This window comes from Vipera ursinii, assembly GCF_947247035.1.
Source record: "Vipera ursinii genome assembly, chromosome: 1".
Classification (NCBI taxonomy): Eukaryota; Metazoa; Chordata; class Lepidosauria; order Squamata; family Viperidae; genus Vipera; species Vipera ursinii.
This window is the reverse complement of record NC_139512.1, coordinates 355,337,281-355,468,229: the sequence shown is the minus strand read 5'-3', so window position 1 is coordinate 355,468,229 and position 130,949 is coordinate 355,337,281. Positions and strand designations below refer to the sequence as shown.

The window sequence follows — 130,949 nt, the reverse complement described above, 5'->3', positions numbered from 1 at the left end:
CGAGTTGTGATGGGAGTTTCCCGATACTCCCACGTAACACCTCTACTCCGCTAGCTGCATTGGCTTCCGGTTGCCTTCCGGGTGAGATTCAAGGTGCTGGTGATGACCTATAAAGCCCTAAATGGCTTGGGTTATCTGAGGGAACACCTGCTGCCGACATCAAGTTCCCTTCATCCTGTGCGCTCCCACATGGAGGGCCTTCTCAGGGTGCCGCCGGTTAAAGATTGCCGGCGGACGACACCCAGGGACAGGGCCTTCTCAGTGGGTGCGCCTGCCCTCTGGAACCAGCTGCCCGCGGAGCTTAGGACTGCCCCCGACCTCCGTTCATTCCGCCAGGACCTGAAGACCTGGCTCTTCGAGCTCTCCGGCCCAGGCTGAGAGTTTTTAATTGGGGTTTTTTATATTTTTTCCAGAGATCAAATTTAATTGTTTTTAACTGTTTTTAACTTTTGTATTGTATTGACGTTTTTAAATACTTTGTAAACCACCCTGAGTCCTACGGAAAGAGGGCGGTATATAAATTCAATAAACTTAAACTTACTCTTTGATGGTTTGCCTGAGTTGGTGGTACCTTAATGAGGGTATTGTTCAGCGCGCCATTGTTGGTCTGGTACTAAAAAATAAAATCTACGCCTTTTTTCTTCCCTGTTTCAGAGTGATTTCCAGCAGCATCCAGCTTCTGGTGCAGGATTTGGACGGAGCTTGCGATCCAGCCCTCACTGCCATGAGCAAAGTAAAAACTTTTAAGGAATTTCAGAAGGATTTGGGGGGGGGGTGTCTTTAGCCAACCCCTCCCTGCTCCGCCCAGAAAGTTAACCCATTCTGCTTTTAGAACATATTTATTATTTTCGAAATAATTCCCCCACCCCACCCCCTGCTTATCTTTTAAGGACTATTTTTATCTAGAAAAAGGGCCAAGTCTTATTTAGGGGCGGGGGAGAAATGCTTAGTTCCTTTCTTGTTTCAAACCCCTCCCTTTTGTGGTCCTGAGAGGCTGTCACAGTTGCTAAAAAAAGTGAGAATTGGGATTTTGAGCTGCAGGGCGGCTTAAAAAAAAAGATGGTTGTCATGTTCAAACCGGCAAAAGGCAATTTGAAAAGGGCGTAACGTTTGCTTGATGGAGGCTCATCCCCAAGGGAATTGTCACCGTGCCTGAAAGTTTTAAAACTTTTGCGTCTGTGCGCGCACGTGGGTGTGGGGTTGTCTGCAAAAAAGGAAGGGAGAGAAAGAGAGAGTGAATTTAGCCTGGGTTTATAAAGTTTAATTACGTAGTTCAGCTCATTTTTCTTTTTTTAAGGTACTTTATTCAAGTTGATTGTAGGATAAGGCACAAATAGAAGCAAAAACGGAGAAAGTTAAAGAAGAAATTTTAAAAACAAAAGAGTGCGGAAAAAGGAAAAATCTCTAGATGAAAAAGACAGCACATGAATCTAATAAATACAAATACAATACAAATACTTCCAGCTTTTTTCTGGGCAACAGAATGCAAACATACGTTATAATCTCAATCTTTAGCTTTGCATTTCTAAAGGCTACAGGCCATTTCTATAACAACAAAAATTCTGGCCCTGAAAGCCTAAAATCAAAGTTTCACTTTTTTCCAAGTTGGAATACAAAATTAAGAAGTGGTTTCCAAATGGAAAAACCAGTATTCTCTTTAATTAGAGCAGCTGATTTTGCCACCTGAACCAGCTCCACCATCAAAATATTTATAAATTAGATTATTTACAAAATATGCCCCATATTAGTTTAGTTTAGTTTAGTTTTATTAAATTTTTATACCGCCCTTCTCCCAGGGGACTCAGGGCGGTGAACAGGGCATACAATAAAAATACAAAACTACAAGTTAAAAAGTTAAAATAGAATTAAATTAATGCCCACGATAAAACAGTAAAATATAGCAATATTTAAAACCCAAATTAACTCCCCATCAGGCCAGGCCAGCTTGTTCAAATAGGTGGGTCTTTAACCCGCGCCGGAAGGAGCGGAGATCCGGTGCCATCCGGAGCTCCACCGGCAGCTGATTCCACAAAGCCGGGGCGCCCACAGAGAAGGCCCTCCCCCTGGGGGCCACCAGCCGGCATTCTCTGACCGGAGGCACCCTGAGGAGGCCCTCTCTGTGGGAACGCACTGGGCGGAGGGGAGTTGACGCCGGCAGCAGGTGATCCCCGAGGTATTCCGGACCCATGCCATGTAAGGACTTAAAGACCATCACTAAGACCTTGAACCTCACCCGGAAGACAACTGGTAACCAATGCAGCTCACGGAGCAAAGGTGTAACATGGGAGTACCGGGAAACTCCCAAGACAACTCTCGCGGCCGCATTCTGTACCAGTTGGAGCCTCCGAGTGGTCTTCAAGGGAAGCCCCATGTAGAGAGCATTACAGTAGTCTAGGCGAGAGGTCACGAGCGCATGAGTGACCGTACACAGGGCATCCCGGTCCAGATAGGGCCGCAACTGGCGCACCAGGCGAACCTGGGCGAAAGCCCCCCTAGTCACAGCTGCTACATGTTCTTCCAAGGTAAGTCGTGAATCTAGGAGGACTCCCAAGTTGCGAGCCCTATCCACGGGGGGTAACAGCTCACCCCCCATAGAAAGAGATGGAACATTTTGAATGTCCCGGGATGCCGGAATGCACAGCCACTCAGTCTTGTCAGGGTTGAGTTGAAGTCTGTTCCTCCCCATCCAGACCCGAACTGCCTCCAGGCAACGGGACATCACAGCGAGGGCATCACTGGGGTGGTTTGGGGTAGAAATAAAAAGTTGGGTATCATCAGCATATTGATGATACCCAACTCCAAAACCACGAATGATCTCACCCAGCGGTTTCATGTAGATGTTGAACAGGAGAGGCGAGAGAACCGACCCCTGAGGAACTCCACAAACGAGAGACCTAGGGGCCGATCTCTGCCCCCCTGCCAACACCGACTGCGAACGTCCCAGGAGATAGGAGGAGAACCACCGAAGAACTGTGCCTCCCACTCCCAATCCCCTGAGACGCCGCAGCAGGATACCATGGTCGATGGTATCGAAAGCCGCTGAGAGGTCTAATAGGACTAGGACAGAGGAACATCCCCTATCCCGAGCCCTCCAGAGATCATTCACCAGAGCGACCAATGCCGTCTCCGTGCTGTACCCGGGCCTGAAACACGATTGGTACGGGTCCAGATAATCCGCTTCATCCAGGACCAGAGGGAGCTGGTGCGCCACCACACTCTCAACAACCTTCGCAAGAAAGCGAAGGTTGGAGACTGGGCGAAAGTTGTTCAACACAGCTGGGTCCAAGGCAGGCTTCTTGAGGAGGGGTCTCACCACCGCCTCCTTCAAGACGGTGGGGAAATTACCCTCACTCAAAGAAGCAGATATCACCGCCTGGAACCAGCCTCGTGTCCTCTCCCTAGCTGCATAAACCAGCCAGGAAGGGCACGGGTCCAATAAACATGTGGTGGAGCTCAGCCTCCCCATAATCCTGTCCACTTCATCAGGGGTCACAGAATCAAACTCCTCCCAGATAACATTGACAAGACCGCCCGTGTCCTGATCGTCAGACTCTGCCCAGCTGGAGTCCAAACCGGTCCGAATCCGAGCGATTTTGTCCGACAGATGCTGACCAAACTCCTCGGCACGACCCTGTAAGGGATCCCCCCTCACCTCCTGATTAAGAAGTGAGCGAGTCACCCTAAACAGGGCGGCCGGGCGATTATCTGCGGACGCGATGAGGGTGGAGAAGTAATTACACCTCGCCACCCTCATCGCAGCGAGATAAGACCTAATATAGGTTCTTAACCGCAATCGGTCGGATTCAGATCGGCTGGACCTCCAGCAGCTCTCTAGGCCCCGTTTCCGACGCTTCATCTCCCGGAGCTCCGCGGAGAACCATGGAGCTCGTTGGGATCTGCGCCGGGTCAGGGGCCGCAAGGGTACAACTCGGTCCAGTGCCTCAGTGGCTGCCCTTTCCCAGGCTTCCACTAAGGCATCCGCCGAGTTGTGAGCGACGGAAGCAGGTGGGGATCCCAGCACTGCCTGGAACCCATCAGGGTCCATTAAGCGCCTGGGGCGGTACCATCTAATTGGTTCCGTATCCCCACGGCGGGGGGTGGTAAAACGGAAGACCAGCCGCAGGAGGTGATGATCCGTCCATGACAGGGGCATGATAAATGGAGAGCCCCCACCAAGATCATCCAACCAACGTCCAGATAAAAAAACTAGGTCCAGGGTGTGGCCTCCCTCATGAGTTGGTTCAGAAATTACCTGCGTCAGGTCCATGGCCGTCATGGAAGCCATGAACTCCCGAGCCAACTCAGATGACCCTCCCAGGGATGGTAGATTGAAGTCACCCAAAACTAAAAGTTTGGGGAACTCAATCACCAAACCGGAGAGGACATCGAGTAGCTCAGGCAGGGCTGCCGCTGTGTGACTAGGCGAAACGTACACCAGCAGCAAGCCCAACTGCGCCCCCGAACCAAACCTCAAAAAGAGAGACTCACACCCGACTATCTGAGGGACGGTGGTCTCCCGCGGGCATAAGGTCTCCCTAATAACTACCGCCACTCCCCCGCCCCTACCATGAGCCCGGGGCCGGTGTAACGCTCGGAAACCTGGTGGGCAAAGATCAACCAAAGGGACCCCACCCTCTGGGCCCAACCAGGTTTCGGTAATACAAGCCAGGTCCGCATGCTCACCCTCCACCAAATCCCGCACAAGGGGAGCCTTATTAACCACGGACCTGGCATTCAGGTACACCAGCCGGAGCTCAGGAGGCTGCGCATCCTCGCTCCCGGCACCTCGGGGAAGAAACAGAGGGTCGGAGCGCCTCACCGCTTGTAAACAGCGGGGACGGCCCTCCCGGTAACGATACGGCCCTCTGTCCATACGCCTGCTGCCATACCCCAGTGTCGTGGGAATCGGCAATCCCACGACCCGCTCCTGAGCCCCAAATGTAACCACACCCCGCTCCCCCCGAACGCAGTCAGACCCAGGCCTGGCCTGCACCGTGGTTGTATGGCCACCCCCCATAGTCAAACAACCATTACCCCCCGCCCCCCTCCCTAACCCCCTAAAAAATTTAACTAAAAAAGTAACCAGGGGCCTCCTATTAAATTTGGATCGAGAGCCCCTGACCTTACCCGGCCATCTCTCAGGGTCCCAATAATTGGGCCCCTCATCGAGACTGGGAATGGCGAAAAAGGCGGGACGCACCCAGGAGAGGGGGGCACCCCTGAGGGCGAGCAAGTCCGTGCTGGAGTATCTATACATAAGTCCAACAAGTCCAGATAAGGCAGTCCCATAATGGAAAAGTCCAGTAGGAGGTTCTAAAGGAAGGGAGTAAAACATTCAGGCCATCAACCAACCTACTGCCACCAGGTTGGATGCTCCCGGGGGCAGACCCCAACCCGTCCTCCCACGACCGGTCGAGAGTCTGAACCAGGGGGATGGTCAAGAATGTATACCCTGGGTGGGGCATAACCCATAGAGCTCCCACCTCTATGGGAGTGCCGATGTGAAAACAGGCCGCTCTCCCACTGCGGCCTGCACCCAGGTCCGTCCCAGTCCAAAGGGGAATAGAGAGGCAGATGGAGAGTTAGTAATTGGCAGTCCACCGGAGCTGCTACGGCCCTCGCAGACCAGATGGAAAAGCACCGACCACCGCCATATCACTGCCGATGGAACGGGCCAGCAAGCCCCGAAAACGCCGTCGTCGCCATCACCGTCGAAGGCCGGAACAAGGCAAACGAAGCAGCAACACCACCGTCGTCGCCGCAGTCGTCCTCTCCACTGCCAAAGGCAGCCCGAGGACGCCGTCACCGTCGCCACCTCCGCCGCCGGCAACGGCTCGAAAAACAATACCAGGGACATCTCTGCCACCAAGCTGACCAGCGGTCGTCCCCTCCACCGTCGAAACGGCCCGAAGACGCCGCAGCCGCCGAAAGCGGCCCGAGGCAGGTCCAACAGAGAGCTCCCCGCCGCCGCCGCCGCTAACATCGCCGCCAACACAGAAGGGCCAAAATAGAGGCGCCGATCAGCTGGAGCTCCGAGGCCACCGCCGACCAGCTGGAACTCCGAGGCCGCCGCCGACATCGCCGCCAACACGGAAGCGCCAAAATGGAGGCGCCAATCAGCTGGAAGTCCGAGGCCGCCGCCGATCAGCTGGAACCTCAGAGACGCCGAAAACCGCCGAGAGCCGGCCAGAAGCAACAGCGCTACTGCCCGAAGCAGCAGAGAACGCCGTCACCACCAGCCACAACCCGACAAGAGCAGCCCAAGGCAGTCCGGAGACATCGAGGCGAAGCAGCCCGGAGACGCCGAGGCTGTAGAAACCGGCAGGCCGAAACCAAACACAGCGAACACAGCGGCAGCACAAACGAAGCAGATGGAAACAGCGGGCGAAGCAGCAGACGGAGCAGATGGAAGCAGCCACTCACAGACGGGAGAAAACGAACAGCAAGCTACCTCATTCTTTGCCTCTAAAATTAATAGTCTAAATCCCCTACCCAGGGGCTCAAAATGACCCCTGGGGGGCTCCCAAGGGACGCCCAGCAACCGGAGCTCGCGGAGCTCAGCCCAACACGTCCGCCATCTTAGAATAAAATAAAATAGTAACAACAACTTGCACCTAAACATCAGCAAGACGAAAGAGATGGTGTTAGACTTCCAGAGAAAAAAGGAGGAACCTGCCCCACTTTACATCGGGGAGGACTGTGTGGAGAGAGTTGCCTCCTTTAAATTCCTGGGAGTCTACCTCTGTGAGGATCTGACCTGGAAAGTTAACACAACCCAGGTGGCCAGAAAGGCCCAACAGAGGCTTCACTTTCTTAGGGTCTTGCGGAAGAACAGGGTAGAACAACAGCTAATGACCCTCTTTTACCGGTCTACTATAGAGAGCGTCCACTTGTATGGTATTGTGGTTTGGTATGCGGGTCTGACAGCCGCGGATAGGAAAGCATTACAGAGGGTGGTGAGCACAGCACAAGACATTGTGGGCTGTCCCCTGACACCACTGGATGACCTCGCCAGGGCCCGCTGCCTTGAAAGAGTGAGGAAAATTCTCAGGGACGACTCACACCCTGGACGGTATCTCTTCACTCTCCTACCATCGGGTAGGAGATACAGGAACATAGCCAGCCATACCAACAGGCTGAAAAATAGCTTTTATCCGTGGGCTGTTAGGCTTTTAAATGGGACATAATCTTATGCAGAATTGACTTGGGAGGCCGGTGTGTGGTGTTGTTGGTTCACATGGTGTGGTAGGATGGAGGGTTTGTTGTCACTGTGTGTTGGGGGGAGAGAGCACGGGGGGGGGGGGAGGCTCAGTTAATCTCAATGTACACATGTTGTACTTTGACAATAAAGGTTTATTATTATTATTATTATTATTATTATTATTATTATTATTATTATTATTATTATTATTATTATTATTATTATTATTTATATACAAGCCAGGATTGTATTATCTTTTTTTGGCTGCTGCTGCACACGGCTGGCTCATGGCCAAGTGATCATCCCGTAGTGATCAGTTTGCACTAGTTGTTTGTGGTTACCGGTGCAAATCATCAGTCTGAGAAGATTCCTGTGTTTAGGCTTGAGCAATAAACATTGAATTAACTGACGGCCGGTGGACCAAGGTGGTCGTAGAATGGATCCTGCTTGACCAAAAGTGTCCAGGAAAGAGACCTAAAACAAGATGGAGTGACGAGATCAGCCAGTATGGCCTGTCCAGTTGGCAAAAGGAAGCTCTGGACCACGTGGGTTGGAGACATGCGGAAGAGGCCTTCATCCTGCAGTGGATGGACCCTGGCTACAATGATGGTGGCGATGAGGACTTAACATTGGGCGAAAAGGAGTTTCTGATTGGCAATTTTGGAAAGGAAGGAGAAAGTTGGGGAAGCACTGCCCTAGCTAATATCCTATGCTGACTTTTCCATTCACTTTGGGCTTTCGATTTATTTTTTATTAAATATTTATTAATTAAATGTATATGCTAATTGTCAATAGATAGATAGATAGATGATAGATAGGAAATGGATTGATAGGAGAAAGAGATAGATAGATAGATAGATAGATAGATAGATAGATAGATAGATAGATAGATAGATAGATAGATAGATAGGAAATGGATTGATAGGAGAGAGTAGTAGTAGTAGTAGTAGTAGTAGTAGTAGTAGTAGTAGAATTTATTGTCATTTCAACAATATACCGTACAGTACACAGTGAAATGAAACGACGTTTCCCCAGGACTAAGGTGCTACATCAGACAACACGAATCAAAAGAAGAACAGAACACAAACTACACATAACTCTAAACTAAAAACTTAAAAAACTACAAATGCAAGTATTTATAGTTCCAGTTTGTTCGTGTTGAGAATTCTAATGGCTTGTAGGAAGATAGATAGATAGATAGATAGATAGATAGATAGATAGATAGATAGATAGATAGATAGACACAGATAAGTAGATAAATTAGATGATAGATAGATAGATAGATGATAGATAGATAGATGATAGATAGATGATAGATAGATAGATAGATGATAGATAGATAGATAGATAGATGATAGATAGATAGATAGATAGATAGATAGATAGACAGATGAGAGATGATACAGTAGAGATAAGGATGGAGAGAGATATGATAAGAGAATAGACAGAGATAGAGATAGACAGACAGACAGATAGATAGATAGATAGATGGATGGATGGATGGATGGTTGGATGGATGGTTGGATGGATAGATAGATAGATGATCATGGATGGATAGACAGATGGACAGACAGACAGACAGACAGACAGACAGACAGACAGATAGATAGATAGATAGATAGATAGATAAACCTTTAATGTCATTTTTTTACTGTGGGCACATTGGCACACATTAAAAATGAAATTTATTTTGCTTGCTCTCAAAAGTGTACATATACAAGGCATAGCACACATTTAAACATGCTATATACAACATATATACAAACTTTCACCCTTACATAGAAATAGACATATAAATATTAATCAATGTCCATCTTGAATACTACCCAAAGGGACTCTGGTCGCCTTACAATACAGTACTTTGGCCTTTCCCCCCCAAGCACTCCTGGAGCAGAAGGCCCTCTGTACTTGCTCAGAGGCACGGGAGTCAGAAGACTTTAATTTTTTATATATATTTTTTAACTTCACTAACAAAACCCGAACGCGGCGCCAGCGCCACCTAGCGGCTTCCCTTCCCCAGAATAGGACCCTTGAGGGGGCGTGGCCTCCGCTGCTCGCCGCGCCTCCCGCGACGCTCATCGTCCGAACCGTGCGCGTGCGCAGCTCGCGCTCCTCCAGCATCCCAGAATGCCGCTGTACCCGGAAGTCGCGCCTCCTCCTCCGCCGCCGCCGCCGCCGCTGTGCGGGGAAGAGAAGCCGGGATGGAGGACGAAGAGCTCGACTTGGCCGAGGAGCTGGAGGCCGCCTTGCAGCTGGCGCCGGAGGTGCAGCTGGCCATTGAGCAGGTGAATGGGGCGAGGGGCGTGGTTGGAAGGGCGGGGGGGCGTGGCTTGGGGGGGGACAGGGCGGAGCCTTAGTATGCTAATTAAGGGGGTGGGAGGGGGGGCAGGGGGCTGCTTAGAGAGGGTCCATATTTAAGGGGGGGGCTTATTGGGGGCAGCTCCCCTCTAGGGAAGGGTCCCTGGAGGTGACCTTAATGGGGGCAGAAAAGACCCCCATTTGGATTTGGGGGCTGCTCAGGAGCTTTGGACTCCAGTTCCCATCAGCCTCAGCCAGATGGAGTTGGGGGTCCCTTTGGAGATGGGATTGTAGGGGTCCAGGGGAAGGCTGGGGTATCCACAGGGGTCCTCCAGAAGGGATAAAATGGGTGGGTGGGCTGGATGCCTTTAGGATGCCTTTAGGATACCTTTAGGATGACAAAGTGTTTGGGGGGGGCAGCACCCCCCCCAAAAACTCGTCATTTTCCACCCATAGTGAAGAAAATAAATGCCCAAATGTCATCCATGAAGTCATCAATCCTTTTCTATCTGCACTCTCAAAGCTTCCTCACTGCATTTCAAGATGGACACTGATTCACACTGATATGTGTATTTATATGTAAGGGTGTAAGTATAGACCAGGGGTAGGCAACCTCGGCTCTTTTATGACGCGTGGACTTCAACTCCCAGAATTCCTGAGCCAGCCATGCTGAGGGGAGAGGGAGGGGTTTCCAAGCTGAGCCCTGCTGGCTTAGGAATTCTGGGAGTTGAAGTCCACGCATCATAAAAGAGCCGAGGTTGCCTAGCCCTGGTATAGACGTATGTATGTCTGTAGCATGTTTCTAGGCGTGTGATGTACGGGTAGGCTTTTTTGGAGAGCAGGTGACAGAATTTCATTTTTAACGTGGGCCCGTCTGCCCGCTGCAAAAATGACAATAAGAGTTATGAGATCTATATATTCATTTTAATTTTAATCCTTTTCAAATCATAGTCTAATCGGCCTTTTATATTTTCGGTCACTTCTGGTTCTTCTCGAGAGAAATGCAGGGAAGCCTTCTTCCTCCACAGTATACAGGCTGTCCTTGACTTACGACAGTTCATTTCATCACCGTTCAAAGTTACAACGGCGTTGAAAAAAATGTGACTTAGAACTGTTTTTCACGTGACCATTGCAGCATCCCCCCATGGTATGGTCACATGATCAAAATTCAGACGCTTGGCAACTGGCTCATGTTTATGACGGTTGCAGCGTCCCGGGGTCACGTGATCCCCTTTTGCGACCTTCTGACAAGCAAAGTCAATGAGGGAGCCGGATTCACTTAAGGACCGTGTGACTCACTTAACAACTGCAGCGATTCGCCTAACAACTGGACTAAGAAAAGTCGTAAAATGAGGCAAAACTCACTCAACAAATGTCTCAGTTAGCAACCAGAAGTTCAATTGTGGTTGTATGTAGAGGACTACCTGTACAAAGTGGCTCTGGATTACTGGGCTTTATGAATCCATAAAAAGCTCAATTATTTGAATTCACGCCATTCCAAGGGATCTTCCCATTGAAAATAGTGGTTTGAGACTTGAGGGAAGTAGGCAAGGTAAAGTTTGAAAGGTAAATCTTACATTTATGTTTATCAGTGAAATATGAGGGTGAACAGTTTTTAAAAATATAGTGACGAGTTTACATTTAACTAAGTCACAGACGAGTTTTATGAAGCAAAACAAATATATCTTCTCTGTCAGTCTTGTTTGATTGGTCAGTCCTGACCATTTGCAGCTGTGTGGACTACAACTCCCAGAATTCCCCAGCCAGCCATGCTCTCCCTAGTAGCTTGCCTTGTCCTGCCAGTCCCTTGGACTGCCAGGCGATCAAACCGGTCGGTCCTAGAGGAGATCAACCCTGGCTGCTCTTTAGAAGGCCAGATCCTGAAGCTGAAACTCAAATCCTTTGGCCACCTAATGAGAAGGAAGGACTCACTGGAGAAGAGCCTAATGCCGGGAATGGTTGAGGGCAAGAGAAGAAGGGGACGACGGAGAACGAGGTGGGTGGATGGAGTCACTGAAGCAGGAGGCGTGAGCTTAAATGGACTCCAGATGATGGTAGAGGACAGGAAGGCCTGGAGGAACGTTGTCCATGGGGTCGTGATGGGTCGGACACGACTTCGCAGCTAACAACAACAGCTTGCCTTGTCAGTATTGGTGGGAGTGCAAGCAAACTTCCTTTCTTCCCAGCATTGAAGATGCTACCTGGTTGGGTCATGAAACGTCTGCAAGTTCTGAGAACACCAAGGGTCCCATATTTATTCAGTTTTAACAAGCAAGATCAGTTAACTACATTAACATAAATCCAATATACATATAGAGGAAAAAATATAGAAGACATAATGCTGCTAAAAATCTTAGATTGTAGAATCACTGTAAAATTTAATGTTGTTTGCAATTGCAGTCCCTGCCCTTCATTTGTAATTTTTCTTTCTTCTTTGATTGCTATTCTATTCCATTCCATTCCATATTTTCTATTCTATTCTATTCTATTCTATTCTATTCTATTCTATTCTATTCTATTCTATTCTATTCTATTCTATTCTATTCTATTCTATTCTATTCTATTCTATTTTTTCTATTCCTATTCCTGTTCCTTGTTCTCTATTTTCTATTCCATTCCTATCCTGTCCTGTCCCTATCCTATTATCCTATCCTATCCTATCCTATTTTAGGGATGCGGTGGCTCAGTGGGTTAGGACACTGAGTCTGTCGATCAGAAGGTCGGAAGTTTGGCAGGTCAAATCCCGAGTGCCGCGTAACAGAGTGAGCGCCTGTTACCGTCCCAGCTTCTGCCAACCTAGCAGTTCGAAAGCACGTAAAAATGCAAGTAGAAAAATAGGGAGCACTCCGGTGGGAAGGTAACAGCGTTCCGTGCGCCTTTGGCGTCTAGTCATGCTGGCCACATGACCACGGAGACGTCCTCGGACAAGCGCTGGCTCTTCGGCTTTGAAACGGAGATGAGCACCCGCCCCTAGAGTTGGAAACAACTAGCACGCTTGTGCGGGGGAAGCTTTACCTTTACCTTTTTATCCTATTTTATTCTCTATTCCCTATTCTATTCTATTCCATGCTATCGTAGGTTGTAGAATCAGTGTACAATTTAATGTTGTTTGCAGTTGCAACCCCAGCCATTCATTTGTAATTTTTCTGTCTTCCTTGATTGGTAGGTATTTCCCAGCCAAGATCCGCTGGACAGGGCTGATTTCAACGCAGTGGAATACATCAATACTCTTTTCCCAACCGAGCAAGTGAGTTGAATCCGCACCACTGTATGATACCGTGTGGTTTTGATTTATTTTCATATTCTTTATTACTACAATTCCAAGGCCACAAATAAGGCTCATCAGAAAGTGCAAGCAGTCCTTGAGTTATGACCTCTCATTTGATGGCAATGGCAATAGCACGTACATACCACCCCATAGTGCTTTACAACACACTCTGAGCAGTTTACCGAGTCGAAATATTGCCCCAACAATTTGGGTTCTCATTTTGCCGACCTCGGAAGGATGGAGTCAACCTTGAGCTAGTCAAGATTGAACTCCTGGCTGTGGGCAGAGTTAGCCTGCAATGGTGCATTCTAACCACCAGGGCTCCCAAACGCACAATATTGGAACTATCACTTCATGTAGAAGGCCAGACAGAGGCTGGGGGCGGCATCAAGAGAGGAATCAGCCTGGAATCGTTACGTTCCCACAAATGGTTTAAATTCAACCCCTCTTCAATTCCTTTGACTCTGATGTAGCGCCAAGTTTGTGCTGACTGTTAGCTGACCTGATTCTTGCCTGTAAACAGTCCTTGACCTACAACCATTGATGTATTGACCATTCAAACCGTACGAGCAATAACCCTTAGCCTTACGTACCGCTTCACAGTGCTTTACAGCCCTCTCTAAGCAGTTGACAGAGTCAACATTTTGTCCCCAACAATCTGGGCCCTCATTTTACTGACTTCGGAAGGAGGGAAGGCTGAGTCCACCTTCGAGCCCCATCAGGATCGAACTCCTGGCTGTAGGCAGAGTTAGCCTGCAATGTTACATTCTAACCAGCAGGGCTCCCAAAGGCACAATATTGGAACCATCACTTCATGTAGAAGGCCAGGCCGAGGCCGGGGGCGGCGTCAAGAGAGGAATCAGCCTGGAATCGTTACGTTCCCACAAGTGGTTTAAATTCAACCCCTCTTCAATTCCTTTGACTCAGATGTAGCACCAAGTTTGTGCTGACTGTTAGCTGACTTGATTCTTGCCTATAAGCAGTCCCTGACCTATAACACGGGTCGGCAACCCGCAGCTCTGGAGCCCCATGCGGCTCTTTCAGCCTTCTGTGGCTCCCAGTCATCCTCCGCCATTTGCAGAGACAGAGATAGAGAGAGGCACTTGTGCTTCTCTCTCTCCCTCCCTCCCTCGCAACTTCCTTGGAAGATCAACTAAGATGATTAAAGGCCTGGAGACTCAAACATATGAAGAACAGTTGCAGGATTTGGGTTTGGCTACTCTAGAGAGGAGAAGTACGGGGGAGGATATGATAGCAGTATTCCAGTATTTGAGGGGCTGCCACAAAGACCCTCTGGGTCAATTTATTTTCCAAAGCACCGGAAGCCAAGACAAGAAACAACGGACGGAAACTGATCAAGGAGAGAAGCAACCTGGAATTAAGGAGACGCTTCCGAACAGTGAGGACAATTTCCCAGTGGAACAGCTTGCCTCCAGAAATCGTGGGCGTTCCATCACTGGAGGTTTTTTTTTTAAGAAAAGACTGGACAGTCAGTTGTCTAAAATGGTATAGGATCGCCTGCTTGAGCAGGGGGCTGGATTAGAAGACCTCCAAGGTCCCTTCCAGTTCTATTCTGATTCTGATGAACAAGTAAATTAAATGCATTTTGCTAGCCTAGGGCAGGGGTAGGCAACCTTGGCTCTTTTATGACTCGTGGACTTCAATTCCCAGAATTCCTGAGCCAGCATGGCTCAGCTTGGAAACCTCTCCCTTTCCCCTCAGCGTGGCTGGCTCAGGAATTCTGGGAGTTGAAGTCCACAAGTCATGAAAGGGCTATAACTCCCCCATGCTGGCTCAGGAATTCTGGGAGTTGAAGTCTATTGCCCTAATTCAGGGGTAGGCAACCTTGGCTCTTTTATGACTCGTGGATTTCAATTCCCAGAATTCCTCAGCCAGCATGGCTCAGCTTGGAAACTTCTCCCTTTCCCCTCAGCGTGGCTGGCTCAGGAATTCTGGGAGTTGAAGTCCACAAGTCATAAAAGAGCCAAGGTTGCCTACCCCTTGGCCTAGGGTGTCGGAGATCACGCACTGGGCAAAAATTCTGCAGTGCTTTTAGAGCAGAGGTCCCCCAACCTTTTGGACCCCAGGAACCGGTTCTGTGGAGAAAAGTTTTTCCGCGGACCGGAGAGTGTGTGGTTTTGTGTGCTGCCTACATCCCGCGGAAGGGGCTTTGCTTCTTTGTGCGGACCGATTGCTGGCATGCCGCGGTCCAGTTAGTGGACCAGGCGGTTGGAGACCCCTGTTTTAGAGGGTTTACTTTGTGTTTGAGGGGCCCAGTAGCTCAGCAGTTAAAGATGCTGAGCTTCTCAGCTGGAAAGCTGATAGCCTGTGTTCGAGAGCCAAGTGCCACGTGATGGGGTGAGGTCCTGTTCCTTGCTCCAGCTTCTGTCCACCTAGCACAGGGGTAGGCAATTTGGCTCTTTTATGACTCATGGACTTCTACTCCCAGAATCCCTGAGCCAGCATGGGGGAACTATGGTCCCCCCGTGACTTGTGGACTTCAACTCCCAGAATCCATGAGCCAGCATGGGGGAACTATGGCCCCTCCATGACTTGTGGACTTCAAGTCCCAGAATCCCTGAGCCAGCATGGGGGAACTATGGCCCCTCCATGACTTGTGGACTTCAACTCCCAGAATTCCTCAGCCAGCATGGGGGAGCTATGGCCCCTTCATGACTTGTGGACTTCAACTCCCAGAATTCCTCAGCCAGCATGGCTCACCTTGGAAACCTCTCCCTTTTTCCTCAGCGTGGCTGGCTCAGGAATTCTGGGAGCATTGGTTGCCGGTTGCCCTCCGGGTGAGATTCAAGGTGCTGGTCCTTACCTATAAAGCCCTACATGGCTTAGGCCCGGGATACTTACAGGACCGTCTGCTGCCAGGAACGACTTCCCTCCGCCCGGTGCGCTCACACAGAGAGGGTTTCCTCAGGGTGCCGTCGGCCGCTAGACAGTGTCGGCTGGCGACCCCCAGGGGGAGGGTCTTCTCTGTTGGGGCGCCGGCCCTTTGGAATCAGCTCCCCCGAGAACTTCGGATGTCCCCAGATCTCCGGTCCTTTCGTCACGACCTAAAGACGTATCTTTTTCAACTGGCCAACCTAGACTGAGGATGGGGTTTTTTAATATTGTTTTAATTTTATTGTTTTTAGTAATTATGGGGCTTTGTAATTTAATTCTTTTTTAATATTTGTATTACTGTTTTTTATAGCTTTTTTATTGTTGTGAGCCACCCTGAGTCCTTCGTGAGATAGGGCGGCATATAAGTCCAATAAATTAATAAATTAATAAATTAATAAATTAATAAATTAATAAATTATAAATAAAAATATATATTTTGGGGGAAAGTGTTTGATGAATGCAGATTGGGGATCTGATTCCCTTGATGGTGCATAATGAAAAGATTAAGCCCTGCTCCTCCCCTCCTATTTTTCTCTTGCAGTCTTTGGCCAATATCGATGACGTAGTGAACAAAATCAGGTTGAAAATAAGGTAAGTGAGGATGGGTGTTATTAACCTGTGAATGCTCCAACACTGGAAGTTTTTAAGAAGAGACTGGACAGCCATTTGTCCGAAATGGTATAGGGTTTCCTGCCTGAGCAGGGGGTTGGACTACATAACCTCCAAGGTCCCTCCCAACTTTATATTATTATTATTATTATTATTATTATTATTATTATTATTATTATTATTATTATTATTATTATTATTATTATTCCCCCTCCATTTCTTGGCAGGGGTGGCATCTGCATCAAATTTCCTTAAAGTGAAACATCTGTGTACCAGGGTTTCTCAACCTTGGCAACGTGCAGGTGTGTGGACTTCAATTCCTAGCATTCCTTAGCCAGCCGTTTGCTTGGACAATTCTGGGACCTGAATTTCAGTCACCCTAAAGCAGGGGTAGGCAACCTTGGCCTCTTTTATGACTCGTGGACTTCAACTCCCAGAATTCCTGAGCCAGCCATGCTGAGGAGAAAGAGAGAGGTTTCCATACTGAGCCATGCTGGCTCAGGAATTCTGGGTGTTGAAGTCCACGAGTCATAAAAGAGCCAAGGTTGCCTACCCCTGGTCTAGGCCTAGGCCACTTTATGACTCGTGGACTTCAACTCCCAGAATTCCTGAGCCAGCCATGCTGAGGGGAATGGGAGAGGTTTCCATGCTGACCTGTGCTGGCTCAGGAATTCTGGGAGTTCAAGTCCACGAGTCATAAAAGAGCCAAGGTTGCCTCCCCCTGCCCTAAAGTATGTTAGCTGGATAATTCTGGGTGTTGAAGTCCAGCCATCTTTAGGCAGGCTGACTAAGGAATTCTGGGAGTTGGAGTTCACCTAACTTAACATGTTGGCTGGGGAATTCTGGGCGTTGAAGTTCACCCATCTTAAAGCGTGATGGCTGGGGAATTCTGGGAGCAGAAGTCCACCTATTTTAAAGCATGCTGGCTGGGGAGCTCTGGGAGTGGAAGTCCACTCATATTGAAGGATATTGGCTGGGGGATTCTGGGAGTTGAAGTCCACCCATCTTCAGGAATGCTGGCTGGGGAATTATGGGTGCTGGTCCGCGCACTTTAAAGTTGCCACGGTTGACAAAAACTGGTTTATTGCGTATTAATTTCAGCACCATGGCGCGATTAATGACATCCATCAAGAGATTACTGATAGTCTTCAACGTACGGCCACAATTATGCTCAAAATTCATGTGGCTGACTGAGAAATTAGTTAAACGAGTTTTACCCCATTTCACAACTTTTCTTGCCACATTCATTAAGTGAATCACTGCAGTTGTTAAATTAGTAAACTGGTTGTTAAGTGAGTGGCTTCCCCCTTGACTTTGCCTGTCAGAAGGTCATAAATCGGGATCATGTGACACACACACACACACACACACACCCCGAGACACTTGCAACCGTCATAAATGTGAGTCAGTTGCCAAGCTTTTGAGTTTTGATCAAGTGACCCTGGGGAGGCTGCAACGGTCATAAAAGTGTGAAAAGCAGTCATAAGTCACTTTTTCCAGTGCCGTTGTAACTTTGAACAGTCAGTTGGAACTGTTGTAAGTGGAGGACTGCCTGTGTTTCAGTTTTTCCTTTCCTGATTGCCTGAGGCTTGTGGAGGCAAACTTCCAGCCTTAAAAAATGGTTTGCAAAGGAACAGCATTTATTTTAAAGCTTGAAACGTCTCCGTTTCTTGGTCCGTCGGATTTAAGAATATCTCGGCAACCTTTTTCTCCAGAAAAGTTGACGCGGAGAATTACTTTCAGACTTCTTATCTTTTTTTTTTAATCTTTGCAGACGATTGGACGATAATATTCGGACGGTGGTGAGGGCCCAGACCAACGTGGGGCAAGATGGCCGTGAGGTACGTTCTTTAATAATAATAATGGTGATGGTGATGGTGATGGTGATGACAAAAAAAGTCTGGAGAGTGGACGTGGCAGTGCCTGGAGACAGCAGAACAGACGAGGAAGAACTGGAGAAGATCACAAAATACAAAGACCCACAAATAGAAATAAAAAGACTGTGGCAAAGGCAAGCAAGGGTGGCACCAATAGTCATAGGCGCCTTGGGTGCAACCCCAAAACAACTGGAGCACCACTTGGACACCGTCATCGGCATTGACAAATTCGTCATGAGTCAATTGCAAAAGGCCGCCTTACTAGGAACTGCTTCCCTCCTGTGACGAGATCTGTAATACCATCAAACATCCACACCTGCCTATCCCAGGTCCTTGGGAAGGACTCGATAGGTAGACAAAAAGGCCAAATCCAGTCTGAACATCTGGCTGGCTGTGCGATGATCAATAATTTATTTATTTATTTATTTATTTATTTATTTATTTATTTATTTATTTATTTATTTATTTATTTTATTACATTTATATACCACCCTTTCCCTGAGGACTCAGGGCGGTTTACAGGGAGTTAAAAAACCAGCAATACAAAAGTTAAAACCAATTTAAAAACGATTAAACTAACCCTGTGCAATTAAAACCCCGATTTAAAATAAATTACTCCTCAGCCTGGGCCCGAGAGCTCGAAGAGCCAGGTCTTCAGGCCCCGGCGGAATGACCGGAGGTCGGGGGCAGTCCTCAGCTCTACTGGCAGCTGGTTCCAAAGGGCAGGCGCCCCCACTGAGAAGGCCCTGTCCCTGGGTGTCACCCGCCGGCAATCTCTTACCGGTGGGACCCTGAGCAGACCCTCCCTGTGGGAGCGCACTGGGCGAAGGGCGTTTGATGCCGGCAGCAGGTGTTCCCTCAAATACCCCGGACCCAGGCCATGTAGGGCTTTATAGGTAATAACCAGCACCTTGAATTTCACCCGGAGGGCAACCGGAAGCCAATGCAGCTCGCGGAGTAGAGGTGTTACATGGGAGTATCGGGAGACCCCCCATTACAACTCGCGCGGCCGCATTGAAGCCTCCGAGTGGTCTTGATGATGATGATGATGATGGAAGGGACCTTGGAGGTCATCATTTTTTTTTTGCACATGGCAGCGGAGACCTAAAGGAAAAGATTTTTAAAAACCCAGCTGAAGGCCCAGGACTGGGGCGACGGCCCTATACCATTCCAGACAGGTGGTTATCCAATCTCTTCTTAAAAACTTTCAGTTATGGAGCACCCACAACTTCTGGAGGCAGGTTGTTCCTCTGATTAACTGTTCTCACTGTCAGGAAATTCCTCCATAGTTCCAGGTTGCTTCTCTCCTTGACGAGTTTCCATCCGTTGCTTCTCGTCCTGCCTTCAGGCGCTTTGGGGAATAGCTTGACTCCCTCTTCTTTGGGGCAGCCCCTGAGATACTGGAAGGCTGCTATCATGTCCCCCCTCGTCCTTCTCTTCATTGGCTGCATTAACAGAGAATCAAGATCGCGTGAAGTACTAATACCACTTTACAGTGCCTTGGTAAGGCCACACCTGGAATACTGCATCCAGTTTTGGTCACCACGATGTAAAAAAAGATGTCAAGACTCTGGAAAGAGTGCAGAGAAGAGCAACAAAGATGATTGGAGGACTGGAGGCTAAAATATATAAGGAACGGTTGCTGGAATTGGGTCTGTCTAGTCAAATGAAGAGAAGGACGAGGGGTGACATGATAGCAGCCTTCCAGTATCTCAGGGGCTGCCCCAAAGAAGAGGGAGTCAAGCTCTTCTCCAAAGTGCCTGAAGGCAGGAGAAGAAGCAACGGATGGAGACTAGTCAAGGAGAGAAGCAACCTAGAACTAAGCAGAAATTTCCTGACAGTGAGAACAACTAACCAGTGGAGCAACCTGCCTCCAGAAGTGGTGAATGCTCCAACATTGGAGGTTTTTAAGAAGAGACTGGAAAGCCATTTGTCTGAAATGGGATAGGGTTTCCTGCCTGTGCAGGGGGTTGGACTAGATGACCTCCAAGGTCCCTTCCAACTTATTATTATTAAACTAGACATATCCAATTCCAGCAACCGTTCCCGAGTTAAATAAAAGATATAAAGATGACTTTGTTTCTTTTGACCTACTCTGTCCACAGTCCTTAACTCACGACAAGGACTCTAAATATCTTCCCTGTGTAATTCATCCTCGATTTACAACAGTTCATTTAGTGACCGCTCAAAAACGGCATTGAAAAAAATGTGACTTGGGACAGTTTTTCACAGTTACGACCAATGCAGCATCCCCGTGTTCATGCGATCAAAATTCAGATGCTTGGCGACTGATTCATATTTATGACGGTCACGGTGTCCCAGGGTCATGTGATCCCCTTTTGAGACCTTCTGGCAAACAAAGCTAATGGGGAAGCCAGCTTCACTTAACAACCATATTGCTATCTTAACAACTGAAGAGATTCACTTAACAACCGTGGCGAGAAAGGCTGTAAAATGGGGACAAAACTCATTTAACGACTGTCTGACTTATTAACAAGAAATTTGGGGTGCAGTTGTGGTTGTACGTTGAAAATTAGCTTGCAGCTCCTGTGTCATTTTTCTACTTGAACTATTGCAGTCCTTGTTTAGCAATCTCTCGCAGTTACAACAGCGATTAAAAAAAAGTTTAAAAAAAGTAACCTTGCAACCAATCCTCGCATTTACAAACCTTTGCAGGTCCGTAGAGGGACGCGGTGGCTCAGTGGGTTAGAACGCTGAGCTTGTCGATCAGAAGGTCGGCAGTTTGGCGGGTCGAATCCCGAGTGTCGCGTAGCAGAGTGAGCGCCCGTTACTCGTCCCAGCTTCTGCCAACCTAGCAGTTCGAAAGCACGTAAAAATGCAAGTAGAAAAATAGGGACCACTACAGTGGGAAGGTAACAGCGTTCCGTGCGCCTTTGGCATCCAGCCACGCCGGCCACATGACCACGGAGACGTCCTCGGACAAGCGCTGGCTCTTCGGCTTTGAAACGGAGATGAGCACCGGCCCCTAGAGTCGGAAACGACTAGCACACGTGTGCGGGGGAACCTTTACCTTTACCTTAGAGCTGAAGTACTGCCAGTCCTTGTTTAATAACGGTCATCGGGAGCGGAATATCTGTCACTAAGGGATGCGGCCCTACATTGCAACAGCCATTCCGGCAGTCCTGATTACTCCTATTAAGCAAGGAGGTCACACGGTCACCCCTTTCGACTTCCCGCCGGCTTCCCCATTGACTTATCCACTGCGGCGATTCACTTAACAGCCGTGGCAAGGAAGGTCATAAAGTGGGTCAAATCTCACTCCACAAGTGTCTCGCTTAACAACCGAAATGTTGGGCTCCGTTGTGGTTGTAAGTCGAGGACTGCCTCTACATCACCTCCGCATGCTCGAATTGTAATTGAACCGGACAAAAATATTACTGAATAAGAAAAAAATTGACAGCGTGTTTCAGACTTCCAGCCGTGGACAGGCAGTCCTCAACTTAACGACCGCCCCTGAGCCCAAAAAGCTTTGTGGCCAATCGGGAAAGTTGTTAAATGAATCTTGCCCTATTTTACGACCTTTCTTGCCGCTGTTGTTAAGCAAATCACGGCCGTCGTTAAATTAGTAAAACGGTGGTTAAGTCAATCCGGCTTCCTCGTCTGAAGGTCGCAAAAGGAGATCACATGACACACACACACCCCGGGACACCGCGACCGTCATAAATGCAAGCCATTTGCCAAGCGTTCCCAATTCTGATCGCCTGACCCTGGGGACGCCGCAACGGTCGCAAAGGTGAAAAACGGGTCATCAGCCCCTTTTTTCCACGGCCGTTGAAACTTCAAATTCACTCTTTTTTTTCTCCCCCAATCCTGTCGTAACTTCGGTCGCGAAACGAATGGTTGCAAATGGAGAACCGTCTCTTAATTCCAAATAGTTTCTCCTCCTCGCTCCTTTCAATGGTTTTTTTTTTCTTTCTCCCCCTCCCTCCCTCATTTTTCCATTCTCTTATTTTATTCTCTCTTTTTTTTGGAGGCAGGGGGCAGACCCTGTTTTCAGCTTGCACAAAATTTGCAGACAATTACAGCAGTGGGGGGGGAGAAGGAGAATTTCCCCCAACCTCCAGTGTCTGATGGCCCCTTCGGAGGCAGGAAAATTTAGCGGAACGGCATTCCAGAACGGGGCGATTTTTTCCTCCGCCCCGTTCCAGACGGCGGCTGGGCTGGGAAACAGATCCCCCTTTGGCTGTGGTTGGCTGGGCCAGCTGATGGTGTCCCCCCCTCCCCAAACACACACACAGACACAGACACAAACACACATATTAGTATTTCGCTTCCATTCAAATGGAACATTATCCAGAGGGCTGTAGCTGACTGGCAGCTGGTTCAAAGCCCTGGGCTCTTTTGTCTCCCACGATGCCCTGCAGCTGGGATGGAGCGGAGGAATTCTGGGAAATGGATCCGGGGGTGGGGGCAGGGGGGGGAGGACCTGGATTTGTTTTGACGGAGCCTTGGGGAAATTGGGCAAGGAAGAACAAGCCACGGCTTGAAACATGTTGGCTCTTGGTTTCTCAGTGGGTTGTTTGAATACCGCAATCCAGTGTTTGTCAGCCTGGGATGTTTTAAGAAGGGTGGGCTTCCACTCCCAGAACAATCCTGTTTTAAGCTGTGTGGACTTCCACATTCTTTAAAGCAGGCTGGCTGGGGGATTCTGGGAGTGGAAGTCCACCCCTCTTAAAACCTGCTGGCTGGGGGATTCTGGGAGTGGAAGTCTGCCCCTCTTAAAGCAGGCTGGCTGGGGAATTCTGGGAGTGGAAGCCCACCCCTCTTAAAGCAGGCTGGCTGGACAATTCTGGGAGTGGAAGTCTGCCCCTCTTAAAGCAGGCTGGCTGGGGGATTCTGGAAGTCCGCCCATCTTAAAGCAGGCTGGCTGGGGGATTCTGGGAGTTGAACTCCACCCGTCCTAAAATGTCCTGGCTGGGGAATTCTGGGAGTTGAACTCCACCCCGCCCCCACCCCCCTTAAAGCATGCTGGCTGGGGAATTCTGGGAGTGAAAGTCCACCCAAAGCATGCTGGCTGTCTTTTATGACTTGGGGACTTCCACTCCCAAAATTCCAGGGCAGGCTCCGGAATTCTGGGAGTTGACATCCACAAGTCATAAAAGGGCCCACGTTCCCCACCCTTGTGATGAAGGAAGGATGCAGAGATGCAAACCCCCCTTCCCTTCCCCGACTCTGCGAAATTCCTTGCATGGCCCATCCTGGCCATCTTGAATTCTAGGCACCCATCAAGAGGATAAAATGGTCGTGTGGATTCAGTTAATGGGGTTCTCACTGTTCAATATGTTTCTTCTCCCCCTCACCCCTCACACGTCGTTTCTCCAGGCTCTTGAAGAGGCCCAAAAGGCCATCCAACAACTCTTTGGTAAGATTAAAGACATTAAGGATAAAGCAGAAAAATCGGAGCAGATGGTGAGTGCCGAGTGCCTTATTGTTTATCTTTACTACTTACAGGGTGGGATTGATAACTCTTGGCTGCTGTATGAATGTTGCTTGTTGCTTAGGAATCTGAGGAAGGAAGGAAGGAAGGAAGGGAGGGAGGAAGGAAGGAAGGAAAGAAGGAAGGAAGGGAAGGAAGGAAGGAAGGAAGGAAGGAGGGAAGGAAGGAAAGAAAGGAAGGAAGGAGGGAGGGAGCGAAGGAAGGGTAGGAGAGAGGAAGGAAGGAAGGAAGGGAAAGGAAAAAGGGAGGAATGGAGGAAGGAGGGAGAGAGGAAGGAAGGAAGGGAAAGGAAAGAGGGAGGAAGGAAGGAGGGAGGGAAGGAAGGAAGGAAGGAAGGAAAGAGGAAGGAGGGAGGGGGGGAGCGAAGGAAGGGTAGGAGAGAGGAAGGAAGGAAGGAAGGAAGGAAGGAAGGAAGGAAGGAAGGAAAAGGAAGGAAGGAAGGGAGGGAGGAAGGAGGGAGAGAGGAAGGAAGGAAGGAAAAGGAAAGAGGGAGGAAGGAAGGAAAGGGTGGAAGGAAGGAGGGAGGGAGGGAAGGAAGGAAGGGAGGAAGAAAAGAGAGGGAGGAAGGAGGGAGGGAGCGAAGGAAGGGTAGGAGAGAGGAAGGAAGGAAGGAAGGAAGGAAGGAAGGAAGGAAGGAAGGGAAAGGAAAAAGGGAGGAAGGAAGGGAGGAAGGAGGGAGAGAGGAAGGAAGGAAGGGAAAGGAAAGAGGAAGGAAGGAGGGAGGGAAGGAAGTAAGTAAGATATTTGATGGGGAAGGAAGGAAGGACAGAAGAAGGAAAGGAAGCAAGGAAGGAAATGAGAACGAAGGAAGAATGGTGAAAAGAGGGAAGGAAGGGGAGGGATAGAAGGAATGAAGGAATGGAGAGGGAGAGAGGGAAGAAGGGAAAAAGGAAGGATAGGAAAAGGAAGGAAGAGAAAATTGGGAGAAGAAGGGGAAGGAGACGGGAATGAAGGAGCACAGAATTAAGGAAGGGGAGAAGGAAGGAAGGGGGAGAGAATTGGGAAAGGAAAGGAAGGGAAGGAAAGATGAGGGAAAGAAGGAAGGGAGAATGGTGACGAGGGAGAGGGGAAGGAAGGGAGGGATAGGAGAATGGAGGGAGGGGGGGAAGAAAGGAAGGGAAAGAGGGAGGGATGAAGGGATAAGAGAAGAGAAAATTGAGAGACGGAGGGAAAGGAAAAAAAAAGAAAGAGCGATAGGAAAAAAAGTGAAGGGAGAGAGAATTGGGGAAGGGAAAAGAGAGGAAGGGAAGAAGGCAAGGTCAAGGGAAACGAAGAGAAAAAAGAAATAACGGAGGGGTGGAAGGCTCAGGAGTAAAGGAAGAACCGGCTGTTTGCAGTGTTTCATGTTTATATGATTCATTACACCGAAGCCCAGGGCGAGTTTGATGGCACTAGAATTCGTTGGAACACCAAAACCTCTCAGAAAGCAAAGAGTTAAAAGTCTTGATTTTCTACTTCCACCCCCAAACATATAACTTGGGGAGGGGGTGGGACTAGCCCAGGGGTGTCAGACTCAATTTCATTGACGGCCGCATCAGCATTGCGGTTGCCCGGGGGGGGCGTGGCCTACTGGGGGGGGCGTGGCCTACTGGGTGGGCGTGGCTAGAGTGCGTATGGCCTGCTGGGTGGGCGTGGCCAGCTCTACATCGTTGGCATCAAGGGTGCCTATGGGGGCCTGGGCAGGAGTGGGACAGATCTGGGGGTCTCTGGCAGGAGGAGGGTCTCTGGGCCAGGGCCAAGGTGGCGGGGGCCGTTCCCTCACTGTTTCCAGGATGGCTTCGCGGGCCGCATGAAACCACTTCCCGGGCCGGATCTGGCCCCCGGGGCCTTGTGTTTGACATGTCTGGGCTAGATGATCTCCGAAGTCCCCCTCCCCTTATTTTGTGGGTTGCGTTTCTTTCCCTTCACCAAAGCCCACCGTTTTGAATTGGAGGCTGTGCTTTTTTTCTGTTGAATCCTTTGCTAAAGACCTCTGCCTGCTTCCATCCAATCAGGTGAAAGAGATCACCCGGGATATCAAACAGCTGGACCACGCTAAACGCCAGTTGACCACCTCCATCACCACCCTGAACCACCTCCACATGTTAGCCGGGGGAGTGGACTCACTGGAGTAAGTTGCCTGGGATCCGTCGTTGCTTGGAATGCTGTGGCTAAGTGGTTCGTCGTAAGTCGAGGACTACCTACATAACAACCTTGCTGCGGTTGCCATAGTGTGACAAAACAGTCGTCCCTAAGTCTTTTCTCATAGTCTGTCCGTTGTCCCAGCCAAGGAAGTCCCAGTTTTAAAATTTAAAATTCTTTTTTTTGAGGGGGGGGGGAAAGGTAAAGGTTCCCCCTGGACATGCGTGCTAGTCGTTTCCAACTCTAGGGGCCGGTGGTCATCGAGGACGACTCCGTGGTCATGTGGCCGGCATGACTAGACGCCAAAGGCGCACGGAACGCTGTTCCCTTCCCACCGTAGTGGTCCCTATTTTTCTACTTGCATTTTTTACGTGCTTTCGAACCGCTAGGTTGGCAGAAGCTGGGACGAGTAACAGGCGCTCCACTCTGTTACGCGGCACTCGGGATTCGACCCGCCAAACTGGTGATGACCTATAAAGCCCTAAATGGCATGGGTCCGGGTTATTTATGGGAGCACCTTCTGCCGGCGTCATCTTCCCATCGTCCTGTGCGCTCCCACAGAGAGGGTCTCCTCAGGGTGCCGTCGGTCAGGGAATGTCGACTGGCGGCCCCCAGGAGGAGAGCATTCTCTGTGGGCGCGCCTGCCCTCTGGAATCAGCTCCCTGTGGAGCTCCGGATGGCTCCCGACCTTCGCTCTTTTCGCCGTGACCTGAAAACCTGGTTATTCGAGCTTGCCGGCCTGGACTGAGGGATTGGGGTTTTAAATTCATAATTTAATTTTATTTTGTTTGGGGCTAAATTTAATTTAATTTATTTTTAACTTTTATATGTTATATTTTAATTGCCCTGTACACCGCCCTGAGACCCTGGGGAGAAGGGCGGTATATAAATCTAATAAATAAATAAATAATAAATAAACTGCCGGCCTTCTGATCGACAAGCTCAGCGTCCTAACCCATTGAGCCACCGCGTCCCTTTTTTGGTAAACTTTTTATTAATTTTTCCCATACAATTCAACAGGACTTCTTCGACAAGGTGTTTGTCTGAGTTTATCATTCGCTAATGCAAATTTAATTCCTGATCCTTTATTCTTTTCCCCAAACGTGGATAAAACAAGTCCCAAGTCTAATAGTGTTCCATTTCTCCTTTTTCTTTCAGCCTCAGAGTAAGTCTGTCCATTTCCGCACCGTCTAATATTTTTAAATTTTATTTCTGACGGTATTTCTTCCTTTTTCCAGGATTGTGCAAATACGATTCTTGCCGCTGTTATCACATGTAAAATCAAAATACATACTTTGTTTATCGATCTTTTCTGGCATAGTACCTAATTTTAAAAAAAAACTCAGGTTTAAAATCTGCATCTTTTTCCCAACACCTTTTCTAGCCAAAATAGAAAAGGTTTCTCCTGCCTGAGTAGGGGGTTGGACTAGATGACCTCCGAGGTCCCTTCCAACTCTTGTTATTCTATTCATTGCTTCTCCAAAGCCGGCTGGGAAGGTTACAAATAGCGGCCACAGGACACCGCAACTGTCATAACTACATACCAGTTGCCCAGCATCCCAATTTTGATCGCGTGGCAATGGTTGTGTGAAACAGGTTCATAAGAAGGATCTGGACAGACTCGAACACTGGGCACTATCTAACAAAATGAAATTCAATGGTGAAAAAAGTAAGGTTCTACATTTAGGCAGGAAAAACCAAATGCACAGGTATAGTATAGGTGGTACCTTGCTCAATAGTAGTAACTGTGAGAGGGATCTCGGAGTCCTAGTGGACAATCACTTCAATATGAGCCAGCCCTGTGCTGCAGCTGCCAAAAAAGCCAACACGGTGCTAGGCTGCATTAACAGAGGGATAGAATCAAGATCATGTGAAGTATTAATACCACTTTACAATGCTTTGGTAAGGCCACACCTGGAATACTGCATCCAGTTTTGGTTACCACGATGTAAAAAAGATGTCGAGACTCTAGAAAGAGTACAGAGAAGAGCAACTTACTTTAGCTGGAGGCTAAAACATATAGGGAACGGTTGCTGGAATTGGGTATGTGTAGTTTAATGAAGAGAAGGGTGAGGGGTGACATGATAGCAGTCTTCCAATATCTCAGGGGCTACCACAAAGAAGAGGGAGTCAAGCTATTCTCCAAAGTGCCCGAAGGCAGGAAAAGAAGCAATGGATGGAAACTCATCAAGGAGAGAAGCAACCTAGAACTAAGGAGGAATTTCCTGACAGTTAGAGCAATTAACCAGTGGAACCACCTGCCTCCAGAGGTGGTGAATGCTCCAACACTGGAAGTTTTTAAGAAGAGACTGGACAGCCATTTGCCTGAAATGGTATAGGGTTTCCTGCCTGAGCAGGGGGTTGGACTAGATGACCTCCAAGGTCCCTTCCAACTTTATATTATTATTATTATTATTATTATTATTATTATTATTATTATTATTATTATTATTATTATTATTATTATTATTATTATTATAAACCTTTTTTTATTGTAACTCTGAACACCTTTTCTATTTTTCCCCAGAACTTCTTTGCATTGTTTGCCTTGGGCAAAACAATTGTCCGTTGTCCCAGCAAAGGAAGCCCCAGTTTTAAAATTCAAAATTCTTTATATCCCCACGTATACAGGAAGTCTTCGACTTACAACAGGTTCATTTACTGACCGTTCAAAGTTACCACAGCACTGAAAACAGTGGCCTATGACTGTTTTTCACCCTTATGACCATTGCAGCATCCCCGTGGTCACGTGATCAAAATTCAGACGCCAGGAAGACTGACTCATATTTATGACGGACGTCGTATCCCGGAGTCAGGTGCTCACCTTTTGCAACACCCTGACACAGTCAGTAGGGAAGCCACGTTCGTTTAACAACTGTGGCAAGAAATGTCACAGAGGTACATGTGTTAAGTTCACTTAACAACTGTCTCACTTAGCAACAATCATCCCTGGCTCAATTGTGGTCGTAAGACGAAGACCCCTTGTATTTGAACCCAGAATTATTATTTTTTTTTAGCTTTCTTTTACAAGTCCACCAAGTGTGATAAAATGACTTTCTTTTTCCATATTCCCAAAATAGATTTCAAACAATTTTACACAGGCATTCCTCGACTTGCGACCGTTTAGTTAGCGACTGTTCAGAATTACAATAAAAAAAAAACCAACGGTTTATGATCCTGTTTCACACAACCATTGCCACGCGATCAGAATTGGGATGCTGGGCAACTGGTATGTAGTTATGACAGTTGCGGTGTCCTGCGGCCGCTATTTGTAACCTTCCCAGCCGGCTTTGGACAAGCAATGAATAGAATAACAAGAGTTGGAAGGGACCTCGGAGGTCATCTAGTCCAACCCTCTACTCAGGCAGGAAAAACCCTATACCATTTCGGACCAACGGCTGTCCGGTCTCTTCTTAAAAACTTTCAGTGTTGGAGCATCCGCGACTTTTGCAGGCAAGTCGTTCCACTGATTAATTGTTCAATTGGGGAGGGGGGGGGGAAAGCCAGATTCTCTTAATGACCTCCTGATTCGCTTAACAACTATGGCAAAAAAAAAAAACGATCCTCAAAGTGGGGCCAGGCTCACTTTAAAAAACCCACTTTCTGCCTTGCTTAGCAACCTAGAACGCTAGGGCCGGAAGAGAGACCTTTGTAGGTCATCTAGTCCAGCCCCCTGCCAGAGCAGGAGTCCTTACTGATACCATTGTATAGGAAGAGTTCAAACAACAGAGATATGTGGGGGGCTCAATTGTGGTCGTAGGTTGAGGACTGCCTGTCTGTTTTTGAAAGTTGGCTTGGTGTCCTATACCCACGGTACAGGAGACTGGAGTTTCATGGAGGGGGTCAGGTTGTTAGCGGTTTTGTCTCTTGGGGGGACCCCCATGTGTGAAAGAACGAAGCCCCCCCCCCGGACTGGGAATCCACAGGCTGGACTGGAAATCCACAGGCTGAGGATTAATCTTATTTTAACTGGGGTTTTATTTAAAGGTAAAGGTAAAGGTTCCCCCGCACATGCGTGCTAGTCGTTTCCGACTCTAGGGGCCGGTGCTCATCTCCGTTTCATAGCCGAAGAGCCAGCGTTTGTCCGAGGACGTCTCCGTGGTCATGTGGCCGGCATGACTAGACGCCAAAGGCGCACGGAACGCTGTTACCTTCCCACCGGAGTGGTCCCTATTTTTCTACTTGCATTTTTTACGTGCTTTCGAACTGCTAGGTGGGCAGAAGCTGGGACGAGTAACAGGCGCTCACTCTGTTACGCGGCACTCGGGATTCGACCCGCCAAACTGCCGACCTTCTGATCGACAAGCTCAGCGTCCTAACCCACTGAGCCACCGCGTCCCTGGGGTTTTATTTATACAGGGACAAATGTAATTTTTTTAAACTTGTTTTTAACTTTTGTATCTGGTTTTTAATTACCCTGTAAACTGCCCTGAGTCCTTCGGGAAAGGGCGGTATATAAATGTAATAAATAATAAATATATATTTAATATTACTAAGGTTTGTCTTATCTTATATAAGCTAGAGAGTGATGGATTTTAGAGTTTATGGTTGTTAGTATATGGTTGTTTATGATTGTTTTTTTTATATATACCTTGTATTTAGCTCTGGGAAGTCGGGGGGGAGGGGGGGAGGGAGGAGGGAGGGGGAGGGGGGATTCTTAAAGAAAAATTGTATGTTAAAACTTTTCAATAAAAAAATAATAATAAATAAATAAATAAATAAATAAATAAATAAATAAATAAATAAATCATTGGCACCAGCCCCACTCATGTCTTTTTCCTTCCTTTTCTGTCATCCCAGGGCTATGACCAGGAAGAGACAGTACGGGGAGGTGGCCAACCTCCTCCAAGGCGTTGTGAACGTGCTGGAACATTTCAACAAATATATGGGGATCCCGCAGATCCGCCAGCTTTCCGAAAGGTAAGTACGGTCTTCCAGGTACAGACTCTCGGCGTGAAGCCCGAGCTGAATGTTACGGTGGGATGCTTGGTGCTCTCTGAGCTTGGTTGTCTTCTCGCAGACGTGGCATTGGCCCACTAGATAACTGGACGGAAGGAGAGGTTGCGGGGTGGAGGAGAAGAGGTGGGGCGGAGGAGGAGGAGGAGGAGGAGGGTGACTGCGACGATTGTGGGGTCCTTGGTGCTCTCTGAGCTTGGGGGGGGGGGGCGTTTTGCAGATATTTCATGACCCAACTACTAGGGAACATCAGCACTAGAAGAGAGTGGGATTTCTGAAGGAGGAGGAGGAGGACGACAACGACAACAACGACTGCAGGGTTCTCTGAGCTTGGCTGGTTTCTTGCAGACAATTCATGACCCAACTAGGGCAGGGCTTTTCAACCAGTGGTACGGGTACCACCTGTGGTACATTGGCGCCTGGCACTTGTGGTACGCAACCATCCTAGAGAAGTGGTAGCAGGGGAGGGGAATGAGCCGAACCGGTGGCAGCACCGCACAAGCCTGAGCGAGAGACGGCTGGAGCTGCAGGGCTGTCGGGGCTCAGCAGAAGCGCCAGGATCAGCACCAGGATCCAGATGGAGCTCGGCGCTGATCCTGGCGCTTCTGAGCCCAGAAGAAGCGCTGATCAGCTGGAAGGTTGCAGCATCTCCAGGGTCTTGTGATTTACATTCAGATGCTTGACAACTGATTCATGTTTATGACGGTCACAGTGTCCCAGGGTCATGTGAAGTGGCCAAAACCTGCTGCAACCACCCAGCAGATGGGGGGGGGGAAATAAAAACCAAACACCCCCCCCCCCACCCCACTCCCGCTGCCAATCCTCAACGGAAATGCTCACAACCATGAAAACCTCGGACAGGAGGAAGAGTGCCGCTGGGCGGGCAGGCAGGTGTCTTGCTCGGCTGTGGCTCGGGGGGCACTTTTTTCAGGGCCATTGTAACTTTGAGTAGTCACTAAGTGAACTGTTGTAAGTCGAGGACTACCTGTACTTCATCACTTTTTTCCAGTTTTTTTTTTTTTTTTTTGGTCGTTCAAGTTTTTGACCCCTTGCTAGGCGACTGGTGGTCCTCGGATGTTGCCACGTCCTAAAGTGGCACAACGGGTGAAAAGGTTGAAAAGCCCTGGACTAGGGAACATCATCAGTGCTAGAAGGGAGTGGGCTGGGCTGTCTTTCTTTATTTATCCAAGCTTGCCTTGTCAGTCAGGGAACTACTATCTCAGACCAAGCAATCACACAGTAAACAACAGCCTAATCCAGGAAACACCCCCCCCCCCCGTGAATATTCCCACCAACGCTGGTGAGACAAGCTACTTGTATGTAAACAGAGAGCAAGCCCATCTCCCTTCCAGCTCCGTGGCGGTCGTAAGACGAGGACTGTCTGTGTTCCGTGTTTGTTTGGCAGCAGGGCTTTTTAGCTTTCAGTCGTGGCTTTGGATGAAAGGACGCCAGATCCACGCCTTGATTCCTGGCTTCTTGAGCACCCCGTCTTTTGTGGCTGAGGGCCAGCCCCGCGTCTCCTTCTGCAGCCCAAGGAATGTTTTCTCTTTGACAGGGTAAAGGCAGCCCAGAACGAGCTGGGACAACAGATCTTGGCTGATTTTGAAGAGGCCTTTCCTTCCCAAGGCACAAAGGTATTTATTTTTATTTTATTTTTTTATTTAAAAAAAAAAGAAATCTTGATCCTTTCTGTCTGCATAATTATTGCTCATTGCACCTAAGCTGCTTGCAAGGAAATCTGAGGGTTCTTGCAGGGTTTAATGGTCGAGGTCTAGACCAGACAGGTCAAACACAAGGCCCGGGGGCCAGATCCAGCCCGTGAAGTGGTTTCATGCGGCCCGCGAAGCCATCCTGGAAAGAGTGAGGGAACGGCCCCCACTGCCTTGGCCCTGGCCCAGAGACCCTCCTTCTGCCAGAGACCCTCAGATCTGTCCCACTCCTGCCCAGGCCCCCATAGGCACCCTTGATGCCAACGATGTAGAGCTGGCCACGCCCACCCAGTGGGCCATACGCACTCTAGCCACGCCCACCCAGTAGGCCATATGCACTCTAGCCACACCCACCCAGTAGGCCACGCCCACCCTGGCCATACCCACCCGGCCCCCTGAGGGCAACTGCAATGCTGATGCGGCCCTCAATGAGATTGAGTTTGACACCCCTGGTCTAGACAAACTGGTTAACTTTTAAGACTTGCAAACTTCAGCTCCCACAATTCCTTAGCCAGCATGGCTGCCCAAGGGATTCTGGGAGTTGAAGTCCACCCCATTTTAAAGTTACCCAGGTTAAGAAACCCCGCAGCATACTCTCAAAAGGATAAGGCCCTTTGAGGCTTGTAGCTACTCAGCACCACCGTCACTAGGCAGAGCAGATTTTTATGGATTAGGTTTTGGTTTTTTTTTAATCCCACTTTCTTATTTTCCTAAATAACTCAAGGCACATCTAGGTAATCTTCCTTCTTGTGAGGTGAGCTGAGCTGAGAGAGGACGCCCAAAGTCAGTCCAGCTGGCTTTTGTCCTTGAGCTGCAACTAGAACTCACTGCCGCCTGGTGATGGGCCCAAAGTCTCCCAACTGACTTTTGTGCCTAAGGCGAGTCTAGAATTTACCATATCCTGGTGATGGGCCCAAAGTCACCCAGCTGGCTTTCATGCCTAAGGTGGAACTAGAACTCTCCATCTCCTGGTGTTTTGCCCAAAGTCAGCCCAGCTAGCTTTCGTGCCTAAGGCAACTCACCATCTGGCCAGCCATCACCCAGCCAGCTTTCCGGCGGGATAGAACTCACTATCCTGGTGATTGGCTGAAAGTCTCCCAGCTAACTTTTGTGTCTAAGGCAGGACTAGAACTCACCGTCTCCTGTTGATTGGCCCTAAAGTGATCCAGATGGCTTTCCTGCCTAAGCGCAACTAGAATTCCCCACCACCTGGTGTTTTGCCCAAAGTCAGCCCAACTGACTTTCATGCCTAAGGCGGAACTAGAACTCACTGTCACCTGGCGATTGGCCCAAAGTCAGCCCAGCCAGTTTTCCTGCCTACGGCGGGACTAGAACTGACTGTCTCTTGGCGACTGGCCCCAAATCTACCAGCTGGCTTTTGCACCTAAGGCCAGGACTAGAACTCCCAATCTCCTGGTGATTGGCCCCAAATCACCCAGATGACTTTCATGCCTCGGGACAGGATTAGCACTCAAGATGACAGCAAAACGCCCGGCCAGCTTAGTTCTCTGGGTTTCTCTTCAGCAGAGATCTGCCGGTCCCAGCAACGTTCTCCGCGATGCCTGCTTGGTCGCCAACGTCTTAGATCCCCGGATCAAGCAAGAAATCATCAAGAAGTTTATTAAGCAGCACCTCTCGGAGTATCTGGTGTTGTTCCAAGAAAACCAAGACGTGAGTTGGACTCTGCGATTCCCTCAGGGGAAAGACGCCCACTTTGAAAAATCAGAAATGCTTGGGGTCTTGCAAGAAGCCCTGCGTCTTCCTGCTGGTCACGAGAGCTTTTCATTCTCAGTGTTTGGGTTGATGCTGAAAAAAAGATGGCCTGGGATTTATGGAAATGATGTCGGTTCAGTTATGGAGATTCTGAGTCATCCAGGGCATGGCTGTTGTGATTCAGCGTCAGCTTGTGGTTTCGGCAGCTGAGTCTGATGATTCTGAAGAGGAAGTGGTGGAGGGGTTTGGAGAGCCTTTGGTGTCAGAGGAAGGGTCTGATGCACTGCAGGACTCTCAGCCTGGCCCCTCCCGTCTTGTTCCTCCTCAGACTCAGCTGTGTGAGCACGAGGGATTGGAAGACGACGATCCACAGCTGGCTCTGTTCAGGGACGCTAGGAGCAGGAGGCAATCTAGCAGAGCAGAGCAGAGGAAAGCAATGAGGCAACTCGGGAGAAGGCAATGAGAAGCCACGCCTTGGGACTGCTGATGAAAGGGGAAGGTGTGGGAGGTGCTGGTTGCTGAAGGCAACCGTTTGAGGATCTGCTAGAGTCCTGGTCTGTTATTCCTGTTTAACTCTTGTTTCAACTTTTGGTTTAAGTCTCGTTTGAACTTTTCGTTTCACTTTTCTTTGAACTCTTTGTAAATAAATTGGGTTGGTTGTTTTTTTTTCCAGCCTGTTGATTATAAAAAGGGGTTGTCCCTGACATTCAAACAGGGCCGGTGGTAGGCTGGAACGGAACAATGGCTGTCTCAAAGGTGCTTTTTTCAAAAGGCAGCTGGACATTCTCGGTGTTTTCCTTGAAGACGTTTCGCTTCTCTTCCAAGAAGCTTCTTCAGCTCTGACTGGATGGTGGGGAACAGAAGGATTTATACTCCTTGCAGACAGCTGGTCATTTGCCTTCTTTTAGAGAGTGAGTGAGGCTGCTTAATAATAATAATAATAATAAACCTTTATTGTGTGTACATTGAGATTAGCTGAGCCTTCCCCCGTGCTCTCTCCCCCCAACACACAGTGACAACAAACCCTCCATCCATATAGGAGCCGTGACCAGGGGGGCTTTTGCCCAGGTTCGCCTGGTGCGCCAGTTGCGACCCTATCTGGACCGAGATGCTCTATGCACTGTCACTCATGCGCTTGTGACCTCCCGTTTAGACTACTGCAACGCTCTCTACATGGGGCTGCCCTTGAGGACCACTCGGAGGCTTCAGCTGGTGCAGAATGCGGCCGCGCGAGTTCTGATGGGGGTTTCCCGATACTCCCATGTAACACCTCTACTCCGCGAGCTGCATTGGCTTCCGGTTGCCCTTCGGGTGAGATTCAAGGTGCTGGTGATGACCTATAAAGCCCTAAATGGCTTGGGTCCGGGATATCTGAGGGAACACCTGCTGCCGGCATCAAGCTCCCTTCGTCCAGTGCACTCCCACAGGGAGGGTCTTCTCAGGGTGCCACCGGTAAGAGACTGCCGGCGGGTGACACCCAGGGATAGGGCCTTCTCAGTGGGGGCGCCTGCCCTTTGGAACCAGCTGCCAGTGGAGCTGAGGACTGCCCCCGACCTCCGTTCATTCCTCCGGGGCCTGAAGACCTGGCTCTTCGAGCTCTCTGGCCCAGGCTGAGAATTTTAATTTTAGTTTTAATCTTAATTTTAACTGGGGTTTTACTTATGCAGGGATGAATATAATTTTTTTTAATCTGTTTTTAACTTTTGTATCTCTGTTTTTTAATCACCCCGTAAACCGCCCTGAGTCCTTCGGGAAAGGGCGGTATATAAATGTAATAAAATAAAATAAATAAAAATAAAATCCTACCACACCATGTGAACCAACTACACCACACACCGGCCTCCCAAGTCAATTCTGCATAAGTTCACAGAGATTATATCCCATTTAAAAGCCTAGCAGCCCACGGATAAAAGCTGTTTTTCAGCCTGTTGGAGGTTTACCTGCACCACTCAGGTGACCTTGAGGACACAGACAAACCTCCAAGTGGCTTGAATGACTCTCGGGTGTCAAACTGCCGGCCCGCGGGCCGGACGCGTCACACGGAAGCCACGCCCACCCCATTGCAGTCAATGGCAAAACAGTCCCGATATGTCGCGCAACATCACGTGATGACGCGAGTTTGACACCCCTGCTCCAAAAGGAGGCAAGTGACCAGCTGTCTGCAAGGAGTATAAATCCTTCCGTTCCCCACCATCCCAGTCAAAGCCGAAGAAGCTTCTCGGATGAGAAGCGAAACGTCTTCAAGTGAAAATCAAGGAAGTCCAGTTGCCTCTTGAAAAAAGCACCGTTGGGATAAGCCTGACCTGGATGGCTGAGAATCTCCATAGATGGTGTCAGGTTTCCGACGACGTATGGGCTTTTGAAGTGACTCTGAGGCATTGTTTACCTTAAAAGTCCTTTATTAGCCCAATACACCAACAAATAACATGATGACATGATAGCAGTGTTCCAGTATCTCAGGGGCTGCCCCAAAGAAGAGGGAGTCAAGCTATTCTCCAAAGCACCTGAAGGCAGGACAAGAAGCAACAGATGGAAACTAACCAAGGAGAGAAGCAACCTAGAACTAAGGAGAAATTTCCTGACAGTGAGAACAATTAACCAGTGGAACAACCTGCCTCCAGAAGCGGTGAATGCTCCAACACTGGAAGTTTTTAAGAAGAGACTGGACAGCCATTTGCCTGAAATGGTATAGGGTTTCCTGCCTGAGCAGAGGGTTGGACTAGATGACCTCCAAGGTCCCTTCCAACATCATCATCATCATCATCATCATCATCATCATTATTATTATTATTATTATTATTATTATTATTATTATTATTATTATTATTATTATTATTATTAGCTTGCTCGAAAGAAGCTGGAATCTGCAATCTCCGCCCCCTTGCACAATATATTAAAACACAGTTCTCCACCTTTCTAATTTTGTCATTAATCATATTCTCCAATTAATTTAAAGAATCAGTTTCCCTTCCCTTAGAAAACCCGCCAAGGTCTTATCTTCTTTAGTTAGAGATGGCCTTGAAGGTGCAATCCTACTCGTCCCCCCCTCCAACCTTAAACTCAATCTCTTAAAGCAATATACAAGTTTAACATGTGAAATGGCTACTTCTTCATCTCTTGTCAAGCAAGAACATTCGATGTTAGCAGCGTTGACAAATGGTTCGCGATGTGCATTGTACATCTTGATATCAGCATGGAGGAGAAAGATGGCTGAAATCTCCTGCTGTCCTCTCCCAGGTTGCTTGGCTAGACAAGATCGACCGGCGTTACGCCTGGATGAAGCGCCAGTTGGTAGACTACGAGGAAAAATACGGCCGGATGTTCCCAGCGGAATGGTGCATGACAGAACGGATCGCAGTGGATTTCTGTCACATTACAAGGTGGGATGCCAAAATCTTGTTGTTGTTTTTTTCCCCCACCTCTAGGAATGTTCCTTCTGGGTCCTTTTCACCCAGACCATTAAAAATCCGCCCTGTGCGTGCCCACAGAGAGAGCCTCCTCAGGGTGCCTCCGGTCAGGGAATGTCGACTGGTGGCCCCCAGGGGGAGGGCCTTCTCTGTGGGTGCTCCAGCATTATGGAACCAACTGCCGGTGGAGCTCCGGATGGCACCGGACCTCCGATCCTTCCGTCGCGGGTTGAAGACCCACTTGTTTGAGTTAGCTGGTCTGGCCTGATGGGGAATATGGGTTTTTAATTGGTTTTTATTATTCTATTATTGCTGTATTTTAATTGGGCATGGTTTAATTCTCTTTTAATTTTTGTATAGCTATTGATATATGCCCTGTGAACCGCCCTGAGTCCCTAGGGAGAAGGGCGGTATAGAAATCGAATAAATGAAATGAAAAAATGAAATGAAAAATACAAAGAGCAGTTAATTTTAAATTTTATTTCTAGAAGCTGGATGTAATGCTTCCAAATTCCATTTTACAGGCTGAATTGCACAAGCTGAGATAAGCCCAAAGGGTTGTTCTTTCTGTGTTATTGCAAAAAAAAAAATATCTCTTTAATCAAGAATGTAACTGCTTTATAACTGCTATTCTAACAGCAAATCCTTCATAAAAGTTATTGCATTACATTCTTGAGTAAATTTATCTTTCCACTGGTACATAATTTTTTTGGTACCACTCCCCCCAAAAAGTGGTGTTATTAGCCATCAAACCTCAAATGTACATTTTTCCCCAAAGGTTTCCACAATTTGGTCCACTACTGTACCTGAAAGAGACTTTGGTCACACCAGAAATTGTAGTGGGAATGGGCAGGGCAGACACTGTCCAAATGAATCCCATGTGTGCAAGTTTTTAAGCCATTTGCATGTCAGGTAATGTGCCAGCATGCAGCCAAGCAGCTTAAAAGGAACCGATGTGCAATTTAATATAGGTAGTCTTCAACTTACGACCACAATGGAGCCCAAACTTTTTGCTGCTGAGGCAGTGGTTAACTGAATTTTGTCCCGTTTTACAACCCTTCTTGCCACAGTTGCAAAGTGAATCATGGTCAGTTGTTAAGTTAGTATCACTGGCTGCCAGCAGCTCAGCAGTTCAAGTCTCACCGGCTCGAGGTTGACTCATCCTCCCATCGTTCTGAGGTCGGTAAAATGAGGACATAGATTGTTGGGGGCAAGAGGCTGACTCTGTAAACTGCTTAGAGAGGGCTGTAAAAGCTCTGTGAAGCGGTATATAAGTCTAAGTGCTACTGCTGTTGCGGGTGTTAAGTGAATCTGGCTTCCCCGTTGGAAACTCATCAAGGAGAGAAGCAACCTGGAACTAAGGAGAAGCTTCCTGACTCTGAGAGGAATTAACCAGTGGAACTCCTTGCCTCCAGAAGCGGTGAATGCTCCAACACTGGAAGTTTTTAAGAAGATACTGGACAGCCATTTGTCTGAAATATTTTATTTTTTTATTTTTATTTTAATTCCATTTGTATCCCGCCCTTCTCCGAAGACTCGGGGCGGCTTACAAGCTTAGCAGTAGCCTTCATTCTACGTATATGCCTGCTTATTAGGGCTTTCACACACACCCCAAGCGGCATTATTACAAAGTCAGCTTAATTGCCCCCAACAATCTGGGTCCTCATTTGACCTACCTGGGAAGGATGGAAGGCTGAGTCAACCTTGAGCCTGGTGGGACTCGAACCTGCGCTAATTGCAGGCAGCTGGGGTTACTTAAGGAGGCATTAGCCCACTTGCTCCACCAAGGCTCTGGTATAGGGTTTCCTGCCTGAGCAGGGGGTTCGACTAGATGACCTCCAAGGTCCCTTCCAACATCATCATCATCATCATCGACTTTGCTTGTTAGAAGTTTGCAAAAGATGACCCCAGGACACTGCAACTGTCATCAGTACATGCCAGTTGCCAAGCATTGGAATGTTGATCACGTGACCACAAGGATGCTGTACACCGGTCGTCAATGTGAAAAACGGTCCTAAGTCTTTTTTTTTCAGTGCCCTTGTAACTTTGAACAGTCACTAAACCAGGGCTCAGCAACCTGAAACAGTGAAAGAGCCACTCGGAACCGGTTCCCTCACAAAAGGAAAAACTGGGAGCCGTAAAAAATGTGTGCGCATGCGCGTACATGCGCGCATGCGCAGAACAGGGTTTGACTGAAGAGTGGAGCCAAGGCGAGATATGCACCTACCCTGCGTATTTGAATTGATTGGTTGAACTTTTTTAGTCCCACTTTTTTTTTTTTTGGACTGCACATGGCAGAGGACTGGGAGCCGCAGGAGACGGCTGAAAGAACCGCATGCGGCTCCGGAGCCGCGGGTTGCAGACCTGTGCACTAAACGAACTGTTCTAAAGGGAGCACCTCAGTAAAAAGGAAAAAAAAAGTTAAAGGTAAAGGTTCCCCCGCACATGCGTGCTAGTCGTTTCCAACTCTAGGGGCGGGTGCTCATCTCCATTTCAAAGCCGAAGAGCCGGCGCTTGTCCGAGGACGTCTCCGTGGTCATGTGGCCGGCATGACTAGACGCCAAAGGCGCACGGAACGCTGTTACCTTCCCACCATAGTGGTCCCTATTTTTCTACTTGCATTTTTACGTGCTTTAGAACTGCTAGGTTGGCAGAAGCTGGGACGAGTAACAGACGCTCACCCTGCTACGCGGCACTCGGGATTCGACCCGCCAAACTGCCGACCTTCTGATCGACAAGCTCAGCGTCCTAATCCACTGAGCCACCGCGTCCCTAGTAAAAAGGAACCGATGCGCAATTTCAGGATTGCTTCCCATGGGAAACCTTGGAAGCTGCCCTTCCAAACTTCCCTTTGTTTACTTGATGGAAGGATAAAATTCCTCGATCAAGTAAGCAGATCTCGCTAAGCAGCCTTCCGGGAGGTGCGTTGGCCTCACACAGCCGCAAACATGCTTCTGCGGAAGATGATATCGGGAGCCATTCTCTGGGGTCGGAATTTCCAGCAGCCACGCCGCCGCGTGACGCCCGGCGTGAAAACGGCTTGCAGCTGAAATAAAACGACGAGAGAAATCAGACCGGTTTGGGGCCGCCTTCCCGAGACCTTTGCCCAAAAGCACGGCAGCAGATCAACCACGAGAGAGTGGCTCGTGATTGTGCCCGTCGCAGAGAAACGGGGGGAGAAACGGTTGGGAAAGCGGCAACTAACCATTGGCGCCTAAGAGGGCCACACCCCGAAAGTTAAAATTTCCCGAAAACAAATGCCAAAGAGCAGCGCGTGCGGCGGTGAAAATGGGAATACAGGCAGTGGCAAGATTCAGATATCTGAACAACCTGGTTCTCTTATGTGGATGACGCTTCCGGAAGTCCATTCTGGGCCTGGGCAACCAAAAAATTAGCTGCCGCCGGTTCTGCCGAAGTGGTGAGAACTGGCTGAATCCCACCACTGCTTCCTTCCCTCCCCTCCCCTCCCCTTCCCTTCCCTCTTCCTTCCAGTGGTGGGATTCAAATATCTGAACAACCGGTTCTCTTATGTGGATGCCACTTCCGGACGTCCATTCTGGGCCTAGGCAACCAAAAAATTAGCTACCGCCAGTTCTGCTGCTAAGTGAGAGGCTCGTTAAGCGAGCTTTGCCCTACTTTACGACTTTCCTTGCCGTAGTCGTTAAGTGAATCACTGCAGTTGTTAACGGCGTTAAGTGAATCTGGATCCCACACATTGACTTTGCTTCTCAGAAGGTGGCCAACGGTGATCGTGTGACCCCAGGATACTTCAGCCGTCATAAATGTGAGTCAGCTGTCAAGCATCCGAGTGCAAATCACGTGGCCTTGGGGATGCTGCAGTGGTCATAAGTGTGAAAAACGGTCCTAAGTCACTGTTTTCGGTGTCGTAACTTTGAACGGTCACTAAATCAGCTGCTGTAAGTTGAGAACTACCTCTAAAATATGAGCAATGGGATGATTTTTTTAAAAAAGGCTATGTTGTTTTCCGACATTTCTGTTGCGGATGCCACAAGTTGAAACAAGGACAGGTAGTCATCAAGTTCCAACAGCTCATTTACTGACCGTTCAGAGTTACAACGGCAGTGGAAAAAAGTGATCCACAATCGTGTTTCGCACTTACGACCATTGCAGCGTCCCTGATCAAAATTCAGACGCTGGGCAACTGGCATGTACTACTGACGGTTGCACTGTCCCGGAGTCGTATGATCCCCTTTTGCGATCTTTTGGGAAGCAAACGCAAGGGGGAAGGAGCCAGATTCCCTTCACAACCGTGTGACTCACTTAACAACTGCCTTGATTCACTTAACAACGGTGGCAAAAAAAAAGTCGTAAAATGGTGCAAACGCTCACTTCACAAATTTTTTCACTTAGCAACAGGAATTCCGGCCCGAGTTGTGGTCGTAAGTCGAAGACTACCGGTACTGGCATGAGAGATTTTGCCTCCTCCTCTCTTTGCAGGACAGAGCTGGGGAAAATCATGCGCGCCCGGGCGAGGGAGATCGAGGTGAAACTGCTGCTTTTCGCCATCCAGAGGACCACCAACTTCGAAGGGCTGTTGGCCAAACGCTTCTCGGGTTCCACCTTGTCAGAGACGGTGACGGTAAAAAAAGACCCCACGTTTTTGTGGGTTTCACCCTCCTGTGGGCACCGGGGGTGGGGGTGGGAGGGGAAATCCCTGCGTATCTTGCCCGCAGTTTGCCAGTTTGTGCCCTCCAGTCCCAGAGCCTTGGCAGCCCTGATGGGAAAAAGAAGGATTTCCCCCACCCCCATTATAGATAAGTCCTTAATGTCTGATTGAAGTTACGATGGAGTCCCCCAAAGTTCAGAGTGCGACAACTCGCCGCAGCCAACCCGCCACCAGGCGCCCTGCTCTGGGACACTTCAACAATTCAATTTAAATGTCTAAAATAATTTTAAAAATGGTTTGATTCGTGTCACTCACGTGACGTTTTGTCCTTCCTTTGGCATCCTTCCTTTAATTCTTCTTCTTCTTCTTCTTCTTCTTCTTCTTCTTCTTCTTCTTCTTCTTCTTCTTCTTCTTCTTCTTCTTCTTCTTCTTCTTCTCCTCTTCCTTCTCCTCCTCCTCCTCCTCCTCCTCTTCTTCTTCTTCTCCTCCTCCTCCTCCTCCTCCTCCTCCTTCTCCTATAGGGAAGGGTTGCTGGAATTGGGTATGTGTAGTTTAACGAGGGACGCGGTGGCTCAGTGGGTAAGGACGCTGAGCTTGTCGATCAGAAGGTCGGCAGTTTGGCGGGTCAAATCCCGAGTGCCGCGTAGCAGAGTGAGCGCCTGTTACTCGTCCCAGCTTCTGCCAACCTAGCAGTTCGAAAGCCCGTAAAAATGCAAGTAGAAAAATAGGGACCACTCCGGTGGGAAGGTAACAGCGTTCCGTGCGCCTTTGGCGTGTAGTCATGCCGGCCACATGACCACGGAGACGTCCTCGGACAAGCGCTGGCTCTTTGGCTTTGAAACGGAGATGAGCACCGGCCCCTAGAGTCGGAAACGACTAGCACGCATGTGCGGGGGAACCTTTACCTTTACCTTTTTTAGTTTAACGAAGAGAAGAGAGGGGTGACATGATAGCAGTCTTCCAGTGTCTCAGGGGCTGCTCCAAAGAAGAGGGAGTCAAGCTCTTCTCCAAAGCCCCTGAAGGAAGGAGAAGAAGCAACGGATGGGAACTAACCAAGGAGAAAAGCAACCTAGAACTAAGGAGAAATTTCCTGACAGTTAGAACAATTAACTAGTGGAACAACCTGCCTCCAGAAGCGGTGAATGTTCCAACATTGGAGGTTTTTAAGAAGAGACTGGAAAGCCATTTGTCTGAAATGGGATAGGGTTTCCTGCCTGAGCAGGGGGTTGGACTAGATGACCTCCAAGGTCACTTCCAATTTCTCCTCCTCCTCCTCCTCCTCCTCCTCCTCCTCCTCCTCCTCCTTCTATATTTGTGTAATTCTTGTTCCGTGGCGAGTTTTCCCGCGGTGACTTTTCCCGTGGCGAGTTGTCATGGACACCCCCCCCCCAAATTTTACTAACAGCCCTGTTTCAAAGTTGTGATGTCTGTCTGCTGCCCCAAGCACCCCCGCCAATCCATAAGGCTCTTTGCAGCACCCCGTGGTCACATGACCGCTATTTATTTTCCTCCCCCTCCCCAAAAAAAGAAACCGGCTTTTTACTTCCGGATTCTGGAAGACAATGCTCTGTCGCGAAGAATGGCTTCGCTTAACGACTGTGGCGTTAATAAGCACCTCTGTTTATACAGCCAAAGGTTGTGTTAGCTTGGTTTTTTTTTGGCTGCTGCCACACAGGGCTGGCTCGCGTTGTAACGGATCGCTTTTTCCCCCGTCTTTCTCCGACAGAAAAAAACCGATCCTCCGCTTGCCTCCACGAACCCTTTTCTCGAGGAAGAATTGGCGACCGACGAGGATGAATCCCCCTCGGGAAAGGCCGACCTTGACAAGGTAAATGTCGTTCATCCGGAGAGCCCGTCTTTCTCCCACACAAACGGGCGGGCCTTTTCTCCCCCCCCCACACTTCCCTACATTGATATGCCTTGGACTACAATCCCCCTCCTCCCCAGCTGTGCTGGAGACCCTTCGGCTGAGGTTACCAGAACTCTGTTCCTTCCCTTTTCCAGCTGCAGTGTTTGCAGTTTCCTTAGACAGTGCAGGGTATAAGCAGCTTGGATGGTGTCTTCCGGTAGTCCTCAATTTATAGCCGTTCGTTTAGCGACCGGTTATAAGCAGCCTGGATATTGTCTTCCGGTAGTCCTCAGCTTATAGTGGTTTGTTTAGCGACCCGTTTTAAGCACCTTGGATGTTAGTAGTAGTAGTAGGATGTTCTGGTAGTCCTCAATTTATAACTCTTTGTTTAGCGACCGGTTATAAGCAGCTTGGATATTGTCTTCTGGTAATCCTCGGCTTATGACCATTAGTTTAGCGACCGGTATAAGAACCCTGGATATTGTCTTCCAGTAGTCCTCAGCTTATAATAGTTCGTTGAGTGACCCGTTTTAAGCACCTTGGATGTTGTCTTTTGGTAGTCCTCAATTTATAACCGTTTGTTTAGCAACCGGTTATAAGCAGCTTGGATATTGTCTTCTGGTAATCCTCGGCTTATGACCATTAGTTTAGCGACCGGTATAAGAACCCTGGATATTGTCTTCCAGTAGTCCTCAGCTTATAATAGTTCGTTGAGTGACCCGTTTTAAGCACCTTGGATGTTGTCTTCCGGTAGTCCTCAATTTATAACCGTTTGTTTAGCGACCAGTTAGAAGCAGCTTGGATATTGTCTTCAGATAGTCCTCGGCTTACAACCGTTCATTTATCTATTCAAAGTTATAATGACACTGAAAAAAGTGACTTACAGGTTCTCGTACTTACGATCCTTGTCCTGCTAATTGACCAGCCGTAACTTGAGGACGACCTATAAAAACTATTAAAGAAAACTGAGGCCAAACCGAGCACAGCCAGACCACTCCTCTTTATGAAATAACAGAATAAATATAGAGGTAATCCTCGATTTACGACCACAGTTGAGCCCAAAATTTCTGTCGCTAAATGAGACTGTTGTTAAGTGAGTTTTGCCCCATTGTGTGACCTTTCTTGCCACAATTGTTAAGTGATTCGCTGCAGTTCTTAAGTCAGTAACCTGGTTGTTAAGTGAATCTGGCTTCCCCATTGACTTTGCTTGTCAGAAGGTCGCAAAAGGGGATCACGTGACCCCGGGACATTGCGACCGTCATAAATAGGAGTCAGTTGCCAAGCGTCCAAATGCAAATCACGTGACCATGGGGATGGTCATAGGTGTTAAAAATGGTCATAAGTCACTTTTTTCAGTCCTGCTATAACTTTGAACAGTCACTAAATGAACGGCTGTAAATCGAGAACTATCTGTATAGCTATTTTTATGTATATATCATTAGCCCAGGGAGCTAACAAAGTGAAAAGCAAGATAGCGGCATTCTTTTCCCGAGAATCTCTACTGGTTTTATAATCTCTCTGTCGTGGTTCCGACAGATGAAACTCTTCAAAAGAACTTTGAGGCATCGTTTACCTTAAAGGATCTTTTATTCGAGTAGCAGAATATCAGCACTTACATAATCGAAGCCCAAAAACTGAATTTCCCTCCCCTGGGCACATAGTATCAAAGCACAATTCCCTCCTCCAGTTTATGGTCCTAAATCACATTCCCCAATTAGCTTGAAGCGCGGGCTTCCTCTCCATTTCTCCAGCCCGCCAATTCTTTTACCAACTCTGGGCTCAGTCACCTTGATTCTCACGCTAAGTTTAGTGTTGCTATGTCTAGCTGGACTCTCATTCACATCCCGCCCCCCCCCCAGCATAACTCTAAAAGTGAAAGGGGAAAGATGGCTACGTTTCCATCTATTGTCAATGCAAAACACCCAGATGTTAGCAGTGTTGACACACACACTTTTTTTTCTCTTAGCCACAAAAGCCAAAAATTCCGAGCAATCCGTTCCATGGAATTGTTTCTAAGTGCTTTGAACCCCACCTGTATGTCTACATTGAATCTCAGGACAGGTGAGTGACAATTATTTGCATGTGGTTTTCCGGGGTGGGTGGGTTGGGGGGGCTGGGGGGGGGACACAGCAGGATAGAAAAGTAGTAGTCCTCCGACTTTCAACAGTTCACTTAGTGAAAATTCGAAGTTACAACAGCACTGAAAAAAGCGACTTACGACCATTTTTCACACTTATGACCATTGCAGCATCCCCGTGGTCACCTGATTTACATTCGGACGCTTGACAACTGATTCACATTTGTGGCGGTTGCAGTGTCCCCAGGTTCAGGTGATCCCCTTTTGCGACCTTCGGACATGCAAAGTCAACGGGGAACCGGATTCACTTAACAACCAGGTTACTAATTTAACAACGGCAGTGATTCACTTAACAAATGTGGCAAAAAGAAGTCGTAAAAACAAGTTTTTCACTTAACAACATAAATGTTAGGCTCAATTGTGGTCGTAACTTGAGGACTACCTGTATGGTTTATTTAAAAAAAAAAAGAATAAACCTAGACTTTGTGAGTTCAAGAAGAATTGACAAAATAGTACAGGTAGTCCTCGACTTACGACTTAGTTCATTTAGCGACCGTTCAGAGCAAATGTTTACTCAGAGCAAATTCAGAGCAAAATTATACTCAGAACAAATTCAGCTATTTGTCTGAAATGGTGGAGGGTTTCCTGCCTGAGCAGGGGGTTGGACGAGATGACCTCAAAGGTCCCTTGCATCATCATCATTTATTATTACTATTATTATTATTATTATTATTATTATTATTATTATTATTATTATTATTATTATTATTATTCACCCATCTCACTGTCAAGCAACTCTGGCTGGCTTACAACTTTATAAAAGCACCATATGTAACAGTCAGAACATTAAAAACATTAGGCATTAAAACATTGAAAGTTAACAAAAATAAAAAAGGATAAAAAGGGAGGGATGTGTAAATGGGGCAAGGGACGGGAACGTTCTGCTAACCGTGTACATTTCTTAAACAAACAAATACATCGTGTACCTGTTTTCACGGGGCGTCAGAAACCTCGGAGAGCTGATTGACCGCTTCGTGGGGGACTTCAAAGCCCAGGGACCCCCCAAGCCGAACGTGGATGAGGGCGGTGCCGTTCTGCCCAGCTGCGCTGACCTCTTTGTCTATTACAAGAAGTGCATGGTCCAGTGCTCGCAACTAAGCACCGGGGAACCCATGATTGCCCTGAGCACCATATTCCAGAAATATCTGCGGGAATACGCCTGGAAACTCCTCTCTGGAAATTTACCCAAGTGAGTTTTGAATTTCATTTCATTTCATTTCATTTCATTTATTTGATTTCTATACCGCTCTTCTCCCTAGGGACTCAGGGCGGTTCACAGGACATATATAAATAGCTATACAAAAATTAAAAGAGAATTAAACCATGCCCAATTAAAATACAACAATAATAGAATAATAAAAACCAATTAAAAAACCCATATTCCCCATCAGGCCAGACCAGCTAACTCAAACAAGTGGGTCTTCAACCCGCGGCGGAAGGATCGGAGGTCCGATGCCATCCGGAGCTCAACTGGCAGTTGGTTCCATAGTGCCGGGGCACCCACAGAGAAGGCCCTCCCCCTGGGGGCCACCAGTCGACATTCCCTGACCGGAGGCACCCTGAGGAGGCCCTCTCTGTGGGCACGCACAGGGCGGAGGGGAGTTGACGCCGGCAGCAGGTGGTCCTTGAGGTATCCCGGACCCATGCCATGTAAGGACTTAAAGATCATAACCAAGACCTTGAACCTCACCCGGAAGACAACTGGTAACCAATGCAGCTCGCGGAGCAAAGGTGTAACATGGGAGTACCGGGAAACTCCCAAGACAACTCTCGCGGCCGCATTCTGTACCAGTTGGAGCCTCCGAGTGGTCTTCAAGGGAAGCCCCATGTAGAGAGCATTACAATAGTCTAGGCGAGAGGTCACGAGCGCATGAGTGACCGTACACAGGGCATCCCGGTCCAGATAGGGCCGCAACTGGCGCACCAGGCGAACCTGGGCGAAAGCCCCCCTAGTCACGGCCACTATATGATCTTCCAGGGTAAGTCGTGAATCTAGGAGGACTCCCAAGTTGCGAGCCCTATCCACGAATTGAATTGAATTGAATACAGTAGTCCTTGACTTACAACAGTTCGTTTAGTGACCCTTTGAAGTTACAACGGCACTGGAAAAAGTGACTTTAAGACCATTTTTCATACTTAACGATCTGCGACCTTCCGACAAGCAAAGTCCATATGGGTAAGCCGGATTCACTTAACAACCGTGTGACTAACTTAAAACTGTGGTGATTCCCTTAACCAATGCGGCAAGAACAGTCGTAAAATGGGGCAAAATTCACTTCCCAAATGTCTCTTGCTTGACAACAGAAATGCTGGGCTCAATTCTGGTTGTAAGTTGAGGACTACCTGTATTTTATTTGCCCAGGTGTAAATTAGACACACAAGGAATTTGTTTCCGGTGCAGAAGCTGCTCTGTGTACATACAAAGCAACAGAGTCAAATAATAACAATTGCAATAAAAGGGAGAGTAAAGAAGATAATAAGAAGAATAAATAATACCACTATAAGCCTCACTGCCTAGGTAAATACACGTGGGCATTAGACAGCACCATGAGAATTAGGTGTTCAGCAGAACGTTAAGCAAAGACGAGAGTCGTAAGATTGTCATTCGAGGGTGACAGAGCTGCATTGCTTTTGATGGTTGCGACACCCATCCAGAAGGATCGGGAGTCGTGCGGCATGCAAGTTGTATAAATCAGGGGGCCCAAACCTTTTGTACACCTGGGACCGGTTCCGTGGAGAAAGGTTTTTCCGTGGATCGGTTGCTGGCATGCAACGGACCGGGCATTGGGAAATCCTGGTATAACGTATAATTCTCGTTTGCGACCACAACAGGACCACGAACACCAGCGGCGGCGGCCTGACCATCACCAGCTTACTAAAGGAGAAAGATGGTTCGGAGGTGGCCAAATTTACCTTAGAGGAGCTTTGCCTGATCTGTAGCATTCTGAGCACGGCCGAATACTGCCTGGCGACCACCCAACAGGTAAGGACACCTCAGCAGTCTCTCGAGTCAGATCTCTTGGGAGTTTGTAACGTGCCGATTCTGACTTCTGCTGGGCAACGCGATTCTTGCAACCGTTCTTCCTATGTTTTTGTCTCCCAGGCCTTTAAATCATCTTAGTTGCTCTTCTCTGCACTTTTTCCAAGGTCCCAACATCTTTTTGGTAATGTGGTGACCAAAACTGGATGCGTGTATTCCAGGTGTGGCCTTACCAAGGCTTTATAAAGCTGTACTAATACTTCATCTGATTTTGATTCTGTGCCTCTGTTTATACAACCCAGGATTGTATTAGCTTTTTTGGCTGCTGCCGCACACGGCTGGCTCACGTTTAAGGGATCGTCCACTGGGACTCCAAGGTCCCTCCTCACATTTGCTGTTTTTGAATCAACTTTCGCTTAATCTGTATTTGTACTTTTGGTTTTTCCTGCCTAGCGGGTAAAGCTTTGCTTTTCTTCGCATTAAATTTCATTTTGTTGGATAGGGCCCATTGTTCACATCTATCAAGATCTTGGGAGTGGGGGGCACTGTTTTACAGTGGTTCTCCTATCTTCTGGGCCGCTCGCAGTCGGTGTTGATGGGAGGGCAGAGATCCGCCCCGACGTCTCTCGTTTGTGGAGTTCCTCAGGGGTCGGTCCTCTCTCCCCTCTTGTTCAACATCTATATGAATCCGCTGGGTGAGCTCATTCGTGGTTTCGGGGTGGGGTATCATCAGTATGCTGATGATACCCAACTTTTTCTTTCTATCCCGAACCAACCCAGTGATGCCCTCGACGTGATGTCCCGTTGCCTGGAAGCGGTCCGGGTTTGGATGGGGAGAAACAGGCTTCGTCTCAATCCTGCCAAGACTGAGTGGCTGTGTATACTGGCATCTCAGACTGACCAGTCTTTTCCATCCTTAACTATGGGGGGTGAGGTGTTACCCCCTGTTGATAGGGCCCGCAACTTGGGTGTCCTCCTGGATTCACGGCTCAGTTTGGAAGATCATATAGGAGCCGTGGCCAGGGGGGCTTTTGCCCAGGTTTGCCTGGTGCGCCAGTTACGGTCCTATCTGGACCGAGATGCGCTACGCACAGTCACCCATGCGCTCGTGACCTCCCGGCTAGACTACTGCAATGCTCTCTACATGGGGCTGCCCCTGAGGAGCACTCTGAGGCTTCAGCTGGTGCAGAATGCGGCCGCGCGAGTTGTGATGGGGGTCTCCCGATACTCCCATGTAACACCTCTACTCCGCGAGCTGCATTGGCTTCCGGTTGCCCTCCGGGTGAGATTCAAGGTGCTGGTGATGACCTATAAAGCCCTAAATGGCATGGGCCCGGATTATCTAAGGGAGCACCTGCTGCGAGCGTCAATTTTCCATCGTCCTGTGCGCTCCCACAGGGAGGGCCTCCTCAGGGTACCGCCAGTCAAGGATTGCCGACGGGCAATCCACAGGGGGAGGGCGTTCTCTGTGGGCGCGCCTGCCCTATGGAATCAACTGCCAACGGAACTCCGGACTGCCCCCGACCTTCGTTCATTTCGCCAGGACCTAAAAACCTGGCTCTTCGAGCTATCTGGTCTGGACTGAGGGGTTTAATGTTTTTAAATTGTGATTTAATTTTTGTGGCTAGACTTAATTTAACTTATTTTAAAGAGAGAGTTCTGACAAAACGTGATCCACTGGAGAAGGAAATGGCAACCCACTCCAGTATCTTTGCCATGAAAACCCTATGGACAGTACCAAAAGGCAAAACGATATGACGTTGGAAGATGAGCCCCTCAGGTCGGAAGGCGTCCAATATGCTACTTGGGAAGAGCAGAGGGCTAGTACTAATAGCACCAGAAAGAATGAAGCGACTGGGCCAAAGCCAAAAGGACGCTCAGCTGTGGATATGTCTGGTGGTGAAAGGAAAGTCCGATGCTGTAAAGATTTTTTCTCCATAGGAACCTGGAATGTAAGATCCATGAATCAAGGAAAGCTGGACGTGGTCAAACAAGAGATGACAAGACTAAACATTGACATCTTAGGTATCAGCGAACTAAAATGGACAGGAATGGGTGAATTTAATTCAGATGACCATCAGGTATACTACTGCGGGCAAGAATCCCTCAGAAGAAATGGAGTAGCCTTCATAGTCAATAAAAAAATAGGAACAGCAATACTGGGATACAATCCTCAAAATGAGAGAATGATCTCAGTTCGAATCCAAGGCAAACCATTCAATATCACAGCAGTCCAAGTCTATGCCCCAACCACCAGTGCTGAAGAGGATGAAATTGACCGGTTCTATGAAGCCCTACAGCACCTTATAGAACTAACACCCAGAAATGATGTCCTTATCATCATGGGGGATTGGAATGCTAAAGTAGGAAGCCAAAAGATAACTGGAATAACAGGCAAGTTTGGCCTTGGAGTACAAAATGAAGCAGGGCACAGGCTGATAGAATTTTGTCAAGAGAATACGATGGTCATAGCAAACACTCTTTTCCAACAACCCAAGAGACGACTTTACACATGGACATCACCAGACGGTCAACACAGAAATCAGATTGACTATATGCTTTGCAGCCAAAGATGGAGAAGCTCTATACAGTCAGTAAAAACAAGACCAGGAGCTGACTGTGGCTCAGACCATGAGCTTCTTGTTGCAAAGTTTAGGCTTAAATTAAAGAAAGTAGGGAAAAGCGCTAGGCCAGTCAGGTATGAATTAAATCATATCCCTGTTGAATATACAGTAGAGGTGACAAATAGATTTAAGGAATTAGATCTGATAGACAGAGTGCCTGAAGAACTATGGACAGAGGTTCGCAACATTGTACAACAGGTAGCAACCAAAACCATCCCAAAGAAAAAGAAATGCAAGAAAGCAAAATGGCTGTCTGAGGAAGCTTTGCAAATAGCTGAGGAAAGGAGGGAAGTGAAAGGCAAGGGAGAAAAAGAAAGATATGCCCAATTGAATGCAGAATTCCAAAGAATAGCTAGAAGAGATAAGAATGCCTTCTTAAATGAACAATGCAAAGAAATAGAAGAAAACAATAGAATAGGGTGGACCAGAGATCTTTTCAAGAAAATTGGAGAGATGAAAGGAACGTTTCATGCAAAAATGGGCATGATAAAGGACCAAAATGGCAGGGACCTAACAGAGGCAGAAGAGATTAAGAAGAGGTGGCAAAATTACACAGAAGAATTATACAAGAATGAGCTTAACGTCCCTGATAATCACAATGAGGTGGTCACTGACCTCGAACCAGACATCCTAGAATGTGAAGTGAAGTGGGCCTTAGAAAAGCTGAGCAACAACAAAGCTAGTGGAGGTGACAGTATTCCAGCTGAGCTATTCAAAATATTAAAAGACGATGCAGTAAAAGTGCTACACTCAATTTGCCAGCAAATTTGGAAAACTCAACAGTGGCCACAGGATTGGAAAAGATCAGTTTACATTCCAATTCCAAAGAAAGGCAGTGCCAAAGAATGTTCAAACTATCACACCATTGCACTCATTTCTCATGCTAGTAAAGTTATGCTTAAAATTCTACAAGCTAGACTCCAGCAGTATGTGGATCGAGAACTACCAGAAGTACAGGCAGGATTTCGAAGAGGCAGAGGAACTAGAGATCAAATTGCTAACATACGCTGGATCATGGAGAAAGCTAGAGAGTTCCAGAAAAACATCTACTTCTGCTTCATTGACTATGCTAAAGCCTTTGATTGTGTGGATCATAACAAACTGTGGCAAGTCCTTAAAGAGATGGGCATACCAGACCATCTTATTTGTCTCTTGAGAAATCTATATGCGGGCCAAGAAGCAACAGTGAGAACTGGACACGGAACCACTGATTGGTTCAAAATTGGGAAAGGAGTCCGGCAAGGCTGTATACTGTCGCCCTGCCTATTTAACTTATATGCAGAGCACATCATGAGAAAGGCAGGGCTAGATGAATCAAAAGTTGGAATTAAGATTGCTGGAAGAAACATCAACAACCTAAGATATGCAGATGATACCACTCTAATGGCAGAAAGTGAAGAAGAACTAAAGAGCCTGGTGTTGCGGGTGAAGAAGGAGAGTGCAAAACTTGGGTTGAAACTAAACATTAAGAAAACCAAGATCATGGCATCTGGCCCTCTCAATTCCTGGCAAATAGATGGGGAAGAAATGGAGGTAGTGACAGATTTTATTTTCCTTGGCTCCAAGATCACCGCAGATGGGGACTGTAGCCAAGAAATTAAAAGACGCTTGCTCCTTGGGAGGAAAGCCATGGCAAATCTAGACAGCACACTAAAAAGCAGAGACATCACCCTGTCAACAAAAATCCATATAGTCAAGGCTATGGTCTTCCCAGTTGCAATGTATGGCAGTGAAAGCTGGACCATAAGAAAGGCTGAGCGCCAAAGAATGGAGGCCTTTGAACTCTGGTGCTGGAGAAGACTCCTGCGAGTTCCTTGGACTGCAAGGCGATCAAACCGGTCAGTCCTAGAGGAGATCAACCCTGACTGCTCTTTAGAAGGCCAGATCCTGAAGCTAAAACTCAAATACTTTGGCCACCTAATGAGAAGGAAGGACTCACTGGAGAAGAGCCTAATGCTGGGAAAGATTGAGGGCAAGAGAAGAAGGGGACGACAGAGAATGAGGTGGCTGGATGGAGTCCCTGAAGCAGTAGGCATGAGCTTAGATGGACTCCAGAAGATGGTAGAGGACAGGAAGGCCTGGAGGAACATTGTCCATAGGGTCGCGATGGGTCGGACACGACTTCGCAACTAACAACAACAACATTTTAATTTATTTTAATTTTATATTGGATTGTTTTTAAATTTTGCCTTGTAAACCGCCCTGAGTCCTTTGGGAAAAGGGCGGTATATAAACCGAATGAATGAATGAATGAATGAATGAATGAATGAATGAATGAATGAATAAATAAATAAATAAATAAATAAATAAATAAATAAATAAATAAATAAATAAATAAATAAAGTAAGTAAGTTGGAAGGGACCTTGGAAATCATCTGGTCTAACCCCCTGCTCAGGTAGGAAACCCTATACCATTTCGGACAAATGGCTGTCCAGTTGGAGCATTCACAGCTTCTGGAGGCAGGTAGTTCCACTGGTTAATTGGTTGCTTCTCTCCTTGACTAGTTTCCATCCGTTGCTTCTTCTCCTGCCTTCAGGCGCTTTGGAGAATAGCTTGACTCCCTCTTCTTTGGGGCAGCCCCTGAGATACTGGAAGACTGCTATCATGTCCCCCCTCATCCTTCTCTTCATTAAACTAGACAGACCCAATTCCAGCAACGGTTCCTGATATGTTTTAGCCTCCAGCCCCCTGATCATCTTTGCTGCTGTTCTCTGCACTCTTTCCAGAGTCTCAACATCTTTTTTACATCGTGGTGACCAAAACTGGATGCAGTATTCCAGGTGTGGCCTTACCAAGGCCTTGTAAAGTGGTATTAACACTTCACGCGATCTTGATTCTCTCCCTCTGTTAATGCAGCCTAGCACCGTGTTGGCTTTTTTGGCGGCTGCAGCACACGGCTGGCTCCTATTTAAGTGATTGTCCACTGGGACTCCAAGATAACTTCATTATGTTATTATTATTATCGTTGTTATTATTATGTCAATAAGTATTTACAACAGTTGCAGTGTCTTGGGGGGTCATGCGATTGCTTTTATTTGACGTTCCCAGCTGGCTTCCAACAAGTAAAATCGATGGGGGGAGCCAGATTCACGTAACAATGGTGTGGTTCATTGAATGACCATGGCAAAAAAGGGTCATAAAATCAGGTGTGGTTCACTTAGCGCCTGCCTTGCTTAGCAACGGAACTTCTGGTCCGGAGAATATTTGTAACTCAGGGTTGAAATGAGGAGCTCTTGGTGGTCAATGGAGGTGGGTCGCTTTCTTGCAGATGTTTCATGACCCAACTAAGCGACGTCATCCGTGCTAGAAGGAAGTGGGGTTTGTGGAGAGGAGGAGGAGGAGAAGGAGGAGGACTGTGGGGTCCTTTGTGCTCTCTGATCTATAATAATAAAGTTGGAAGGGACCTTGGAGGTCATCTAGTCCAACCCCCTGCTCAGACAGGAAACCCTATACCATTTCAGACAAATGGCTGTCCAGTCTCTTCTTAAAAACTTCCAGTGTTGGAGCATTCACCGCTTCTGGAGGCAGGTTGTTCCACCGGTTAATTGTTCTAACAGTCTAGAAGTTTCTCCTTAGTACCAGGTTGCTTAGTTCTAGGTTGTTTCCTTGCAGATGTTTCATGACCCAACTAGATAACCTCATCCCCCATATCAAAATAACTTACCTTATGTGCAACCAGAACTTGAAAATTACATTTAACAGTCTAGAAAGAGTACAGAGAAGAGTATCAAAGATGATCAGGGGACTGGAGGCTAAAACATGTGAGGAACGGTTGCTGGAAATGGGTCTGTCTAGTTTAATGAAGGGAAGGACGATGGGGGACATGATAGCAGTCTTCCAGTATCTCAGGGGCTGCCCCAAAGAAGAGGGAGTCAAGCTCTTCTCCAAAGCCCCTGAAGGCAGGACACGAAGCAATGGATGGAAACTCATCAAGAAGAGAAGCAACCTAGAACTAAGGAGAAACTTCCTGACAGTCAGAACAATGAACCAGTGGAACAACCTGCCTCCAGAAGTGGTGAATGTTCCAACACTGGAAGTTTTGAAGAAGAGACTGGACAGGCGTTTCTCTAAAATGGTATAGGGTTTCCTGCCTGAGCAGGGGGTTGGACTAAATGACCTCCAAGGTCCCTTCCAAATTATTATTTATTTATTTATTTATTTATTTGATTGATTGATTGATTTTATTTTTTATTTTAATTCCATTTATATCCCGCCCTTCTCCGAAGACTCAGGGCGGCTTACAAGCTTAGCAGTAGCCTTCATTCTATGTATATGCCTGCTTATTAGGGCCTTCACACACACCCCAAGCGGCATTATTACAAAGTCAGCTTATTGCCCCCAACAATCTGGGTCCTCATTTTACCTACCTCGGAAGGATGGAAGGCTGAGTCAACCTTGAGCCTGGTGGGATGCGAACCTGCACTAATTGCAGGCAGCTGGTGTTACTTAAGGAGGCATTAGCCCACTGCTCCACCAAGGCTGATTGATTGATTGATTGATTGATTATTGATTGATTGATTTTATATACCACCCTATTCCCGAAGGACTCAGGGCGGTTTACAGGGCGAATTAAAACAATACAAATAAATACAATTAAAATAGAATTAAATTAAAACTAGCCCACAATTAAAACAAATTAAAATTTAAAAGAGCCTTGGTTTAGTCCAGTCCAGTCCATTATTATTATTGTTGTTGTTGTTGTTGTTGTTGTTGTTGTTGTTATTATTATTATTATATCTCAGTTCTAGAAGGTGGGGTTGTGGTAAGGAGGAGGAGGAGGAGGGTGGCTGTGGGGACCTTGGTGCTCTCTGAGCTTGGTGGTTTTCTTGCAGACGTTTCATGACCCAGCTAGGTGATGTCATCAGTGCTAGAAGACAGTAGGGCTTGCATGAAAGAGGAGGAGGAGGACTGTGAGGTCCTTCAGGCTCTCTGAATTTGGCTATTTTCTTGTAGGCATCTCATAACCCAGCTAGGTGACATCATCAGTGTTAGGGACTGGCGTTCTGGAATAATTTCTCCTCTGTTCTTCCAGCTTGAAGAAAAGCTCAAGGAGAAGGTGGATGACAGCTTGGTTGAAAGAATCAGCCTGATGGGAGAGATGGATACCTTCAGCACGTAAGTCGCCAGCGGCAGGACATTTAATTTAATTTATTTCTTTGATTCCTGTCCCTTATTACTGCTTATAAAAAACCTCTAGGTGCCGAATACACCTAAAACCCCTTCTTCCTCCTATTTTCCCCACAACAATCTTGTGAGGAGGGATGAGCTGAGAGAAAGAGACTGGCCGAAAGTCTCCCAACTGGCTTTCATGTCTGAGGCGGGACTAGAACTCTCAGTCTCCTGGTGAGTGGCCCAAAATCTCCCAACTGGCTTTCATGCCTAACGTGGGACTAGAACTCTCAGTCTCCTGGTGAGTGGCCGAAAGTCTCCCAACTGGCTTTCATGTCTGAGGCGGGACTAGAACTCTCAGTCTCCTGGTGAGTGGCCCAAAGTCTCCCAGCTGGCTTTCATGCCTAAGGTGGGTCTAGAACTTTCAGTCTCCTGGTGGGTGGCCCAAAGTCACCCAACTGGCTTTCATGTCTGAGGCGGGACTAGAACTCTCAGTCTCCTGGTGAGTGGCCGAAAGTCTCCCAACTGGCTTTCATGTCTGAGGCGGGACTAGAACTCTCAGTCTCCTGGTGAGTGGCCCAAAGTCTCCCAGCTGGCTTTCATGCCTAAGGTGGGTCTAGAACTTTCAGTCTCCTGGTGGGTGGCCCAAAGTCACCCAACTGGCTTTCATGTCTGAGGCGGGACTAGAACTCTCCGTCTCCTGGTGAGTGGCCCAAAGTCTCCCAACTGGCTTTTATGACTAGGATGGGACTAGAACTCTCAGTCTCCTGGTGAGTGGCCCAACGTCTCCCAGCCGGCTTTCATGGCTAAGGCAGGACTAAGACTCACAGTAACCCACAAAGCAGGAGGAAGAGGAGAAAGAGAAGGAGAAAGAGAAGGAGTGTGGGGTCCTAGGTGCTCTCGTGAGCTTCTTTGTTTTCTTGCAGACATTTCACGACCCAGCTAGGTAACATCAGGGCTAGAAGGGTGAGGCGTTTGCTCTCTGTTTATAGTGGCTTGTCCTGTAAACGTTGATGGGAGTGTTTTTCTCCTTGGTAGTTCCTTGATAAGGGTGTTGCCTACTCAATTTTGAAGATCACATAGGATCCGTGACCAGAGGGGCTTTTGCCCAGGTTCGCCTGGTGCGCCAGTTACGGCCCTATCTGGACCGAGATGCCCCACGCACAGTCACCCATGCGCTCGTGACCTCCCGGTTAGACTACTGCAACGCTCTCTACATGGGGCTGCCCTCGAGGACCACTCGGAGGCTTCAGCTGGTGCAGAATGCGGCCGCGCGAGTTGTGATGGGAGTTTCCCGATACTCCCACGTAACACCTCTACTCCGCTAGCTGCATTGGCTTCCGGTTGCCTTCCGGGTGAGATTCAAGGTGCTGGTGATGACCTATAAAGCCCTAAATGGCTTGGGTTATCTGAGGGAACACCTGCTGCCGACATCAAGTTCCCTTCATCCTGTGCGCTCCCACAGGGAGGGCCTTCTCAGGGTGCCGGCGGTTAAAGATTGCCGGCGGACGACACCCAGGGATAGGGCCTTCTCAGTGGGTGCGCCTACCCTCTGAAACCAGCTGCCCGCGGAGCTTAGGACTGCCCCCGACCTCCGTTCATTCCGCCAGGACCTGAAGACCTGGCTCTTCGAGCTCTCCGGCCCAGGCTGAGAGTTTTTAATTGGGGTTTTTTATATTTTTTCCAGAGATCAAATTTAATTGTTTTTAACTGTTTTTAACTTTTGTATTGTATTGACGTTTTTAAATACTTTGTAAACCGCCCTGAGTCCTACGGAAAGAGGGCGGTATATAAATTCAATAAACTTAAACTTACTCTTTGATGGTTTGCCTGAGTTGGTGGTACCTTAATGAGGGTATTGTTCAGCGCGCCATTGTTGGTCTGGTACTAAAAAATAAAATCTACGCCTTTTTTCTTCCCTGTTTCAGAGTGATTTCCAGCAGCATCCAGCTTCTGGTGCAGGATTTGGACGGAGCTTGCGATCCAGCCCTCACTGCCATGAGCAAAGTAAAATCTTTTAAGGAATTTCAGAAGGATTTGGGGGGGGGTGTCTTTAGCCAACCCCTCCCTGCTCCGCCCAGAAAGTTAACCCATTCTGCTTTTAGAACATATTTATTATTTTCGAAATAATTCCCCCACCCCACCCCCTGCTTATCTTTTAAGGACTATTTTTATCTAGAAAAAGGGCCAAGTCTTATTTAGGGGCGAGGGAGAAATGCTTAGTTCTTTTCTTGTTTCAAACCCCTCCCTTTTGTGGTCCTGGGAAGCTGTCACAGTTGCTAAGAAAAGTGAGAATTGGGATTTTGAGCTGCAGGGCGGCTTAAAAAAAAAGATGGTTGTCATGTTCAAACCGGCAAAAGGCAATTTGAAAAGGGCGTAACGTTTGCTTGATGGAGGCTCATCCCCAAGGGAATTGTCACCATGCCTGAAAGTTTTAAAACTTTTGTGTGTGTGCGTGCACGTGGGTGTGGGGTTGTCTGCAAAAAAGGAAGGGAGAGAAAGAGAGAGTGAATTTAGCCTGGGTTTATAAAGTTTAATTACGTAGTTCAGCTCAATTTTTCTTTTTTAAGGTACTTCATTCAAGTTGATTGTAGGATAAGGCACAAATAGAAGCAAAAACGGAGAAAGTTAAGGAAGAAAGTTTTAAAAAAAAGAGTGCAGAAAAAGGAAAAATCTCTAGATGAAAAAGACAGCGCATGAATCGAATAAATACAAATACAATACAAATACTTCCATCTTTTTACTGGGCAACAGAATGCAAACATACGTTATAATCTCAATCTTTAGCTTTGCATTTCTAAAGGTTACAGGCCGTTTCTACAACAACGAAAATTCTGGCCCTGAAAGCCTAAAATCAAAGTTTCACTTTTTTCCAAGTTCGAATACAAAATTAAGAAGTGGTTTCCAAATGGAAAAAACAGTATTCTCTTTAATTAGAGCAGCTGATTTTGCCACCTGCACCAGCTCCATCATCAAAATATTTATAAATTAGATTATTTACAAAATATGCCCCATATTAACTTCATTTATTTGTATCATTAGTTTTACAAATATCTGAAGGTGGCAAAACATACCCAACATATCTTCCTCCTCCTATTTTCTCCATAACAACAACCCTGTGAGGTGGGTTGGCCCAAAGTCACCCAGCTGGCTTTCATGCCTAAGGCAGGACTAGAACTCACAGTCGACCACTTTCTAGCCTGGTGCCTTAACCACCAGATCAAAGTGCCTCCCTTTACATTAATTAAGTGATTAATTTATTTATTTTTTATTTTTTTTATTTTTATTTTAATTCCATTTCTATCCCGCCCTTCTCCGAAGACTCAGGGCGGCTTACAAGCTTAGCAGTATTGGATATTTAATGTTCCTTTCACTTAAGTGATGTTTGTCTTTACTGATCTGATATAGCAGAGATCCGATGTAAAATCATGCTACGTATTTTTGACATTAATATTGAAATCTTGAAATATATACAAAAGCTTTACATCCAGTTCACTTTGCCCCTTTCAGTGCAAACCACACCAAAATATTCCTGACTTGATAAGATTTTCAAAAGGCTGCATGATGGGCTAGCTACATACAGGGTTTTAAAATATTGCATGTTTATGTAAACGAGATAGTTCTTTCTCTTTAATTATAATAATAATAATAGAGTTGGAAGAGACTTGGAGGTCATCTAGTCCAACCCCCTACTCAGACAGGAAACCCTAGACCAGACATGTCAAACACAAGGCCCGGGGGCCGAATGCGGCCCGCGAAGTGGTTTCATGCGGCCCGCGAAGCCATCCTGGAAACAGTGAGGGAACGGCCCCCACTGCCTTGGCCCTGGCCCAGAGACCCTCCTTCTGCCAGAGACCCCCAGATCTGTCCCACTCCTGCCCAGGCCCCCATAGGCACCCTTGATGCGAACGATGTAGAGCTGGCCACGCCCACCCAGTAGGCCATACGCACTCTAGCCACGCCCATCCAGTAGGCCACGCCCACCCTGGCCATACCCACCTGGCCTCCTGAGGGCAACCGCAATGCTGATGCGGCCCTCAATGAAATTGAGTTTGACACCCCTGCCCTAGACCATTTCAGACCAATGGCTGTCCAGTCTCTTCTTAAAAACTTCCAGCGTTGGAGCTTTCACAGGTTCTGGAGGCAGGTTGTTCCACTGGTTAATTGTTCTCACTGTCAGGAAGTTTCTCCTTAGTTCTAGGTTGCTTCTCTCCTTGATGAGTTTCCATCCGTTGCTTCTTGTCCTGCCTTCAGGTGCTTTGGTGAATAGCTTGACTGCCTCTTCTTTGGGGCAGCCCCTCAAATACTGGAATGCTGCTATCATGTCCCCCCTGGTCCTTCTCTTCATTAAACTACACATACCCAATTCCAGCAACCGTTCCCTATATGTTTTAGCCTCCGGTCCCCTGATCATCTTTGTTGCTCTTCTCTGCGCTTTTTCCAGAGTCTCAACATCTTTTTTTACATCGTGGTGACCAAAACCGGATGCCGTATTCCAAGTGTGGCCTTACCGATGCCTTGTAAAGTGGTATCAACGCTTCACGTGATCTTGATTCTCTCCCTCTTGTTAATGCAGCCTAGCACCGTGTTGGCTTTTTTGGCAGCTGCAGCACACGGCTGGCTCCTATTTAAGGGATGGTCCACTGGGACTCTGAGATCCCTCTCACGGTTGCTACTAATGAGCAACGTAGAACAGTCCCTTTTCGTATCTCAGCCAACGCCAACAGTTTTGAAATTGAGATGCCGCTTCTTAATTTTTTCCTTCTTTTCTTTACCCTTTTCTTAGACTCCTCTTCCGTTTCTTTGGCAGGGTTATCGAAACGCCCCCCCCCTTCTCCCTTTGCAAAAAAAGAGAGAGAAGGGGCCAAACACACAAGCCTTTCTCAACCCTGGGAACTGGAAGATGGATGGACTTCAACTCCCAGAATTCCTCAGCCAGCCATGGGAATCGAAGTCCACCCATCTTCAAGTCCCCAGGGTTGAGAAACGCTGGAAGAGACTTAAATGTTAAACGCTCTCTACATGGGGCTGCCCTTGAGGACCACTCGGAGGCTCCAACTGGTACAGAATGCAGCCGCGAGAGTCGTGTTGGGAGTTTCCCGATACTCCCATGTTACACCTCTACTCCGCGAGCTGCATTGGTTACCAGTTGTCTTCCGGGTGAGATTCAAGGTACTGGGAATGGTGTTCAAGGCCCTACATGGCAGGGGTCCGGAGTACCTCAGGGAGCACCTGCGGCCGGCATCGACTTCCCTCCGCCCTGTGCGTTCCCACAGAGAGGGCCTCCTCAGCGTGCCACCGTTCGGAGAATGCCGTCTGGTGGCTCCCAAGGGGAGGTCCTTCTCTGTGGGCGCCCCGGAGCTATGGAATCGGTTGCCGGTTGAGCTCCGGATGGCGCCCGACCTCCGCTCCTTCCGACGCGATCTGAAAACGCATTTGTTTGAACAAGCCAGCTTGGCCTGATAGGGGGTGGGTTGGGTTTTTTATTGCTCTTAACATTTGCATTTATCGTTTTTATTTGGGCATTATGTTTAATTCCTTTTAACTTTTGTATTTTTTTTGTATTTTATACATCTGCCCTGTTCACTGCCCTGAGTCCTTCGGGAGAAGGGCGGTATATAAGTAAAATTAAATAAATAAATTAAATAAACAAATGTATTTCTAGCTGCGCCTTTCCCCCCCCCCTCTCCCTTTCGTTGTTTCATTGACGCTGCTTGTCTTGGCTAGCTGAGTGCGCGCAAACCTGCACGTATTTGGGTGAAAACCTGAATCATGCAGAATACATACTTTTAAGATAAGATTTGATTTTATTTACTTTTCCCAGCCTGTCGCCCTTGGGCTCTTTCACCTGTTTTTTTGTCGACACGCAGGGGTCAGTATCTCACGCTTCCATAAGATTAGCAGAGCAGTTTAATTTCTAAAAGGAATCAAGTATTTTCCAGGGGTGAGAATTTCCCACACAGCAAGATTGAAATTTAGAATAGAATAGAGCTGGAAGGCACCCTGGAGGTCTTCTAGTCCAGCCCCCTGCTCAAGCAGGAGGTGAATGTCTAGTCTCTTCTTGAAAACCTCCAGTGGCAAGCTGTTCCACTGGTTAATTGTCCTCACTGTCAGGAAGTTTCTCCTTAGTTCCAGGTTGGTTCTCTGTTTGGTCAGCTTCCAACCATTGTTTCTCGTCTTTCCATAAATCCCATTAAGTTAGAGAGCATCTAGTAACCACAGCAAAACTTAATAATAATAATAATAATAATAATAATAATAATAATAATAATAATAATAATAATAATAATAATAATAAAAAAGTTGGAAGGGACCTTGGAGGTCATCTAGTCCAACCCCCTGCTCAGGCAGGAAACCTTATACCATTTCAGGCAAATGGCTGTCCAGTCTTTTCTTAAAAACCTCCAGGTTTGGAGCATTCACCACCTCTGGAGGCAGGTTGTTCCACTGGTTAATTGTTCTAACTGTCAGGAAGTTTCTCCTTAGTTCCAGGTTGCTTCTCTCCTTGGTTAGTTTCCATCCGTTGCTTCTTGTCCTGCCTTCAGGTGCTTTGGAGGATAGCTTGACTCCCTCTTCTTTGGGGCAGCCCCTGAGATATTGGAACACTGCTATCATGTCCCCCCTCGTCCTTCCCTTCATTAAACTAGACAGACCCATTTCCAGCAACCGTTCCTCATATGTTTTAGCCTCCAGCCCCCTAATCATCTTTGTTGCTCTTCTCTGCACCCTTTCTAGAGTGTCAACATCTTTTTTACATCGTGGTGACCAAAACTGGATGCAGTATTCCAGGTGTGGCCTTACCAAGGCATTGTAAAGTGGTATTAGTACTTCACTTGATCTTGATTCTATCCCTCTGTTAATGCAGCCTAGCACTTTTTCCGCTCTTGCGCAGATATTAAATTAGGAAGTACAGGAGTCCTCGACATACAACCACAATGGAGAGAGGAGGGAGGGAGAGAGAGAGAGATGGTGAGAAAGAAAGAGAATTATACAGGGAGTCCTCGACATATGACCCCAATTGAGAGAGGAGAGAGAGGAGAGACAGACAGAAAGAGGTGATAGAGAGACAGATGGTGAGAAAGAAAGAGAATTTATACAGGTAGTCCTCGACTTACGACCACAATTAAATTAATGTTGCTAAGTGAGACATTTCTGAAGTGAGTTTTGTCCCATGTTACAACCTTTCTTGCCACCCTTGTTAAGTGTGCCACTGCAATTATTAGATTAGTAACACCGTCGTTAAGTGAATCTGGCTTCCATGTTGACTTTGCTTGTCAGGTGGCAAAAGGGGATCATGTGACTCCGGGACACTGCAAGCATCATAAATATGAGTCAGCTGCTGAGCGTCTGAACTTTGATCATGTGACCCTGGGGATGCTGCAACGGTTATAAGTGTGAAAAAACAATCATAAGTCGCTTTTTTCACTGCTGTTGTAACTCTGAACACTCACTCAATGAACGGTTGTAAGTCGAGGACTTAGCTGTAAGGAGGTTAGGATGCATACAATAAATATAGAATTTTAAAAGTTTACGCTCTGGCCCACCTCGCCTCCGCCCCTCGCTGCAAATATGCTTAACCTGGAGAAGCAAGGGTCTTGTATGCTTCCCCATCCTTGTTGCAATGAAGGTTTTTAAAAACAATAATAATGGGTGTAATTAATTGATGTGGCAATACCAGCGATTGTAGAATAGAAGATAAAAAGAATTGGAGGAGATCAAAAAAGCAAAGAGGTCTGGAAATCTGAGTTGGAAGGTTATGGCTGTGGTGCTGAAGTGGTTATTTGAATAGTGGGTGCCATGCCAAAAAAACCTTGGATGGTGCATGAAAAAAATCTGGGCATTGACCAAATTTTCATCAGTCAATTGCAAAAAACCAAGATGCCTGGATCTGCACATTTGTACTAGCCAGTTTAGTATAGTGGTTAAAGTGCTAGCTTAGAGACCAGGAGAATTCTAGTCCCACCTTATGAAGGAGATGGTAAATTCTAATCCCATTTTACAGAAGAAAGCTGGCCGGAGGATTTTGGGACAATCACCAGGAGACGGTGAGTTGTAGTTCCACCTTAGCTAGGAAAGCCAATTGGGTGACTTTGGGCCAATCACCAGGAGACAGTGAGTTCTAGTTCCACCTTAGGCTTGAAAGCCAGCTGGGTGACTTTGAGCCAATCACCAGGAGGCGGTGAGTTCTAGTCCCGCCTTAGGCATGAAAGCTGGCTGGGTGACCCTGGGCCAGCCCGACCAACTTCACAAGGTTGTTGTTATGGGGAAAATAGGAGGAAGATGTGTTGGATATTTTTTCCCGCCTTGAATTAAAACTGGGTGACTCTGATTACTCACCTACCTCACAGGGCTGTTGTGGGGAACAGAGGAGGAAGAAGGAATATTAGATATCTTTGCTGCCTAGAGTTGTTTGCAAAGTTATAAAGGCAGGATAAAAATAAAATAAATAAATAACGGCTATGCTGCCACGTTACGACACCCTAGGATTTAAGGAAGAAGGTGATGTGAAGAAAGGGCAGTGCCAGCTGAAGAACTGGAAGCTGTGGCGCCACATTGTTGTTGAACAGAGAATTATAATAATAATAGGCATAATAATGAGAAACTTCCTGACAGTTAGGGCAAATAACCAGTGTAACAACCTGCCTGCAGAAGCTGTGAATGCTCCAACACTGGAGGTTTTTAAGAAGAGACTGGACAGCCATTGGTCTGAAATGGTATAGGGTTTCCTGCCTGAGCAGGGGGTTGGACTAGATAACCTCCAAGGTCCCTTCCAACTTTTATTATTATTATTATTATTATTATTATTATTATTATTATTATTATTATTATTATTATTATTATTATCATCATCATCATTTATTGCATTGCCCTGTACACCGCCCTGAGTCCTTCGGGAGAAGGGCGGTATATAAATTAAATTAAATTAATTAATTAAATAAATAAATAAATAAATCATCATCATCATCAACCTGCCTTCAGAAGCTGTGAATGCTCCAGCACTGGAAATCTTTAAGAAGCGTCTGGACAGCCATATGTCTGAAATGGTATAAGCCAGGGTTTCCTGCCTGAGCAGGGGTTGGACTAGATGACCTCCAAGGTCCCTTCCAACAACTTCTTCTTCTTCTTCTTCTTCTTCTTCTTCTTCTTCTTCTTCTTCTTCTTCTTCTTCTTCTTCTTCTTCTTCTTCTTCTTCTTTTCTTCTTCTTCTTCTTCTTCTTCTTCTTCTTCTTCTTCTTCTTCTTCTTCTTCTTCTTCTTCTTCTTCTTCTTCTTCTTCTTCTTCTTCTTCTTCTTCTTCTTCTTCTTCTTCTTCTTCATTATTATTATTATTATTATTACATCCTGTAAATTCTGCAGCCTGGGGGGATGCCTACAATAACTCTCTAAACTATCCAGGTTTGGGTTGAGCTGCCTCCGTCTTTCTTTTCTTTTCGTTGTTTATTTGACTTTGACAGATGCAGTGGCAAAACGTGGAGCACGTTGGGGACCAGAGCCCCTACGTCACGTCGGTCATCTTGCACATCAAGCAGAACGTCCCCATCATCCGTGACAACCTGGCCTCCACTCGGAAATATTTCACCCAGTTTTGCATCAAGTTTGCTAAGTAAGTCCCTCGCTCGGGCTGCAATTAAGGAACAGGCAGTTTGGCCACAGGGAAGAAGGGAATTCCTTCCGAATACAGATAGTCCTCAACTTACAATCAAAACTACAACGGGACTTGGGGGTGTGTGTGAGACTTACGACCGGTCCTCGTACTTATGACCGGTCCTCGTACTTACGACCAACGCAGCAGCATCTCGTGTCCCATGATCAACTGAGCCCAGAATTTCTGTTGCCCAGCGAGACATTGGTTCAGTGAGTTTTGTCCCGTTTTACGACCTTCCTCGTCACCGTCGTTAAATGAATCGCTTCAGTCGTTCAATTGGCAACACGGTCATTTAAGTGAATCCGGCTTCCCCCATTGACTTTGCATGCCAGAAGGTCCCCAAAGGGGATCACAAACACGAGTCAGTGAATTTTGATCCGATGACCACGGGGGAATGCTGCGACGGTCATAAGTGTGAAAAAGTCCTGAGTCGCTTTTTTCAGTGCTGTTGGTAACTTCAGACGGTCCTTAAATGAACTGTTGTAAGTTGAGGACTACCTTTGTTTTTACAACAATTGCGACGTCCCAGACTGTCACGTGACCTCTATTTGTGACGTTCCCAGCCAACTCCGACAAGCAAAGTCAACGGAGGAGGCTACCTTTGCTTAACAACCACATGATTCGCTTAACAACTGCCGTGTCTCGCTTAGCAACCATGACCAAAAAAAAATCGTAAAATCAGTTGCGGCGGATTGAACAGCCGTCCTGCTTAGCAACAGTAATTATGGTCCCAAATTGCTGTTATATAAGTCAAGAACTACCTGTATAGAGTAATTATTCTCGGCCACGGTTTTAAAAATTGGATTTGGAGCCTTGGTGGAGCAGTGGGCTAATGCCTCCTTAAGTAACACCAGCTGCCTGCTATTAGTGCAGGTTCGAGTCCCACCAGGCTCAAGGTTGACTCAGCCTTCCATCCTTCCCAGGTAGGTAAAATGAGGACCCAGATTGTTGGGGGCAATTAAGCTGACTTTGTAATAATGCCACTTGGGGTGTATGTGTGTGAAAGCCCTAATAAGCAGGCATATACATAGAATGAAGGCTACTGCTAAGCTTGTAAGCCGCCCTGAGTCTTCGGAGAAGGGCGGGATATAAATGGAATTAAAATAAAATAATAAATAAATAAATTTGTGTCCTTCTCCATTAGAAAAGAGTCTTCGGGGGTCTTGCAAATTCTCTCTCCTCCCGGGGAATTTTCAAAACAAGTCAGTTTAAAAACAAGCTGTTAACTGTGTCATTCAAACCAGGCACATTTGCCGGTGCTCAATTGGGTGAATATGCTTTAATGTCTACACAGCGTTCATTTAATTTAATCAATTTAACGCTCCAACACTGGAAGGTTTTTAAGAAGAGGTCGTCTGTCTGAAATGGCTTTTCTGCCTGGGCAGAGGTTTGGACTGGGAAGACCTCCAAGGTCCCTTCCAACTCTCGTCGTTCTGTTATTCGCTCAATCTTGGCCACCGCAAAATGGTGGCTGGACTTCCAACTCCCAGAATTCCCCAGCCGGCAAAGTCGACGTCCGCTCACCTTAACAGTGGGCAAGATTGAGAAACTGTGACTGGAGGAAAGAAACCTGTTTTTCCTTGTGAGCCTGACGGAGAACGGGGCCGTCTTTCATTTCTTCCCTTCTTTCCTGCAGCTGTTTCATCCCCAAGTTTATTAACCACCTTTTCAAGTGCAAGCCGATCAGCATGGTGGGGGCCGAACAGGTGAGAATCCAAGTGGGGAAAGGTGTGGTTGGCAAGCAACAGGGGGGAGGTGGGCTCAGGAAATTGGCTTTTTTCCCCCCCCCAAAAAAAACTGTTTTTAGACCATCTGGAACCGTTGGCTGAATAACACTTAACAATCACAGCAAGATCACGTTTGTGTTTGAGGGGTCCTTGCGGGTCTCTGAGCTGGGTGGTTTTCCTGCAGACGTTTCATGACCCAGCTAGGTAACATCATCAGGGCTAGAAGGGAGGGGGGGTTTGAGGGCGGGAGGAGGAGGAGGAGGAGGGCAGCTGTGGGGTCCTTGGTGCTCTCTGAGTTTGCTGGTTTCCTTGCAGACGTTTCATGAACCAGCTATGGAACATCATCAGGGCTAGAAGAGAATGGAGTTTGCAGAGTGTCAGAGAAGAAGAAAGGGGAACAAAGGAGGAGGAGGAGGAGGACTGTGGGGTACTTGGTGCTCTCTGAGCTTGGGGGGTCTTCTTGCAGACGTTACATAACCCAGCTAGGTAATGTCATCAGGGCTAGAATGGAGGGGGTTTGCAGAGAGGAGGAGGAGGAGGAGGAGGAGGACTGTGGGGTCCTTGGTGCTCTCTGAGCTTGGTGGTTTTCTTGCAGACCTTTCATGACCCAACTAGGGAACGTTATCAGTTAGTAGGGACAGGGATTTTCTCCCTGTTGAAATACTTGCCCTGTCGTTGTTGGGAGTGTTCTTGGTGAATGGGGTATTGTTTACTGTTGGACTGTTGGATCCACACCCAGATATGCAGAGATTAACCCCAGGATTAATACCAGACCAACCATCAAGCACTGATGACGGTACCTAGTTGGGTCATGAAACGTCTGCAAGAAAATCACCCAGCACCGAGGACCCATCATTCTTCCTCCTCCTCCTCCTCCTCCTCCTCCTCCTCCTCTTCCTCCTCCTTCTCCTCCTCCTCCTCCTCCTCCTCTCCACAAATCACCCTCCCTTCTAGCACTGATGACGGTACCTAGTTGGGTCATGAAACGTCTGCAAGAAAACCACCCAGCTCAGAGAGCAGCAAAGACCCCGCATTTCAACCCTGAGCTACAAATATTCTCCTTTACCGGTGTGTTTTGTATTTCATTAGGGAGGTCTCAGGTGCGTCGGGAAAAACTCTTAGGAATGAATTGAAACAGCCTGGCACCTTGGCCCAGGTTGGTGCTAGAAAGATTTAATGAGGATTTAATGGGTGGCACATCCCAAATTTGTTGAAAAGTCTAGGAGGTGTTGAAATCCACCTAACTTAAGGTTGTCAAGGCTGAGAAACATTATGAATCCTTGACTTACAACCATTCAGAGTTAACAACGGCACTGCAAAAAGTGACTGGTTTTTAACACTTACGACCGCCGTTGCAGCATCCCCCACGTGATCAAAATTCAGATGCTTGGCAACTGGCCTGTACTTACGACGGTTGCAGTGTCCCGGGTTCGCGTGATCCACTTTTGCAACCTTCCCACAAGCCGAGTCAATGGGGAGGCCAGATCCGCTTAACAGCCATGTTACTAACTTAAAAACTGCAGTGATTCACTTAACAACTATGACCAGAATGATTGCAAAATGGGGCCAAGCTCACTTTACAACTGTCTTGCTTAGCAGCAGAAATGTTTGTCTGAATTGCAGTCCTAAGTCGAGGACTACCAATACCAAATTTATGTCTTCCCAGAAGAGATAAAACTCACAGGTAGGATTTAATCCCACACTACCTAGATATGACTAACTCTAGAAACAAGGAGTGTCGCCTCCAGTTATCATCCAGTAACATCTAGTTATCCCTTGTTTTATTTAACTTAAAAGATAGTGAAAAGCAAGTTTCAGGTTTCTCAACCTCCCGGTATTTATAATCTCTTAATGGTTTTACAATCCACTTACACACGCCCAGGGCTGTGGCTTACAAGTACAGGAGACAAAGATATATTTTTTTTTTCCTTATTGCATTCCAACGTTTAATTCACAGTCATCCCAGGCACGGATAGCTTAATAATATTTGTTTGACAGCTGTAGTGCTTTTATAAAACGACGGGCTCTTCATCCATCATCGCTATTGTGAGTTGTGGCTTTCCTGTGAATCTTCTCTTTGAAGGCTAAAGGTTGGGTCTAAAGAACCAAGAACGACACAATAAAGTGACTTCTGAGTAATTCCTTCATGGTTGTCCGCCTACAGACAGAATCTTGCCAGACTTTAAACAAAAAAAACCCTCTTTACATCAGGGGTCCCCAAGCCCCGGTCCATGGACCGGTACCGGGCCGCGGCATGCCAGCAACCGGTCCGCACAAACAAGCAAAGCCCCATCCGCGGGATGCAGGCAGTACACAAAACCACGCGCCCCTCTGGTCCTCGGAAAAACCTCTCTCCGCGGAACCGGTCCCTGGTGGCGCCCAAAAGGTTGGGGATCTACATAACTACAGATAATCCTTGACTTAACGACCACAATTGAGCTCAAAATTTCTGTTGCTGACAGAGACAGTTGTTAAGCGAATTTTGCTCCATTTTACGACCTTGCTTGCCACCGTTGTTAAGTGAATCCCTGCAGTTGTTAAGCTAATCAAGAAGCAACGGATGGAAACTAACTAAAGAGAGAAGCAACCTAGAACTAAGGAGAAATTTCCTGACAGTTAGAACAGTTAACCAGTGGAACAACCTGCCTCCAGAAGCGGTGAATGCTCCAACACTGGATGTTTTCAAGAAGAGATTGGATAACATTTTGTCTGAAATGGTATAGGGCTTCCTGCCTGAGCAGGGGGTTGGACTAGATGACCTCCAAGGTCCCTTCCAACTTTATTATTATTATTAACAACCTGCCTCCAGAAGCTGTGAATGCTCCAACACTGGAAGTCTTTAAGAAGAGACTGGACAGCCATTTGTCTGAAATGGTATAGGGCTTCCTGCCTGAGCAGGGGGTTGGACTAGATGACCTCCAAGGTCCCTTCCAACTATTATCATCATCATCATCATCATCATCATCATCATTATTATTATTATTACATGGTTTTTAAGTGAATCTGGCTTCCCCATTGACTTTGCTTGTCAGAAGGTGGCAAAAGGGGATCACATGACCCCGGGACACTGCGACCGTCATAAATACAAGTCAGTTACCAACTGTCTGAATTTTGATCACGTGACCACGGGGATGCCACAGTGCTCATAAGTGTGAAGAATGGTCATAAATCACTTCTTCCAGTGCCGCTGTAACGTCAAACGGTCGCTAGACGAATAGCGGTAAGTTGAGGACTTCCTGCATAGATATACTCCGTGAACCGCTAGGGTTAGGGTCTGCCTTCGCCCTCTTCCTCCCCACCAGACAGTCCCCTCTTTGCCCTCCGAGTAGCAGCCCCTCCCTCGGACTACCTGCCACCTTGCTAGATTCCTCAACCTCATGAGGATCGGCACCTTGAAAATCCAAAGGGGAAAAAAAAAACACCCACAATCTTGCAAATTTCTTGCTTTTTCTTTTATTTGCAATTACCACCATAGTCCTCAACTTACAACTGTAACTGAGGCTGGCACGTTGTGGTGGTAATAAAGAAGGTCATTAGATGACCTCGGGTGTTGGTGGGGTTCTTGCAGACGTTTCATGACCCAACTAGGTAACCTCATCAGTGCTAGAAGGGAGGGGGGTTTGTGGAGAGGAGGAGGAGGAGTCCTGTGGGGTCCCTGGTGCTCTCTGAGCTGGGTGGTTTTCCTGCAGATATTTCATGACCCAACTAGGTAACATCATCAGTGCTAAAAAAGGAGTGGGGATTGTGGGGAGGAGGAGGAAGAGGTGGGAGGAAGAGGAGGAGGACTGTGGGGTCCTTGGTGTTCTCTGAGCTTGGGGGTCTTCTTGCAGATATTTCATTACCAGCATACTCAACGTTGATTATAGATAGATACTGTTGATGGATGGATGGATGGATGGATGGATGGATGGATGGATGGATAGATAGATAGATAGATAGATAGATAGATAGATAGATAGATAGATAGATAGATAGATAGATAGATAGATAGATGGACGGACATGTTATGAGAGAGATATTGGACAGATAAGGATGGAGAGAGATATATATAGATGATAGATAATAGATATATAGAAAGAGAGAGATGAGAGAGAAATGATAGATAAGGATGGAGAGAGATAGAGAGATGATAGATTGAGAGAGATCGAGATAAATGATAGATATGCAAATAGATAGATAGATAGATAGATAGATAGATAGATAGATAGATAGATAGATAGACAGACAGAGACAGACAGACAGACAGACAGACAAGAGAGTGAGAAATATGTGGTGTCTTTGATGCTCTCTGAGCTTGGTTGGTTTTTTGCAGACATTTTGTGACCCAGCTAGGTAACCTCATCAGTGCTAGTAGGGAGTGGGGTTTGGTCTCTGTTTATCTGTGAGTGGCTAGTATATAAAATGTCATTTCATCATCACTCTTCTTATCTGCTTCAGCTGCTGCTGGACACTCACTCGCTGAAAATGGTCTTGCTAGATTTGCCGTCCATCGGCTCGCAGGTGGTGAGGAAGGCTCCTGCCAGCTACACGAAGATCGTGGTCAAGGGCATGACGCGGGCCGAGATGATCCTCAAGGTAGACCTTTTGTTGCCTCTAGACCGGCTTACCCTCCGAAGAATTTCTGAGGAAGGAAGGGGCTGACTGCCTGGCTGAAGCCGCCTTGTAGGACAGATTTTATTTGTTGGTTGGTTGCCCTTATTGTCTTTACAAATAACTCAAAGGCAGCAAACATACCTAATACTCCTTCCTGTTCCTATTTTTCCCACAACAACCACCCTGTGAGTAGCCGGCTTTCGTGCCTAAGGCAAGACTAGAATTCACCATCTCCTGGTGATTGGCCCAAAGTCAACCAGTCGGCTTTCGTGCCTAAGGTAGGACTAGAACTCACCGTCTCCTGGTGATTGGCCCAAAGTCAACCAGCCAGCTTCCATACCTAAGGCGGGACTAGAACTCACTGTCTCCTGGTGATTGGCCCAAAGTCACCCAGCCGGCTTTCATCCTAAGTCAGGACTAGAACTCACCATCTCCCCATTTCTAGCCTGGTGTTTTAGCCACTAGACTAGAAGTCCCAAACCTTTTGGGCCCTGTTTCCGTGTAGAAAGTTTGTGGTTTCGTGTGCTGCCTACATCCCATGGATGGGGCTTTGCTTGTTTGTGTGGACCGGTTGCTGGCATGCCGTGGCCTGGTACCAGTTTGGGACCCTTGCACTAGACCCTGGGTAGGCAACCTTGGCTCTTTTATGACTCGAGGACTTCAACTCCCAGAATTCCTGAGCCAGCATGGCTCAGCTTGGAAACCCCTCCCTTTCCCCTCAGCATGGCTGGCTCAGGAATTCTGGGAGTTGAAGTCCACAAGTCATGAAGGGGCTATAATTCCCCCATGCTGGCTCAGGAATTCTGGGAGTCGAAGTCCACGAGTCATGAAGGAACCAAGGTTGCCTACCCTTGCACTAGACCCGTGGTGGCGAACCTATGGCACGCGTGCCACAGGTGGCACGCAGAGCCCTCTCTGTGGGCACACGTCCCGTCGCCCCAGTCTTAGGCCTTCAGCTGGGTTTAATAAAACCTTTTCGCTTTAGGCCTCTGCTGCCATGTGCAAAAAAACCCCCCAGTTTCAATCAATCAATCAATTGCAACTTCTCGAAAGTTCTCGCAAAGTTGGAATTGATTGATTGCACTTTTTAGTCCCACCCAGTTTGCCGTTAACACCGCAGCCACGCCTACCCAATGGGCCACGCCCACCCAATGGGCCACGCCTCCCCGGCACCCGACGATATATAAGTGGGTTTTGGGTTGCAGTTTGGGCACTTGGTCTCTAAAAGGTTTGCCATCACTGCACGAGCCAGGGGTAGGCAACCTCGGCTCTTTTATGAGTCATGGACTTCAGCTCCCAGAATTCCTGAGCCAGCTTGGCTGGCCAAGCTGGCTCAGGAATTCTGGGAGTTGAAGTCCATGAGTCATAAAAGAGCCGAGGTTGCCTACCGGTGCACTAGACCAGGGGTCGGCAACCTTGGCTCTTTTATGACTCGCGGACTTCAACTCCCAGAATTCCCGAGCCAGCATAGCTGGCTCTGGAATTCTGGGAATTGAAGTCCGCGAGTCATAAAAGAGCCAAGGTTGCCGACCCGTGCACTAGACCAAACTGGCTCTCTTCCCCTTACTCTGCACCCCCAGTTGTGGGCTTGTTGAGCTGCCCCTCACTTTTAAAGGCAACCGACCCGCAGAGTCCTTCTCCAAATTCCTTTCCTCCCTTCCGGAGTGGAGCTTCTCCCAGGATGGATTTTCCAATTAGATCCTCGGCAAGGCTGGCGACAGCTGCTTCGTGCCTGGGTGGGGACAGGGGAGGTTGCAGCAAATTGCCCTTTGCATTCCCCCCCCATACACACACACACACGCAAACACTCGTTTTTAGCGGCTTCTCACATTCTGGGTTTGGCCGCTGGGAGGCCGAAATGCAGAAGCTCTTCTTGAAAAACCCGGAAAGAGGCTGGAATCGGATGCGAAACGCCGCAAGGGCTTCCTCACGGGGGTTAGAATTCAGCCCCTTAAAAGCCAAAGTGGTGGTCCTCGACTTGACAGCGGTTTATATAAAGACAGGTTCGGAATTGTAACGGCGCCGGGGAAAAAAAAAAAGCGAACGGTGACGTTTTTTCCACCCTTAGGACCGTCGCAGCGCCCCTCCCCTCCCAGCCATCAAAAGTCAGACGCTTGGCCACTGATTCATATTTACGACGGTCGCAGCGTTCCAGGTCACGTGATCCCCTTTTTGCGACCTTCTGACAAGCGAAGTCAGTGGGGAAGCCGGAGTCACTTAACCAACCGGGTTACTGACTTAAGCACTGCAGTGATTCACTTAACAACTGGGGCAATAAAGTCATAAAATGGGGCAAAACTCACGACAAACTTCTCACTTACACGGCTTCCCAGTGCTTTATGGCCCTCTCTAAGCGGTTTACAGAGTCAGAATCTTGCGTCCCCCCCAAAAAAAACTAAAAACAATCTGGGTCCTCATTCTATCCGCCTCGGAAGGACGGAAGGCTGAGTCAACCTTGTGCCGGTCAGGATCGAACTGCTGGCAGTCGGCAGAGTCAGCCTGCAATGCTGCATTCTGGTCACCAGCTGCTCTTCTGTCCTTGCAGGTGGTGATGGCCCCCCATGAGCCCGCTGTGGTCTTTGTGGACAACTACATCAAACTCCTCTCCGACTGTACCACGGACACATTCCAGAAGATTCTGGAGATGAAGGTGAGCAGGGTGCCAGGGCACGCGAGCAGCGAGAAAAGCCAGAGTTAGTCCCCTTGTTCTGGAGAGTAGGAAAAATAAATTGGGAAGATGAGTGTTGAAGGACAGATTATCCAGGATCAATTTGGTTCCACCCCTAGCACATCTGGATAAAAAGAAGACAAGTCAGTCTGCCCGAACTCGCCCTAATATACTTCATTTTACAAACATTTTGATTCCGTGAAACTCAACTTTCCTGACATCCCTTTAAGTTATGAGTGGCTTTGAAGGACGGCAGCTGTCAAATATCCCAGGTAGGTTGCCATCTTGATGTATCTGGAGGAGCGCCTTCCAGATGTTCTGATTTGTGCCTTCCAGATGTTACGGATTTGAGTCTTCCAGATGTTCTGGTTTGCACCTTTCAGATGGTACGGGTTGAGTCTTCCAGATGTTCTGATTTGTGTCTTCCAGATATTATGGCTTGAGTCTTCCAGATTTTCTGGAGGTGCACCTTCCAAATGCTATGGGCAATCTTCCAGATGTTCTGGAGGCCCATCTTCCAAATGTTCTGTCTTCCAGATGCGATGGTTTGTGTCTTGCAGGTGTTCTGGAGACCCGTCTTGGAAGTTCTGGGGCGTGCCATTCAGACATCCTGGAGATATGTCTCCCAGAGGTTCTGGGGCCTGTCTCCCAAATGTTCTGGGGCCTGTCTCCCAAATGCTCTGGGGCCTGTCTTCTAGATGTTCCGTAGGCACGTCTTCCCCATGTTCTGGGTGTGTTTTCCAGTTGTGCTGGAGGCATGTCTTATGCCGGTGTGTGTGTGTGTGTGTCTTCTAGATGTTCCGATGGGCACACGTTTTCCAGGCTCTTGGACATGCCTTCCAGATGTTCTGCAGGGACACAACCCATCCTTACCATCCCCTTGTCCACTTTCTTTCTGTATGGCCTTCTCCATCCAGCACGAAACCGTAAACCACAGCCTTGAAGGCCCTCTTAGCTCACGCTTTGAGGGCAAAGGTGGCTGCTGAGTTCTGCCTACGGTGACCACCTCCTCTTCCTCCCTCTGCCTCCCCCCCCCCGTGTCTCCACAGGGTCTCAAGCGAAGCGAGCAAAGCAGCATGTTGGACTTATTCCGTCAGAGGCTTCCGGCTCTTCCCTCGGGCGCTGAAGCTGGTGGCTGCCTCTCCTTGACCGCCCCCACGCCCGAGCAGGAATCTTCCCGGATTCGCAAACTGGAAAAATTGATCAAGAAGAGACTCTAGCTGGTACCCAGCCATCTTGTTCTCCCAACTTCTGAAGGCGTCGTGGTCCAAGCTCATGGCTGCTTGCAGGGGGTGTGCTTAACGCACCGAAAGCCTTTCCAGGTAGCCCAAAAAAAAAAAAAACCAGCCCTGTAGCTGCTTCCTTTTTCCCGGTGACCTGTGGCCTGTCTGTAGGTCTCCCCCCCCGATGAATTCGAGCAAGCCCCCAAATCGCAGGGGGCTCCTCATCTTTGACAGGAGGTTGACATTTTTCCAAGGTTTTTATCTCAGCAATGAGATCCCAGAAATTTGTGCAAGGGTGTCTTTTTTTTTTTTTTTTAAGGACGGCTGACCTCGGTCTGTGCAAGTTGGAATTTCCTTATGTGACGTTCCGGATGCAGACTTTTTTTTTTCCCCAGGAGGAGTGGGGTCTGTGTCTTCGTAGACCCCCCACGTCTTCCTCTTTCAATGGGTGCTTTTCCTCCCCCCCCCCTCCGAGCTGTTTTCCAGCATTAACTGAGTGGTGGCTTTATACCAGCTTCCTGACACAAAGCAGGGTTTCTCCACCTCTGCAAGTTTGAACTGTTGTGGATTTCAATTCCTAGAATTCCCCAGCCAGCTTTGCTGGCTGGGGAATTCTGGGTAATTGAAGTCCACACAACTTAAAAAGTTGCCGTGAAAAAAAGTGACATAGGCAGTCTTTTAACTAGCTCCGAACAAAACTCTTTGGGTCAAGTTTCGGAAAGCGTCAATTCCAGAAGAAATCTCAAGTCAATTTCAGAAACGGCTACAAGTCCTTTAGATGGGAGAAACAAACCTCAAAATTCATGTGTCATTCATCGGCCCCACTTGATAAATTCGTAATTATCTGGTTGGCTTTTCTCCCCCTCTGCTCTCATCTCCTCACCTTTGGTGAGGCAATCCTTAACACACACACGCACACACGCACACACGCACACATACAAACACACACCCTTTTTCTGCGATGATCGTCTGTCTGGTCCCTTTTCACCAGCCACCCTGACCCAAGCGAAGATCCCTGCCGAGATTCATCCAGATCTCAACCTCCCTCGGATTCGGTCCAAACAAACGTCTTCCTCCAGCCAAATTTTAATTAGCTGGTGGTTTTCATCAGGATGAAACATTCCAGATTTTTTTTTTTTAAAACCACACTGGAGGCTGCTGTGTTTTCCAAAGTCAGCACAGAATGTGCCCGGCCCTTGTTTGTTCTTTGTGCGTCGCTGTGCTTTTTAAAACTCCTGCCTGCTGATTTTGTTTAATTAAAAATATATATATATATATTTGCTTCCTCTGCCCTTCACTTGTCCGAAGTGGACCAAGCTTTTTTTTTTTCTTCTTTTTAACTTCCTGAATTCCTGGATCTTTTTTTTTTTAAAGATCCTTTTTTTTTCCTTCCTTGGATGCTGAGACGTTCCGGATCTGGAATGGCCCAGGGTGTTGAAAGCAACTAGCTTTCTCTCTCTTTTTTTTTTTTTTGCTTTCCAGAGGTCAAGTTTTGGGAAGCCCTACACTCCAATTTTTTTTTTTTTTGGCCAGGATATCTATCACTCCATGCAAGGGAACCCCACCAAATCTGGGCAGCTTTGCAATGCGTCAGTTAAAAAACAGGAAGGCACGGGGAAGGGGGGGGGGAAGCGGGAGGGGGCGCGAGGTTCCTCCTTCCCCCAAATTCCTGCGGTTGCTGGAGATTGGATGGGTTTTTTTTAAGGCAAGGGGGGGTTTCTTTTTCCTCGGATGGCGTGGATCCCGTTGAGCTGGGTTTGCCAATTCAGGGGATTTGAGGGAGGCCTGCAGACCGCTAGTGGCTGACCCCGTGCCTGCGCCCTCAAAGCGAAGGGCCCTTCAAGCGCCCCGGAAGTGGGGCACGGTGCCTGCCTGCCGTAGCCTTGTCCCTTTTGCCCCGGTTGGTTGCGATCCAGGCTGAGCAATGTTTGCCCTCGCCTTCTGCTTGTGAAAGTCTTGGTCAAGGAAGGCGTAACCGGGACCTCCCTGCTTTTATGGGCTTCCTCAGAGCAGGAGAAAAAGGGACCTGCGGGGGAGATCCCGGGCCTGGGACCTCGGCCTCCCCCTCCCCCCCCTCCCTCTCCCCCCTCCAATTGCAGAAATGTTGAAGAAACAGGAAGACGGTTTGCCCGCTTGAGAAAGCAGCTGCCTTGTAAATAGTAAATTTCTTTTTCTTTCTTTCTTTCTTTCTTTCTTTCTTTCTTTCTTTCTTTCTTTCTTTCTTTCTTTCTTCCTTTCTTTCTTCCTTCCTTCCTTCCTTTCTTTCTTTCTTTCTTTCTTCCTTCCTTCCTTCCTTTCTTTCTTTCTTTCTTTCTTTCTTTTTCTCTCCCTATCTTTCCTCCTTTCCTTCCTTCCATCCCTCCCCCTCCTCCCTCCCTTTCTTTCTTTGTTCCTTTCTTTTCTCTCTTCTCTCCTGATTTTTCTTTCTTTCCCTCCTTCCTTCCTTTCTTCCTTCCTTTTTTCTTTCTCCTCTCCCTATTTATCCTTCTTTCTTCCATCTCTCTCCTTTTTTTCTTGCTTTCTTTTCTCTCTCTTTCTTCTCCCGCTATTTTTCCTTCCTTCCTTCAACTTCTTCCTTCCTTCCTTCCTTTCTCTCCTTCTTTTTGTTCTCTCCCTATTTTTCCTTCTTTCCTTCTTTCCATCCCTCCCCCTCCTTCCTTCCTTCCTTCCTTTCTTTTCTTTCTTTCTCTTCTCTCCGTTTTTCTTTCTTTACTTCCTTCCATTCCGCCCTCCCCTCCTTCCCTTCTTCTTTTTTTCTTTCTCCTCCCTATTTTTCCTTCTTTCCTTCCTTCCATCTCTCCCCTTTCTTGCTTGCTTTCTTTTCTTTCTCTCTCTTTCTTCTCTCCCTATTTTTCCTTCCTTCCTTCCATTCCTTCCTTCCTTTCTCTTTCTCTTCTCTCCCTATTTTTCCTTCTTTCCTTCCTTCTCTCTCCTTCTTCTTCTTTCCCTCCTTCCTTTGTTTCTTTCCCTATTTGTCCCTCCCTCCCTCCCTTCCTTCCTCCCTTCCTTCCTCCCTTCTTCCTTCCTTCCTTCCTTCCTTCCTTCCTTCCTTCCTTCCTTCCTTCCTTCCTTCCTTCCTTCCTTCCTTCCTTCCCATTGGTTTTAAAACTGTTGTCTAATTTATCAGACCCAAATAATTCTGGCTAATAATTAAGACTCCTCAAAGTTGTACATTTCCTGTTAATAAAGTGGATTCGCCGTCTCTCGATGAGTTTGATTTTAGTTTCTTGGGTTTTTCCATTAAAGATAAAGGTTGGAAAACACGGGATCAGACTGAGCTCAGCTGCCATTTTGTTCCTCTTCTGCCCTCTGCTCACTTCTCCATCTTCTCTTTTGTCCCCTTCCTTTTTTTATTCTTTTCCTGGTCTCTGACAGGCGAGACTGGCGGCGGTATCAATCCACACGGTGAATGAAAATAAAAGAAACATGCTTACAGACAGTCCTCAATTTATGACCATAATTAAGCTGGGGATTATGGCCGTAAGCCATTTTGGTCATAAGCTGAGGCGTCACATGACAATTCAATTTGTCTGGCATTTTTTTTTTAGGACGGGCATTAAGCAAATACCGCAGTCATTAAGCAAATCAGTTTTATCCAGTGGGTGTTGTTTTTTTTTTGCCAGTTTCAGGAAGTAAAGGCCAGAAACCACCCAAAAAACATTGGAAATTGGGGTCATGTGACCGCAGGACACTGCAAATGCCCGTACAGGCAAGCCCGTTGCCAAGTCCCCACCCACCCGCCCACCCCTGAATACAATCACGTGGCTCCGTGTGTGCGCACGTGCACACCTTCAAAATCAGGTCGTACATAGCTTTGTTATAACTTCAAGCAGTCACTAAGCGACCGGTCGTAAGTCGAGGACCGTCTGAACTTCCTGGTGAAAGACGTTGGACAAAAAAAAAAAAAAACCCAGAAAAATGGGTCCTTGCAAACTTGCCACAAACCGTGTGCCAGCTGAGCCCGCAGGTCGGTTTCCTCTGAGTGGATTCTGCAAACTCCAAATGCTGTCACAGCTGCTCTGGGTTCGAATGACAGACTAAGCCCTGGGTTCTCTTCCCAGAGCTGGTTGTAAATGGGGGGGGGGACAGGGTGGGCTAGGAGCAGGCGTGGTTTAGGCCAGGGACCCATCTGAACGGAGTAGGGTCAGCAGTTATTTACACGTCCTCGATGTACAACAGTCCCATTTAGTGACCGTCGAAGGTTACGACGCCTCTGGGGAAAAGCGGCCTAGCAGCGTTTTTTTCACAGTTACGACCTTTGAAGCATCCCCACAGTCATGCGATCAAAATTTGGACGCTTGGCAACCGGTGTGTATCACCTTTTGCAACCTGGCAAGCAAAGTCACTGGGGAAAGCCTGATTCGCTTAACAACGAGTGTGACTAACTTAAGGACAGCAGTGATTCACTTCACAACCGAGGCAAAGAAAGTTTAATTGTCCTCACTATTAGGAAGTTTCTCCTTAGTTCTGGGTTGCTTCTCTCCTTGATGAGTTTCCATCCGTTGCTTCTTGTCCTGCCTTCGGGCGCTTTGGAGAATAGCTTGACTGCCTCTTCTTTGGGGCAGCCCCTGAGAGATTGGAAGTCTGCTATCATGTCCCCCCTCGTCCTTCCCTTCATTAAACTAGACCTACCCAATTCCAGCAGCCGTTCCTTATACGTTTTAGCCTCCAGTCCCCTGATCATCTTTGTTGCTCTTCTCTGCACTCTTTCCAGAGTCTCGACATCTTTTTGACATCGTGGTGACCCAAAAGTGGGTGCAGTATTCCAAGTGTGGCCTTACCAAGGCCTTGTAAAGTGGTAGTAACACTTCACATGATCTCGATTCTCTCCCTCTGTTAATGCAGCCTAGCAGCGTGTTGGCTTTTTTGGCAGCTGCAGCACACGGCTGGCTTCTATTTAAGGGATGGTCCCCTTAAGGACTCCGAGATCCCTTTCACAGTTGCTACTACTGAGCCAGGTAGAAAGAGTCCTTCATATGTTTTAGTCCCCAGGCCTTTCGCCCTCCCGCTTGCACCTGTCTTGTCCTTTGATAGAAACACCCCACCGAATAAATCCCACCAAATAATTCAAATGCTAAATCGGCTTTCATCTGCTCTTCGGCGTCCTGAGGGATGCAAAGCTGGGGTCGTCCAAGGCCGGCTGATCCTTCCCAGCCGCACAATGTGGCATTCCTGCTGGTGGCGGCAACCAGCCGGTCCGTGGAGGACCCCTGGCCGGGACCCCAGACGCCGAGGCTCTTGCTCGGCCCCTTTTTCCATTCCAGGAGTGTGAATGTGGCAGGCTGGCTCAGACACCAGGTGCCAGCTTGCCTTAGCCCCAGGCGTCCCCTTCAGAGGCTGACCTTGTGCATAGGGGACTTCCTTAAGTGTGTGTGTGTGTGTGTGGGTTTAATAATAATAATAATGATATAATAATAATAATAATAATAATAATAATAATAATAATAATAAAATAATAATAATAATAATAATAATAAAATAATAATAATAATAATAATAAGAAGAAGAAGAAGAAGAAGAAGAAGAAGAAGAAGAAGAAGAAGAAGAAGAAGAAGAAGAAGAAGAAGAAGTTGGAAGGGACGTTGGAGGTCATCTAGTCCAACCCCCTGCTCAGGCAGGAAACCCCATACCATTTCAGGTTTGGTCAGGTAAGCCGAGGACTTACCTGTATCCCTTTCCCATCTGCTCCCTGGCATCTGTTGGAGAATTGCCTGGTTTTCAGTTGGAAGAGTTGAAATTTTTATTTGGCCCAAGTGCGATTAGACAGGCAAGGAATTTGCCCTCCGGTACAGAAGCACTCAATGGGCGTACAAAGTGACAGAATAATAATACCGCTCGTCCTCGGCTTACAACCTTTTTGTTTAGTGACTAGAGTTACAACGGTACTGAAAAAAGGGACTTGTGAGCATTTTCCACGCTTGCTTATTTATTTTCTTATTATACATTTTATTGGATGTGTCTGTGGATGGAATTGCTTGTGGAGTCCCAGCCTTCCATGAACTCCAGAGAGCGGCCGATGATTTTGCTGCTGTTCCAATCAAACTGGTGTTGTTTGGTGTCGGTGTGGGTAGAGAATAAGGATTTGGGACTGTGGCCTTTGACTGCCAGCCAGCCAGTGGGATGGGATGGGATGGGATGGGATGGGATGGGATAGAATAGAACAGAATATGGAATAGAATAGAATAGAATAGAATAGAATGGAATGGAATGGAATGGAATGGAATGGAATGGAATGGAATGGAATGGAATGGAACGGAACGGAACAGAACAGAATATGGAAGAATAGAATAGAATAGAATAGAATAGAATAGAATAGAATAGAATAGAATAGAATAGAATAGAATAGAATAGAATGGAATGGAATGGAATGGAATGGAATGGAACAGAACAGAACAGAATATGGAAGAATAGAATAGAATAGAATAGAATAGAATAGAATAGAATAGAATAGAATAGAATAGAATAGAATAGAATAGAATAGAATGGAATGGAATGGAATGGAATGGAATGGAATGGAACGGAACGGAACAGAACAGAATATGGAAGAATAGAATAGAATAGAATAGAATAGAATAGAATAGAATAGAATAGAATAGAATAGAATAGAATAGAATAGAATAGAATAGAATAGAATAAATATTAGAACAGAATAGAATAGAACTGGAAGGGACCATGGAGGTCTTCTAGTCCAGCCCCCTGCTCAAGCAGGAGAACCTATACCATCTCAGACAAGTGACTGTCTAGCCTCTTCTTAAAAAATCTCCAGTGATGGAGCGCCCACGATTTCTGGTGGCAAGCTGTTCCACTGGTTAATTGTCCTCACTGTCAGGAAGTTTCTCCTTAATTCCTTAGTTCATGGGTCTTGCTCTTTAATTCACATGATGTTTGTCCCAGATATATTTCTAAGGCCATCAAACATCCACATCTGCCTATCCCTGATCCTCGGAAAGGACTCGCTAGGTAGACAAAAATGCTACCTCCAGTCTGAACATCCGGCTGACTGTGTGATGAGCCATAATGCCAATAAAAGGGGGAGTAAGGAAAATAAGCCGGATAAATAATCACTACAGCCATACTACTTGAGTAGATGCACACAGACATTATACAGCACTGAGAATTAGAGCGATGGCCTTAAGGGGGGAAAAACTGCCTCTGTGTCCAGTTGTCTTGGCCTGCAATGACTGACCAATAGGAGGGCTCCCCAAAGTGGCAACTTTAAGACTTGTGGACTTCAACTCCCAGAATTCCCCAGCCAGCTGGCTGGGGAATTCTGGGAGTTGATGTCCACAAGTCTTAAAGTTGCCAAGTTTGGAGAGCCCTGCTCTATAGCGCCATCTCGAGGGGAGGAGTTGAAACACCTTATGTCCAGGATGTGAAGGGTCTGAAGATTTTTCCTCAGCCCTCTTTCTGACCTCCAGCACTGGAGATTTTTAAGAAGAGACTGGACAGCCATTTGTCTGAAATGGTAGAGGTTTCCTGCCTGAGCAGGGGGTTGGACTAGATGCCCTCCAAGGTCCCTTCCAATATTATTATTATTGTTGTTTGTTGATATTATCTGCGTAATATACAGATCTTCTGTAGAAGGCGGGCTGGTTGCAATTGTTGTTTTGTTTTATTTCATTGGAAAGGGACTCCGTTCTTGGTGTGAATCTGGCTGCCAGTCCCCCGTGTGGACCGAGTTCCAATCCCACAACAGGAGCCTTTGTAGCCTCACGGCCGTTGATGATAGGAAAACGAGCTCAAGAGAGATTTTCACCCCTGGAGAGGCTCCGTCATCTCTAACTGGAAACCAGAAAGATGAAACACAGAAGGGTTTGCTTCCCTGGGCAGCGAGGAAGATGGGAAACGCATCCATTTTGTTCAGAGGTGGAGTGTATGGTTTTTGTCCTCTTCAAGCACTCATTTGCACTGGGCAGAAAGTTTCTGAGAGAAAGCTTGGACGTTCTCCAGTATCAACAAAAATTCTGCACAGAAGGCAGAGGAAATGAAAAGGAGGGAAGTAAAAGGGATAAAATCATGGATGGAGGGATGGAGGGATGGATGGATAGAAGGATGGACAGAAATGGATGGATGATAGATAGATAGATAGATAGATAGATAGATAGATAGATAGATAGATAGATAGATAGATAGATAGATAGATAGATGATAGACAGACAGAAATAGAATGATTACATATGTATATTACAAATGCAAATTAACAATTACATATATATTTGCAAATTATATATATATATATATATATATGAATTTGCATATATGCATGCAAAGATATATTAAATTTGGATTGCTAACAAAGAATTAAAGGGAGACTGGTATAGCTATTTCCTTCTCCCCATATTTGGGTCGACAGGGTGCATCAAAAAAACACTCAAGACAAAGATATATAAAGATAGATAGATAGATAGATAGAGAGAGAGAGAGAGAGAGAGAGAGATTGTACAAATACTCATTTTATATGTATACATATTTACAATGAGCATTGTGCAATATAGAAGATGGTAGAGGACAGGAAGACCTGGAGGAACATTGTCCATAGGGTCGCGATGGGTCGGACACGACTTCGCAACTAACAACAACAATGCATGTATATACACAAATATAAAGGTAAAAGGTAAAGGTTCCCCCGCACATGCGTGCTAGTCGTTTCCGACTCTAGGGGCCGGTGCTCATCTCCGTTTCAAAGCTGAAGAGCCAGCGCTTGTCCGAGGACGTCTCCGTGGTCATGTGGCCGGCATGACTAGACGCCAAAGGCGCACGGAACGCTGTTACCTTCCCACCGGAGCGGTCCCTATTTTTCTACTTGCACTTTTACGTGCTTTCGAACTGCTAGGTTGGCAGAAGCTGGGACGAGTAACAGGCGCTCACTCTGTTACGTGGCACTCGGGATTCGACCCGCCAAACTGCCGACCTTCTGATCGACAAGCTCAGCGTCCTAACCCACTGAGCCACCGCGTCCCTATTATATGCACAAAGATATATCTTTGGAAATACACACACACACACACACATATTGCGTAACTATGAAATTTTCAAACTCCGGGAAGAATATAAAACAGTTCTTTATTGCTAAAATAGTAACAAACAATAAAAACAACTATTTACAAACCTAAAAGAACCTTAGCTTTCGCTGGTCCACTGCCAGCGTCATCAGAGTAGATGCTAGGGGGTGAAAATATATATTTTCAAAGAGCGTAGAAACAAGTGCACGTTAATAATAAAAATTAAAAGCAGGAAAAGAAAAAAATGTGGAAAGAATAAAAAAGAAATGAACAGGAGAAGATTCTGAAATCCTTTGCAGAATCCTTTTCATGCCTAAGGCAGTACTAGAATTCACCATCACCTGATGATTGACCGAAAGGCACACAGCCAGCTTTCGTGCCTAAGGCAGGACTAGAACTCACCGTCTCCTGGTTGGTGCCCCAAACTCATCCAGCTGGCTTTCGTGCCTAAGGCAGAACTAGAACTCAGTGCCTTCTGCTTTCTAGCCTGGTGCCTTAACCAGTAGGCCGAATTAGCTCTCCTGACTATTATCTTCTGGATCAGCCTGAATGGGATAAATCCTGGCCGAGACCGCAGGTTCTCAGCCAGGCAAACCGTGTCCAAGTGAGGTTTTACCAGCATTCAGAACTGAGTTTCGGGGTTGTGTGAACGGAAATATTTTCTCCTTCGACCTGCTTGTCTGTTAAAAGCGGAGGCAAAACAGACCAAGAGAGCATAGTTGGACCTTAAATTAAAATACTCAACGCATGTCACTTTTGCTGAAATGACTCCATCTACTTTTTTTTTTTAAAAAAAATAGTAATAAAGTGCTTTTGACTTTTTTTTTTTTAAAAAAAAGCCTTTTCCGGGAAAAGTGCAAATTCCACACCGCTCCCAGCTGGCTTGGTGAGCAGGCCTGTTTTTAATTTGAATTATTTATGCTTGCAGATGGCTGCCCTTTTGGTGCCAACGACTCTGCCGGAGAGCCTTTCTCTTTTTCTGTTTTTTAAAATATAACTTTATTGATTTAAGCAAATTGAAAGATAAGCAAGGTGGGGGGAAGAGTCGGAAAGAAAAAAGAGAGAGAAGCCGGAAAGAACAAGTGACAAGGAACAAGTTACTTTCCTTTGGTACAGAGGTCAGTTAAAAAAAAATACAAAAAAACACACACCCTTTTAAGGTGAACATCTCTCTGCGTTATTTCTTGAAGCTCCAAAGATTTTAATCTTCACACCTCCCAGTCCACCCTTTATTTCTTTTTAGCTTCTTGCAATTTTAATTTAATTTTATTTTAACCTGTATATATTGTACTGTTTTAATTTACCCTGTAAACTGGGGGTCTTCAAACTTGGCCCTTTTATGACTTGTGGACTTCAACTCCCAGAATTCCTCAGCCAGCTTTGCTGGCTGAGGAATTCTGGGAGTTGAAGTCCACAAGTCATAAAAGGGCCAAGTTTGAAGACCCCTGCTGTAAACCGCCCTGAGTCCCTCAGGAAACGGGCGGTATATAAATAAAAATAAATAAATAAATAAATAAAAGGTCGAAAAGTGGTTTCAAGCAGAAATACAATTAAGTCAGCCTTTCTCGAGAACTTAACAAAAAAAGAAAAAAAATTCTCTTTAAGCTTTTGAGCAGGATCTTTCCTAATGGTGGAAAAAAAATGATTCTAGTCCTCATGGTTCTCAAGAACGCCTTACTCCCTGACGTAAGAAAAGAAAGACGCTTTTTCTGCAGCTGAAGCCACAGTTTCATCTAGGTTTATATATCTGATGGCCAGAATGAAGATGGTTAAGCTTCAATAGCGCAGGAATGCTATTACAGGTAGTCCCAGACTTACAACCTCGGTTCAGCCCCAAATGTCTGTTGTTAAGTGAGACATTTGTGAAGTGAGTTTTGCCTCATTGTGCGCCCTTTCTGGCCATCGTTGTTAAGTGAATCAATTCAGCTGTTAAATCAGTGACAGGGTTGTTAAATGAAGCTGGCTTCCCCCCATTGTCTTTGCTTCTCAGACGGTCGCAAAAAGGGGATCACATGTCGCCCCAGGACACTGCAACCCGTCGTAAGTATGAGTCAACTGCCAAATTTCCGAATTTTGATGCTGCAGCGGTCATTCAGCATGGAAAGCGGTCATAAGCCACATTTTCAGTGCTGTTGTAACTTCAAACGGTCGTTAAATGAGTCGTATGTCGAGGACTTACCTGTATAGGGGAAATTATTCATAGTCGTTGAGGATGTGCCACTGATGGCCCCTGAGTGGGGGAGGAAAGGGGGGGCTCAGCCAGACAGCCTATTACAGGCAGTCGCAAACTGGGGCATCCTTTCCCCCCCCCGCCGCCAACCATCATCATCATCAGAGTTGGAAGGGACCTTGGAGGTCTTCTAATCCAACCCCCTGCTCAAGCAGGAGACCCTATACAGGTCATCCTCGACTTACGACCACAATGCAGCCCAAAACGTCTGTTGCTAACTGAGACATTTGCGAAGTGAGTTTTGTCCCCTTGTGCGACCTTTCTGGCCACAGTATATTAAATTAATCTATTCAGTTGTTTTAAAGCAGGGGTGTCAAACTCAATTTCATTGAGGGCCGCATCAGCATTGCGGTTGCCCTCAGGGGGCCGGGTGGGTGTGGCCTGGGTGGGCGTGGCCTACTGGGTGGGTGTGGCTAGAGTACGTATGGCCTACTGGGTGGGCGTGGCCAGCTCTACATCGTTCGCCTCAAGGGTGCCTATGGGGGCCTGGGCAGGAGTGGGACAGATCTGAGGGTCTCTGGCGGAAGGAGGGTCTCTGGGCCAGGGCCAAGGCAGTGGGGGCCATTCCCTCACTGTTTCCAGGATGGCTTCGCGGGCCACATGAAACCACTTTGCGGGCCGGATCCAGCCCCCGGGCCTTGTGTTTGACATGTCTGTTTTAAAGGGACGCGGTGGCTCAGTGGGTTAGGACGCTGAACTTGTCGATCGGAAGGTCGGCAGTTTGGCGGGTCGAATCCCGAGTGCCGCGTAGCAGAGTGAGCGCCTGTTACTCGTCCCAGCTTCTGCCAACCTAGCAGTTCGAAAGCATGTAAAAATGCAAGTAGAAAAATAGGGACCACTACGGTGGGAAGGTAACAGCGTTCCATGCGCCTTTGGCGTCTAGTCATGCCGGCCACATGACCACGGAGACGTCCTGGGACAAGCGCTAGCTTTTCGGCTTTGAAACGGAGATGAGCACCGGCCCCTAGAGTCGGAAACGACTAGCACGCATGTGCGGGGGAAACTTTACCTTTACCTTTATTCAGTTGTTTTACATCAGTGACAGGATTGTTCAGTTGAAGCTGGCTTCCCCGCCCCCCCCCATTGTCTTTGCTTCTCGGACGGTCGCAAAAAGGGGGTCACACGTGTCGCCCCGGGAAAACTGCAACCCGTCGTAAGTTATGAGTCAGTTGCCCAGCTCCTGAACTTTGATCACTTTGGAGATGCTGCAATGGTCGTAAGGATGAAAAAAAAAACCCAACCCTGACCTAAGTCGCTTTTTTCCAGTGCCAAACTTGTAACTTGGAAACGGTCACTCAGCGAACTGTTGTAACTCAAGAGACTGGACAGCCATTTGTCTGAAGTGGTATAGGGTTTCCTGCCTGAGCAGTGGGTTGGACTAGATGACTTCCAAGGTCCCTTCCAACTTTATCGTTGTTGTTGTTATTATTATTATTATTATAAAACATGAAACTCAGTCAACTGAACACTCAAATTGGGTGGCACTAATGGTTGACACGGGTTGCTGCCAGCATCCTAGGTATCAACCAGGTATCTCCTTAAAATGTAAGATGTTCCGAGTAGCGCAGTTTTTTGTAGCTTTGCTGGAGTTATTGCAGGAAGCTGCAATTTCTTGATGTATTTTGCAAAGTTTTTGGACATAGTTCCCAGTGCCCCGATGACAATGGGTATCACTGTTACGCGTTTCATCCATAATCGCGCAGTTTCAATGGCCAGGTCGCGGCATTTCGTAATTTTTCCCAGTTCTTTTTCTTCGACTCTGGCATCTCCTGGTACATCGATATCAATCAGCTATACGCTTCGGTTCTCTATGACTGCGATATCTGGCGTGTTGTGTTCCAAATGGCGATCTGTCTGTATTCGGAAGTCCCACAAGATCTTCACCCTCTCATTCTCAACAACTTTTTCCACCCTCTGTTCCCACGACTTTTCGGACACAGGCAAGTCGTATTTTTTACACAATGCCCAGTGGATTAGTTTAGCAACTCGGTCATGTCTATCTTTCTAATTTTTTATTATTATTATTATTATTATTATTATTATTATTATTATTATTATTATTATTATTATTATTATTATTATTATTATTATATTATTGTTGTTGTTGTTGTTGTTGTTGTTATTATTGTTATTATTATTAATAATAATAATCAGTGCTTTTTTTGTAAAAGAACAAGGTGCCGGAACTCACACATGTCATACAACCCGCCTTGCCTACCCTACAAGGTTCCATTCAAAAAAGGTGCCGGAACTCCGTTCTGAGCGTTCTATGAGAAAAAAGCCCTGATTATTATTATTATTATTATTATTATTATTATTATTATTATTATTATTATTATTATTATTATTATTATTATTATTATTTACCTCTACCATTTCAGACAAAAGGGCTGACGCTTGCAAAAAACGACAATCTCCTTTGCTGGCTGTTGCATTTGCGCACGCCCCCCCAAAATAAACCCCCCAAACCTTGGGGACCCCCACTCTGAACTGGGGCTCGGCTGTTCCCAAGGCTAGGGCGACCCTCCCCTCCCCAGCTGTTGCCCGCTGAGCTTCCCCTCCCCGGAGCGGAGCAGCGCGCCTGCGCGGCCCCCTCCCCATTTCGGGTGGGCCCTGGGAAGCCTCCTCCGGTCCAGGAGGGACTCCCTCCCCTCCCTCTTGGCAGAGGGGCGGGGCATGCAGGGAGGGCGGGGCCTCGGCAGGCTCCGCCCCCTCCCCTCCCGGGACCAGCCTGGCTGGCATCGCAGCCGGAGCCCAGCCGGGCAGAGCGCAAGGATGGTGGGGCGGCTGAGTCTCCCGGAGGCGCCGGAGCTGCTCGACTCGAAGCGGCCGCTGGACAGTCCCGACTCCGGCCTGCCGCCCAGCCCCAGCCCCAGCCCGGCCAGCTGGCTTGCTCAAGGGCTGCCCGAGCCGGAGGGCGCCGCCAAGCCGCCGGGCAAGGTGAGCGGGGGTCCCCGGGGGCGGAGGGAGGGGCTGCTGCGCGACATTTGCGCGCCATCCAGCCGGCTTGTGTGGATGGACGGGGGAGGGAAGGGCCGGGAAGGGCCGTTTACACCCGATCGACCCCTTATTAGCAAAAGTGGGGTGGGGGCGGGGGGGTGGGTGCTTCGCAAGAGGATCCCGCGGGGGTCTCTAATAATAATAATAATAATAATAATAATAATAATAATAATAATAATAATAATAATAATAATAATAATAATAATAATAATAAAGTTGGAAGGGACCTTGGAGGTCATCTAGTCCAACCCCCTGCTCAGGCAGGAAACCCTATCCCATTTCAGACAAATGGCTGTCTCCAGTCTCTTCTTAAAAACCTCCAGTGTTGGAGCTTTCACCGCTTCTGGAGGCAGGTTGTCCCTCTCTTGGGGATCGAGTCAGGATCGCGCAGCCCTCCCCACCCCCCACCCCCAAAGCAGGGAGCGATGACAGCCGGGCGGGTTGGAAGAGGAACTGGGGGTGGGGAATGCTAGTCGGGGATGATTGACACCCCCCTCCTCACTCCCTCGGCTGGGGACTGGGGCAGCGGGGGGGGGGAAACCCTCCGCCTCTTAATCCGATTTAAGCGTGGAAGAGGGTTGGGGAGCGGGGACTCACCCTCTGGATCTTGCGGGGCAAACGAAGTTGGAGCGGAGAGATCTTGGCCGAGTTCAGTCAATGAATCGATCAGAATAGGGTGGAAGGGACCTTGGAGGTCATCTAGTCCGACCCCCTGCTCAGGCAGGAAACCCTACACCATTTCAGGCAAATGGCTGTCCAGTCTCTTCTTGAAAACTTCCAGTGTTGGAGCATTCACCACCTCTGGAGGCAGGTTGTTCCACTGATTAATAGTTCTAACTGTCAGGAAGTTTCTCCTTAGTTCCAGGTTGCTTCTCTCCTCGATGAGTTTCCATCCGTTGCTTCTTGTCCTGCCTTCAGGCGCTTTGGAGAATAGCTTGACTCCCTCTTCTTTGGGGCAGCCCCTGAGATACTGGAAGGCTGCTATCATGTCCCCTGTAGTCCTTCTTTTCTCTATTTATTTATTTATTTATTTATTTTATTTTATTACATTTACATACCACCCTTTCCCGAAGGACTCAGGGCAGTTTACAGGGTGATTAAAAAACCAAAATACAAAAGTTAAAAACAAATTTAAAAAAATTATATTAGTCCCTGCATAAATAAAACCCCAGTTAAAATAAGATTAATCCTCAGCCTGGGCCAGAGAGATACCAAATTCCTAATTTGAAAGTGGACTGGGAAGAATCCCCCTCCCACCTCGTATTCTGCATTTTCACTTATTTAATCTTCCTTTGTTTTCCTATTCACCTGTTTTAATATTTTGTACTTTGGCTGGAGTGTCCTCAGCATTGTGAGATTGGGTGTACAGGTTTGTCCTCGACTTACAACTCTTGGTTTAGTGACCATTCGAAGTTCCAAAAGCACTGAATGAATTGGCGACTCTCTTTCACACTTACATCTGCTGCGGCATTCCCCTGGTCATGTGGTCAAAATTCAGACGTTCGGCAAGTGACTCGCATTTATGACGGTTGCAGTGTGATTACCGTTCACAAGTAAAGTCAAGTTTTGCATCCTTCTGACAAGCAATCTCAACAGAGAAGTCAGATTCACCTAAGAACCGTGTTACTAATTTAACAAATGCAGTGATTCACTTAACAACTGTGGCAAGAAAGGTTGTAAAATGGGGCAAAACTCACTTAACAAATGACTCACTCAGCAACAGAAATTTTGGGCTCAACTGTGGTCGTAAGCCGAGGACTACCTCTATAAATTCTCTCTCGTTCACTGTCTATCTTTCTATCTCTATCATGTCTCTCCCTCTCTCTCATTCTATCTATCTCTCCATCTATTTGTCTATCTCTCCTCTCTCTCTCTATATATATATATAGGGTATCATCTCTTTCTCTCAGCTTAGCTCTATCCCTGTCTTTGTATCTCTCTCTCTCTCTCTTTCTATCATCTCTATGTTTCTATCTATCTAATCTATCATCTCTCTGTTTCTATCTAATTATCTATCTATCTATCTAATCTATCATCTCTGTTTTTCGAAATAATAATAATAATAATAATAATAATAATAATAATAATAATAATAATAATAAAGTTGGAAGGGACCTTGGAGGTCATCTAGTCCAACCCCCTGCTCAGGCAGGAAACCTTACACCATTTCAGGCAAATGGCTGTCCAGTCTCTTCTTAAAAACCTCCAGTGTTGGAGCATTCACAGCTTCTGGAGGCAGGTTGTTCCACTGGTTAATTGTTCTAACTGTCAGGAAGTTTCTCCTTAGTTCTAGGTTGCTTCTCTCCTTGACTAGTTTCCATCTGTTGCTTCTTGCCCTGCTTTGGAGAATAGCTTGACTCCCTCTTCTTTGGGGCTGCCCCTGAGATATTGGAACACTGCTATCATGTCACCCCTCGTCCTTCTCTTCATTAAACTATACACATACCCAATTCCAGCAACCGTTCCCTATATGTTTTAGCCTCCAGCCCCCTAATCAATCTATCATCTATATCTAATCTATAATCTGCTTTTTATCTATCTATCTATCTATCTATCTATCTATCTATCTATCTATCTATCTATCATCTATCTATATCTATATCTATCTATCTATCTATCTATCTAATCTATCATCTCTATGTTTCTATCTATCTCTATCATCTATCTATATCTAATCTATAATCTCTCTCTTTTTATCTCTGTCTATCTATCATCTCTGTGTTTCTGTCTAATCTATCATCTCTGTGTTTCTATCTATCTAATCTAATCTAATCTATCATCTGTGTTTTTATCTGTATCTATCTAATCTATCATCTCTATGTTTCTATCTAATTATCTATGTATCATCTATCTATATCTAATCTATAGCTCTCTCTTTTTATCTATCATCTATCTATCTATCTATCTATCTATCTATCTATCTATCTATCTATCTATCTATCTATCACATTTTTAAACCGCCCATCCCCCTTCCTCAGAAATAAATGAATAGAATAGAGTAGAGCTGGAAGGGTCCTTGGAGGTCTTCTAGTCCAGCCCCCCCTCCCTCACGCAGTAGAACCTACACCATCCCAGACATAATCTCATCTTTAAAATCTCCTGTAATGACTTACATAACCACAGCTGCTTTTTGCCACCTGCCATCCCCTCCTCCACCCTCAGGCCAGTTTATTCAGATTTGGGGCATATATTTTTTTACGGCTGCCAGGTGGTATTTAATAAGAAGTGCCTGGAAGGCTGGAATTAAGTGTAATACATAAGAATTGTGATTTTTTTTTCCCCTAACCACGTAGGACTGGATTACGTTCGGAGGCTGTTCCTCTGGCTTGATTGACATAACTCAAGAAATTAGCACAATGGCTTTGTCATGTAAGGGAGCATTAATCAGATGAAATGACCCTGATTTGGGGGTCTTCACAATGCCTTGACCTTTAAGCTAGCCAAAGGGGACAATGGGGTTGTGTGAATCCAGGCCCTGGAATTTTAATGGTGTGTTTGTAGTGCATCTATCCTGTGAATCTATCTTACCTGGGTGCAGGGAAACGGGGAGAAAGAGTTCCAGTGCTTCAGCCCCCCAAATATAAGAAGGTGTCATAAGGTCACCCCTACCCATGCGAGGATTGTGGCCAGGAGACCACACCAGCTGAATAGCTAATACAGATGGTCCTTGACTTATATGAGTTTGCTTAGTGGCCGTTTGAAATGACGATGGCAGTGAAAAAAGTGACTTAGGACCGTTTTTCACACTTAACACCCGTTGCAGCATCCCCCGTGGTCGGGTGATCAAAATCCAGAGGCTTGGCAACTGGCTCGTACTTACGACAGCCGCAGCCTCCCGGATCACGTGATCCCCTTTGGCGACCGTCGGACAAGCAACGCCAGTGCAGAAGCCAGATTTGCTTAGCCACCAGGTTACTAAGGGCAGTGATTCGCTTAACAACGGTGGCAAGCAAGGTTGTCAAATGCGGCATAACTCACGTAACAACCGTCTTGCTTAGCGACGGAAATCTTGGGCTCAGGTTGTGGCCGTTCAGTCGAGGACTGCCTGTACCCCCTTGTGCGTGTTTGCACAAGAATCCCAAACTATTTTTTTTCTTTTCCAGGAAGCAAAATCTTTATTGTCCAGTGTTTTTTTTAATCTGACGACATCTAGTTTAGATTCCAAAATGTCTTCCAATATATTTGTAATTAATAATTTTCGGACAGGTTTCTCAGATCTTGAAAAGCCAAAACGTCAGCTCATCAACTACCCGTTACCTTGTGAAGTCAAAATTCTTCTTCCATCAATCAACTGCCACTGTTTTTAAACTAATCTTGTTCAAGAGATCCCATGAAACAGTAAACATCTAATTGTTTGGGGGGGGGAATGAAAAAAAACAAAACACAACAACATAAAATTGCAGAAAGAGTCCAAACTATTTTCAGTTAATTTTTCCCCCCTAATTTTTGCTTCAACAACCCTGGTTAAGGAAATCTACTTCCTCCTGATGGAAAAATAACTCAGCTTGAAACATGCTGAGCAGAACTGCACGTTGCTATAGATGCAGAATTAATCCATTTGCAATCTTATGTTCTTGAGGAAGGTGGAAAAGGTAGAGATACTTTAAATATACATCAGTAAGTTCAAGTGAAAAAGTACTCAAACCCTCTTCTGGGAATTTTTAGGAAGGGAGGGGGCGAGCTTTGCCCCTTAAGCCTCTGGCCCCCCCTTTCTCTCCCCCCCATGCGCCCCCCCCCACTCAGCCATGCGATCCCCTTTCCCTGGCCAGGAAATGCATGTCTGCAATCTCCATCGCCTTCACAGCTGCTCCGGTTTGCAGGCACCATTTGTCGGGCAGCTGCTGGGCCCTCAACATGCGTAACCGGATTTCAGCGAGGGGGGGGCCCAGGAGGTTGAGGGTGTTGCAACCACAACTGTAGATCAGCTGTGGGGGGGTGTGTGTGTGGAGAGGAAAGAGGGACGAAATGTAGTGGTGTACCGTAGCGACTTCCTCTCTTCTTCCCGCTTAATGCTGCGGATTGCGAGAGCAAACTCCAGGGGGAAGGTGACCTGACCTGAGTTTCCGATTTCAGGGTGGGGGTGGGTTGCGAAGGTGCTCCCCCCCCCAGCAGAGAGGAGCTTTGAATTGTGGCTCAAGGGTAACACGGGTGAGCGACAGCTGAATTGGAAAGCCGCCTTGGAGTAGAGGTGAAGGCAGCAGAAACTGGGAGACAGTGAATTCTAGTTTCAGTTTAGGGCTAAAAGCTGGCTGGGTGACTTTGAACCAATCACCAGGAGACGGTGAGTTCTAGTTCCGCCTTAGGCATGCAAGCCAGCTGGGTGACTTTGGCCAATCACCAGGAGACGGTGAGTTCTAGTTCCGCCTTAGGCATGAAAACCAGCTGGGTGACTTTGGCCAGTCACCAGGAGACGTGACTTCTAGTATTGCCTTAGGCATGAAACCCAGCTGGGTGACTTTGGGCCAATCACCAGGAGACGTGACTTCTAGTCTTGCCTTAGCCATGAAAGCCAGCTGAGTGACTTTGGGTCAGTCACCAGGAGACGGTGAGTTCTAGTTCTGCCTTAGGCATGAAAGCCGGCTGAGTGATTTAAGGCCAGTCACCAGGAGACGGTGAGTTCGAGTTCTCACTTAGGCACGAAAGCCAACTGGGTGTCTTTGGGCCAGTCACCAGGAGACGGTGAGCTCTAGTCCCACCTTAGGCATGGAAGACAGATGAGTGACTCAGCCCACCTCATAGGGTTGTTGTTGTGGGGAAAACAGGAGTTTGTGTTTGCCCCTTCAGTTGTTTATAAAGTCATATAGGTAGGATAAAAATCAACCATAATGAAATGTATATATGTACGTGTGCTGGTCCAAAAAAGTGCTACTCGGCTCCTCCAGATTTTTGGCTCTCATTGGCCAACCCAAGCAGCTTCTTACGCTGGTTACAAACAGGTTTGGGGTTCACCTAGCAAGCGGCCCCTTCGCAAGGCCCGGTATTTTTCTGCATCAACTTCACCCATCTCGCTGCTGCAAGACCCTCTGGAGGGTTTCTCTGTCAATGCTGCCCATCCCGAGTTGGAGAGGGACCCCTAACCTCTGCTCTCTGTCGAACGGGACACCTGTAGCTCAGGGCTGAACGGAGGGGCTTCCTTGTTCTCCAAGCGCGGATGGCGCTGATGATGGTACCTGGTTGGGTCGTGAAACGTCTGCAAGAAAACAACCCAGCTCAGAGAGCACCAGGGACCCCACAGTCCATTTCCTCCTCCTCCTCCTCCTCTTCCTCCTCCTCCTCCTCCTCCTCCTCCTCCTCCTCCTCCTCCTCCTCCTCCTCCTCCTCCTCCTCCTCCTCCTCCACACACTTCATTCCCTTCTAGAACTGATGATGTTACCTAGCTGGGTAATGAAACATCTGCAAGAAAACAAGTAAGCTCAGAGACCACTAAGGACCCCACAGTCCATTTCCTCCTCCTCCTCCTCTTCCTCCTCCTCCTCCTCCTCTTCCTCCTCCTCCTCCTCCTCCTCCTCCTCCTCCTCCTCCTCCTCCTCCTCCTCCCAAACCCCAGTCCTTTCTAGTACTAATGAAGTTCCCTAGTTGAGTTGTGAAACGTCTGCAAGAAAACCACCCAGCTCAGAGATCACCCAGGACTCCACAGTCGTCGTGGTCCTCCTCCTCCTCCTCCTCCCCCCTCCCCCTAAACCTCTATCCTTCATGATGTTCCCTACTTGGGTCATGAAACATCTGCAAGGAAACCACCCCGCTCAGAGAGCACCCAGGACCCCACAGCTCCCCCTAGCCTTGTGCCATGGATCGGCCTCTCCTTCCAGCAGAATTGCAAAGCCAAATGGCACATCAACTGAATTTTTAATCCCCTCTTTGGTGCCCTCCCCCCGCCCCCCCTCAGCCCTGTGGCATCGTTTTCTACTGAAGTGGCAATTTTTCCTAACCGAAGAAAGAGGAACGGTCTGGCACGGGCGGGATACGGATTCCTTTGGCCCCCGTTGAGGCAGCAACTAAAAATGCTTTCCACGCAGCTTGAAGTCTGGATTAATTAAGGGCAGGGAGTGGTTAGCAACCGGTTCCAGCCTTCCCCGTGCCAAGACAGTAGCTGTTTCGCTTCCCTGTTTGAGGAAGCCAACATTGTAGGCTTGCCGAGTTCATATTCACTCGGGCCTCCCCCAGGCAACGTTCAGCTCAGCGTTTCTCCAGCTTGGCCGCTTTCAGAGAGGTGGACTTCAACTCCCAGAATCCCCCCAGCCAGTAAGGAGGCCTCGACTTACAAACCACGATTCGGATTGTCGCTAAGCAAGTCAGTCCCTGCCCTATTTTTACTAGGCTTTTGGGACACAATGGTTAAGGGAAATCGCTGCCGTTCTTAAGTGCGTCGCACAGTCACTGACTGAATCCTGCTTCCCCCCCCCCCCTTGATTTTGCTTGGAGGGAAGGTCAGAAATGGATATCGCGTGAGCAGCTGCGATTGTCTTAAATGCATGCCGGATGCCAGGCGCCTTAATTTTGACCATGTGACCTTAAGGATGCTGCTATAAGGGTCGTAATTGGGAGGACTGCTTGTAAGTCACATTTTTCTATGCCGTTGTAACTTCAAACGCTTGCCAAATGAATGGTTGTAAGTTGAGGACTACTTATTAAATACATTAAATGGAATTCTGGGAGTGGAAGTCCACCCCCCTTAAAGCAACCTGGCTGGGGAATTCTGGGAGTGGAAACCCACCTATCTTAAAGCAACCTGGCTGGGGAATTCTGGGAGTGGAAACCCACCTATCTTAAAGCAGGCTGGCTGGGGGATTCTGGGAGTGGAAGCCCACCCCCCTTAAAGCAACCTGGCTGGGGAATTCTGGGAGTGGAAACCCACCTATCTTAAAGCAACCTGGCTGGGGAATTCTGGGAGTGGAAACCCACCTATCTTAAAGCAGGCTGGCTGGGGGATTCTGGGAGTGGAAGCCCACCCCCCTTAAAGCAAGCTGGCTGGGGAATTCTGGGAGTGGAAGTCCACCCATCTTAAAGCAGGCTGGCAGGGGGATTCTGGGAGTGGAAGTCCACCCCTCTTAAAGTAACCTGGCTGGGAGTGGAAGCCCACCTATCTTAAAGCAACCTGGCTGGGGAATTCTGGGAGTGGAAACCCACCTATCTTAAAGCAGGCTGGCTGGGGGATTCTGGGAGTGGAAGCCCACCCCCCTTAAAGCAACCTGGCTGGGGAATTCTGGGAGTGGAAACCCACCTATCTTAAAGCAACCTGGCTGGGGAATTCTGGGAGTGGAAACCCACCTATCTTAAAGCAGGCTGGCTGGGGGATTCTGGTAGTGGAAGCCCACCCCCCTTAAAGCAAGCTGGCTGGGGAATTCTGGGAGTGGAAGTCCACCCATCTTAAAGCAGGCTGGCTTGGGGATTCTGGGAGTGGAAGTCCACCCCTCTTAAAGTAATCTGGCTGGGGAATTCTGGGAGTGGAAGCCCACCCATCTTAAAGCAGGCTGGCTGGGGGATTCTGGGAGTGGAAATCCGTGGCCAAGGTCGAGAAACCCTGATTTAGCTGCTGCAAACAACAAGGGATGAAAATGGGGCCAGCCCCACAGGAAATCTACAAAGCTGCACATCAAAAGCAAGACAGCATCTCCGGCTGGGGTTCCCTCCCAGGAATATACATGATGCCTGCTGGGAAACACAAACTGCCAGAGATGTTGCAAGGCGATTTAATTTCTTGTTCCAGAAAGAGGATTAGAGGCAGCTGTTCGTGGAGTCGTATGTTAAGCTATGCTGGTGTGTCATGACCTATGAGGTCCAAGTAAATACGCTGACCAGTGGAGAAGACCCCAGCATCTCTAGGGCATACTGGTGTGGGAAGAATCCAGAGGAAAAAAATATATTTTGGGAAATATTAAATAGGCAGAATATATTTCCCCGAAGGATCTTAAAGGCAGAAACCCATGTCCCCCCCCCCCCCGCAACCAGAAACCAGGTCTGCAGAAATGCAGATGTGATAATCTTGTCAGAAAGATTGGAGCCAGGAAGCTGGGATTAGAAAGACAAAGATCTCTAGGATCCACATTGGAATAGCTCATTTCCCATCTCCCTCACCTTTTAACAGAATAGCAGGGACCTTGGAGGTCATCTAGTCCAACCCCCTGCTCAAACAGGAAACCCTACACCATTTCAGACAAATGGCTGTCCAGTCTCTGGGATTTCCATCCTTCCCATCACAATAATAATAATAATAATAATAATAATAATAATAATAATAATAATAATAATAATAATAATAATAATAATAATAATAAAAAATAATAATAAAGTTGGAAGGGACCTTGGAGATCATCTGGTCCAACACCCTGCTCAGGCAGGAAACCCTATACCATTTCGGACAAATGGCTGTCCAGTTGGAGCATTCACAGCTTCTGGAGGCAGGTTGTTCCACAGGTTAATTGTTCTCACTGTCAGGAAGTTTCTCCTTAGTTCCAGGTTGCTTCTCTCCTTGGTTAGTTTCCATCCGTTGCTTCTTCTCCTGCTTTCAGGGGCTTTGGAAAACAGGCTGACCTACCTCTTCGTTTTGGCAGCCCCTCAAATATTGGAACACCGTTATCGTGCTTCCCCAAGTCCTTATTTTCATTAAACTAGAACTACCTAATTCCTGGAACCTTTATATGTTTTGGCCTCCAGTCCCCTGGTCATCTTTCTTGCTCTTCTCTGCACGCTTTCCAGAGTCTCACCATCTTTTTTATATTGTGGCAACCAAAACTGGATGCTGTATTCCAAGTGTGGTCTATCTATGTGAGGAGTCCCCAACCCCCGGGCCGTGGACTGGTAACAGGCCACAGCATGCCAGCAACCGGTCCGCACAAACAAACAAACAGCCCCATCCATGTGATGTAGGCAGTACACAAAACTGCACACGCTCCGGTCCATGGAAAAACCTCTCTCTCCACAGAACCGGTCCCTGATGCCCAAAAGGTTGGGGACCTCTGATCTATGCTATATACATTGGGACTCTCACCATTACAATGCCTTGGCTACTTTGCAGATACTGGTTTAGATGATTCGAAGGACAGATGGTCTAAACTCAGCAACTTTCAGATGGGTGGGCTTCAAGTCCCAGAATTCCCCAGCCAGCATGCTTTAAGATGGGTGGGCTTCAAGTCCTAGAATCCCTCAGCCAGCACGTTTTAAGAGGGGTGGACTTCCACTCCCAGAATCCCCCAGCCAGTGTGCTTTAAGAGGGGTGGACTTCCACTCCCAGAATCCCCCAGCCAGTGTGCTTTAAGAGGGGTGGACTTCCACTCCCAGAATCCCCCAGCCAGTGTGCTTTAAGAGGGGTGGACTTCCACTCCCAGAATCCCCCAGCCAGTGTGCTTTAAGAGGGGTGGACTTCCACTCCCAGAATCCCCCAGCCAGCCTGCTTTAAGAGGGGTGGACTTCCAGAATCTCCCAGCCAGCATGCTTTAAGAGGGGTGGACTTCCACTCCCAGAATCCCCCAGCCAGCATGCTTTAAGAGGGGTGGACTTCCACTCCCAGAATTCCCTGTTCCAAATTACAATGGCACTGAAAAAAACTGAATTACAACTATTCCTTGCACTTTTGACCATTGTAGCATCCCTAAGGTCACGTGAGCAGAATTAGGGCACCTGTCACCCAGCGTGTATTTATGACAATCCCTCAGATCACGCCATCCCCACTTGCCGCCTTCCCAGCTGACCTCCGACAAGCAAAGTCAACGGGGGAAGCAGGATTCACTTAATGACCGTGCGATTCACTTAAGAACGGCAGTGATTCGCTGAACAATCATCTCAAAAGCGCTCATAAAATTGGGCACGGCTCCATTAACCATCAGCTTGCTTAGCAACGATCCCAGTTGTGGCCGTAAGCCGAGGACTCCCTACGCTATAGTTTGTGGGGGCCCCGGCTCCCAGAATTCCCCAGCCAGCAGAACCCCATTTAAAAATGGCTGAGCTTGGTAAACGTGGATCTGGATCCCAAGAACAGCAACCAGGTTTAACGTTTTGCGATAACTGCTGAATGGAAGGTTCAGATTGTGTAGCTGGCTCCGTTTTCCTTGCTCTTGCGTTAGATGTGACTGTGTTCCTTTGGGTCTGTTTTTTTCACATTTCTTTTGTGCTTCAAACACCTCCTTTCTGAGGGTGGATACAGTGAAAGGGGAAATGGACGAGCAGCACCCAAACTTACGTGTATGTATTTATGTATGGCGATATATTTGTTGACTTGTTTGTGTAAGAAATGGGAAAATAAAATTGAATATGTAGTTGTTAAAAAATGAAAAATGTTCATATATATGACATGTAGATAGATAGATAGATAGATAGATTTATATGCTGATATTCTACTTAAAGGGACGTGGTGGCTCAGTGGGTTAGGACGCTGAGCTTGTCGATCAGAAGGTCGGCAGTTTAGCGGGTCGAATCCCGAGTGCCGCGTAGCAGAGTGAGCGCCTGTTACTCGTCCCAGCTTCTGCCAACCTAGCAGTTCGAAAGCACGTAAAAATGCAAGTAGAAAAATAGGGACCGCTCCGGTGGGAAGATAACAGCGTTCCGTGCACCTTTGGCGTCTAGTCATGCCGGCCACATGACCACGGAGACGTCCTCGGACAAGCGCTGGCTCTTCGGCTTTGAAACGGAGATGAGCACCGGCTCTTAGAGTCGGAAACGACTAGCACGCACGTGCGGGGGAACCTTTACCTTTTTATTCTACTTAAACTTATATTTTTATTTGTGTGCATAATGCACTATATTAGAATTGTGTATCACTGAATCAGGACCTCTGTAGATAGGTTGTTGTTGTTGTTGTTAAATATTTATAAATAAATAAATAAACAAACACCTCCTTTTTTTTTTTTTTTTTTTGGACAGGAGACCTCGTCTTCTCCCAACCCTCTGCGGCTCTGCCCACTCTCCTTTGGCGAAGGGGTGGCATTTGATCCGCTGCCACCCAAGGATGTGAGGTAGCTTCCTTCGTTTTTATATTTGGGGCTGTTAAATGTCCACGGAGGTTCTCCGTCATCCAGGTCAAGGTTGTCCCAAAGGTGCTTTTTCAGGAGGGAACTGGACTTTCTTGTTTTTCTTTGAAGACGTTTCGCTTCTCCTCCAAGAAGTTTCTTCAGCTCTGTCTGGATGGTGGGGAAATGGAAGGATTTATATTCCTTGCGGACTGCTGGTCATTTGCCTCCTTTTAAAGAGTCGTTGAGTCCGCTTGGAGGTTTGTCTGTGTCCTCGGGGTCACCTGAGCGGTGCAAATGGGTGTGGAGCCTTCTTGGCTGCAGGATGTTTTCCACCCTGGGTCCCTTCCCTGTTAGAGACGGGCACGCAGGCTGTTTATTTATTTTATTTATTTATTATACTTTTATAATATATGGGGACGAGTCTGTCCTGTCTGCATCTCCAGCTGAAAGACAAATGGGTCCTGTAGTGTCTGCCGTGTTTTCTGGAAATCCCTTCATACTTCTGCACCTGCGCTTGGTGAAGGGACCCAGGGCAGGCAAGAAGGCTCCACACCAGGGGTGGGATCCAGCCGGTTCGCACCACTTCGGCAGAACCGGTAGCTAATTTTTTGGTTGCTCGGGCCCAGAGTGGACTTCCGGAAGCGGCATCCACACAGAGAACCGGTTGTTCACCTGTTTGAATCCCACCACTGCCTTCCTCCCTCCCTCCCTCCCTCTCTACCTTCTTTTCCTCCTTCTGTCCTTCCTTCCTTCCTTCCCCATCAAATATCTTCCTTCCTTCCTTCCTTCCCTCCTTCCTCATCAAATACTTTCCTTCCTTCCTTCCTTCCTTCCCTCCTTCTTTTCCTTCCTTCCTTCCTTTCCTTCTTCTGTCCTTCTTTCCTTCCTTCCTTCCTTCCCTTCTTCATCAAATACTTTCCTTCCTTCCTTCCTTCCTTCCTTCCTTCCTTCCTTCCTTCCTTCCTTCCTATCCTTCTTCTGTCCTTCCTTCCCCATCAAATCTCTTCCTTCCTTCCTTCCTTCCTTCCTTCCTTCCTTCCTTCCTTCCTTCCTTCCTTCTTTTCCTTCCTTCCTTCCTTTCCTTCTTCTGTCCTTCCTTCCTTCCTCATCAAATACCTTCCTTCCTTCCTTCCTTCCTTCTTTTCCTTCCTTCCTTCCTTCCTTCCTTCCTTCTTTCCTTCCTTCCTTCCTCATCAAATACCTTCCTTCCTTCCTTCCTTCCTTCCTTCCTTCCTTCCTTCCTTCCTTCCTTCCTTCCTTCCTTCCTTCCTTCCTTCCTCATCAAATACTTTCCTTCCTCCAGTGGTGGGATTCAGCCAGTTCGCACCACTTCAAGCAGAACCAGTAGCTAATTTTTTGTTGCCCAGGCCCAGAATGGACTTCCAGAAGCGGCATACACACACACACACACACACACACACACACACACACACACACAGAGAGAGAGAGAGAGAGAGAGAGAGGGGGGGGGGGGGAGAGAGAGAGAGAGAGAGAGAGAGAGAGAGAGAACTGGTTGTTTTCACCTATTTGAATTCCACCACTGCTCCACACCCACTTGCACCATTCAGGTGACCCTGAGGACACAGGTAAACCTCCAAGCGGCCTCAACGACTCTCTAAAAGGATGCAAATGACCAGCTGTCTGCAAGGAGTATAAATCCTCCCATTCCCCACCATCCAGTCAGAGTTGAAGAAACTTCTTGGATGAGAAGCGCATGTGCAAACGGGCCTGTGCGGGCGTGAGTGCTGCAAATGGGCGGTGCTAGCACCGGCAGGATGCTTGAGCCGGCACTAATGCCAGTGGGACACTTGGGGGCGGGGCGGTGCTAGCGCCAGCAGGATGCTTGGGGCTACGCTAGAGTGAGTGTGGATGGGTGAGTGTGGATGGGTGTGTGTGTGTGTGTGTCTGTGTGTGTGTGTGTGTGTGTGTGTATGCACTGGCCATCCCTTCACGCGGCCCAGTGGCCAAGCAGCCACGGCCCGGTAGCGGGCTACAGCCCATTGGTTGGGGACCCCTGCTCTAAGCTTGCTTGTTTTCCTCCCAAGAAATTTTGGAAATTTCTAAATTTTTCCTCCCAAGAAAGGGATGTTCAACTGTATTATTTTTTTCCTTGCTCAGGTACACCTCCTCAGTGACGTACGACTCCGAAAAGCACTTCATTAATGATATTTACATGCCGGTCCGGCTCGGCGTGTCGTCTTGCAGCCAAACCATCGTGTGTGTTCCCGACAGCACGTGGCGCAGTTACAAAGTGGAGGTGCAGTTCCACCTTTGCAACCGGCCTGGGAATTTCAGAAGCACCACCATTGTGTACCCAAAGCACACCAAGACTGTGTACACCACTACCCTGGATTACAATTGCAAAAAATTCAACCGGAAATTCTTGTCTAGCGTCGAGTTGGAATCGTCTGGAAACGAGATCCACCCGGAAAGCTGTTGACTTTCAATTCTCTCCGGCTGCAACTCAAGTCGCTTCTTCTGCACTGCCCTCTTTTTTATGCTCAGGAGTGACCTGTTGAACATCCGCACCACGATGGGTTCAACAGGCCACAGGAAACAGGAAGGGACAGCATCGACCAATGGTTGCTTTGCTTCTTGCTTTAGCTAGTCCTCGGCTTACAAGTGTTCATTTAGTGACTATTCAAAGATGCAACAGGCACTGGGAAAAAAGTGACTTAAGACCGTTTTTCACACTTACGACCATTGCAGCCTCCCCGTGGTCACGTGATCAACGTTCGGATGCTTGTCAATTGGTTCGTATTTATGACGGTGGCGGCGTCCCGGGATCAGGCGATCTCCTTTTGCGACCTTCTGACAATCCAGGTCGATGGGGAAACCAGGTTCATTTAATCGCCGTGTCACTAACAACTGCAGTGATTCACTTAACAAAAGTCATCCAATGGGGCAAAAGTCACTTAAATGTTTCACTTAGCAACGTAAATGTTGGGCTCAATTGGTGGTGGTAAGTTGAGGACTACCTGTCTTCGTTGGCAGGCCGTGGAGTTAAAAAAAATAATAATAATTAAAACTCTAATCTCTGATTGCTCTCAAAATGAATTTCTTTTTTTTTTAAAAAAAAAATCTAATTTCTCTCCATCCATGTTCTTCCTTCTCATCTTGTTGAGATCTGTGAGGAAAAAAAAAATCTGAATGGTTGATTGCAAGTGACCTGCCAGTTTTGCTGAAGCCCAAGACAGGGAGAAAACCTTTTCTTTGAATGGGAAAATAGACTGTGGAGGAGAGAGAGAGAGAAAGAGAGAGAGAGAGAGAGGGATAGAGGGATAGAGAGAGGAGAAAGAGAGGAGAGAGATGGCATTCCAGAGTTTTTTTTGGGGGAAAAAACACTGCCTTTATATAGATTTTCAAATACAACTCAAACAAAGCCAGAAATAAACCAGCTTTCCACCACCACGGATGTAGTGGAATTTAAAAAGAAAAAAAAGAAAGAATTAGAACTACTTTTAAACCAGCATGAAATCCTTGTGTAAAGAATCTCATATTTCATCAAACGGTCACCTTAAAAATTGGTTCCTTTGTAACGTGCCTTTCTGCTTAGAAGTTCCCGTACTTTTTCCTTTTACGTATAAAAATAACAGTTCTCCCTCCCCACTCTTTTCTTTTCGTTTCTTTTTTTGGGTGCTTCTGATGTTTTCTTATATGGGGGTGAAAATCAGGATCTGTTTTCTAAGAGGAAGCTTAACTTTAAGTAAAGTGACTTACTTTTCTTCTTGCTTTAAGTAAGGGGAAAAGAACTCGAAGGGATTGCGGAAATTATATGGTTGTCCTGATTCAAAGTGTGTAAAAAAAATAAAATAAAAGTTTTTTTTTCATCTCATCTTTTAAAGCCGTTGTTATTTTTAGGCTAAATTCAGCACTTCCTTTCTTTCGGTTATAGCAGTATTTTTCAAAGTTGGGAACTTTTAAGATGGGTGGACTTCAACTCCCAGAATTCCCCACCCATCTTAAAGGTTCCCAACTTTGAAAAACGCGGAGGTAAAGTATAATATATAGATTTTGCTGGAGCAGTCCCTAATTTTAGATCGATGTAGAATTTTACGTTTACGTTTACGTTTACATTTTATTTAATTTATATACCGCCCTTCTCCCTGGGGACTCAGGGCGGTTCACAGGGCATATAAATAAAAATACAATACTATACAAAAGTTAAAACAGAGATTAAATCAATGCCCAATTAAAAAACAATAATACAATCTAAAATAACAATTTAAAACCCAGCTCCCCCATCAGGCCAGACCGGCCAATTCAAACAAATGGGTCTTCAGACCACGACGGAAAGTTCAGAGGTCCGATGCCGTCCGGAGCTCCACCGGCAGTTGGTTCCACAAAGCCGGGGCACCCACAGAGAAGGCCCTCCCCCTGGGGGCCGCCAGTCGGCATTCCCTGACCGGAGGCACCCTGAGGAGGCCCTCTCTGTGGGAACGCACAGGGCGGAGGGGAGTTGAAGCCGGCAGCAGGTGGTCCCCGAGGTAACCCGGACCCATGCCATGTAGGGACTTAAAGATCATAACCAAGACCTTGAACCTCACCCGGAAGACAACTGGCAACCAATGCAGCTCGCGGAGCAAAGGTGTAACATGGGAGTACCGGGAAACTCCCAAGACAACTCTCGCGGCCGCATTCTGTACCAGTTGGAGCCTCCGAGTGGTCTTCAAGGGAAGCCCCATGTAGAGAGCATTACAGTAGTCAAGGCGAGAGGTCACGAGCGCATGAGTGACCGTGCACAGGGCATCCCGGTCCAGATAGGGCCGCAACTGGCGCACCAGGCGAACCTGGGCAAAAGCCCCCCTAGTCACGGCCACTACATGATCTTCTAGGGTAAGCCGTGAATCTAGGAGGACTCCCAAGTTGCGAGCCCTATCCACGGGGGGTAAGAGCTCACCCCCCATAGAAAGAGATGGAACATTTTGAATGTCCCGGGATGCCGGAATGCACAGCCACTCAGTCTTGTCAGGGTTGAGCTGAAGTCTGTTCCTCCCCATCCAGACCCGAACCGCCTCCAGGCAACGGGACATCACAGCGAGGGCATCACTGGGGTGGTTTGGGGTCGAAAAGAAAAGTTGGGTATCATCGGCATATTGATGATACCCAACTCCAAAACCACGAATGATCTCACCCAGCGGTTTCATGTAGATGTTGAACAGGAGAGGCGAGAGAACCGACCCCTGAGGAACTCCACAAACGAGAGACCTAGGGGCCGATCTCTGCCCCCCTGCCAACACCGACTGCGAACGTCCCAGGAGATAGGAGGAGAACCACCGAAGAACCGTGCCTCCCACTCCCAATCCCCTGAGACGCCGCAGCAAGATACCATGGTCGATGGTATCGAAAGCCGCCGAGAGGTCTAATAGGACTAGGACAGAGGAATATCCCCTGTCCCGAGCCCTCCAGAGATCATTCACCAGAGCGACCAATGCCGTCTCCGTGCTGTACCCGGGCCTGAAACCCGATTGGTAGGGGTCCAGATAATCCGCTTCATCCAGGACCAGAGGGAGCTGATGCGCCACCACACTCTCAACAACCTTCGCAAGAAAGCGAAGGTTGGAGACTGGACGAAAGTTGTTCAATACAGCTGGGTCCAAGGCAGGCTTCTTTTTTTAAAAAAATAATCTGTAGTTCTACTCAGGATGTTTGAAGAATCCAGAACGCCTCCAGGCGTTGGTTTGAAATGGTTTTACATTTAAAGAAAAAGACCAATCAGATATTATAGATGTATTTTAACCAACATATTGTATCTTATTTGCTATAAAATTATCTCTCTGTTCTTTCCTGTGACTTTTTGCTAATTTCATTTGCAGTGATCAAACAAAAGCATTTTGTTTCAGACAGGCCTTTTAATAATTACTTCCAAGCAATGTTATGGCTTCGCTTTGGATAGGAAAATGTATTTATGACGGGATAATTTATATAGGAAGGGACGTGGTGGCTCAGCGGGTTAGGACGCTGAGCTTGTCGATCAGAAGGTCGGCAGTTTGGCGGGTCGAATCCCGAGTGCCGCGTAACAGAGTGAGCGCCTGTTACTCGTCCCAGCTTCTGCCAACCTAGCAGTTCGAAAGCACGTAAAAAATGCAAGTAGAAAAATAGGGACCGCTACGGTGGGAAGGTAACAGCGTTCCGTGCGCCTTTGGCGTCTAGTCATGCCGGCCACATGACCACGGAGACATCCTCGGACAAGCGGAGTCGGAAACGACTAGCACACATGTGCGGGGGAACCTTTACCTTTACATAATTTATATAGAGGAGGAAAAGTAAATAATTGCATGGACTTGTGGGAATTGGCTATTAATTTTGAGAAAGGGGCAGACAGCTGCAAACTTTTTCCCAGGATAAAGTTTTTACATCTGAAGCCACTTTTTACATTTTTGAGTGTGGATTAAATGTAATGTGTCTTTTATTGCCTTTCAGCTGTTTTCCTGTGTGAAATCAATTGTGGTTTTAGGATCAATAACCCCTAATCACAAAATCAGCAAAAGGTTGAGAAACAGATATTTATTTTTGTGTTTCAGGATCAATATATCCCTGATGGCAAAACTGGAGAAAAATTTAGCCAAGGTTAAAAAAATATTTGTATTTGTGTGTTCAGGATCAATAATCCCTAAAATTAAGCAAAGGTTAGACAATCAAATATTTACTTTTCTGTATTTAGGATCAATAGTCCCTAATGACAAAATGAGAGTAAAATTCAGCAAAGGTTAAAAGACAAATATTTGCTTTTGTATTTCAGGATCAATAATGCTGAATAAAAAACATGGAGAAAAAAACAGGAAAAAAAATAAAAAAAATATTTACTCTTGTGTTTCAGGAACAATAATCCCTAATCACAAAATGGGAGAAAAATTCAGACAAGGTTAAGAAACAAATATTTCCTTTCGAATAAGCAGTCATGTCACTCAGTTAAGTTTGGGTTAATCATGGTTTGTAAGAGAAACCACATTCTCATAGCATGCTTGGACTTTAAGCCATGGTTTGGGCACCTTTGATGAATCCAGAAAATATTCCATAGAAGTGGTAGTCATATATCCAAAGAAAATAGTTTTTTTTTAAAAAACAACAACAGTCTAACTCAAATGGATTAAATTGATGGAATATGAATGTTGTAATCAAACATGTTGAGCAGGACGCAATGCTTAGCTTTAACTGAGAAAGTTCTTTGAAAGTGATAATAAGAATGGAGAAGTATTTTGTGATATTTCTGTTAGGTCTGATTCGTGGGGAGGATTTTGTTGGCGCACAGCCGTGTTCATTTACGACAATATTTTTCCGTTTTGGCAACCTTAAAAGTGGGTGGACTTCAACTCCCAGAATGCCCCAGCCAATCTTGCTAGCTAGGGGAATTCTGGAAGTTGAAGTCCACCCTTGTTAAAATGGCCAAGTTTGAAAAATGATGATCTATAGTGGCTAAAAATCAGGAGTTTGTAGGACTTCCCCCCCCCCAACACACACACACCAAATTAATAAAAAGCTTTATGAGCCTTTTAACCAAATCACACTATTTAACAAAGTCTGGAATATGTCTGCCTTTAACTCAAATTTGTTAGGGAGAAAAGATGCAGCGAACAACAAGAAGAAAGAACACATTATAGGGAGAACACATTCCTTTATGCAAACATTGCATTTCTCCAGCCAACTCCTTTAAAATAGCCTCTGGTTGAAAGAGAGCCCCCCTGTTTTGGAAGTCCCGAACCCAGGGCAGTGTGCACATAAATTATGAGAACAGATCTCAGCCATCACGTGCGGTTTCACCCTTGCCAAAGGGGGGAATAATAGAGTTATTCTTTGAAAAGCAAATGTTCCTGAAAGAAGCATGTTAGGGAAACCGCCGTGGGCCGTTGTAACCCAGCCAAAACTTTAAAAGTTGCTCCAAATTGCTGACACGAGCAATGTTTTAAGCCGACGGCCTTGATTTTCATCTGGCAGCAGAAAGGAATTCCTTAAATTTGTGAAAAGACCTGTCTGACACCCGCCAGCTATTGTCTTGCGGTCTCGTGTTTAAATGGGAAATATTTTAGCAGGGCACGTTGTTCCTCTTCTCGTCAGGAACATAACTCAGTCATTGGGGGTGCATACCAAGCAGCCTTTTAAAAAAAGAAACCCAAGAACTGTAAAACGATCCGAGGATGGAAAAATTTTTTAAAAATAAAAATATAAGAATTTATTATGCTACCGCGAGTTTTACGGCCGAGCTCTGGTTATTTTCACTGTGCAAAAACCAGATTTCTGCTTTCTTTTTAAAATGAACAAAGGTTGCATGGGGGATTCGGAACATCTCGCTCCATACAGGTTGTCCTCAACTTACGAAAACTCGTTTAGCGACCGTTCAGAGTTGCAACGGCCCTAAAAAAAAGGCCCCCCATGGCCGATTCTCACACTGTCCACCCTTGTAGCATTCTTCGGACTCTTAGCAATGGATTTGTATTTAGCATCCGAGCGTGACGTGTTCAACTTTTGTGACTTTCCCAGCCGGCTTTCGACAAGTAAAGTCAATGGGGGAAGTTGGGTTCACTTAACGACCATCTGATTTAATTAACAACTGCATTGTTTTGCTTAACAACCGTGGGAAAAAAGGTCATATGGAATGGAAATTCTTGTGGTCATAAATTAAGGACTGCCTACATACCTTGAAATCCAACTGAAAACCGCCATAAGTCAAGTTTAAGAAATTGTGCTGATTTGATGGGAGTGAGGCTGTAGGGCTGATTTTGCTTTTAATGTTAAGAAATTCGAATTGTTGCATTCTGTACCGTTGGGCAGCCTTTGCATTTTATTGGACTGTTTCCCCATGTTAAGAATTCTTTGCTGTGACATTTTGTCCCACAAAATTACTTAAAAAATAGGATTTGTGGGGTTTATCTGCCCAGCCAAACTTGGAAGCCTGGCATAATAAATTATTTGAAACGGCCTTTCTTAGATCCTGCAAAAAAAAAAAAAATTCTCTATCTTCATCTGACATGTTGTAACAATGGTCTTTTGTGGCCTCCTGGTGTGCGTTTTTGCATTCACAAAACGCACACCTGGCAAGGTTTTTCACAATTGGCGTTTTCCCAGCATGAGAAAGACAGCTTTAGTTTTCATGGGATACAGAGAAGATTTTTTTAAAATACGTGTATGTTTTGTAATATTACTCTTGAGTAGGTGGGCTCTTTAAAATTGCATTGCTCAAGAGTTCATTTATAAAAGCTTTGTATAAATCTTTTTAAAGAATAAAGCCTCGCTCGGGTCCTTTTCAATGTGAATGTTCTGAAATACGGTAAGTATTTTTAAAGGTTTCAAGTGTGCGATTTAAAGCTGTTTTCCCCCTGCAATCTCTATATTGTTAGGCCAAGGATAATTTGCTTTGAAATCCCTCCCTTTTCGTGTCATAATAAATTATCTGAAGAACAGAGCTTTGCTGTTGTATGATGGGGGGTGGATTAAATTGCTTAGCAACTTTCTCAACCTTAGTAACTTTAAAATGTGTGGACTTCAACTCCCAGAATCCCCCTGGCAGCCATCCTTTACAGGTAGGTCTCGACTTACAGCCATTAGTTTAGTCATCGTTCAAAGTTAGAACGGCGTTGAAAAAAAGTGAATTATAACCATTTCCCACACTTAGGACCGTTGCAGCATCCCCACGGTCACATGCTCAAAATTCAGATGCTTGGCAACGGACTCTTATTTATGACGGTTGCCGTGTCCCAAGTCATGTGATCACCTCTTGCAACTTTCTCACGAGCCAATGGCGAAGCCAGATTCCCTTAACAACCGTGTTACTAACTTAATAACGGCAGTGATTCATTTAACAACTGTGGCAAGAAGAGTCATAAAATTGGGGCAAAACTCTCCTGTCTTGCTTAGCAACAGAAATTTTGGGCTCAACTGTTGTTAGGTCGAGGACTACCTGTATAAGGAACATTTCCTAGGAGACGAAAAGTTTCAGAGAAACCTGTCTTTAGATGTTTTAATCTTCCCATCCGGAGGACTAGGGGTAATCCTCGACTTCCAACACTTCATTTCGTGACCGTTCAAAAGTTATGATGGTACTGAAAAAAAATGACTCGTGACCCTTTTTCACACGACATCTGTAGCATCCCCCCCATGATCACATGATCAAAATTTGGACGCTTGGCAACGGGTTCATATTTACGACCATCACTGTGGCCCAAGGTCACGTGATCCTCCTTTGCGACCTTCTGACGAGCAAAGTCAATGGGAAAGCCAGATTCACTTAACGACCGTGTTGCTCACTTAACACCTGCTGCGATTCACTTAAAAACTGTTCGTGTAAAATGGGGCAAAACTCACTTAGCAATAATAATAATAATAATAAAGTTGGAAGGGACCTTGGAGGTCATCTAGTCCAACCCCCTGCTCAGGCAGGAAACCTTATACCATTTCAGGCAAATGGCTGTCCAGTCTCTTCTTAAAAACCTCCAGTGTTGGAGCATTCACCACCTCTGGAGGCAGGTGGTTCCACTGGTTAATTGTTCTGTCTTCTTGCTTAGCCATGGAAATTTTGGGCTCAGCTGTGGTCATAAGGCGAGGACTACCTATGCAATCAGTCCAGGAAGCATTTGCATTTTTGGAAAAAAAATATATATATGCACCTGTGCCCTTGGATCTTATCTCCTGCTCTATTTATGCAAATACATTTCTGTGGAGAATGCAGGTTGTGCCAACATGTTTGCCACCCTTAACGCACCTTGGAAGAATGTCCCTTCGTGCAGCTTTCACACGCTCCCCTCCTCCTCTTGCATACAACTTATGCAAACAAAGGCAAATAAATAAATAAATGTAACTAAATAAAGTGCCACCGTCAAGCACAGCGTTTTATTATCCCACACGGAATTTGCAAAAACTAAAAAAAATACACCGAGGCCATTGTCAGACCCTCAGGCAAAATAATAATAATTCTGATCTCGCGTTTTGGCTGTAAAAAAAATAAAAATCGTGCTCCAATCACAGACCTCCCTGAGACTTACTGGACGGCAACGCCGTCGGCTGCCTCTTTGAGGTTTTGCTGCCCTGCTTTGAATTTGGACGCCTTTTGGTTTTGGCCATAAGGGAGGAGGAGTTATTGTTGTGTAAGGAACGCTCTTTCTCCGCCTCGGCGACTTTGCCCAGATCGGGCAGCTGCTGGCACGGAAAGGGCGAATCCAGCAGTAGTTTTTGCTGCAAGAATTCGCCGTAGCGTTTTCTTCGGCTCAGCCGGTAGTTGTACAACCGCTCTTCTTCCGCTTTGGGGTCTTCCAGAACACCGTCCCAGCGGAGGCTGTCGTTGGGCAGGGCGGCGTCTCCTGGGGTCGAGACCGAAGTGGCCGACGAGCAGGCCGAGAGCGAGTTCCTGGTGGCTTTGCCTGGACCTCGCTTGCTATGACCTTCCTGTGGGGTCCCGTCGCCGTTCCAGCGCTGGAGAAGATCGAGAGGAAATATGGCAAAGATGGATTTTTTCTTGACTTGGCTGGAATGTTTGTCTGTTTTAAAAAAATAAAATAAAACAAAATCAGAAGCGATTCGGAGCAATCGTGATTTTTTTACAGGAGAGGGGGTCTCGACTTAAGACCACAAGTGGGACCAGAATTCCCATTGCTGAGTAAGGGAGCTATTAAGTCAGTCGCGCCCAATTTTACCGTTTTGGGCCTGGTTGTTAAGCAAACCACCACAGTAGTTTTATTTTGTTTTATTTGCTCAGTGTTGAATGTTATGTGTCTATAATTCATACGGGTTTCTGACACAAAGAAAGAAAGAACTGCACTTCTGAAGTGAATCGTGCGATCCTTAAGAGAATCTGGCTTCCCCCGTTGACTTTGCTTGTCAGAAGCTGGCCGGGAAGGTCACAAATTATTTATTTATTTATTTATTTATTTATTTATTTATTTATTTATTTATTAATTATTATTATTTAAATTTATATACCGCCCTATTCCCGTAGGACTCAGGGCGGTTTACAGGGAAAATTAAAATACATAGCATACAAATGGTGATTATGTGACCCTGGGACATTGCACTTGTAAATATATGCCAGTTGCCAAGCACCTGAATTGTGATCAAGTGACCCTAGGGGTCAATCAATCAATCAGAATAGAGCTGGGAAGGACTTTGGAGATCTTCTAGTCCAACCCCTTGCTCAGGCAGGAATAACTATACCACTCCAGAGAAATGATTGTCCAATCTCTTCTTAAAAACTTCCAGTGATGGAGCATTCATGACTTCTTCTGAAGGCAAGCCGTTTCACTGATTAATTGTTCTGACTGTCAGGGAATTTCTCCTTAGTTCTAGGTTGCTTCTCTCCTTGATTAGTTTCCCACCACTGTTTCTTGTCTTGCCTTCTGGTGCTTTGGAGAATTAAGGCTGACCCCCCCCCCCTCTTCTTTGTGGATGCTGCAATGGTTGTGAGGACTGGTTGTAGGTGACTTTATTCAGTGGTGCTGTAATGGTCACTAAACGAAAGGCTGTAAGTTGAGGACTACCTGTATCAAAGATGAACACCCTTACATCCCCTGGGTAGGAAGAACTAAGGGCAGCAAAGCTTCAGATACTCATTTGCTTAAATGGGACAAAATTCCTTTAACCACGGTGTCAGGGAATTGCTCAGCAGGTGTCCAAATGAAGTCAGAGACGCTGACACCAACTTGTTTTATATAAATAGGAATAATTTACATCAATATGTACAGCAAACAAAATAGTCAGGCAAGCAAGAGCATCATGAGGAAAATTCACATAGAAGCATCATGAGGTAAATCACAGCACAAAAGGGTGCACAGAAGAAAAAGGTGGGGGGAAAAGAGAACCTCCCCCTCCACACCCACAGCAACCAATCACAGCACAGATTGTCTTAGGCAGCAGCCAGCATTCCCCAATCAATCAACTACAGGATGCAAATGTTAAGCTAAGTTAAGACAATTGTTCTCCGTTGGTAACAAATGAATAGGAAGTAACCTGAGATCTATTAGATTATTACTTATGAATATATGTGCATCCCTCATTTTTCTCTCCTTTCTACAATGTATAAAGATGAGTGAATCGATTTGCCTCAGGGATGTGACTCCCACTATTCTTTTGGAAGGGATCCTCTCTGGTCTGTAACTGTCAGGAAATTGCACAGCAGGTGTCCAAAGGGAGTCAGAGATGCTGACACAAACTTGTTAGCTTTATATAAATAAATATATTTTACATCTACGAGTACAGCAAACTAGTCAGACAAACAGGGGCATCATGAGGTAAATCAACCCAGGAGAAGCCTCATGAGGTAAACCAAAGAGGACCAAAGGCCACACAGAAGAAAAAGGCGGGAAAAAAGGAAAACTCCCCCTCCACACCCACAGCAACCAATCACAGCGCAGACTGCCTCATACAGGAGTCAGCACTCTGCAAACAATCAACCACAACTGTGTGTTTTGGCTCACTGCACAACCCTACTGCTCCAGCTACTAAATTGTTAAATATCTTAACAAACTGTCCTGCTTAGCAATATAAATTTTGGGTTCAATTGTGGTCATAAGTGGAGGACTACCTGTCCTTCTAGGTATCTGTTTCCACGATAAATTTCCCTCAGTCTCCAATTATTGAATTAAAGGTAGTCCTCGACTTAAAACTGTTTGTTTAATGACCGCTTGAAGTTACAACGGCGCTGAAAAAAGTGACTTGACTGTTTTTCACTATTACGACCACTGTAATATCTCCACAGTCACGTGAACATGCGCTTGGCAACTGACTCATATTTATGACGGTCGCAGTGTCCCAAGGTCACGTGATTCCCCCTTTCTGCGACCTTCGGACAAGTAAAGGGAACGGGGAAGCCCGATACACTTAACAACCGTGTTACTAACAACTGCAGTGATTCATTTAACAACTCTGGCAAGAAAGGTCATAAAATGGGGCAAAACTCACAAGTGTCTGCTTAGCAGTGGAAATTTTGGGCTCAACAGTGGTCGTAAGTTGAGACCTAACCTGTTCCTGCCATGCAGCTATAGCGCAGCCACCAACTCTGTGTGGTCCTGGAGGTTGCCGAGCTAAAAAAATGGGATTGCTAATGGCCCCTTTAATAACAATAACAATAATAGAGTTGGAAGGGACCTTTGAGGTTTTCTAGTCCAACCCCCTGCTCAGGCAGGAAACCCTCTACCATTTCAGACAAATAACTGTCCAGTCGCTTCTTAAAAACTTCCAGTGTTGGAGCATTCACAACTTCTGGAGGCAGGTTGTTCCACTGATTAATTGTTCTCACTGTCAGGAAATTTCTCCTTAGTTCTAGGTTGCTTCTCTCCTTGATCAGTTTCCATCCATTGCTTCTCGTCCTGCCTTCAGGCGCTTTGGAGAAGAGCTTGACTCCCTCTTCTTTGGGGCAACCCCGTCAGAATAACAGAATAACAGGGTTGGAAGGGACCTTGGAGGTCTTCTAGTCCAGACATGTCAAACACAAGGCCCGGGGGCCGGATCCGGCCCGCGAACTGGTTTCATGCGGCCCGCGAAGCCATCCTGGAAACAGTGAAGGAACGGCCCCCACTGCCTTGGCCCTGGCCCAGAGACCCTCCTTCTGCCAGAGACCCTCAGATCTGTCCCACTCCTGCCTGGGCCCCCATAGGCATCCTTGATGCAAACGATGTAGAGCTGGCCACGCCCACCCAGCAGTTCATATGCACTCTAGCCACGCCCACCCAGTAGGCCACGCCCACCCAGGCCATACCCACCCGGCCCCCTGAGGGCAACTGCAAATGCTGATGCGGCCCTCAAGGAAATTGAGTTTGACACCCCTGTTCTAGTCCAACACCCTGCTCAGGCAGGAGAGGCCTAGACCAGGGGTCAGCAACCTGAAACAGTGAAAGAGCCACTCGGAACCGGTTCCCTCACAAAAGGAAAAACTGGGAGCCGCAAAAAATGTGTGCACGTGTGCGTACGTGCGCGCATGCACAGAACAGGGTTTGACTGAAGAGTGGAGCCAAGAGTGGAGCCAAGGCGAGATATGCACCTACCCTGCATATTTGAATTGATTGGTTGAATTTTTTTAGTCCCACTTTTTTTTTGGACTGCACACGGCAGAGGACTGGGAGCCGCAGGAGATGGCTGAAAGAGCCGCATGCAGCTCCGGAGCCGCGGGTTGCAGACCTTTGGCCTAGACCATTTCAGACAAATCATTGTCCAATCTCTTCTTTAAGCCCTCCAATGATGAAGCACCCACAACTTCTGGTGGCAAGTTGTTCCACTGGTTAATTGTCCTCAATGTTAGGAAATTCCTTCTTTGTTCCAGGTTGCTTCTCTCCCTGATCAGTTTCCATCTGTTGCTTCTTCTCCTGCCCTCAGGTGCTTTGGAGAATAGGTGGACCCCCCTCTTCTTTGCGGCAGCCCCTTAAGATAGTGGAAGACTGCTATAGTGGCTTGGCCTGACTCAGAACCCCTGAAAGGTCAGTTGGATTTTATACAGCTACCCACCTGGAACTTTATTTTTCTTCTTTTTTTTCTTGCTAGCTTTCTTCTTGACGGGCGTCGGGGGCAATTTGGCTGCCAGCTTGCCGCCCTTCGCTCCCTCCCCATCAGACACGGCATCCTGTCGGCCTGTCTCCATCCTTCCACGAACCCCTTGTGGGCCACTGAACCTGAACTCCAGACAAAACACCAGGACAGATGCGTGGTTATTGTACTTTCTCACAACTCTGGCGCTGCAGCCCCACGCTTTAAAGAAACAGGGCTTCAAATCTCGTGTGTTAAAATAGCCAAAGAACTGAGTCACTACACAGACTGGGTTGGCGAAGCAATCCACCCCCCTCCCCAAACTACCAACTAACTGACATTCTCCCTGTCGCTGTGATATATTATTATGGTTCACTGCAGTCAGCCAGATGTTTTGGCATTTGTGTGCCCGTCTCAAGTCCTTGCCAAGGACCTGGGATCGGCAGATGTGGATGTTTGGTGGTATGTAAAGGTATTATGGCAGGAGGGAAGCTGTTGCTTGAGATAATAATAATAATAATAATAATAATAATAATAATAATAATAATAATAATAAGAAGAAGAAGAAGTTGGAAGGGACCTTGGAGGTCATCTAGTCCAACCCCCTGCTCAGGCAGGAAACCCTATACCATTTCAGGCAAATGGCTGTCCAGTCCCTTCTTAAAAACTTCCAGTGTTGGAGTTTGGATGGAACCACGTTCGCTTCCTGTCGTGAACAAATGCCCTTTCCTAAAATAAGTTTCATAAATAATAATAATAATAGAACGACTGTGGCAAAAGAAAGCAAAGGTGGTACCAATAGTAATAGGCACCTTGGGTGCGATCCCAAAACAACCAGAGCATCATCTGAACACCATTGGCATTGGCAAACTCCTCCCTGGTTCCTTTTTTTCTTTTTCTTTTTTTCCCTTTTTTCTTTCTTTCCTTCCTTCCTTCCTTCTTTCCTTCCCTCCCTTCCCTTCTTCCCATCAGTCAATTGCAAAAGGCAGCTTTGCTTGGAACTGGTTTAATATTATTAAACGTCAACAGCTGCCAAAAATGCCAAATCCAGTCTGAACATCTGGCTGACCATGCCACAGACTAATAATAATAATAATAGTAGTAGTAGTAGTAATAGTAGTAGTAGTAGTAATAATTCAGGTTTAACTTTTTAAAAGTTTTAGCTTTTAAGTGCCTACCTTGCAATGACTAAGTTTGCGTGGTGTCCTTATTCTGTTTTTTACTGGGTTTTCCTGAGTAGGATTTAATTCAAATGGATTTCCTTATGTTTTTTCTATTTTTCTTTCTTTTCTTCCTTCCTTCCTGCCTTTCTTGTCTTTCCTTCCTTCCCTCCCTCTTTCCATTTATCCCCTCCCTCTATTTCTCCCTCCCTGCCTCCCATTTTCCTTCCTTTCCCCCTCCCTCCCCCCTCCCTTTTTCTTTCCCTCTTTCCTTTCTCTTTCCTTCCTCCTTTCCTTTCTCTCTCTCTCTCTCTCTCTCTCTCTCTCTCTCTCTCTCTATATATATATATATATATATATATATATATATATATATATATATATATATATATATATAAAATTATAATTTAAAATTAATCCTAATGACTAATCTGTAAAGGAGATTTTATCCTTAAGATAGAGATTAGTCATTAGGATTAATTTCATATATATATATATATATATATATATATATATATATATATATATATATATATATATATATATATATATATATATATATATATATATATAAAATTAATATATATACATATATATACGTATACGTATATATATGTATATATATTATTTATTTATTTGTTTGTTTAATTTATATACCGCCCTTCTCCCGAAGGACTCAGGGCGGTGTACAGGGCAATAAATACAATAAAAATACAATATACAAAAGTTAAGAGAAAATTAAATATTGAAGCCCAATACAATAAAATTAATTAAAATCAATATTAAAATACCCCAAACCCATCAGACCAGACCAGACCAATAATACTAATTGATTTGTTACTTGTTAAAATTTATCCGGCTCCCCGGGATTCCCCCCCCCCATTCCCACTCCCCCCCCGTGGGAATTACAGGCACGCGCGGGGTGGGGGGCGCCCCCTCTCCCCCTCCTCTCGGCTCCGCCGGCGCAGCGCTCTTCGCCGCCTGTCGGTGGATCGGAGCGTTTCCAGGGCGACGCGTCTCCACGGCGACGCGTCTCCACGGCAACGGGGTTGCATCACGCTCGGAAACCGCCCTCCGAAGATTCCATCCGCGCGGCGGGACTGACAGAAAGTAGTCCCGGCAGAGAGATAGGCGTGCAATCGCGTGCAAAGCATGGATTTATTCTTACTGCCCTTAAAAGGCGTGGAAAAGCTAAACGAAGCAGGATTGGAGCTGAATGGTTTCACTCTGAGAAGCTAACAGACTTTAAGCCAGCATGTCTCAACTTGGGCAGCTTTCCAATGGTGGATTCTAACTCCCAGAATTCCCTAACCAGGAATCTGAGCTTTCCCAGCCTCGATCCCCATATTACATTCAGTCCTCTGCTTACAACCATTCATTTAGTGACCGTCCAATGTTATAATGGCACTGGAATAAGTGATTTGTGGTTGTTTTTCACACTTACAACCGTTGCAGCCTTCCCACGGTCACATGATCAAAATTCAAAAACTTGGCAGCTGACTCGTACTTACGACAATCACAGCGTCCCAGGGTCCCGTGATCCCCTTTTGTGATCTTCTGACAAGCCAAGTCAATGGGGGAAGCCAGACTCGCTTAATGACCGCGTGACAAACTTGACAACTGCAGTGATTCACTTAACAACTGTGGCAAGGAAGGTCACAGAATGGGGGCAAAACTCACTTAACAACTGGCTCACTTAGCAACAGAAATTGTGGTCGTAAATCGAGGACTACCCTTATTAAGCAGATCTACTTCTGGGTCCAATCCAGTTTTGGGCACACTGTTATATATTCAGACACAAAACAACCCCTCACACTCATAAGGGATCCCCGGCAGCCGTTGACAGCCGTCAAAAGGCTGCCGCGGCATTCCCCCCCACACACACGCGGCGAGCGGCCGATTCTGACAGCTGTCAAACTGCCGCGGATGCGCAGTGCACTGACAGCTGTCAAACCGGCCGACTCTGACAGCTGTCAAACTGCCGCGCATGCGCAGTACACTGACAGCTGTCAAACTCCATAGAACCGCGCATGCGCAGCTCGGCCGGAGCTGTCAAAACTGCCAGCTGGCCCCGGCAACAAGCCGCCTCAGCTGCAGCCGGTCTCCTGCTTATTGGGTGTCCTAATCTGGCGGGAGATTCTTGCCTGTTTATTGGTTATTGAGTGTTATTGTTGTTGTCCCTGTTTACTATAAATACGAGAGATTCCCGGCGTTGTTTTGCCCAGGACCTCTGCCCAAATAAACGCTGTTTGTTTGAACCTGCCTGCTGTCTCGCTGTCGTCCCTCAAGACACTACACCTGGCGACAAGGATGGGATGCGGGTCTGCTTGTTAGCTGAAAGTCACTAGCTGAAGCTACAAGTGAAGGAGGGAAGCCGTCCCACCAGCTGACACCGCTGAAGTCACTTGCTGGTCGGGAGAGCCCTCCACGCACACCATCCAAAAGCAGACCCGTGGTCCTGACAGCATGGCAAACCTTGGGCACGTCCGAGAATTCGATGTCTCCCAGCCCGAGGGCTGGGAATCGCATCTCGGGCAAGTGGAGGGGTACCTCCTCGTCAACAACATTGTCGAGGATCGCCCCAAAGCCGCAGCGCTCCTTTGCCTCAGCGGCCCGGCGGTCTATGATGTCGCCGTGGGACTCTGCGACCCTGCTCAGGTGGTTTCTGTGCCCTATGCCGAGCTGGTCGACCGCCTCAATCGGCATTTCGCCCCGAGACGGTCCGAGCTGTACTGGCGTTTGAACTTCGCCCGCCAGTACCAACGACCAGGCGAGTCAGCCAAGGCATTCATAGCCACGGTCCGACAAGCGGCCCGTCGCTGCCGTTTCCCGGACCTCGAGGACCGCATAAGGGACCAGGTCATCGTCGGTCTGAGGAACCTGAAGCTCCAGAAAAAGTTAGTCACTAAACCGACGATGGACCTGGCCGAATTGACTTTAGAAATCATGGCTTATGAAGACAGCCATCGGGAAGACACGCTGCCACCTGGTAATCCCTTCATGGGGTCAGTCCACCACGACTGCCCTAGAAGTACAGACCCAGAAACAACCGAGCAGAAGACTGATGTGGACGCCATCCGTCCGAGACCCTCCAACCTCCAAACTCGCCGGGAGGGAGAAAAAGGGCCAGATCGTCCGGCCGGAGGCCAAAGGCAGACCACCAACCGCTCCAAGTGTGCCAGCTGCGGCGGCAATCATGCCAGGGCATCTTGCAAATTTCGAAACGCCAAGTGCCATGGCTGCGGCAAAACTGGCCACATTCGCTCCGCCTGCCGCAGCACCGGCCACGAGACCCTTCACGACCTGGAGGCGGCCCAGGAAGGTAATATGTCCTCCCCCAAATTGCCAGGGAAGGCCCTTCGGTCATCCGTCATGACCACTAATATGACCCAGGGGACCCTGACTACCAGCTTTATCCGCCCTAAAATTAAAATCCAGGTCCGGATCCAAGGGATCCCCTGCGAAATGGAGGTGGACTCTGGCTCCTCAGTCTCCATTTTGTCCTGGGACACCCTCCAAGGGATCGCGCGCCAATGCAGGCGCCGTTTTCCTATTACGCCCTCAAAAATTCTCTTAGCTGATTTCCAGGGCGCCCCTATCAAATTAAAAGGGGAAACGAGGCTCTCTATTAATTATCAACATTTCCAGGGGGAATTAACAGCCCAAATTGCAACAGGGAAACGAGCCAGTCTCATTGGTCTCGACTGGTTCGAGCCCTAGGGATAAAAATTTCGGGCATAAACCACTTCCAACCTCGCCATTTACAGGCCGTCTGCCAACAATTCGCAGACGTTTTTGACGGGTCGCTGGGGAAATTCAATGGCCCCCCCCCCATTGATTTAAAATTAAATCCAGAAGTCCTGCCCATTAGGATTAAGGCTAGGAAAGTCCCCTTCGCCCTCAAACCCAAGATTGACGCAGAACTAGACAGACTAATCGGGCTAGGGATCTTAGAACCAACAGACGGGGGCACTTGGGAAACCCCTATAGTCACCCACGTCAAGCCTAATGGGGAGGTCCGCCTCTGCGCGGACTATAAAGCCACCCTGAATCGGGCTTTAAACCCCCACGCATACCCAGTCCCAGCTGTCAGGGACGTGCTTTCTTCCATTCAGGCAGGCACTATATTTGCCAAACTGGACCTGGCCCATGCATTCTTGCAGCTGCCAGTCTCAGATCAAACCGCCATTGCCCAAACTATAGTCACCCACCGTGGAGCGTTCAAAGTGAACCGCCTGCAGTTCGGAATAGCTGTAGCACCTGGAATATTCCAGGAAACCATGGAGCGGACTCTTAAGGGAATCCCTGGGGTTTGCCCCTATTTCGATGATGTGCTCATCGCAGGGGAATCGGAAGACATACTAGCTGACAGGCTGCGAGAGGTGCTTCAAAGATTTCGCACCGCCAGCCTCAAATTAAAAAAAGAGAAGTGCTCCATCGGAGTTCCTTCTACGGAATTCCTGGGGTACAAAATTGACGCTAATGGAATCCACCCCACGGATTCCAAGGTCAAAGCCATCAGGGCAGCACCCCCCCCCAAAATAAGGCTGAATTACAAGCCTTTTTGGGGTTAATAAATTTCTATCATGCTTTCCTCCCCCATAAAGCCTCCATAGCAGAGCCGCTCCACAGGCTCTTAGACAAAGGAGCCCAGTGGCTCTGGACTCAAGCCCACGAAGATAGTTTCAATAAATTAAAACAACTTCTTTCTAGCAAGTCCACCGTCACACACTACAAAGACAAAATGCCCCTCTGTGTCGCCTGCGACGCTTCCCCCTATAGCATAGGCGCTGTCCTCAGCCACCTCCACAGCGATGGGACTCAGTCGCCCATCGCATATTATTCCAGGACCTTGTCCAAAGCCGAGCGCAATTACGCGCAAATTGACAAGGAAGCCCTAGCACTGGTGGCGAGCATGAAGAAATTTCACGATTACTTATACGGCCGCCACTTTACAATCTTCACTGACCACAAACCCCTGCTAGGGCTCTTCACCTGGGACAAATTGACCCCACAAATTCTATCCCCCAGAATGCTCCGCTGGACAACATTCCTAGCAGCATACTCCTTCAAAATTGAGCATAAGCCAGGCAAGGAAATGGGCCACGCACATGGCCTTAGCAGGCTGCCCCTGCCCAACCTCGACCCAGACCCTGCACCCACCGGCCAAATCATGGCCATCCAAGAATTGCCTGACCATCCTATTTCAGCCAAAGAAATAGCTGCAGCAACCTCCAAGGACAAAATCCTAGGAAGGGTTCTGACCTGGGTCCAAAGCGGCTGGCAATCCACATCCCCGGGGCCAGAATTTCAGCCTTTTTTCCAAAGGCGCCTGGAACTGTCAGCCCACCTCGGCTGCATCCTTTGGGGCAGCAGGGTCATCGTACCCGCCCCACACAGGCAACAAGTTCTAGCCTCCCTTCACGAAGGCCACCCAGGGGTGGTCAAGATGAAATCCCTCGCCCGCAGCTACTTGTGGTGGCCAGGGCTCGATGCAGACATCAAACACTTTGTCGCAACCTGCAACATGTGCCAACAGACCAGGCCACCGCTCCCTCACGCCCCTGTCCATAAGTGGGAGGTGACAAAAAACCCCTGGTCCCGAATACATGTCGATTACGCCGGCCCCTTCCAGGGACAAAATTTTCTAATAATTGTAGACAGTTTTTCCAAATGGCTCGAGGTCATCCCGGTCACCAGCACGACCTCAGCAGCCACAATTAGGGGTTTGAGGAGGGTGTTTACCACCCACGGGTTGCCTGATGTCATCGTATCTGACAACGGCCCCCAATTCACTTCCACTGACTTCCAGGTTTTCATCAAGGCCAACTTGATTAGGCACACCACCTCCGCACCTTTTCACCCCTCCTCGAACGGTCTCGCAGAGGCCATGGTAAAGGCGACCAAAGATGCCTTAAGAAAAATCATCTCCGGCGACTGACACTGCAGACTGGCAAAATACCTCCTGGCCCAGCACTCCACACCATGCACCACCACCGGCAAGTCTCCGGCAGAACTCCATTGGGGGCGCCGCCTAGTCACAAAATTGGACCAATTACATCCCGACAGGGCAGCCGCCGAACAAACCATTGCACCGCCCGCAAAGGTCTTCCCTCCCGGCCAGCCCATTTGGGCAAAGAACTTCGGGGTCGGCGACAAGTGGCTGCAAGGCGTGATCTCCGACCAAACTGGCCCAGTCTCCTACCTCGTCGACCTAGGAGACGGAAGGCTCATCCGGAGACACGCTGACCAACTGAGGAAGCGCACACCGCAGAACCACAGTTCCCGAGCCCAACCGGGCACTCTATTTTCCCCACCAGCACCGTCATCGCCACCCAGCCCATTGCCGCTCGTTCCTGACACCGCCGCCGACCCCCAACCTACTGACTCCGAAATTCCCCCCACCGGGGAAAGGGAAGACCAGCCCTGCACAAGTCAGCCCAGCCCTAACCTCCATCGCTCCACCAGAACGCGGAAGGCTCCCTTGTACTTGGCGGACTATGAATGGGCCGGCAGCAGGACTAGAGGAACTGACCCCACCTAAACTTCCAGGGGCAAGGGGGGAAGGGGTGTTATATATTCAGACACAAAACAACCCCTCACACTCACAAGGGATCCCCGGCAGCCGTTGAGAGCCGTCAAAAGGCTGCCGCGGCATTCCCCCCCCCCCCACGGCGAGCGGCCGATTCTGACAGCTGTCAAACTGCCGCGCATGCGCAGTGCACTGACAGCTGTCAAACCGGCCGACTCTGACAGCTGTCAAACTGCCGCGCATGCGCAGTACACTGACAGCTGTCAAACTCCATAGAACCGCACATGCGCAGCTCGGCTGGAGCTGTCAAAACTGCCAGCTGGCCCCGGCAACAAGCCGCCTCAGCCGCAGCCGGTCTCCTGCTTATTGGGTGTCCTAATCTGGCGGGAGATTCTTGCCTGTTTATTGGTTATTGAGTGTTATTGTTGTTGTCCCTGTTTACTATAAATACGAGAGATTCCCGGCGTTGTTTTGCCCGGGACCTCTGCCCAAATAAACGCTGTTTGTTTGAACCTGCCTGCTGTCTCGCTGTCGTCCCTCAAGACACTACACACACGCTGTGGAAACGCATAACAATCAACTGAGTCCTTCGGGAGAAGGGCGGTATACAAATATAATAAACTAAACTATAATAATAATAAACTAACTTGTTCTCATCACAAGTTGTACTTGTCCCTGTGTTTAATTTAAACCAGCTACCTGGGTTTGCAGGCAGCAAATCATCATCTTGACACCCAAATTAATAAGTTTACCTGAAACAACCCCTTCCCTCCGTTCTTTACAGTGATAAATTCCGTTCACCCCGTCTTTGAGACTTTGCTATGCCTCCCTAGACATTCCTAAAGGTAGACTGCTCCTGTACATGAAGGTTCAATTCTTAAATCAGTAACTCTTGGTGTATACAGGTAGTCCCCGGCTTATAACCACAATTGGGCCCAAAATCTCTGTTGCTAAGCAAGACAGCTGTTGTGTTTTGCCCAGTGGTGGGATTCGAATACTGGAACAATTGGTTCTCTTATTGGATGCAGGCCTGGGCCTCCAAGGCCTAGAACGGACATCCGGAAGTGGCATCCATGCACTTCCGGTGGGCTGTTCTAGGCCTGGGAGGCCTACTCCTGGCCTCCCAGGCCTAGAACGGACGTCCAGAAGTGGCATCCGTGCACTTCTGACAGGCCTTTCTAAGCCTGGGAGGCCTCCTCCAGGCCTCCGAGGCCTAGACTGGACTACCGGAAGCAGTGTGCATTCAGCCAGTTCTCCAAACTCAGCAAAATTTAGCTACCAGTTCTACTGAACCGGTGCGAAACGGCTGAATCCCCACCACTGGTTTTGCCCCATTTCTTACAACCTTGATAGCCGCAGTTGTTAAGGAAATCACTGCAGTCGTTAAGTGAGTCACATGGTTGTTAAGTGAATCTGACTTTTCCATTGATTTTGCTTGTCAGAAGGTCACCAAAGAGGGAGCAGATGACACCCCCCCCCCCAGGACACCGCAACCATCATAAATATGAGGCAGTTGATCAGATGACTGTGGAGGATGTTGCAACAATCAGGATGCTGAAAAACAGTCATAAGTCACGGTAATGGTAATCCATTCTGCTTCTAGTAAAATCCCTTCCCCAGCCCCCGTATAAAAGCAATGAGGCCTTGCTAAGCCATGAATGCTGGTTTACACGATCACAGTGGCTAGGTTCACCCAACATGATGGTGATGTGTCATGCGCAAATCCAACTTTTACAGAATCTCTTTTGTCTTGCAAATCTAACATTTCCCCTCTAGATTCAGATCAGAAAAAGAAACTGTCTATCATTTAGCCCTGGGATCTATTGACGGCAGCTTTTTAAACGTCAGCCTTTGGGCTAATAATCCTCTAATTATTTGATTACAGTCGCAGGAAATTTGGCTTTTAAATAATTAGGTTGGAGAGGTGAACCCTGAAGGTACAAAACAGACAGCCCTGAGAGTTCCCTTCAAACAAAGGGGCTGAAGTTGCTTTGCAATGGAGAATCATAAATTGGAAAAGGGACCTCAGAGGTCATTTAGTCTAACCCCTGCCCCAGCCATGGCTTCCTCTCTGCAGCATCTTGGACTGAGAAACGGTTCTCCAGTTAATCTGATTTTCTCCGTTTCTGCACAGTTCTCAAATAAAAAAAATGAGATCGCCACAATAGTGCTAAGCTTGTAAGCCGCCCTGAGTCTTCGGAGAAGGGCGGGATATAAATGGAATTTTAAAAAAAATAGTGTTTTTCAAGCTTGGCAACTCAAAGATCTATGGACTTCAGCTCCCAGAATTCCCCAACCAGCAGGCCTGAACTTGGGTGGACTTCCATTCCCAAAATCCTCAGCCAACATGATTCAACATGGGTGGACTTTAACTCCCAGAATTCTGCAGGCAGCATGTTTTAAGATGGGTGGACTTCAACTCCCAGAATTCCCCAGCCAGCATGCTCAAAGATGGGTGGACTTCCAATCCCAGAAATCCCCAGCCAGCTGTGCTAAGATGCTTGGAGAATTCTGGGAGCTGAAGCCCACCCATCTGAGTAGGCAAGGTTAAGAAACACTGCTCTACAATCACAAATATAATTTAGATCACCTCTGGGTCTCTTTTTTCCTCCTCCAACAACATCCTTCTGATTTTCCAAAATATTCATTGCCAAATTATAATTTCAGGGTCATTTTTGATGGCCTCTGCAACTTTTCAGTTTTACAGCAGCCAAAAACATGCAAAGCAGAATTAAGAAATACAGTTTTGGTCATGTTCACACAGCCCCTGACCTACATGTTTTCTCTGCTGGGCAAAAGGTTAGACTAAGTGATCTCTAGGATCATTTCAGTCCTCATGTTTTTATAATATATGACTGTACCACCAATATTTTAGCTCAGCTGTTGTGCAAAATCAGACACCCTACAAGGTGCAGGAACTCCGTTCTGGGCGTTCTATGACAAAAAAAGCCCTGAGGATGACAATGGGACACCCAAAACTGAGTTTGAATAAACCAGGATTAACATAGCCTGAGAATGTGAACACTCAAGAAAGTGACTAAACCCTGTGTTTAACAGGAAAGTGTGGCAAGCATCTTAACAAATTGTCTCCCAAAGTCTTCTTTGTGGAGAAGGTAAGAAATGTGTGTTTACGTACACACAAACGTGTACACAATCAAACCACAGCTCAATATGCTTCTTGTGACCCTCCATGGAGGCATGTTGCTTTCCACCATGGCACACTCATTTAATTTACCGCGTTGCCTCGATTTGCGCCAATCACAAACTAGCCAACCATATGCTAGCCTCGCGGGTCGTGTGAACGCAGCTTCCAAGCTTCCGAGCCCGCAGTGGAACGCGGGCCAAAGACTTCTCGAATCCGTGTTCGCTCAGGTTTCGGAAGAGCCGCTATTGCTCGGCTTCCGTGGGGCAGATTTCCTCCGCCGCGTGTTTTCTGAACGCGTGGGAGACACATTTTAGCTGCGCCTCGAAAATTGCATCTGCCGGTAGAGGGCAGCAGCGCTTCGCAGGAAAGGCTTGGTACCGTCGCGGCTGCAGAGTCGGAGGAAAAAGATCGTCGCTGCTAGCGAGTTTAATAAACGTGTGAACGGTGGGCAGGCGGGCACTAACCAGAGTGTGCGGGTGCGAGATGCGCAGATTTGGCCTGCAAAAGTGTGAGGATGGTGACCGAGACTGAGAGCTTTCTGTAAGTTCCCTGTTGCCGTCATCCTCATCTTTGCAGTTCAGACGTGCAGCTCAGCGTGGAACCCCAATACAAAGAGCGCCCGGAAGAGAAGGAGGGAGGGAGGAGAGGGAGAGAGGGAGGAAGGAGAGAGGGAGGGAGGGAGAGAGGGAGGAAAGAGAGGAGAGGGGGAGGGAGGGAGGAAGGAAAGAGAGGAGAGGGGGAGGGAGAGGGAGGAAGGAAGGAGAGGAGAGGCAGGGAGGGAGGAAAGAGAGGAGAGGGGGAAGGAGGAAGGAGGGAGGGAGGGAGGAAACAGGAGAGCGGGAGGAAGGAAGGAAGGAGAGGGAGGGAAGAGAGGAGTGGAAGGGACGGAGGAAGGATAAAAGAGGAAGGGAGGAAGGGAGGAAAGAGGAGAGGGGAAGGGAGGGAAGAAGGAAGGAAGGAGAGAGGGAGGGAGGAAGAAGAGGAGAGAGGGAGGAAGGAAGGAGAAAAGAGGAGGAGGGAGGGAGGAAGGAAAGAGGAGAGGGGGAGGGAGGGAGGAAGGAAGGAAGGATAAAAGAGATGAAGAGGGAGGGAGGAAAGAGAGGAGAGGGAGGGAGGGAGGAAAAAAAGAAAGAAGGGACCCCCTACTGTTACAGAGACAGCTTGTGTCTCCCGCTGCGGTTCCTCATTCTCCTGCTCCCAGAATCCCAGAATGGATGGGGTCTTGAACCCCTTCCCCAGGGCACACTGCAGCATCCCTGAAAAGAGGCTCCCCTCCCTCTCCCCAGTTCTGTTTAAACCCCATAGACAAGCAGAGCTCCCCCAGCACCCAAGTAAAATATGTGGCACTTCCATTAAACTGTCCTGGGTGCCATCTTGACTTTTTTGACCACCACGTGCCCTAATATGACATTTTACTTTGGGGGCAGCTGCAAGCAAAAGCAGCTGGTGAAGGAAGAGAAGACAGAAGACCCAAACTCTACCTGTGCTGCGTTTTTTTTTTCACATGCCCACCAGAGGGCAGCCGAGAAGTACAAATGTGTTTCTCGAGAGCAATTTTAATAATAATAACAATAATAATAATCCCGTGGCTGGGCCTGGATTTCTATCGGGTGCGATCCCTATGGTTATGAGATTACCGGTCTTCAGATTGGTAGTGGTTTAGCCACCGTGAACCAAACCCAGGCACCTCCCATCACCAATGATGAGAAGAAATTAAAAAAAATTCCATACCGGATCGGTCATCGCCCGGGTCAACAAGGACTGCGTCAGATGCTATGGTTCCTGGACATCTGTCGAAA

The 130,949-nt window shown here is 47.3% G+C and overlaps 3 protein-coding genes across 4 annotated transcripts in view; all 3 read left to right on the top strand.

The window, feature by feature from the left end:
* The window catches only part of LOC310650985 (vacuolar protein sorting-associated protein 53 homolog), a 12,964-nt gene extending 11,384 nt beyond the window's left edge, over positions 1-1,580 (top strand). The window contains exons 4-5 of the mRNA XM_083379892.1: positions 655-733; positions 1,298-1,580. Coding sequence (XP_083236018.1) covers positions 655-733; positions 1,298-1,315 — 97 coding nt within the window. The 3' untranslated portion in view covers positions 1,316-1,580. The remainder of the gene's footprint in view (positions 1-654; positions 734-1,297) is intronic.
* A 7,768-nt stretch (positions 1,581-9,348) lies between these two features.
* Positions 9,349-79,903, top strand: VPS53 (VPS53 subunit of GARP complex). Of its 2 annotated transcripts, none has more exons than XM_083379708.1 (22): positions 9,349-9,486; positions 12,666-12,746; positions 16,204-16,253; positions 18,046-18,112; positions 23,492-23,578; positions 25,601-25,716; positions 30,528-30,647; positions 32,239-32,317; positions 33,920-34,063; positions 37,343-37,485; positions 41,971-42,112; positions 43,866-43,967; positions 45,955-46,049; positions 47,072-47,314; positions 48,958-49,108; positions 56,763-56,845; positions 58,768-58,846; positions 66,294-66,442; positions 68,121-68,190; positions 72,649-72,786; positions 75,350-75,454; positions 76,522-79,903. In XM_083379708.1, the coding sequence occupies exons 1-22, from the start codon at positions 9,403-9,405 to the stop codon at positions 76,690-76,692; spliced, it is 2,499 nt and encodes an 832-aa protein (XP_083235834.1). In that variant the 5' UTR covers positions 9,349-9,402; the 3' UTR covers positions 76,693-79,903. The 2 variants fall into 2 exon arrangements, with proteins under 2 accessions (XP_083235834.1, XP_083235833.1); XM_083379707.1 differs by having other exon boundaries at positions 33,917-34,063.
* Positions 79,904-90,652: 10,749 nt separating this feature from the next.
* Positions 90,653-106,665, top strand: RFLNB (refilin B). Its single transcript, XM_083379883.1, has 3 exons — positions 90,653-90,867; positions 102,784-102,875; positions 104,991-106,665. Exons 1-3 carry the CDS (start codon positions 90,703-90,705, stop codon positions 105,310-105,312), a joined length of 579 nt encoding a protein of 192 aa, XP_083236009.1. The 5' UTR covers positions 90,653-90,702; the 3' UTR covers positions 105,313-106,665.
* The last annotated feature ends 24,284 nt before the right edge of the window (positions 106,666-130,949 follow it).

Excerpts from the sequence above, each read along its gene's own strand:
- VPS53 (XM_083379707.1), top strand. The coding sequence starts at position 9,403 with ATGGAGGACGAAGAGCTCGACTTGGCCGAGGAGCTGGAGGCCGCCTTG. Across the intron at positions 16,254-18,045 it reads AAAATCAGGTTGAAAATAAG|ACGATTGGACGATAATATTC; the intron begins GTAAGTGAGGAT and ends TAATCTTTGCAG. Across the intron at positions 42,113-43,865 it reads CCTTGTCAGAGACGGTGACG|AAAAAAACCGATCCTCCGCT; the intron begins GTAAAAAAAGAC and ends TTTCTCCGACAG.
- RFLNB (XM_083379883.1), top strand. The coding sequence starts at position 90,703 with ATGGTGGGGCGGCTGAGTCTCCCGGAGGCGCCGGAGCTGCTCGACTCG. Across the intron at positions 90,868-102,783 it reads CCGCCAAGCCGCCGGGCAAG|GAGACCTCGTCTTCTCCCAA; the intron begins GTGAGCGGGGGT and ends TTTTTTGGACAG. Across the intron at positions 102,876-104,990 it reads CTGCCACCCAAGGATGTGAG|GTACACCTCCTCAGTGACGT; the intron begins GTAGCTTCCTTC and ends TTCCTTGCTCAG.